Source organism: Cetorhinus maximus, chromosome 36 (genome assembly GCF_964194155.1).
Source record: "Cetorhinus maximus chromosome 36, sCetMax3.hap1.1, whole genome shotgun sequence".
NCBI classification, from domain to species: Eukaryota; Metazoa; Chordata; class Chondrichthyes; order Lamniformes; family Cetorhinidae; genus Cetorhinus; species Cetorhinus maximus.
In genome coordinates, this window is record NC_135914.1 from 1,479,596 (window position 1) to 1,623,774 (window position 144,179).

Consider the following 144,179-nt stretch of genomic DNA (forward strand, 5'->3'; position numbering starts at 1 on the left):
CCCCCAACACCCTCCCTATCTCTCTAACCTCCTCCAGCCCCTACACCCCTCCCTATCTCTGTAAACCCCTCCAGCCTCTACACCCCTCCCTATCTCTCTAACCTCCTCCAGCCCCTACACCCCTCCCTATGTCTGTAACCTCTTCCAGCCCCTACACCCCTCCCTCTCTGTGTAACCTCCTCCAACCCCTACAACCCTCCGTATCTCTTTAACCTCCTGTAGCCCCTAAGCCTCTCCCTAACTCTGTAACCTCTTCCAGCCCCTACACGCCTCCCTACCTCTGTAAACTCCTCCAGCCCATACAACCCTCCCTATCTCAGTAAGCCCCTCCAGCCCCTACAACTCTCCCTATCTCTCGAACCTCCTCCAGTCCCTACACACCTCCCTAACTCTGTAACCTCTTCCAGCCCCTACATCCCTCCTATCTCTGTAACCTCCTCCAGCCCCTACACCCCTCCCTATCTCTGTAACCTCCTCCAGCCCCTACAACCCTCCCTATATCTGTAACCTCCTCCAGCCCCCTACACCCCTCCCTATCTCTGTAACCTCCTACAGCCCCTACACCCCTCCCTATCTCTGTAACCTCCTCCAGCCCCTACACCCCTCCCTATCTCTGTAACCTCCTCTAGCCCCTACACCCCTCCCTATCTCTGTAACCTCCTCCAGCCCCTACACCCCTCCCTATCTCTGTAACCTCCTCCAGCACCTACACCCCTCCCTATCTCTCTAACCTCCTCCAGCCCCTACACCCCTCCCTATCTCTGTAACCTCCTCCAGCCCCTACACCCCTCCCTATCTCTGTAACCTCCTCCAGCCCCTACACCCCTCCCTATCTCTGTAACCTCCTCCAGCCCCGAGACCCTTCCCTTCTCTGTAACCTCCTCCAGCCCCTACACCCCTCCCTATCTCTGTAACCTCCTCCAGTCCCTACACCCCTCCCTATCTCTGTAACCTCCTCCAGCCCCTACACCCCTCCCTATCTCTGTAATCTCCTCCAGCCCCTACACCCCTCCATATCTCTGTAACCTCCTCCAGCACCTACACCCCTCCCTATCTCTCTAACCTCCTCCAGCCCCTACACCCCTCCCTATCTCTGTAACCTCCTCCAGCCCCTACACCCTTCCCTATTTCTAAAACCCCGTCCACTTCCTACACCTCTCCCTATCTCTGGAACATCCTCCAGCAACTACAACCATCCCTATCTCAGTAACTCCCTCCAGCCCCTAAAACACTCCCTATTTCTCTAACCTCTTCCAGCCCCTACACCCCTTCCTATCTCAAAAACATCCTCCAACCCCTACACCCCTACCTATCTCTGTAAACCCCTCCAGCTCCTACACCCCTCCCGATCTCTATAACCACCTCCAGTCAATACACCTCTCCCTATCTCTGGAACCTCGTCCAGCCCATACAACCCTCCCTATTTCAGTAACCTCCTCCAGCCCCTACACCCCTCCCTATCTCACTAACCTCCTCCAGCCACTACACCCCTCCCTATCTCTGCAATCCCCTCCAGCCCCTACAACCCTCCCTATCTCACTAACCTCCTACAGCCCCTACACCCCTCCCTATCTCTGTAACCTCCTCCAGCCCCTACACCCCTCCCTATCTCTGTAACCTCCTCCAACCCCGACACCCCTCCCTATCTCTGTAACCTCCTCCAACCCCTACACCCCTCCCTATCTCTGTAAACTCCTCCAGCCGCTACACCCCTCCCTATCTCTATAACCCCCTCCAGCCCCTACACCCCTCCCTATCTCTGTAAACCCCTCCAGCCCCTACACCCCTCCCTATTTCTGTAACCTCCTCTAGCCCCTACACCTCCCCCTATCTCTGTAACCTCCTCCAGCCCCTACACCCCACCCCATCTCTGTAAGCTCCTCCAGCCCCTACAACCCTCCCTATCTCTGTAAACCCCTTCACCCCCAACACCCTCCCTATCTCTCTAACCTCCTCCAGCCCCTACACCCCTCCCTATCTCTGTAAACCCCTCCAGCCTCTACACCCCTCCCTATCTCTCTAACCTCCTCCAGCCCCTACACCCCTCCCTATGTCTGTAACCTCTTCCAGCCCCTACACCCCTCCCTCTCTGTGTAACCTCCTCCAACCCCTACAACCCTCCGTATCTCTTTAACCTCCTGTAGCCCCTAAGCCTCTCCCTAACTCTGTAACCTCTTCCAGCCCCTACACGCCTCCCTACCTCTGTAAACTCCTCCAGCCCATACAACCCTCCCTATCTCAGTAAGCCCCTCCAGCCCCTACAACTCTCCCTATCTCTCGAACCTCCTCCAGTCCCTACACACCTCCCTAACTCTGTAACCTCTTCCAGCCCCTACATCCCTCCTATCTCTGTAAGCACCTCCAGCCCCTACAACCCTCCGTATCTCTCTAACCTCCTCTAGCCCCTAAGCCTCTCCCTATCTCTGTAACCTCCTCCAGCCACTACACCCCTCCCTATCTCTGTAACCTCCTCCAGCCCCTACACCACTCCCTATCTCTGTCACCTCCTCCATCACCAACACCCCTCCCTATCTCTGTAACCTCTTCCAGCCCCTACATCCCTCCTATCTCTGTAACCTCCTCCAGCCCCTACACCCCTCCCTATCTCTGTAACCTCCTCCAGCCCCTACAACCCTCCCTATATCTGTAACCTCCTCCAGCCCCCTACACCCCTCCCTATCTCTGTAACCTCCTACAGCCCCTACACCCCTCCCTATCTCTGTAACCTCCTCCAGCCCCTACAACCCTGCCTATATCTGTATCCTCCTACAGCCCCTACACCCCTCCCTATCTCTGTAAGCACCTCCAGCCCCTACACCCCTCCCTATCTCTGTAACCTCCTCCAACCCCGACACCCCTCCCTATCTCTGTAACCTCCTCCAACCCCTACACCCCTCCCTATCTCTGTAAACTCCTCCAGCCACTACACCCCTCCCTATCTCTATAACCACCTCCAGCCCCTACACCCCTCCCTATCTCTGTAAACTCCTCCAGCCGCTACACCCCTCCCTATCTCTATAACCCCCTCCAGCCCCTACACCCCTCCCTATCTCTGTAAACTCCTCCAGCCCCTACACTCCTCCCTATCTCTATAACCCCCTCCAATCCCTACACCTCTACCTATCTCTGTAACCTCCTCCAGCCCCTACACCCCTCCCTATCTCTGTAACCGCTTCCAGTCCCTACACCCCTCCCTATCTCTGTAACGTCCTCCAGTCCCTACACCCCTCTCTTTCTCTGTAACCCCCTCCAGCCCCTACAACCCTCTGTATCTCTCTAACCTCGTCTAGCCCCTAAGCCCCTCCCTATCTCTGTAACCTCCTCCAGCTCCTACACCCCTCCCTATCTCTGTAACCTCCTCCAGCCCCTTCAACCCTCCCTACCTCTGTAACCTCCTCCAGCCCCCACATCCCTATCTCTGTAACCTCCTCCAGCCCCTACACCCCTCCCTATCTCTGTAACCTCCTCCTGCCGCTACACCCCACCCTATCTCTGTAACCTCCTCCAGCCCCTACAACCCTCCCTATCTCTGTAAACCCCTCCAGCCCCTACACCCCTCCCTATTTCTGTAACCTCCTCTAGCCCCTACACCTCCCCCTATCTCTGTAACCTCCTCCAGCCCCTACACCCCACCCCATCTCTGTAAGCTCCTCCAGCCCCTACAACCCTCCCTATCTCTGTAAACCCCTTCACCCCCAACACCCTCCCTATCTCTCTAACCTCCTCCAGCCCCTACACCCCTCCCTATCTCTGTAAACCCCTCCAGCCTCTACACCCCTCCCTATCTCTCTAACCTCCTCCAGCCCCTACACCCCTCCCTATGTCTGTAACCTCTTCCAGCCCCTACACCCCTCCCTCTCTGTGTAACCTCCTCCAACCCCTACAACCCTCCGTATCTCTTTAACCTCCTGTAGCCCCTAAGCCTCTCCCTAACTCTGTAACCTCTTCCAGCCCCTACACGCCTCCCTACCTCTGTAAACTCCTCCAGCCCATACAACCCTCCCTATCTCAGTAAGCCCCTCCAGCCCCTACAACTCTCCCTATCTCTCGAACCTCCTCCAGTCCCTACACACCTCCCTAACTCTGTAACCTCTTCCAGCCCCTACATCCCTCCTATCTCTGTAAGCACCTCCAGCCCCTACAACCCTCCGTATCTCTCTAACCTCCTCTAGCCCCTAAGCCTCTCCCTATCTCTGTAACCTCCTCCAGCCCCTACACCCCTCCCTATCTCTGTAACCTCCTCCAGCCCCTACAACCCTCCCTATATCTGTAACCTCCTCCAGCCCCCTACACCCCTCCCTATCTCTGTAACCTCCTACAGCCCCTACACCCCTCCCTATCTCTGTAACCTCCTCCAGCCCCTACAACCCTGCCTATATCTGTATCCTCCTACAGCCCCTACACCCCTCCCTATCTCTGTAAGCACCTCCAGCCCCTACAACCCTCCGTATCTCTCTAACCTCCTCTAGCCCCTAAGCCTCTCCCTATCTCTGTAACCTCCTCCAGCCACTACACCCCTCCCTATCTCTGTAACCTCCTCCAGCCCCTACACCACTCCCTATCTCTGTCACCTCCTCCATCACCAACACCCCTCCCTATCTCTGTAACCTCCTCCAGCCCCTACAGCCCTCCCTATCTCTCTAACCTCCTCCAGCTCCTCTACCGCTCCCTATCTGTGTAACCTCCTCCAGCCCCTTCACCCCTCCCTATCTCCGTAACCTTCTCCAGCCCCTACAACCCTCCCAATCTCTGTAAGCTCCTCCAGCCCCTACAACCCTCCCTATCTCTGTAAACCCCTCCAGCCCCTACACCCCTCCCTATCTCTGTAACCTCCTCCAGCCCCTACACCCCTCCCTATCTCTGTAACCTCCTCCTGCCCCTACACCCCACCCTATCTCTGTAACCTCCTCCAGCCCCTACAACCCTCCCTATCTCTGTAAACCCCTCCAGCCCTTACACCCCTCCCTATTTCTGTAACCTCCTCTAGCCCCTACACCCTTCCCTATCTCTGTAACCTCCTCCAGCCCCTACACCCCACCCTACCTCTGAAACCTTCTCCAGCCCCTACAACCCTCCCTATCTCTGTAAGCTCCTCCAGCCCCTACAACCCTCCCTATCTCTCTAACCTCCTCCAGCCCCTACACCCCTCCCTATCTCTGTAACCCCCTCCAGCCTCTACACCCCTCCCTATCTCTCTAACCTCCTCCAGCACCTACACCCCTCCCTATCTCTGTAACCCCCTCCAGCCCCTACAACCCTCCCTATCTCTCTAACCTCCTCCAGCCCCTACACCCCTCCCTATCTCTGTAACCCCCTCCAGCCTCTACACCCCTCCCTATCTCTCTAACCTCCTCCAGCCCCTACACCCCTCCCTATCTCTGTAACCCCCTCCAGCCTCTACACCCCTCCCTATCTCTCTAACTTCCTCCAGCCCCTACACCCCTCCCTATCTCTGTAACCTCTTCCAGCCTCTACACCCCTCCCTACCTCTGTAAACTCCTCCATCCCCTACACCCCTCCCTATCTCTATATCCCCCCCTCTAATTCCTACACCTCTCACCATCTCTGGAACCTCCTCCAGCCCATACAACCCTCCCTATCTCAGTAAGCCCCTCCAGCCCATACAACCCTCCCTATCTCTCGAACCTCCTTCCAGTCCCTACACCCCTCCCTATCTCTGTAACCTCTTCCAGCCCCTACACCCCTCCCTATCTCTGTAACCTCCTCCAGCCCCTACACCCCTCCCTATCTCTGTAACCTCCTCCAGCCCGTACAACCCTCCCTATATCTGTATCCTCCTACAGCCCCTACACCCCTCCCTATCTCTGTAACCTCCTCCAGCCCCTACACCCCTCCCTATCTCTGTAACCTCCTCCATCACCCTACACCCCCTCCCTATCTCTGTAACCTCCTCCAGCACCTACACCCCTCCCTATCTCTCTAACCCCCTCCAGCCCCACACCCCTCCCTATCTCTGTAACCTCCTCCAGTCCCTACACACCTCCCTAACTCTGTAACCTCTTCCAGCCCCTACACCCCTCCCTATCTCTGTAACCTCCTCCGGCCCCTACACCCCTCCCTAGCTCTGTAACCTTCTCCAGCCCCTACACCCCTCGCTATCTCTGTAACCTCCTCCAGCCCCTACACCCCTCCCTATCTCTGTCACCTCCTCCAGCCCCTACACCCCTCCCTATCTCTGCGTTCCTCCAATTCCGGCCTCTTCCCCATCCCCCCCGATTCCCATCGTCCACCATTGGTGGCCGTGCCTTCAGCTGCCTGGGGGCCCTGAGCTCTGGAATTCCCTCCCTAAAGCTCTGTCCTTCTGCTTTGAGATGCTCTTTAAAACCTCCTCTTTGATTGACCTTTTTTATGTGTGTCGCTCGAGGTCAAATGTTTATTTTGATAATGCTCCTGTGAAGTGACTTGGGGATGTTTTACAGTGTCATATAAATCAACGAGTTGTTGTGATCTGGAAGGCGCTGCCTGAAAGGGCGGTGGGAGCAGATTCAATAGGAACTTTCAAAAGTGGGGGGGAATCGGATAAATACTTGAAGGGGAAAAATCTGCAGGGATATGGGGGGGAAAGAGCAGGGGAGGTGGGGGGTGGGGGGGTGTAGGATTAATTGGGTAGATCTTTCAAAGAGCCAGCATTGGCACAGATGGGCTGAATAGCCTCCTGAGGGCCTGATTCTAATGACGGGGAGTCTGGTGAGGTGGGGAGTGGCCGAATGGGGTGAATCCCAGGCAGGGGTCCCAGGGGTGACCAGCTCTGGGACAGACAGTGGCTGATGGAGTTACTCTTGTCTCTCCCTCTTCCAGACCATGACTGCTGATAATGTGGTCTGCACGCGTCTATACGTCCGGAACTGAGACGGTGGGATCAACCAACAGAGCGGGGAGTCCAACCAGAGGAAACAAGCATCAGCAGCACAGTACCTGAAACGTTCACCCTCACCTCCGACCCCTGACCTCTCACCTGAACCCATTCACAAAGGGAAAGGGGCAACAGGGTATCTGAGCCCCTCCCGGGATGGACTCTGCCATCATCTCCCCCACTACCGCAACAGATCCTCCCACCCCCCGCTCACCCCATCCAACTCCTCATCCTCCTGGGATCCTCCTCCCACTCCCCCATTCCTCGGCCCCTCCCCAGGTTGGACTCTCCCATTCTGAGTTGGACCCTCCGTTTCCCCATCTCCCAGAATGGCTCCTCCCATTCTCGCGTCTCCCACAATGGGCCCTCCTGTCAACCCACCCCTGTCCTCCGATGGACCCTCCCATCCCCCCCACCTTTCTGAAATGAACCCTCTCATTTTTTTCCTCTCATCCAGAATGGATCCTCCCATTCCCCCCTCCTCTCCCAAATGGACCCCTCCATTCCTCCCTTTCCCGGGATGACCTCTCCCATTTCCCCACGTCCCCCAAGATGGGCCCTCCCATTCTGCACCCCACAACCCCCGGAACCCCGGGATGGACCCTTCCATTCCCCCCTTCCTGGGATGGCTCCTCCCATTCCCCCCCACTTCTTCGATGGACCCTCCCATTCTCGCCTTTCCAGGGATGGACTGTCCCATTCCCCACTCTTGGCACATACCCTCCAATTACTGTCTCTCCAGGGATAGACACTACAATATCCGTCTCTCTCCCGGGATGGATCTTCCAATCCCTGTCTCTCCTGCGATGGGCCCTCCCATTTCATCTCTCCCAGGATAGGCCCTCCAATTCCCGTCCCTTCCAGAATAGACCCTTCCATTTCTTCACCCCTCTGTCCTGGGATAGACCCTCCCATTTCCCCCTCTCCCCGGGATAGACCCTCCCATTACCCCCCCCACCAACCCCTCTCCTGGGATGGACCCTCCCATTTCCCCCTCTCTCCCGGGCTAGATCCTTCCATTCCCCACCTCTGTCCCAAGTCAGACCCTCCCATTCCCCCCTGTCTTCTGGGATGGACCCTCCCATTCCCTCCCTCTGCCAGGGTAGACCCTCCCATTCCACCCCCCTCTCTCCCGGGATAGACCCTCCCATTCCACCCCCCTCTCTCCCGGGATAGACCCTCCCATTCCACCCCCCTCTCTCCCGGGATGGACGCTTCCGTTCCCCCCACCTTCTCCCGGGATAGACCCTCCCATTCCCCCCACTCTCTCCCAGGATAGAACCGCCCATTTGTTTCCCCACCCCGCCTCCACTTCCCCCCCGCCTACTCTCTCCTGGGACAGACCTTCCCATTTTCCCTCCCTCTCCCGGGATTCCCAATTCCCCCCTCCGCACTTGCAGCTCCGGCCTGGGGATACTCATGGCGACGTCCTGGCCCGGAATTCCCCCCCTCCAACCCCCAGCGCCCCCTCTCCACCCCCCCCTGTCTCCCCAGCTTGAGTTACGACCGCTCCGTCCACACTCTGTATTTCTGTCTTCCCCTCATGTTCTGACCCCCTGTGGTTTATCTGAATAAATACTGGAGGAGGCTTTGTCTGCTTCCTCATTTTATCACTCGCCTCTCGCTTATTTTTCCCTGGATTCCGAGCGCGGAGAGCTCGTGCTGGGGTAAGTCGCACAGATATTGCACCCTCAGCTAATCGAGATGTAGCCAATTTTCCAGTTAAAAACTGAGAGTCACCTGGCCCCAACCATCACTGGAACTCTCTCCCCCAGAGAGCTGGCCAGGCAATGGGGGATAGAGCGGGAGGAATGGAAAGGATTGGGTTCACTCCAGGTCCAATGGAATGGCAGAACGGGCTCGAAGGGCTGAAGGGCCTCTTCGCCTTCCAGTGGTCCTGCAGTGATGTTACGCGGCTGGGAAACTGGCTGACCCGTCGAAACTGTCGGCCGGTGAGGTAAGGGGAGGGGAGCAGAGAAGGGGTCCCCCTCGCTATCTCCGAGGGTGAGGGTGAAGGCTGGAGGGAGGGTGGTCGGAATCTGTGCCATGGCGCCCTGGAGCAGGAGGCAGCCGGGAGGGGGCTCGGGGTGGGCAAGAGAAGGGAAAGAGCAAACTAGGGGATCCGACAGTAAGGGGGAATAAGTAACATTCTCTGCAGTCGCCACTGACCATTCAAGGGGATGCCTGGTCTAACAGCTGCAGGAACTCACCGCGACTCCTTCGACAGCACCTTCCAAACCCACGACCACTACCATCTAGAAGGACAAGGGCAGCAGACACATGGGGAACACCCACCACCTGGAAGTTCCCCTCCGAGCCACTCACCATCCTGACTTGGAAATATATCGGCCACTGTCGCTGGGTCCAAATCCTGGAGCTCCCTCCCTAACAGCGCTGTGGGTGTACCTACACCACAGGGGACTGCAGCGGCTCAAGAAGGCAGCTCACCCACCACCTTCTCAAGGGGGCAATTAGGGATGGGCAATAAATGCTGGGCCCAGCCAGCGACACCCGCATCCCCATGAGCGAATAAAAAATAGGTGAAAGGTATCTCTGAGGAACTGGACAGTAACTTGAAAAGGGAGGAGGGGGAAGATCCGGTTGTTGAGGTCCTGGTCAGGGCAAAAGACGGGGGGTGGTGAGTGTTGTGGGGGGGGAGGGCAAAATGGAACAAGGTTGTGTTGAGGGAGCATCAGGAGGGCTGGAAGTAACTTAAGAAGTCAGATCCCATGGTGCAATCTCAGCGTCATGAACCAATCGGTGTGGAGGGAAGCCAGGTGAGATTGTGGCTGAGACGCCAGTGTGGGAAGGTAGGCGTCCATTTCAGAGGACTCGGAGGAGCTGGTCGGCTGCAAAAGGCTGCACCCAAAGTGGGCTGTGACCAAGGTCCCCGTGGAGAGGGACCAATGAAGAAGGGAAAGTTCAGCCCCTGGCAATGGTCGCACTGAGAACAACTTAATGGTGAGAGAGAGAGAGAGAGAGAGAGGGGCTGGGCGGGATCAAAGGTCGGAGGTGCAAAGGGTGGGGTTTGTATAACCCATGCTCAGAAAACATAAATATTAATAATATGGCAGGTTTAAATTAAACTGACCAATGTGGAAAAGTGCGAGAGGTTTAAGAGCCTCACGGCAATTGGGGCTGTGAGCCAAATGTGATTCTTTGACAGTGCACTGAGCGTGAGGGGTGAAGGAAACAAGTCGGGAGCTGGCATTCAGCTCAGAGTGTCACACTGAGCACTGCTCATGTCTGGCTGGAAGCAAAATACTTCAAGCTCATAGAATCCAAGTTGGACAAGCAGTGAGAGAAGCTGCGGTACTGATAGAGGAGGACACTGCAATGCTAGAAAGGACTATCAGTCAAGGTGAGCGGTCAGTACAAACACTCTGGGTTCTATTAAAGACAGCCACGTTATGTGGATTGTTCATGGACCTGACAAGTGGCAAGTAACACTTGCGCCACACAAGTTTCAGGCAATGACCATCTCCAGCAAGAGAGAATCTAACCATCACCCCCTTGACGTTCAATGGCATTACCATCACTGAATCCCCCACTATCAACATCCTGGGGGTTACCATTGCCCAGAAACTGAACTGGACCAGCCATATAAATACTGTGGCTACAAGAGCAGGTCAGAGGCTGGGAATCCTGCAGAGAGTAACTCACCTCCTGACTCCCCCGAAGCCTGTCCACCATCTACAAGGCACAAGTCAGGAGTGTGATGGAATACTCCCCACTTGCCTGGGTGAGTGCAGCTCCCACAACACTCAAGAAGCTCGACACCGTCCAGGACAAAGCAGCCCATTTATTTGGCACCCCATCCACAAACATTCACTCCCTCCACCACCGACGCACAGTAGCAGCAGTGTGTGTACCATCTACAAGATGCACTGCAGCAACTCACCAAGGCTCCTTAGACAGCACCTTCCAAACCCACGACCACTACCATCTAGAAGGACAAGGGCAGCAGACACACGGGGAACACCACCACCTGGAAGTTCCCCTCCAAGCCACCCACCATCCTGACTTGGAAATATATCGGCCGTTCCTTCACTGTCGCTGGGTCAAAATCCTGGAACACCCTCCCTAACAGCACAGTGGGTGTACCTACACCACAGGGACTGCAGCGGCTCAAGAAGGCAGCTCACACACCACCTTCTCAAGGGGGCAATTAGGGATGGGCAATAAATGTTGGCCTGGCAAGCGACACCCACATCCCATGAATAAAACAAAGCCTCCTGACAGCAGTGATGTGGTGGCAGTTGGATGAATAATCATTCAGAGACACTTGTCCCAAAAGCAAAGATTTTAATTTTTCACGTAGACTGGGATATGCAACATGGCTCACGTGTAAAGCAATTACTTTCTACAGCATAACTCGGGACAGTTTTCTGAAACAATGTTTTTGCGCCAATAAGAAAACAAGCTTTACTGGGTTTAATAATGAGCAATGAGTTAAGTAATTATTAAGAACAGGGAGGGAGCATTCAGCCAACAGTGACCATAACAATGAGATTGACATCAAGTTTGAGAAGATTGTTCCCTAACATTTTAAACTCAAACAATGCTGATTTCAGAGGGATGAGGTCAAACTGAAGATGTTTGCCGGTTAACAGTCCTGCCCACTTTAACAAACAGAAAACAATAGGAAGCCTTTGAAAGGAAACCAAGTCAATGATGGGGGAGCCCAGCACATCTCCAGCCAGAAGCGCCGAAGAGATCTTCCCCTACTCCTGAGGACCCCAGTATCCCCCGCCAGTCTTCAGCCAATTCGATTCACTCCACTTGATGTCAAGGAACAGCTGAAGGCACTGGATACTGCAAAGGCTATGGGCCCTGACAACATTCCGGCAATCGTACTGAAGACTTGTGCTCCAGAGCTAACCCGCGCCCCTAGCCAAGCTGTTCCAGTACAGGTACCACACTGGCATCTACCCAACAAAGTGGAAAATTGCCCAGGTTTGTGCTGTACACAAAAAGCAGGACAATTCCAACCCGGCCAATTACAGCCCCATCAGTCTACTCTCCATCATCAGTAAAGTGATGGAAGGGGTCATCGACACCTTCCTATATATAAACCACCCGAATGCCTCGATTAGACTCCGGTCTGTAACTCACTCCCGGGTATCTGTATTTCTATTTATAAACCACCTGAACCCCTCGATTAGATTCAAGTCTGTAACTCACTCCCGGGTATCTGTTTTTCTATATATAAACCACCCCGTACCCCTCGATTAGATTCCAGTCTGTAACTCACTCCCGGGTATCTGTTATTCTATATATAAATCCCCCGAAACCCTCAATTAGATTCCAGTCTGTAACTCACTCCCGGGTATCTGTTATTCTATATATAAACCTCCCGAACCCCTTGATTAGATTCCGGTCTGTAACTCACTCCGAGGTATCTGTTATTCTATATATAAACCCCCCAAACCCCTCGATTAGATTCCAGTCTGTAACTCACTCCCGGGTATCTGTTATTCTATATATAAACCCCCCGAACCCCTCGATTAGATTCCAGTCTGAAACTCACTCCTGGGTATCTGTTATTCTATATATAAACCCCCCGAACCCCTCGATTAGATTTCAGTCTGTAACTCACTCCTGGGTATCTGTTATTCTATATATAAACCCCCCGAACCCCTCGATTAGATTTCAGTCTGTAACTCACTCCTGGGTATCTGTTATTCTATATATAAACCCCCCGAACCCCTCGATTAGATTCCAGTCTGTAACTCACTCCCGGGTATCTGTTATTCTATATATAAACCACCCGAACCCCTCGATTAGATTTCAGTCTGTAACTCACTCCCGGGTATCTGTTATTCTATATATAAACCACCCGAACCCCTCGATTAGATTCCAGTCTGTAACTCACTCCCGGGTATCTGTTATTCTATATATAAACCCCCCAAACCACTCGATTAGATTCCAATCTGTAACTCACTCCCGGGTATCTGTTATTCTATATATAAACCCCCCAAACCCCTCGATTAGATTCCAATCTGTAACTCACTCCCGGGTATCTGTTATTCTATATATAAACCACCCGAACCCCTCGATTAGATTTCAGTCTGTAACTCACTCCCGGGTATCTGTTATTCTATATATAAACCACACCCGAACCCCTCGATTAGATTTCAGTCTGTAACTCACTCCCGGGTATCTGTTATTCTATATATAAACCACACCGAACCCCTCGATTAGATTCCAGTCTGTAAATCACTCCCGGGTATCTGTTATTCTATATATAAACCACACCGAACCCCTCGATTAGATTCCAGTCTGTAACTCACTCCCGGGTATCTGTTATTCTATATATAAACCATCCCGAACCCCTCGATTAGATTCTGGTCTGTAACTCACTCCCGGGTATCTGTTATTCTATATATAAACCCCCCCGTGCCCCTCGATTAGATTCCAGTCTGTAACTCACTCCCAGGTATCTGTTATTCTATATATAAACCACCTGAACCCCTCGATTAGATTCCAGTCTGTAACTCACTCCCAGGTATCTGTTATTCTATATATAAACCACCCCGAACTCCTCGATTAGATTCCAGTCTGTAACTCACTCCCGGGTATCTGTTATTCCAAATATAAATCCCCCAAACCCCTCGATTAGATTCCAGTCTGTAACTCACTCCTGGGTATCTGTTATTCTATATATAAACCACCTGAACCCCTCGATTAGATTCCAGTCTGTAACTCACTCCCAGGTATCTGTTATTCTATATATAAACCACCTGAACCCCTCGATTAGATTCCAGTCTGTAACTCACTCCCAGGTATCTGTTATTCTATATATAAACCACCCCGAACTCCTCGATTAGATTCCAGTCTGTAACTCACTCCCGGGTATCTGTTATTCTATATATAAACCCCCCGAACACCTCGATTAGATTTCAGTCTGAAACTCACTGCCGGGTATCTGTTATTCCAAATATAAATCCCCCAAACCCCTCGATTAGATTCCAGTCTGTAACTCACTCCCGGGTATCTGTTATTCTATGTATAAACCCCCCAAACCCCTCGGTTAGATTCCAGTCTGTAATTCACTCCCGGGTATCTGTTATTCTGTATTTAAACCACCCCGAACCTCTCAATTAGATTCCAGTCTGTAACTCACTCCCGGGTATCTGTTATTCTGTATTTAAACCACCCCGAACCTCTCAATTAGATTCCAGTCTGTAACTCACTCCCGGGTATCTGTTATTCTGTATTTAAACCACCCCGAACCTCTCGATTAGATTCCAGTCTGTAACTCACTCCCGGGTATCTGTTATTCTATATATGAACCCCCCGAACCCCTCGATTAGATTCCAGTCTGTAACTCACTCTCGGGTATCTGTTATTCTATATATAAACCCCCGAACCCCTCGATTAGATTCCAGTCTGTAACTCACTCCCGGGTATCTGTTATTCTATATATAAACCACCCCGAACCCCTCGATTAGATTCCAGTCTGTAACTCACTCCCGGGTATCTGTTATTCTATATATAAACCCCCCGAACCCCTCGATTAGATTCCAGTCTGTTACTCACTCCTGGGTATCTGTTATTCTATATATAAACCCCCCCGAAAGCCTCGATTAGATTCCAGTCTGTAACTCACTCCCGGGTATCTGTTATTCTATATATAAACCACCCCGAACACCTCGATTAGATTCCAGTCTGTAACTCACTCCCGGGTATCTGTTATTCTATATATAAACCACACGAACCCCTCGATTAGATTCCAGTCTGTAACTCACTCCCGGGAATCTATTATTCTATATATAAACCACCCCGAACCCCTCGATTAGATTCCAGTCTGTAACTCACTCCCGGGTATCTGTTATTCTATATATAAACCCCCCCGAACCCCTCGATTAGATTCCGGTCTGTAACTCACTCCCGGGTATCTGTTATTCTATATATAAACCACCCCGAACCCCTCGATTAGATTCCAGTCTGTAACTCACTCCCGGGTATCTGTTATTCTATGTATAAACCCCCCAAACCCCTCGATTAGATTCCAGTCTGAAACTCACTCCCGGGTATCTGTTATTCTATGTATAAACCCCCCAAACCCCTCGATTAGATTCCAGTCTGTAACTCACTCTCGGGTATCTGTTATTCTATATATAAACCCCCGAAACCACTCGATTAGATTCCAGTCTGTAACTCACTCCCGGGTATCTGATATTCTATGTATAAACCCCCCAAACCCCTCGATTAGATTCCAGTCTGTAACTCACTCCCGGGTATCTGTTATTCTATATATAAACCCCCGAAACCACTCGATTAGATTCTGGTCTGTAACTCACTCCCGGGTATCTGTTATTCTATATATAAACCACCTGAACCCCTCGATTGGATTCCAGTCTGTAACTCACTCCCGGGTGTCTGTTATTCTATATATAAACCCCCCGAACCCCTCGATTAGATTCCAGTCTGTAACTCACTCCCGGGTGTCTGTTATTCTATATATAAACCCCCCGAACCCCTCGATTAGATTCCAGTCTGTAACTCACTCCCTGGTATCTGTTATTCTATATATAAACCACCTGAACCCCTCGATTAGATTCCAGTCTGTAACTCACTCCCAGGTATCTGTTATTCTATATATAAACCACCCCGAACCCCTCGATTAGATTCCAGTCTGTAACTCACTCCTGGGTATCTGTTATTCTATATATAAACCCCCCGAACACCTCGATTAGATTTCAGTCTGAAACTCACTCCTGGGTATCTGTTATTCCAAATATAAATCCCCCAAACCCCTCGATTAGATTCCAGTCTGTAACTCACTCCCGGGTGTCTGTTATTCTATGTATAAACCCCCCAAACCCCTCGATTAGATTCCAGTCTGAAACTCACTCCCGGGTATCTGTTATTCTATGTATAAACCCCCCAAACCCCTCGATTAGATTCCAGTCTGAAACTCACTCCTGGGTATCTGTTATTCTATGTATAAACCCCCCAAACCCCTCGATTAGATTCCAGTCTGTAACTCACTCCCGGGTATCTGTTATTCTGTATTTAAACCACCCCGAACCTCTCAATTAGATTCCAGTCTGTAACTCACTCCCGGGTATCTGTTACTCTATATATAAACCCCCCCGAACCCCTGGATTAGATTCCAGTCTGTAACTCACTCCCGGGTATCTGTTATTCTATATATAAACCACCCCGAACCCCTCGATTAGATTCCAGCCTGTAACTCACTCCCGGGTATCTGTTATTCTATATATAAACCCCCCCGAAACCCTCGATTAGATTCCAGTCTGTAACTCACTCCCGGGTATCCGTTATTCTATATATAAACCACCCGAACCCCTCGATTAGATTCCGGTCTGTAACTCACTCCCAGGTATCTGTTATTCTATATATAAACCACCCCGAACCCCTCGATTAGATTCCAGTCTGTAACTCACTCCCAGGTATCTGTTATTCTATATATAAACCACCCCGAACCCCTCGATTAGATTCCAGTCTGTAACTCACTCCCAGGTATCTGTTATTCTATATATAAACCACCCCGAACCCCTCGATTGGATTCCAGTCTGTAACTCACTCCCGGGTATCTGTTATTCTATATATAAACCCCACCGAACCCCTCGATTGGATTCCAGTCTGTAACTCACTCCCGGGGATCTGACACGTAGGGATATTACTCATTCCTGATGGGTTATGTGACAGCCCTGCTCCTCCCATGAACTTACAGAGATGTTTAGTCAGGATGACTGCTCCTCACAAGGTGCTGGGCAGTGATGAGTGGGTTAGTTTATTCTCACCCTGACCACAGCTCGAGCTGTCAGTCATCGATTGGAGCTCAGACCGACAGCTGGGCTGGTTAGTGAGAGCTCTCTCGGGCAAAGGGAGCAAACTATAATCACCCTCACTTCACACGGAAAATACTGCATTCCCAGTCTGATCCAGGATATTCCCAGCCTCTCACACGTTCCTGGCCTGTCCCAGGATATTCCCAGCCCCTCAGACATTCCCAGTCTGTCCCAGGATATTCCCAATGCCAAACCCATTCCCAGTCTGAACCAGGATATTCCCGGCCTAACCCAGGCTATTCCCCACTCCAAACACATTCCCAACTCGGTCCCCTGGGGAGCACGTTACTGAAGTGAGGGGAGAGGGCTGACTGTACCTGCCTCCCCTTAACCGACATCTTTACTCACCCCCTTGGCTCCCCACTTAGAGGAGGCTCCCACACCTAAAGGACCTCTACCTATCCGGTCCTCCTTAAAGGGATACTCTGCATTCATCAACCTGAAAGGGACATCCACGGGGCAAGGCTCCCTCGCTTGGGGTGTGAAGGGGTGTTAAGTGCACAGTCCTTTTAAATTTCTTGCACAGGCAGTAGTTTAAAGACTCTGTGCGCATCCATCGCCCGGGGCTTTCGAGTGGCTGGCGTTGGCTGACAGGGGAGCATCACCCGCGAGGGGAGCGAATCCTGCTCTTTGGCCCACTCTGCCGTGCTCTTTGTGTACAGGAGCTTGACGCTGAGGCGCAGAGGGAGCCTCAGGTGCGTGTGCTCCGTGGCTCAGGGCCTGGCCTGCTCTGGTTAAAGGCTGGGTGTTGAGGAAGCAGGCCTGGTTCAGGCCTGTCCTAACAAGATGGCTGCGGTATTTGTGTTGGGAGGGGGTGGGGTCATGACCTCTCCCTGAGGCTCAGAAACATTTTGTCTCTATTAGCCAAATACCTCAGGACAAAATCTTGTGCCTGAGATCATTATCTCCCGCACTTTAATAAAAGGCAGAATTACTTCCTGAACCTTTGACTCTCGAGGACGCCTGGCGTTTGGCTGATTGTCTGGGACTCAGTTGCGTCTCCGCATCGGGTTTCAGTCAAAGGGGGCCGATCCTGAAGGATTATGCGTTAAAGTAGGTGAACCGCAGGGGACACCTATTCAAAGGATGACCTAAGCCTGTAAGTGCAGAACGTCTCCTTGTGGGATAAGGTGCAGCTGCCCCTCACATCTCACTGCAAGCTCTCCCCCCCCGACCCCCACCGAGATCTCGAGTGGTCCGTCAATCAGCCAGGAATGAAAAGAATGTAACCATCGCAGGCTAAAAGCCCAGGGAAACAAAGGAAGGACAAAAGAACTAAAAAGAGCAGGTCTGGGGGGGGCCCATTCGAGGATTAGAGTCGGTTAACTCCATGGCTTTTAGGCTCCAGTTCCCAGGCCCTGGTTTACCTCAATTGCCACGTCCTGTGACGATTGGCAGTGCACAGAGGAAGAACGAGCAGGGGGAGAAAGCCCCACGAGCACTCTCACCCCCCACCACCTCCCCCCTCAACCCCAAGGAACCCAGAACGCCTAGCGGAAGCATTTTCGGCCAAGAGTGCCGAGTGGGTTGGCGGGAGAAGAGAGGGGGAGGAGGGGGTGCTGATCCATCTCGGCCTCCTCCTGGGGTGCCCAGCGTCACAAGAGGCAAGACGCCCGTCACCAAGAGCAGCCCGGCAGCACCGCTGGGTCCTACAGCTGCTAGGCTGGGTCTGCGGCAGGCGGCGAGGGAGCCAGCAGGAGGGAGAAACAGACTTGACCTCATCCTCGCCAACCTGCCCAACGCAGACACCATCATCCATCGGGAGGAGTGACCACCACACAAGTCCTTGCGGAGACAAAGTCCCGTCTCCACACTGAGGATACCCTCCACCGTGTTGGGTGGCACCACCACCGAGCTAAATGGGATAGATTTCAGCCAATTCGATTCACAAGATCGAGGCTGTAGGTGCTGCAAAATCTGGGGCTGGCGTCAAATCGAGGACGGCGCCATTAATGCCGTGGAGGGATTGTGACAGAATAAATGATGCTGTCAAGGTCCAAAATGCCGAATGATATGTTAATCTAGATAAGTGTGAGTTGGTCCGCCAAAGGGGAAATCGGTGGCATAGCCGCTGGACGAGTAATCCAGGGTAATGCTCTGAGGGTAAAAGCAACAAAAACTGCGGATGCTGGAAATCCAAAACAAAAATAAAAACACCTGGAAAAACTCAGCAGGTCCGGCAGCATCTGCGGAGAGGAATACAGAGTCCGAATGACTCTTCAACAGAACGAAGGAAAAATAGAAGAGAGGTGAAATATAAGCTGGTTTAAGAGGGGGGGTGGGACAGGTAGAGCTGGATAGAGGGCCAGTGATAGGTGGAGATAACCAAAAGATGTCACAGACAAAAGGACAAAGAGGTGTTGATGGTGTTGAGGGTAGAAAGCAGGACAAGCAAGGTACAGATAGCCCTAGTGGGGGTGGGGTGAAGGAATCGAAAAAGGCTAAAAGGTGGAGATAAAACAATGGATGGAAATACATTTAAAAATAATGGAAATAGGTGGGAAAAGAAAAATCTATATAAATTATTGGGGAAAAAAAGGGGGATCGGAAAGGGTGTGGGGATGGAGGAGAGAGTTCATGATCTAAAATTGTTGAACTCAGTCCGGAAGGCTGTAAAGTGCCGAGTCGGAAGATGAGGTGCTGTTCCTCCAGTTTGCGTTGGGCTTCACTGGAACAATGCAGCAAGCCAAGGACAGACATGTGGGCAAGAGAGCAGGGTGGTGTGTTGAAATGACAAGCGACAGGGAGGTCTGGCTAATGCTTGCGGACAGACCCGAAGGTGTTCTGCAAAGCGGTCACCCAGTCTGCGTTTGGTCTCTCCAATGTAGAGGAAACCGCATTGGGAGCAGCGAATGCAGTAGACTAAATTGAGGGAAGTGCAAGTGAAATGCTGCTTCACTTGAAAGGAGTGTTTGGGCCCTTGGACGGTGAGGAGAGAGGAAGTAAAGGAAGTAAATGATCTGGGGACCCGGGTTCGAATCCTACCATGGTAGATGGTGGAATTTGAATTCAATAACAATCTGGAATTAAAAGTCTAATGATGACCATGAAAGCATTGTCGATTGTTGTAAGAACTTCTCTGGTTCACTAACGTCCTTCCTTTAAGGTAAGATCTCCAGACCCACAGTAATGTGGTTGACTGCGCGCTGAAAGGGTTAAGCAAACCGAGCTGTATCAATCCACAAAAAGTACAGAACAACAAATTCAGCCCTGTTGACCCTTACTAATATCTGGGGGCTTGTGCCAAAATTGGGAGAGCTGCCTCACAGACCAGTCAAGCCTGACATAGTCATCCCCACAGAATCATACCTTACAGGCAATGTCCCAGATACCCCCATCGCCAGCCCTGGGTATGTCCTGTCCCACCAGCAGGACAGGCCCAGCAGAGGTGGCGGCGCAGTGGTATACAGTCGGGAGGGAGTTGCCCTGGGAGTCCTCAACATCGACTCTGGACCCCATGAAGTCTCATGGCATCAGGTCAATCATGGGCAAGGAAACCTTCTGCTGATGACCACGTCCCGCCCTCCCTCAGCTGAGGAATCAGTGCTCCTCCATGTTGAACAGCACTTGGAGGAAGCACTGAGGGTGGCAAAGGGAACAGAATGTACTCTGGGTGGGGGGACTTCAATGTCCATCACCAAGAGTGGCCTGAGTCCTAAAGGACATAGTTGCTAGATTGGGTCTGCGGCAGGTGGTGAGGGAACCAACAAGAGGGAAAAACATACTTGATCTGATCCTCACCAACTTGCCTGCCGCAGATGCATCTGTCCATGACAGGATCGGTAGGAGTGACCACCGCACATTCATTGTAGAGACAAAGTCCCACCTTCACATTGAGGATACCCTCCATCGTGTTGTGTGGCACTATCACTGTGCTAAATGGGATAGGTTTCAAACAGATCTAGCAACTCAAGACTGGGCATCCATGAGGCGCTGTGGGCCATCAGCAGCAGCAGAATTGTACTCAAACACAATCTGTAACCTCATGGCCCAGCATATCCCCCACTCTACCATTACCATCAAGCCAGGGGATCAACCCTGGTTCATGCCAGGAGGGTATGCCAGGAGCAGCACCAGACATACCTAAAAATGAGGTGTCAACCTGGTGAAGCTATAACACAGGACTACATACATACATGCCAAACAGCATGAGCAGCAAGTGATAGACAGAGCTAAGCAATTCCACAATCAATGGATCAGAATCTGGCCCTGCCACATCCAGTCATGAATGGTGGTGGACAACTAAACAACTCACTGGAGGAGGAGGCTCCATAAACACCCCCATCCTCAGTGATCAGCACATCAGTGCAAAAGGTAAGGCTGAAGAATTTGCAACAATGGATGATCCATCTCAGCCTCCTCCGGAGGTCCCCAGCATCACAGATGCCAGTCTTCAGCCAATTCGATTCACTCTACATGATATCAAGAAACAGCTGAAGGCACTGGGTACTGCAAAGGCTCTGGGCCCTGACAATATTCCGGCAATAGTACTGAAGACTTGTGCTCCAGAACTTGCCGTGCCTCTAGCCAAGCTGTTCCAGTGCAGTTACAACACTGACATCTAACCGCCTATGTGGAATACTGCCCAGGTATGTCCTATACACAAAAAGCAGGACAAATCCAACCCGGCCAATTACCGCCCCATCGGTCTAGTCTCTATCATCAGTAAAGTGCTGGAAGGGGTCATCTTCAGTGTTATCAAGCGGCACTTGCTTAGCAATAACCTGCTCACTGACGCCCAGTTTGGGTTCTGCCAGGGCCACTCAGCTCCTGACCTCATTACAGCCTTGGTTCAAACATGGACAAAAGAGCTGAACTCCCGAGGTGAGGTGAGAGTGACTGCCCTTGACATCGAGGCAGCATTTGACCGAGTGTGGCAACAAGGAGCCCGAGCAAAACTGGAGTCAATGGGAATCAGGGGGGAAACTCTCCGCTGGTTGGAGTCATACCCAGCACAAAGGAAGATGGTTGTGGTTGTTGGAGGTCAGTCATCTCAACTCCAGGACATCACTGCAGGAGTTCCTCAGGGTAGTGTCCTCGGCCCAACCATCTTCATCTGCTTCACCAATGACCTTCCTTCCATCATAAGGTCAGAAGTGGGGATGTTCGCTGATGGTTGCACAATGTTCAGCACCATTCACGACTCCTCAGATACTGAAGCAGTCCATGTCCAAATGCAGCAAGACCTGGGCAATATCCAGGCTTGGGCTGACAAGTGGCAAGTAACATTCACGCCACACAAGTGTCAGGCAATATCTATCCATTTGCCCCTTGATGTTCAATGGCATCACCATCACTGAATTCCCAACTAGTAACATCCTGGGGGGTTACCATTGACCAGAAACTGAACTGGACCAGCCATATAAATACTGTGACTACAAGAGCAGGTCAGAGGCTGGGAATCCTGCGGAGAGTAACTCACCTCCTGACTCCCCAAAGCCTGTCCACCATCTACAAGGCACAAGCCAGGAGTGTCTTAGAATATTCTCCACTTGCCTGGATGAGTGCAGCTCCCACAACACTCAAGAAGCTCGACACCATCCAGGACAAAGCAGCCCCGCTTGATCGGCACCCCATCCACAAACATTCACTCCCTCCACCACCGACGCACAGTAGCAGCAGTGTGTGTACCATCTACAAGATGCACTGCAGCAACTCACCAAGGCTCCTTCGACAGCACCTTCCAAACCCACAGCCACTAGAAGGACAAGGGCAGCAGACACATGGGGAACACTACCACCTGGAAGTTCCCCTCCGAGCCACTCGCCATCCTGACTTGGAAATATATCGGCCGTTCCTTCACTGTCGCTGAGTCAAAATCCTGGAACTCCCTCCCTAACAGCACAGTGGGTGTACCTACACCACAGGGACTGCAGCAGCTCAAGAAGGCGGCTCACCCCCACCTTCTCAAGGGGCAATTAGGGATGGGCAATAAATGCTGGGCCTAGCCAGAGACATACATCCCAAGAATTAATTTTAAAAAACTGATAGTGTTCAGATAATTTAGTTTTGATGATGTTGGTTGAAGAATAAATATTAGCTCCACAACCACAGGGAAACCTTCCTGTTTCTCATCGAATAGAGGCCAGGGGATCTCTTACGTCCAGCTGAGAGGGTGGACGGGGTCCTTGTTTTAATGCCTCATCCAAGAGATGACACGTCTGACAGTGCCGCACTCCCTCGGTACTGGCCTCAATTAAAGGTTCAAGTCTCTGCAGTGGGGCTCGAAGCACCAGGCACACAAGAGCAGGCCTAAGGCCTGGGTCCTCGTCCAGCTTCATTCATTCTGCCCATTTCACAATCACATCCTTGGGCTACAGTGAAGAAGCCGGTGGTAGGCTGCAGGGCCCACTGATAGGCCGCAATAAGGGAGAGGCCATTATACTCCTGGCTCCCCCAGTGAGGGACAGGCCCTCATTCTCCCTCCCTCAGTGAGGAACAGGCCCTCACTCCCTCTATCCCTCAGTGAGACAGGCCCTCATTCTCCCTCAGTGAGAGACCCTCACCCTTCCTCAGTGAGACAGGCCCTCATTCTCCCTCAGTGAGAGACCCTCACTCTCCCTCCCTCAGTGAGACAGGCCCTCACTCTCCCTCTGTCCCTCAGTGAGACAGGCCCTCATTCTCCCTCAGTGAGAGACCCTCACTCTCCCTCAGTGAGACAGGCCCTCACTCTCCCTCCCCCCCTCAGTGAGACAGGCCCTCACTCTCCCTCTATCCCTCAGTGAGACAGGCCCTCACTCTCCCTCAGTAAGAGACCCTCACTCTCCCTCCCTCCCTCAGTGAGTTGGGCCATCACTTTCCCTCCCTCAGTGAGGAACAGACCCTCACTCTCCCTCCCTCAGTGAGAGTCAGGCCCTCACAGTCTCTCCCTCCTCCAATGGGAAACAGGACGTCATTCTCACTCCCTCTCTCCCCCAGTGAGGACAGGCCTTCAGTCTCCCTCCCTCCCCAGTGAGGGACTAGCTTTCACCCTCCCAACCTCCCTCCAACCCCCAAGTGAGGGACAGGTCCTCACTGTCCCTCTCTCCCTCAGTGAGAGAAATCTGTGCCTGCGATTCAGGCTGTGGTTGCCCATGGGGCCTGTTGCTCAGGCTGTGGTCACCTCTGGGGCCTGTGGTTTAGGCTGTGGTCAACTGTGGGGGCCTGTGATTCAGGCTGTGGTCACCTGCGGGGCCTGTGGTTTAGGCAGTGGTCAACTGTGGGGCCTGTGATTCAGGCTGTGGTCACCTGTGGGGCCTGTGATTCAGGCTGTGGTCACCCGCGGGACCTGTGGTTCAGGCTGTGGTCACCCGCAGGGCCTGTGATTCAGGCTGTGGTCACCGGCGGGGCCTGTGGTTCAGGCTGTGGTCACCCACAGGGCCTGCGGTTCAGGCTGTGGTCACCTGCAGGGCCTGCGGTTCAGGCTGTGGTCACCCGCGGGGCCTGCGGTTCAGGCTGTGGTCACCCGCGGGGCCTGCGGTTCAGGCTGTGGTCACCTGCGGGGCCTGCGGTTCAGGCTGCGGTCACCCACAAGGCCGCTCGCTTTCCCTTCTCTGTCCCACTTTCTAGCTCTCTCTTTCTCTCCCTCAATCAGTGCCACCCAGTTTGGCGGTACACTCCAAGAATTGCTGCAGCAAGGCCTTCAGAATGATGCTGCGGCTCTTACCACCAAATCATACCTTGGCCTGTCCCCTCTCAATTACCATTTAAAGACCTGCTCCTCTATCGCCCACCCAGGTATTGCATCGAGATACCCTCACTATTTACCTCCCTCAGCCTTGGCAATGAACAGCTTCTTTTCCTCAACCTCCACCTCAATTCACCACGTTCCCTCGCTTGAGTTTACTGCCCTCTTATCCTCCCTCCACATAAACGCTCTCCCCCGCCACCCCCACAACAACCCACCTTCGCGGATACACCACCTCACGCCGTCTCGGGAGTCCCATTGCATCAGTCAGATGAGGCCATCTCTGAGCACTTCCCTCGTATTGCTCTCCGCCCACATCCATCTTCCATGCTCCTTCTGTATCCCCTCCCTGGGGGTGGGGAGGGGGGGGGAAGAAAACCATCCCTCAAATTCAGCCAACCGCACTGTCAAAGTCCCAACTGCCAACCTTTGACCCCCTCCGTTCACCACAACGTTTCTGATCCGCTCGATCCCGCCCTTGCCTCCACCTTTGATGCCCTCATCCCCAACAGAACCGTTGCCCTTTCTCTTCCCCCAAGTCGTCTGCACCCCCTTACGTCCATGGGAGACAGGCCTGAACAAATATGGCGGACGGCTGGTTTGGCCATCGACCCCCCCCCACCGACCCAGGGTCAGGCTGGACATGGATGGGGTGCAACCCACACCTGCTAAGCCTGCTCACCTGCCCTGGGGGTCACCCTGGGATTCATAGGTAACCTGGGCTTCTTTCCTCTAGCACCTTCTCATGCCCTTTTCCCCTCGTCCACCCCCTCCCCTCCACACCTTACAGAGATGAGGAGAAACTTCTTTAGCCAGAGAGGGTGGTGAACCTATGGAATTCATTGCCACAGAAGGCTGTGGAGGCCAGGTCATTGAGTGTATTTAAGACCGAGTGAGATAGGTTCTGGATTGGTAAGGGGGGTCAAAGGTTACGGGGAGAAGGCGGGAGATTGGGGTTGAGAAACTTATCAGCCATGATTGAATGGCGGGGCAGACTCGATGGGCCGAATGGCCTAATTTCTGCTCCTATGTCTTATGGTCTAATCCCCCACCCACCACCCTCATCGCCAACGAACAGTGTGAGGAGCTCATGGAGGGAGAGGAAGATAGATTCTTGATAAGCAAGGGTGGGGGGGGCGTGAAAGGTTATTGGGGGGGTTGGGAGGAGTAGGCGGGAATGTGGGGTTGAGGTTACAGTCAGGTCAGCCCCGGATGCTATCGAATGGCGGGGCAGGCTCGAGGGGCCGAGTGGCCTATTCCTGCTCCTAATTCGTATGAACCGGGTGTTTGCGTGGACTTCCTGGTCACTAAGATTGAGGCAATCGAATCAGCTGCCTCTCCGATGTCCCCTCCCCACCTTGTCCTAGCCCACAGGGCAAAACTTCCTTTAATGCTCCATTCAAAAAATGCAAATGCACACTATCTCTCTCACATATCAAAACTAGTACCTATCAAAGCACCCAGACAAGCTGGCTTTAATCCAATTAAGACACACCCACAGACTAAACCTCTATTTTAAAAGAAAAATATTTTCCAAAATACATTAATAGCTTCAGGACAGTCCTAAGTGGCTTCCCCCTTATTTTGAAATTGCATCCTCTGGTTCTAGACTCCCCAACCAGGGGAGACATCTTACCTGCATCTGCTCTGTCTATCCCTTTAGGTATTTTGTAGGTTTCAATGAGATCACCTCTCATTCTTCAATTGTCTAGAGAATACAGGCTCTGTTTGCCCGATCTCTCTTCATAAGACAGTCCCGCCATCCCCGGAACAAGTCTGGTGACCCTTTGTTGCTCTCCCTCTCTGGCAATAATATCCTTTCTGAGGTAAGGGGACCAAAACTGCACACGGTGCTCCAGGTGTGGTCTAACCAAGCTTCTATACAATTGAAGCAAGACTTCACTACTCCTGTGCTCAAACCCACTTCAGATAAAGGCTAACATCCCCTTAGCCTTCCTAATAGCTTGCTGCATCTGCATGTCAGCCTTCAGTGACTTATGGACAAGGACACCCAGGTCCCTTTGGACATCCCCACTTTCCAATCTCTCACCATTTAGGAAATGCTCTGCACATCTCTTCCTCCTTCCAAGGTGAATGACCTCACGTTTTTCCACATTATATTCCATCTGCCGCGTTCTTGCCCGCTCACTAAGTCAGGCCAAATTCTCCTGAGGCCGCTTTGCATCTTCCTCACAACACATATTCCCACCGAGCTTTGGGTCAAACTATCACATTTGCTGCCCATTGATATATATTGTGTAGAGCTGGGGCCCAAGTACTGATCCTTGCGGTACCCCACTAGTCACAGCCCTGCCAATCCAAGAAGGATCCATTTATTCCTCCTCTCTGCCTTCTGCCTGTTAACCAACCCTTAACCCATGCCAGTATATTACCTCCTATCCCACGTGCTTTTATTTTGCTAACCAACCTCCTGTGGGGGAACTTTATCAAAAGCCTTCTGGAAATCCAAGGATACTGCGTCCACCTCTTTATCAATTCTGCCGGTAACATGTCGGCGCCTCGAAAATCTGTGCCCGTCTTTCCTGGAACTCAATGTTTGAATCCCTCCAGTGAGGCTCCCGGCTTCCAAAAGGCTGTCGTCAAACAACGGCTTGCATTTGCGTAGTGCCTTTAACAGGGTAAAACCGTCATAAAGAGCTTCACGGAGTGTTAGCTCATAAAATATGACACTGAGCCACGTAAGGAGCTTTTAGGAAAGGTGAAGCTTTAAAGGAGCATTAAAGGAAGAGAAAGAGAGATAGAGAGAGAGAGAGGGGGGTGTGGTGGAGAGGTTTAGGGAGGGGAGTCCAAGAGCTTAGGGCCCCAGGCAGCTGAAGGCACAGCCGCCAATTGGAATGATTAAAATTGGGGATGCTCAGGCAAGAGCCTGAATTGCAGGCCACGCGGGTGAGAGGCCGAATTGCAGGCCTTGGGGATGACAGCCTGAATCGCAGGCCCCACAAGCGAGAGCCTGAATCACAGGCCCTGTGTCCAAGAGCCTGAATCGCAGGCCCTGCGGGCGAGAGCATGAATCGCAGGCCCTGTGTCTGAGCACCTGAATCACAGGCCCCGTGGGCTTGAGGCTGAATCTCAGGCCCCGTGGGCAACTACGGTCCGAACCACAGGCCCCAATGGATGACCATAGGCGGTATTACAGGCCTCTCCCCACTGAAAGTCCTGAGGGTGCACATAACCTGATCTTGCCGAATGGTGACATTGCTGAATTGCTGGCTGAGTGCCCAGTGACACTACCACCATAGATTCTAGAAGCTTCTATCATTGTCTGATTCCCTCAGGCCCAGCGAGCCTTCGTATCGTGGAGAAGAGACCTTGACTCATATCAGGCAACTGGTAGAAACAAGGCTGGGAGAGCTGGGGGCTGCGGGTCTCAGTCTGATAGTGACTGACTGATTCTCAACAACTAGAAGTCTTTTTTCCCAGGAGAAATTGTATGTGTAATGCCTGGACTGAGTCACAGGCAGGTACCCAGAAACTAACCAGGGTCTGGGATACTGACCGGTGTCACTGACACTGACCGGGTCCGAGATCGGGGTGAGGTTGTGGATGGTTGTTGATGGTTGGGGAGGGGTGGGTGGGGGGGGTGAGGTAGGGTTGAGCAATGTGTTTGGAATGGGGAAGGGGCTGAAATGGGGGAGGGAAATGGAGTGGGGAGCAGGGGGGTGGTGTTAGGGTGGGGGAGGGGTGTGGTTGGAGCTGGGGGTGGAGGGGGGGGTGGGATTGGATTGGGGAAGGTGTAGGAGAGTGGGATGGGGGTTCGGGTGATGGAGGGGGTTTGAGTGGGGTGAGGCTGAGGGGGTTGGGGTCAGGAGGGGGTTGGCGTAGAGAGAGGGGTGAGGTTGGAGGGAGGGGTTGGGGTGGACAAGGAGGGAGGTTGAGGGAGGGGGTTGGGGTGAGTTTGAGGGTTGGGAGGGGTCGGTGATGGGTTGTGATTGGGGAAGGGTTTGGGGAGAGAGGGGATGGTCAGTTTGGGGGTGGGGGGGTTGAGGGTGGGGTGAGGTTGAGGTGAGGGGGTTAGGGGAGGGCAGAGGGGTTTGGGGTGAGGTTAGGGAGGCCGAGTAGGTTGGTGTGAAGTTGGGGATGGGGAGGGGTTTGAGGTTGAGGTTGGGGGGGGAACGAGTTGGGTTGAGTTTGGGGATGGAGGAATTGGGGTGAGGGGGGTTATGGGTGAGGTAGGGGTGGGGGTGAGGGAGGGGGTTGGGTGGGGGAGGGGGTTGGGGTGAGGTTGGGGTTGGTGGAGGGGAAATGCGGTGATGTTGGGGGTAAGGGGAGAGGGTTAGGGTGAAGCTGGGGTTGAGGTGAGATTGGGCGATGGGGAGGGTGTTGGGGTGAGGTTGGGTGGGGAGGGTTTTGAGTGTGATTGGGGGCTGGGGAGGATGTTGGCTGTGGGGAAGGCGATGGAGTGAAGGGGGATTGGGGGTGTGGGAGGGGGTTGGGGTAAGGAGTTTAAAAATTCATTTATGGGATGTGGGTGTCACTGGCTAGTCTGGCATTTATTGCCCATCCCTAATTGCCCCTTGAGAAGGTGGTGGTGAGCTGCCTTCTTGAACCGCTGCAGTCCCTGTTGTTTAGGTACACCCACCGTGCTGTTAGGGAGGGAGTTCCAGGATTTGGACCCAGCGACAGTGAAGGAACGGCCGATATATTTCCAAGTCGGGATGGTGAGGGGCTCGGAGGGGAACTTCCAGGTGGTGGTGTTCCCCATGTGTCTGCTGCCCTCGTCCTTCTAGATGGTAGAGGTCGTGGGTTTGGAAGGTGCTGCCTAAGGAGCCTTGGTGAGTTGCTGCAGTGCATCTTGTAGATGGTACACACACTGCTGCTACTGTGCGTCGGTAGTGGAGGGAATGAATGTTTGTGGATGGGGTGCCAATCAATGCTTAACTAATCTACTGGAGTTTTTTTGAGGGTGTAACTAGTAGAATAGATAAAGGAGAACCAGTGGATGTGGTGTATTTGGATTTCAAGAAGGTCCCACATAAGAGGCTAGTGGGCAAAATTAGAGCACATGGGGTCAGGGGTGATATACTGGCATGGATTGAGAATTGGTTGACAGACTGGAAACAGAGAGTGGGAATAAATGGGTCTTTTTCTGGATGGCAGGTGGTGACTAGTGGGGTAGCGCAGGGATCAGTGCTTGGACCCCAGCTATTCACCATATATATAAAAGACTTGGATGAGGGAACCAAATGCAATATTTCCAAGTTTGCTGATGACACAAAACTGGGTGGGGTTGTGAGAGGGATGCAAGGAGGCTTCAGGGCGATTTGGACAAGTTGTGTGTGTGGGCAAACATACGGCAGATGCAGTATAATGTGGATAAATGTGAAGTTATACGCTCCGGTGTGAAAAACAGAAAGGCAGAGTGTTATTTAAATGGTGATATATTGGGAAATGTGGATGTACAAAGGGATCTGGGTGTCCTTGAATACCAATCAATGAAAGTAGACAGGCAGATGCAGCAAGCAGTGAGGAAGGCAAATGGTGCGTTGGCCTTCATTGCCAGAGGGTTTGAGTTCAGAAGTAGGGATGTCCTACTGCAGTTATATAGGGCCTTGGTGAGACCACACTTAGAGTATTGCGTGCAGTTTTGGTCTCTCTGCCTAAGAATGGATATACACTTGCCATAGAGGGAGTGCAGCAAAGGTTCCCTAGGCTGGTACTGGGGTTGGCAGGATTGTCGTTTGAGGAGAGATTGGTTCGACTGGGTCTGTATTCACTAGAGTTTAGAAGAATGAGAGGGGATCTGATTGAAATGTATAAAATTCTAACAGGCTTAGACAGACTGGATGCAGGGAGGATGGTTGCGGGGGGGGGTCTAAAACCAGGGGCCACAGTCTCAGGATATGGGGCAGGTCCATTTATGGCTGAGAAGAGGAAACATTTCTTCATTCAGAGGGCGGTCAACCTGTGGAATTCTCTACCACAGGGGGCTGTGGAGGCCGGGTCACTGAGTATAGTCAAGAAAGAAACTGATAATGTTTTGGGCATTAGGGGCAGCAAGGGGTACGGAGAGAAAGCGGGAAAGTGGCGTTGAGATAGAGGATCAGCCACGATCATATTGAATGGCGGAGCAGGCTCGAAGGGCCGAATGGCCTACCCCTCCTAGTTTCTGTGTTTCTAAACGGGCTGCTTTGTCCTGGATGGTGCCGAGCTTCTTGAGTGTTGTGGGAGCTGCACTCATCCAGGGCAAGTGGGGAGTATTCCAGCCCACTCCTGACTTGTGCCTTGTAGATGGTGGACAGGCTTTGGGGGAGTAGTCAGGAGGTGAGTTACTCTCCGCAGGATTCCCAGCCTCTGACCGGCTCTTGTAGCCCCAGTGTTTATATGGCTGGGTCCAGTTGAGTTTCTGGTCAATGGTAACCCCCAGGATGTCGAGGTTGTGGGAGGGGCTCCCAGTCCTTTGTTCCTGTCAGTGACCTCAGCTCAGGGCGCATCTGTGACCTCGTTTCCTGAGGCCCTGAGGTCAGAGGTTACCCGGGCCATTGTGAGGCGCGGGGCGGTTGCCCCCGGCAATGGGCCCAGGGGTTAAGGTGGGGGGTTCTGGTGTCGGGTGGGGGTCCAGTCACGAAAGCGGTGACGCTCGAGAGGGAGGAGACCCGCTGTTTGGCTGCGAGAAGGAGGAAGTGACCGCTCACGAGGACGCTCGACAAGCCGCCTGCCCCCTGCCAGAATGAGTAAAGCCTCCCCGGTCGCCCCGCTGGGGCCCCCCGTGTGCCAGGAGGCCTTCACCGAGACGGCTGCCGTCGTGATGGACAACGGCACCGGCTACACCAAGGCTGGCTTTGCCGGCGATGACAAGCCCCGGGTGGTGGTGCGCTCCCTGGTGGGCATCCCGACCCACGCCAGCGACGAGTTTCACAAGGGGCCGGACTACTACATTGGCAGCGCCATCCCCAACGACCCCTGGATCACCAAGACGGCCGTGGTGACCAACGGCATCGTGACGGACTGGGACGCCCTGGAGATGCTCTGGCACCACGTCTTCTACCAGGAGCTGCGTGTGGCCCCTGAGGAGCATGCGGTGCTCCTGTCCGATGCTCCCTTGTCCCCCACCACCAACCGGGAGAAGACCGCTGAGCTCCTGTTTGAGGGCTTCTGCGTGCCCGCCATGTATGTGGCCCACCAGTCCTTGCTCTCCCTCTACTCCACGGGGAGGACCACCGGGCTGATCATAGAGTCGGGCCTGGGGGTCTCCTACACGGCCCCCATCCACAACGGCTACACCATGCCCCACGCCACCTTCCGGCTGGACCTGGCTGGCGGGGGCCTGACCGACTACATGGCCAAGCTGCTGGAGGAGTGCGGCAACCCCTTCAGCCCCGAGGAGATGCACATCGTGAGGAACATCAAGGAGACGTGCTGCTACGTGGCCCAGGACTTCAACGAGGAGATGGTGGCCAACGAGAACGACTACCTCACGGACTACGAGCTGCCCGACGGCCACATCATCACCATTGGCAACGAGCGCTTCCGTTGCCCGGAGTCGCTCTTCAAGCCTGAGGTGGTAGGCCTCACGGACCCGGGCCTCCACGTCCTGGCCATGAAGAGCCTGGAGAAGTGCAAGCCAGAGCACCAGCCCGAGCTCCTCAACAACATCGTGCTGTCGGGCGGCTCCTCCATGTTTCCCGGCTTTGCGGAGCGCATCCAGAGGGAGATGGGCGAGCTGGCGCCCAACCGGGCAAAGCTCAACGTCTACGCCTCCCCCCAGCGCAAGTTCTCCGTCTGGATCGGAGGCTCCATCACCGCCTGCCTCAACACCTTCCAGTCCATGTGGGTCAGCAGGAGGGACTACGACGAGAAGGGTCCGGTGATCGTCCATCGCAAGTGCTTCTGAAGAGGGATTGTTCAGTGGGAAGGGGAGCGCGTGAGGACATTCTAATAAATAAACAAAATAAATAACCTCAACCCGTGTCTCCTTCACCTCTCCTTTGCCCTGAATGTAGTACGAGCTTCTCCAAAGCCAGTGAGGTGCATGCTAAAGACCCCATTTCCATGTAGGGTGTCCGTCTGGTGTCATAGCCCAACCCCATCGCACCCACCCCCAAACCATGACCACCACCCCACCCAAACAGCTTCTCTAGGTTGGCTAGGGGAGGGCCAATAGAGATGTAATGGCACAATTCAATGTACAGGGACAGAGGGACCTGGGGGGTTTATACACATCGATGTCTGAAGGTGACAGGACACACGGAGAGGGTGGTTCGCAAAGCATTTGGGGATCTTGGGGCCTCAAAAGCAGGGAGGCTATGCCGAGCTTTTATAAATCTCTGGGTAGGCCCCGATGTAGAGTATTGCGTCCAGTTCTGGCCGCCACGCTTTAGGAAGGACGCGAGGGTCCGTGAGAGGGTGCGGAGGGGGGGTTTAGCAGAACGGGTCCAGGGATGAGGGGGTTTTTAGCGACAGGGTTCGATCGGAGAAGCTGGGGTTGTTCCACTTTGGAGTGAAGGAGATGGAGGGGAGATTTGATCGAGGTGGACAAGATGGCGACAGGTTTGGGTAAGGGGGACAGAAGCTCATTGGCTGGTTGTAAAAAATGTTCTTCCCCACGTCACCCCATCTCTTGCTCAAAATCTTAAACATTTCTCCCCTCGTCCTTGGACTCAGAGAGAGTGGTGATGACCTGGACCTCTCTGCCCGAGGGTGCTGGAAGCGGAGAGGGTGAATTATTTCGAAAGGAAATTAGTTGGCCACATGCGGGGAATGAACTCTCAGGGATACAGGGGGGGGGCAGAGTGGACAGTGGTGGGGGGCAAGGGTTGATCAAAGTGGGGGAACCAGCATGGGAGCAGCTCCCGAGGCTGGCTGGCTGTGGGATCGTGCTGTGCGCGACGTGCCCTGCATCGTGGCAGGCGCTTTGTGTTTGGGGCGGTGCGGAGGGTTGGGTGGGGGGGGGGTGCAGTCCATCTACTGCACCTTCTCTCCACCCACCCCCCCCTCCTCCTCAGCTCTTTGCAACCTCTGCCCATTCTCGGTGCCCACGTCTCCCACCCTGTCAGGAAGGGCTGATGGAGAAGCCGTCCGGGAGAGAGAGAGGGAGAGGGAGAGGGAGAGAGAGAGGAAGAGAGAGAGGGAGAGGGAGAGAGAGAGAGGGAGAGAGACGGAGAGAGAGAGAGAGAGGGAGAGAGAGGGAGAGAGAGGGAGAGAGAGGGAGAGAGGGAGAGACGGAGAGAGACAGAGAGAGAGGGAGAGAGAGAGGGAAAGAGACAGAGAGAGAGAGGGAGAGAGAGAGGGAGAGAGACAGAGAGAGAGGGAGAGAGAGAGAGAGAGAGGGAAAGAGAGGGAGAGAGAGAGGGAGAGTGAGGGAGAGAGAGAGGGAAAGAGACAGAGAGAGAGAGAGAGGGAGAGAGACAGAGAGACAGAGAGAGAGAGGGAGAGAGAGGGAGAGAGAGGGAAAGAGAGGGAGAGAGAGGGAGAGAGAGAGAGAGGGAGAGAGAGAGAGAGGGAGAGAGGGAAAGAGAGAGACAGAGAGAGAGGGAGAGAGAGAGGGAAAGAGAGGGAGAGAGACAGAGAGAGAGAGAGGGAGAGAGAGAGAGAGGAAGTGCATCTGTTTTAAGCCAGTGACCCCTGGGTGTCAGCCAGGGGCTGGACTGCAAAGTGCTGCACACTAAGGACGTCAAGACTCAGCATCTGGGCCAGAGTCAAATGCACCCAGGCCAAGCTAGCCCCGGGGGCTGACCAGACTGAATTAATAATGGTGCAGGGGTGAAGTCACAAGGAGGCCGGGGAGGGGGGCAGAAGCTTCCTGCCCCTGACCGACACCAGGAGAGGTCTTACGGGAATCCAGCAGCCACGTGGACACTTTTGAGTCACTGGTTATAAATAACCAGCTTCACGAAATCACTCCCTGACCCGCTGGCACTTCAGCTCCCGGCACTGCAGTCACCCAGCCCACTTAACAGGGTCACTCTGCGTTTGGGGTTGGGGCGTTTTTGGGTTCAGGTGGGGCGGGGGTGGGTGGGCGGATTTGGAAAGGCTCCCGAGGGCGGAGCGTGGTTTTTGCTCTGTGCTGGGGGGGACTGCTGCCACCTCCTGGCTCTCCACTCTCATCCATACACACACACCCCCCACCCCATTTCTCATCTCCAATCTCCATGCTGCCCCTTGGGACGGTCATCTGAGAGCGCTGAGTGCCCGCTTGCGTCTGTACACTGACACCCAGCCTGACCTCGCCACCCACTCCTCTCACGTTATCGGAAGGTTTCACCAGCACTGGGTGAGCAGCAGCTTCCTCCAATTCGATTCTGGGGAACACAAACTCAATGCTTTTGGCACAGCCCCCTGCCCTGCCCAACCAAAACTTCCATTCCCTAGCCACCGGCTCCATCTCTTCCCCCTCCCGTCGCCTTCAGCTGCCTGGGGGGCGGGTCCCTGAGCTCCGCAATTCCCTCCCCGTAAACCTCTCTCCCACGACCCACCGCCCCCGCTTGGAACATATCCCTGGTGGAGCTTTGATCTCTTATCCTGATGTGGGTTTGATAATGCTCACGTGAAGCACCTTGGGATAGCTTGCAACGCTAATGGTGCTATATAAATGCAAGTTGTTGCCAGGCTCATCGACCACGGAGCGGGGAGCCTCAGCGCATATCCTGCCTGCCTTGGCAACGACGCACAAACACTGCCTGGTCCTGAGCTCAATGAACAAGCTCCATAGCTTGGGGGGGTCACACATACAATGCAGGTCTTTGCTCTTTTTATTATAGGATGTGGGCGTCGCTGGCTGGGCCAGCGTTTACTGCCCATCCCTAATTGCCCCCTTGAGAAGGTGGTGGGTGAGCTGCCTTCTTGAGCCGCTGCAGTCCCCTGTGGTGTAGGTACACCCACTGTGCTGTTAGGCAGGGAGCTCCAGGATTTGGACCCAGCGACAGTGAAGGAACGGCCGATATATTTCCAAGTCAGGATGGTGAGTGGCTTGGAGGGGAACTTCCAGGTGGTGGTGTTCCCCATGTGTCTGCTGCCCTTGTCCTTCTAGATGGTAGTGGTCGTGGGTTTGGAAGGTGCTGTCGAAGGAGCCTTGGTGAGTTGCTGCAGTGCATCTTGTAGATGGTACACACACTGCGGCTACTGTGCGTCGGTGGTGGAGGGAGTGAATGTTTGTGGATGTGGTGCCGATCAAGCGGGGCTGCTTTGTCCTGGATGGTGTCGAGCGTCTTGAGTGTTGTGGGAGCTGCACTCATCCAGGCAAGTGGGGAGTATTCCATCACACTCCTGACTTGCGCCTTGTAGATGGTGGACAGGCTTTGGGGAGTCAGGAGGTGAGTTACTCACCGCAGGATTCCCAGCCTCTGACCTGCTCTTGTAGCCACAGTGTTTATATGGCTGGTCCAGTTCAGCTTCTGGTCAATGGTAACCCCCAGGATGTTGATTAGTGGGAGATTCCCTTGCACTTGTGCAGATACCCAAGGAGCAGGGCCTTTCCCGATGCCTTACACAGGCTCTGGGTTCAGGCAAATGAGTTGGGTTGTGGGTAAAGGTGGGATGAGGTTGGGCTGCCATTTGGAAATCACAAATTTAAGGCACAGAAGGAGGCCATTCTGTCCATAGTATCTGTGCTGGCCAACAAGTAGCCATCCTCCTGAATCTCACCTTCGAGCTCTTAGTCCAGAGCCTTCTAGGTTACGGCACTTCAAGGGCATGTCCAAGTACTTGATAAATGTTATGAGGCTTTTTGCCTCTATCACTCTTTCAAGCAGAATGTTCCAGACCACCTCCCCCCCACCACACTCTGGCTGAAAAAGTGTTCCCTCAAATCTCCTCTACCTCCTACCCTAAATCTTTGCCTCCTGGTTATGAAAGACTCAATCCGGGGGAGTAGGTCTTTCCTGGCCAATCTACCTCGACCCCCCAGCCGTGTACACTTCAATTCAGTCTCCCCTCAGCCTCCTCTGTTCTACAGGCAACCCCAGCCTGTGCAATCTTTGCTCCTTGCTAAAATTCTCCATTCCAGCCCACATCTTTGTGAATCTCAAACCGTGCAATTACATCTTTGCTCTCGAGGAACTGTACACAGTCAGTCCAGCTGTGGCCTCTTGCTGTGTACATTTCTGGCATAGCCTCCCAGCTCATATTCTATTCCTCAAATAATAAAGCATCCCGAATGCCTTCCTCACCTCCTTATGTTGTGGAGTTCAGAAGAATGAGGGGGGATCTCATAGAAACCTATAAAATTCTAACAGGACTAGACAGGGTAGATGCAGGGTGTTCCTGATGGTGGGGGAGTCCAGAACCAGGGGGTCACAGTCTGAGGATACGGGGTAGACCATTTAGGACTGAGATGAGGAGAAATTTCTTCACCCAGAGAGTGGTGAGCCTGTGGAATTCGTTACCACAGAAAGTAGTTGAGACCAAAACATTGTATGTTTTCCAGAAGGAGTTAGATATAGCTCTTGGGGCGAAAGGGATCAAAGGGTATGGGGAGAAAGCGGGGGAGCAGGCTATTGAGTTGGATGATCAGCCATGATCATAATGAATGGCGGAGCAGGCTCGAAGGGCCGAATGGCCTACTCCTGCTCCTAGTTTCTGTTATCAAGCTGCCCAGCTGTCTTCAGGTGGACGTACAGTCCGAGGTCCCTCTGTTCCTTCTACACCTCTCAGTATCATCTCAACTTACTGTCTATTCCCTTACCTTGTTAGCCCTCCCCAAACACAGTACCTCACACTTCTCCGCATTGAAAGTTATTTGCCACTGATGTCTTGCTGCAGTCTCCTGCTTTCATCATCATCAATCAGATGGCCAATTCTTGTATTGTCTGCAAACTTCTTAACCATCCTCCCTAAAGTTCAAGTCCAAATCATTGATATATGCCACAAAAACCAAGGGACTCTGTTCTGTGCCCTGCAGAACCCCATCGGAAACCGCTTTCCCATCACAAAAACACCCGACAACCATTACACCCCTTGCGTCCCACCTCCGAGGCAATTTTGGATCACACTGAGCTTTGACTCTCCTGACCGGTCTGCCACATGTGACCTTATCGAGAGTCTCGCTAAAATCCATACCGATGACATCGAACACGCTACCCTCATTCACCCTCGCGATTACCTCTGCCAAAAATTCAATGTTCTTCAGACACAACCATCCCTTGACAAATCCGTGCTGGCTACCTTTTGATCTTTGTAGAATGGTGGAACTGGGGTGGGCTCTGGGGATTCAGATGGTTGAGGTTAACGCTAACACAATTTTACTCTGCTCCCACGAAGATAAGAGTTGAAAAGTCACAGCACAGTGTCTGCTCCGTTCTTACAGGCCATCGGGAAGAGGCCATTCAGCCCATCGAATCTGTTCACCATTCAATCAGATCTGCCTCTCAACTCCAATACCGGAGTCCTTTAACCCTTAATACCTTACCCAGCAAAAGCCTATCAATCTTAGTTGTTACGTATGCCTAATGATATAGTTCCTGTACTTTAGGACATAACTTTTAGGTTTAGGGGTTAAAATCTTAACTGTAAAAAATAGGAGTATCTGGTTGAGGTAAAAGCAACCCTGAAGTAAATGCAATTCAAACAAGCTTGGAGTTTATTAGCCTTAACAAAGGTTGGGGCCACATTGACTTAAGAGGTTAACAGCTAGAAAGGTCATTAGGGGCAAGTGGGCTTACCCTAGCTAAAGAACTGGAGACACGACGTCTGCAGTTATTCCAGGAGGAGGGAGGATAAGTTATTAATGCGATTTCCCAGAGTTAAGGAAAGCTTTGGAATTAAAAGGTACTTCATTTGCATTTCTACCTGGGGACAGGCTGTGCGTGTCATGTCATCGTGGAGCTGAGTGCAATTCTTTGTTTTGAGTTATCTCTGAATTCAGTGTGGGCCATTGCTGGTAGGCAAGGCTGATTGATTTTGAAAAGAAGCTAAGAGGCTGTGTCAGCTTTGGGTCCGATACAGCTGTAACCTCTTTGGAAGTGGAGAGATGAAGCCAGACCTACACTTGGAGTAGAGTAAATGCTTGAATTATCGCCCATGGTGCAGCCTGCCAGTGGGAGCAGGGATTCAGGATAAGACAAAGTTGGAAAGGGGTTTAAAAAAAAACTGGAAGATTTGTCTGGCAGCATCTGTAGAGTGAAACAGAGTTAACGTTTCAAGTCTTTATGACCCTTCTTCAGAGCTAAAGGGAATTGGAAATGTGACGAAATTTATACTGTTGAAGGGGGGCGGAGTAGGTGAAGCTGGGTAGAAAGCCAGCGATAGGTGGGGGCTACGGAGAGATTACCTGAGATGCTAAGGAGAGATTACCTGAGATGCTAAAGAGAGATTACCTGAGATGCTAAGGAGAGATTACCTGAGATGCTAAAGAGAGATTACCTGAGATGCTAAGGAGAGATTACCTGAGATGCTAAAGAGAGATTACCTGAGATGCTAAGGAGAGATTACCTGAGATGCTAAAGAGAGATTACCTGAGATGCTAAAGAGAGATTACCTGAGATGCTAAAGAGAGATTACCTGAGATGCTAAAGAGAGATTACCTGAGATGCTAAGGAGAGATTACCTGAGATGCTAAGGAGAGATTACCTGAGATGCTAAGGAGAGATTACCTGAGATGCTAAAGAGAGATTACCTGAGATGTCATGGACAAAAAGGCAAGAAAGCAGAATGTGTTTATAGCAGAAAATGGGTCAGCGCTCAGTGAAAGGACAACATGGAACAAGTAACAGATGGCTCTCTTGGGGTTGGGGAAAAAGGGGATTTAAAAAGGGGGAATAAGACAATGAATGAGTCACTAAAAATAAAAAGAAATAGAAATAAGAGTAGATAAAAAATAAAATTTTTAAAAAGGGGATTAACAAAGGGGTGAAGATATAGGAGAGAGCGTCCATGGTCTGAAGTTGTTGAGCTCAATGTTAAGTCCGGAAGGCTGTAAAGTGCCTAGTCGGAAGATGAGGTGCTGTTCCTCCAGTTTGCGTTGGGTTTCACTGGAACAACCCAACAGGCCAAGGACAGACATGTGGACAAGAGAGCAGGGTGGAGTGTTAAAATGGCAAGCGACAGGGAGGTGTGGGTCATGCTTGTGGACAGACCGGAGGTGTTCTGCAAAGCGGTCACCCAGTCTGCGTTTGGTCTCTCCAATGTAGAGGAAACCGCATTGGGAGCAGCGAATGCAGTAGACTAAATTGAAGGGTGTGCAAGTGGAGCACTGCTTCACCTCAAAGGAGCGTTCGGGTCCTTGGACAGTGACGAGGGAGGAGGCAAAGGGGCAGGTGCTGCACCTTGCGCGATTGCATGGGAAGGTGCCATGGGAAGGGGATGAGGTGTTGGGGGTGATGGAGGAGTGGACCAGGGTGTCCAGGAGGGAATAGTCCCGATGGAGTGCTGACAGGGGTTTGAGGGGATGATATGTTTGGTGGCATCATGCTGGAGTTGGGGGAAATGGCGGAGGATGATCCTTTCAATGCGGAGGCTGGTGGGGTGAAAAGTGAGGACAAGGGGGACCCTATTATGGTTCTGGGAGGGAGAGGAAGGTGTGAGGGCAGAGGTGCGGGAGATGGTCAGACACAGTTGAAGGACCTGTCAACCACAGTGGTTGGGAAACCTCGGTTAAGGAAGAAGGGAGGCATGTTAGAAGCGCTGTTCCGCAAAGTGGCATCATCGGAACAGATGCGACGGAGGCGACGGAACTGAGAGAATGGGATGGAGTCCTTACAGGAAGCGGGGTGTGAGGAGCTGTAGTCGAGGTAGCTGTGGGAGTCGGTGGGCTTGTAATGAATATTGTTGGACAGTCTATCACCAGAAATGGAGACAGAGAGGTCAAGGAAGGGAAGGGAAGTGTCAGAGATGGACCATGTGAAGGTGAGAGAGGGGTGGAAATTGGAAGCAAAATTGATAGTTACACCACAACAGTCATCGATGTACCGAAAAAAGAGTTGTGGGAGGGGGCCGGAGTAGGACTGGAACAAGGGATGTTCCACAGACCCCATAAAGAGACAGGCATAGCTGGGACCCATGCGGGTACCCATAGCCACACCTTTTATTTGGAGGGAGTGAGGCGAATTTAAGGAGAAATTGTTCAGCGAGGGAACAAGTTCAGCCAGACGGGGGAGAGTAGTGGTGGATGGGGATTGTTCCGGCCTCTGTTCGAGGAAGAAGCGGAGAGCCCTCAGGCCATTCCGGTGGTGGGGGGGGGAATGGAGGTGCAGAGGGATTGGGCGTCCATGGTGAAGAGGAGGCGGTTAGGGCCAGGGAGCTGGAGATTGTTGATGCTGCCAGGCCTGCCGAGTTTTTCCATCGTTTTCTGTTTTTATTTCAGATTTCCAGCATCGGCAGTATTTTGCTTTTAACGGAAGGTTTGTTTAGCTGGGAGCTGGAGGAAGAAATCTACAGTAATCCTCAATAAACGGCAGTTAACCTCCCTGCCGTTGGAACTGCGGAAGAAATCAGCTTGGGTGCATGATGTGACATTTGATCCAACAGCTCCATGTCCACTCTCTTCGTCTCACCCCAGCAACATATCCTTCTATTCCTTTCTCCCTCGCGTTTATCCCGCTCCCCCTCATAAATGGATCTCTGCTATTCGCCTCGACCACTCCCTGGGGTAGCTCGTACAGTTTAGGCTCTCAGGCATTTACAGCACAGGAGGCCATTCAGCCCATCATGTCTGCGCCAGTCAACAAAGGTCTGACTACACTGATCCCATTTTCCAGCGCTTGGCCCATAGCCCTGGAGGCTATAGCAACACAAGTGAATCTCTGAATGCTTCTTAAATGTTACGAGAGTTTCTGACTCAACTACCCTTTCAGGTAGTGAGTTCCAGCTCTCACCACCCTCTGGGTCAAAGAATTTCTCCTCAACTCCCCTCTCAGACTCTTACCTTAAATCTATGCCCCCCGATTATTGACCCCTCTAGTAATGGAAAAAGTGTGTTCCTATCCAAGGCCCTCATGATCTTATACACCTCTATCAGGTCCCCTCTCAACCTTCGCTGCTCCAAGGAAACCAACCCCAGCCTATCCGATCTTACCTCATAGCTCAGAGCCTCCAGCCCAGGCAGCATCCGGGTGAATGTCCTCTGTGCCCTCTTTTAGAGAGTTCCACATTCTCCCCACTCTCTGGGTAAAGAGGTTTCTCCTGAATTCCTGACTCGATTTATGAGACTATCTTACAGCCTTACAAACAGGTTCTCGATTCCACAAAATGGCCAGCTCAAAAACTTCAACTCGATTCGTCAGACAAGTCCTACCTGTCACGATGGTGCTGTTTGTACTCGCGAAAGCGCTCGGGTATTATGGCCCCAATTTGGCGCAAATGATGTTAAATGGCAGGTTCTACAGCCACTGGCTTCCTCTCTCCCGCCCTTCTTAAACAACGGAGAGAAGGTTACAATTCCCCCATCCCCAACGAAAGGAGTTTCGAAGATTACCTGCAATTTCTCCACAAGACGCTTGCTGCCCTCGTCACATTAATCCAGGGTCCTCATTCAGCTGTCGCCTGATAATCTTCTACGTACCCAAGCCCAGGCTTCATGTTATCAAGACAAGTGAACCCACACTGACGCCGGGGGGGGGGAAAAGTTCTCCGAAGGGGTTTCGAGGGAGGGCCAAACACTGGCAGGCCAGAGGAGTCGAATGGGCTAGTTTCTGTGTGCTGTACGTTATGTGTAAGCCAAGACTTTGCATTGAACACGGCTCTCCCTTAACTTAAGTAGTGGCTCAGCAGAAATCTGCTCCAATTAAATATTGCAAAGACCAAAGCCACTGTCTCTGATTCCCTCCGTGCCCTAGCTAACAATTCCATCTCTCGCCCTGACTATCTGCAGTCTCGGTGTTCCACGTGACAAGCTCAGCTTCCCTGCACTATGCCCCCCTCCCAAAGACTGCCTGGATATCGAGCTCATTGACAACCCTGCTGTCTGTCCCCTAACTCACGTCGGGTTCCAGTCACCGATCCCCCTCCCGAGTTCACTCACCTGCAGCGAAGCCTCCACTTTAAACTCCTCATCCTTATTTTCAGATCCCGCAGCCCTCGCTCCCTCCCTGTTAACCTCCCTCCAGCCCCGCAATCCCCCGGAACGTCGACGCGCCCCCACTGAGCCTCTGGTGGGGCCCCCTCCCCTGTAGACAGCGAGCCAAGTTGAGGCTTGAGGGAGGGTTGGGTTTAACTGACGAGTTTTATTGCTGACACGCACCAGAGTTCGGATCGCAAGCCCCACTGCAGGGTGGGCCGGTATAAAAGGCAACACAGCCCAGAGACAAAACGACACACGGAAACATCTGCCAACGACCCCCGTCCCCACCCCAAACCCCGCTACAATCGCCCCTCTCCATTGGTCCACTCCAATCAATGTCGCTTCCGGTCCGGACTCCGGCTTCTCCTGCGGCCACTCCTGCACAGGGAGAGCAGAGAGAAGAGGTAAATAAACACGCCTCACCCCCATCTTCCTAACCAACCGGCCCCCAATCTTCCCCACACCCCCCCCCAACAAACACCATCCTCAGGGCCCAATCTGTCTCCATCCCCACACCCACCTTCCCCCGCTCCACCCCGGGGATCCGGTCGGTCTCTGTCCCCTCACCCACCACACCAGCACCCCCACCTAATCTGCCTCCATCCCTGTAGCGAACCCACACCCGGGGGAAGGGGCTAATCTGCCTCACTCCCCTCACCCACGGGGCCCGATCCACCACCCTCTCCCCTCCGAGGGCTGATCACCCTCCTTCTCCTGGGCCTCATTCTGGGTCCTTTCCAAGGCTCGATCCACCTCCCACCCTTTGGAAGGCCCCAATCCTCTTCCCTGCAGGGCCTGACCCACCTCCGCACCCCACCACCCCCCCCAACCCGCCTCCTCGATTCCACCTTCAAACCCAATTCAGCTCTTGGTTCTGGCTCACTCACCGCCTCTTGCTTTTGGGGGGTCCTCTGACAAAGCCCCAGTCCACACTGATGGGCTGTCCGGCCAGCTCAGAGCCATTCAGCCCCTCCATCGCCGCCTGGGCCTCCTTGTAGGTCTCATATTCCACCAGGGCATAACCCTGCAACACAAACACCGGCTTCAGGCTCACTGCCCCAAGCCTCAAGAGCTCCTCACCCACCCACTCCCCCATGCCTCACCGCCCGCTCCTCGCCCACCCCCGCCCCCTCCTCGCCCACCCCCGCCCCCTCCTCGCCCACCCCCGCCCCCTCCTCACCCCCCACCGCCCCCTCCTCACCCCCCACCGCCCCCTCCTCACCCCCCACCGCCCCCTCCTCACCCACCCCCGCCCGCTCATCACCCACCCCACACCGCCCCCTCCTCACCCACCCCCGCCCCCACGCCTCACCCACCCCCACCCGCTCCTCACCGACAGCAACACCCCCCTCGGCCCACGGTGACCCTCCTCTCACCTTCAGGTAGCCCGTACGCCGGTCCAGGTTGAGGTGCAGGTTCTTTATTTCGCCATATTCGGCAAATTTGTCGTGGATGTCTTCCTCGGTAGCTTCCTCGTGGACTCCAGTCACAAACAAAATCCAACCCTCGACGGCTGCAGGGACAGCGAGCAGAGGGTCAGCTCGGGTCAGAGAGGGCACGCTCCCTGCCAGGCTCACCAACACCCCCGGACCGCCCGCCCGCTTTGCCCACACGGCCCCAATCCTGGCCAAGAACGGGCAACCCCAACTCTTGCACACTCCAGCCGGTACCCCTCTTCACATTCCCTTGTCCCAGGCTCTCCCGGGGGCAAATGGAGCCTCACCCCCACATCACAGCCTGCGCCTCACAGACATCGCACTGTCCCCCTCTATCCCAGCCCAGAGAGAGAGGCTGTACCTCACAGACATCGCACTGTCCCCCTCTATCCCAGCCCAGAGAGAGAGGCTGTACCTCACAGACATCGCACTGTCCCCCTCTATCCCAGCCCAGAGAGAGAGGCTGTACCTCACAGACATCGCACTGTCCCCCTCTATCCCAGCCCAGAGAGAGAGGCTGTACCTCACAGACATCGCACTGTCCCCCTCTATCCCAGCCCAGAGAGAGAGGCTGTACCTCACAGACATCGCACTGTCCCCCTCTATCCCAGCCCAGAGAGAGAGGCTGTACCTCACAGACATTGCACTGTCCCCCTCTATCCCAGCCCAGAGAGAGAGGCTGTACCTCACAGACATCGCACTGTCCCCCTCTATCCCAGCCCTGGGTTTGAGAGAGACTGTCCCTCTCAGCCGACTCAACCACCACCTCCGCAACCTCTACCCCATTCCAGCCTGAGTCTGAGACAACCTGTACCTCACAGCCACCTGAACTCCCCCATACCCCCCACCACCAGCCCAGACTATTGGACAGCAAAGGGAAAGCAAACTTGAAATAACCCAAAGGTCCCTCTCCCAAGCTGGGAACAGCCTGACTCAGGCTAGTCCCTGCCCAGGGGGTGGCGAGTCCCATGGTATCCACAACCCTCAGGCCGTGTACTTACAGCGCTGTGGTCCTGGTTCATCACCATCCTGCTCCACAGAGTCATAGTCTTCACGTAGTCTGGATCGAGCACCTTCTTCTGCACAAAAGGAGAGCCAGTCAGCAAATGGCAGTGCAAGAAGGTCCCAGTCCGTGTAAGCAGGCACACACGCGACAGACAACATCAGCACCTCACATTTATACAGCTCCTTGAGCTAGCATCACTGCAGAAATCAAGACAAAACCTGATATCGAGCCACAAAGAGAGATATTAGGACAGGGAAGGTTTTAAATGTCTTCAAGGAAGCAAGAGAGAGAGAGAAGGCACGGCCGCCAATGGTGGAGCGATGGGAATCAGGGGATGCTCAAGAGGCCAGGATTGGAGGAACGCAGAGATCTCGGAGGGTTGTAGGGGCTGGAGGAGGTTACAGAGATAGGGAGGGGTGTAGCGGCTGGAGGAGGTTACAAAGATAGGGAGGGGTGCAGAGGGTGGAGGAGGTTACAGAGATAGGGAGGGGTGTAGGGGCTGGAGGAGGTTACAGAGATAGGGAGGGGTGTAGAGGCTGGCGGAGGTTACAGAGATAAGGAGGGGTGTAGGGGCTGGAGGAGGTTACAAAGTTAGGGAGGGGTGTAGGGGCTGGAGGAGGTTACAGAGATAGGAAGGGGCGTAGGGACTGGAGGAGGTTACAGAGATAGGGAGGGCTGTGGAGGTTGGAGGAGGTTAGAGTGATAGGAAGGGATGTAGGGGCTGGAGGAGGTTACAGAGATATGGAAGGGTGTAGGGGTTAGAAGAGGTTACAGAGATAGGGAGTGGTGTAGGGGCTGGAGGAGGTTACAGAGATAGGGACGGGTGTAGGGGCTGGAGGAAGTTACAGAGATAGGGAGAATTGTGGGGGTTGGAGGCGGTTAGAGTGATAGGGAGGGATGTGGGGGCTGAAGGAGGTTACAGAGATAGGGAGGGTTGTAGGGGTTAGAAGAGGTTACAGAGATAGGGAGGGTGTAGGGGCTGGAGGAGGTTACAGAGATAGGGAGGGGGTGTAGGGGCTGGAGGAAGTTACAGAGATAGGGAGGGGTGTAGGGGATGGAGGAGGTTACAGAGATAGGGAGGGTGTAGGGACTGGAGGAGGTTACAGACATAGGGAGGGTGTAGGGGCTGGAGGAGGTTACAGAGATAGGGAGGGGTGGAGGGGCTGGAGGAGGTTACAGAGATAGGGAGGGGTGTAGGGGCTGGAGGAGGTTACAGAGATAGGGAGGGTGTAGGGGCTGGAGGAGGTTACAGAGATAGGGAGGGTGTAGGGGCTGGAGGAGGTTTCAGAGATAGGGAGGGGTGTAGGGGCTGGAGAAGGTTACAGAGATAGGGAGGGGTGTAGGGGCTGGAGGAGGTTACAGAGATAGGGAGGGTGTAGGGGCTGGAGGAGGTTACAGAGAAAGGGAGGGGTGTAGGGGATGGAGAAGGTTACTGAGATAGGGAGGGATGTAGGGGCTGGAGGAGGTTACAGAGATAGGGAGGGGTGTAGCGGTTAGAAGAGGTTACAGAGATAGGGAGGGGTGTAGGGGCTGGAGGAGGTTACAAAGATAGGAAGGGATTGTAGGGGCTGGAGGAGGTTACAGAGATAGGGAGGGGTGGAGGGGCTGGAGGAGATAACAGAGATAGGGAGGGGTGTAGGGGCTGGAGGAGGTTACAGAGATAGGGAGGGTGTAGGGGCTGGAGGAGGTTACAGAGATAGGGAGGGTGTAGGGGCTGGAGGAGGTTACAGAGATAGGGAGGGGTGTAGGGGCTGGAGGATGTTACAGAGATAGGGAGGGGTGTAGGGGCTGGAGGAGGTTACAGAGATAGGGAGGGGTGTAGAAGCTGGAGGAGGTTACAGAGATGGGGAGTTGTAGGGGTTGGAGGAGGTTACAGAGATAGGGAGGGGTGTAGGGGCTGGAGGAGGTTACAGAGATAGGGAGAGGCTGTAGGGGCTGGAGGAGGTTACAGAGATAAGGAGAGGGTGTAGGGGCTGGAGGAGGTTACAGAGATAGGGAAGGGTGTAGGGGCTGGTGGAGGTTACAGAGATAGGGAGGGGTGTAGGGGCTGGAGGAGGTTACAGAGATAGGGAGGGGTGTAGGGGCTGGAGGAGGATAGAGAGATAGGGAGGGGTGTAGGGGCTGGAGGAGGTTACAGAGATAGGGAGGGGTGTAGGGGCTGGAGGAGGTTACAGAGATAGGGATGGGTGTAGGGGCAGGAGGAGGTTACAGAGATAGGGAGGGGTGTGGGGGTTGGAGGAGGTTAGTGTGATAGGGAGGGATGTAGGGGCTGGAGGAGGTTACAGAGATAGGGAGGGGTGTAGGGGTTAGAAGAGGTTACAGAGATAGGAGGGGTGTAGGGGCTGGAGGAAGTTACAGAGATAGGGAGGGGGTGTTGGGGCTGGAGGAGGTTACAGAGATAGGGAGGGGTGTAGGGGCTGGAGGAGGTTACAGAGATAGGGAGGGGTGTAGGGGTTAGAAGAGGTTACAGAGATAGGAGGGGTGTAGGGGCTGGAGGAGGTTACAGAGATAGGGAGGGGGGATAGGGGCTGGAGGAGGTTACAGAGATAGGGAGGGGTGTAGGGGCTGGAGGAGGTTACAGAGATAGGGAGGGGTGTAGGGGCTGGAGGAGGTTACAGAGATAGGGAGGGGTGTAGGGGCTGGAGGACGTTACAGAGATAGGGAGGGCTGTAGGGGCTGGAGGAGGTTACAGAGATAGGGAGGGGTGAAGGGGCTGGAGGATGTTACAGAGATAGGGAGGGGTGTAGGGGCTGGAGGAGGTTACAGAGATAGGGAGGGGTGTAGAAGTTGGAGGAGGTTACAGAGATGGGGAGTTGTAGGGGTTGGAGGAGGTTACAGAGATAGGAAGGGTGTAGGGGCTGGAGGAGGTTACAGAGATAGGGAGGGTGTAGGGGCTGGAGGAGGTTACAGAGATAGGGAGGGGTATGGGTCTGGAGGATGTTACAGAGATAGGGAGGAGTGTAGGGGCTGGAGGAGGTTACAGATCTCGGGAGGGGTGTAGAAGCTGGAGGAGGTTACAGAGATGGGGAGTTGTAGGGGTTGGAGGAGGTTACAGAGATAGGGAGGGGTGTAGGGGCTGGAGGAGGTTACAGAGATAGGGAGAGGCTGTAGGGGCTGGAGGAGGTTACAGAGATAAGGAGAGGGTGAAGGGGCTGGAGGAGGTTACAGAGATAGGGAGGGGTGTAGGGGCTGGAGGAGGTTACAGAGATAGGGAGGGTGTAGGGGCTGGAGGATGTTACAGAGATAGGGAGGGTGTAGGGGCTGGAGGAGGTTTCAGAGATAGGGAGGGGTGTAGGGGCTGGAGAAGGTTACAGAGATAGGGAGGGGTGTAGGGGCTGGAGGAGGTTACAGAGATAGGGAGGGTGTAGGGGCTGGAGGAGGTTACAGAGAAAGGGAGGGGTGTAGGGGATGGAGAAGGTTACAGAGATAGGGAGGGATGTAGGGGCTGGAGGAGGTTACAGAGATAGGGAGGGGTGTAGCGGTTAGAAGAGGTTACAGAGATAGGGAGGGGTGTAGGGGCTGGAGGAGGTTACAAAGATAGGAAGGGATTGAAGGGGCTGGAGGAGGTTACAGAGATAGGGAGGGGTGGAGGGGCTGGAGGAGATAACAGAGATAGGGAGGGGTGTAGGGGCTGGAGGAGGTTACAGAGATAGGGAGGGTGTAGGGGCTGGAGGAGGTTACAGAGATAGGGAGGGTGTAGGGGCTGGAGGAGGTTACAGAGATAGGGAGGGGTGTAGGGGCTGGAGGAGGTTACAGAGATAGGGATGGGTGTAGGGGCAGGAGGAGGTTACAGAGATAGGGAGGGGTGTGGGGGTTGGAGGAGGTTAGTGTGATAGGGAGGGATGTAGGGGCTGGAGGAGGTTACAGAGATAGGGAGGGGTGTAGGGGTTAGAAGAGGTTACAGAGATAGGAGGGGTGTAGGGGCTGGAGGAAGTTACAGAGATAGGGAGGGGGTGTTGGGGCTGGAGGAGGTTACAGAGATAGGGAGGGGTGTAGGGGCTGGAGGAGGTTACAGAGATAGGGAGGGGTGTAGGGGTTAGAAGAGGTTACAGAGATAGGAGGGGAGTAGGGGCTGGAGGAGGTTACAGAGATAGGGAGGGGGGATAGGGGCTGGAGGAGGTTACAGAGATAGGGAGGGGTGTAGGGGCTGGAGGAGGTTACAGAGATAGGGAGGGGTGTAGGGGCTGGAGGAGGTTACAGAGATAGGGAGGGGTGTAGGGGCTGGAGGACGTTACAGAGATAGGGAGGGCTGTAGGGGCTGGAGGAGGTTACAGAGATAGGGAGGGGTGAAGGGGCTGGAGGATGTTACAGAGATAGGGAGGGGTGTAGGGGCTGGAGGAGGTTACAGAGATAGGGAGGGGTGTAGAAGCTGGAGGAGGTTACAGAGATGGGGAGTTGTAGGGGTTGGAGGAGGTTACAGAGATAGGAAGGGTGTAGGGGCTGGAGGAGGTTACAGAGATAGGGAGGGTGTAGGGGCTGGAGGAGGTTACAGAGATAGGGAGGGGTGTAGGGTCTGGAGGATGTTACAGAGATAGGGAGGGGTGTAGGGGCTGGAGGAGGTTACAGATCTCGGGAGGGGTGTAGAAGCTGGAGGAGGTTACAGAGATGGGGAGTTGTAGGGGTTGGAGGAGGTTACAGATATAGGGAGGGGTGTAGGGGCTGGAGGAGGTAACAGTGATAGGGAGTGGTGTAGGGACTGGAGGAGGTTACAGAGATAGGGAGGGGTGTAGGGGCTGGAGAAGGTTACAGAGATAGGGAGGGATGTAGGGGCTGGAGGAGGTTACAGAGATAGGGAGGGGTGTAGCGAGAGGTTACAGAGATAGGGAGTGGTGTAGGGGCATGAGGAGGTTACAGACATAGGGAGGGGGTGTAGGGGCTGGAGGAGGTTACAGAGGTAGGGAGGGGTGGAGGGGCTGGAGGAGGTTACAGAGATAGGGAGGGGTGTAGGAGCTGGAGGAGGTTACAGAGATAGTGAGGGTGTAGGGGATGGAGGAGGTTACAGAGATAGGGAGGGTGTAAGGGCTGCAGGAGGTTTCAGAGATAGGGAGGGGTGTAGGGGCTGGAGGAGGTTACAGAGATAGGGAGTGGTGTAGGGGCTGGAGGAGGTTACAGATATAGGGAGGGGTGTAGGGGCTGGAGGAGGTTAGAGAGATAGGGAGGGGTGTAGGGGCTGGAGGAGGTTACAGAGATAGGGAGGGGTGTAGGGGCTGGAGGAGGTTACAGAGATAGGGAGGGGTGTAGGGGCAGGAGGAGGTTACAGAGATAGGGAGGGGTGTGGGGGTTGGAGGAGGTTAGTGTGATAGGGAGGGATGTAGGGGCTGGAGGAGGTTACAGAGATAGGGAGGGGTGTAGGGGTTAGAAGAGGTTACAGAGATAGGAGGGGTGTAGGGGCTGGAGGAAGTTACAGAGATAGGGAGGGGGTGTAGGGGCTGGAGGAGGTTACAGAGATAGGGAGGGGTGTAGGGGTTAGAAGAGGTTACAGAGATAGGAGGGGAGTAGGGGCTGGAGGAGGTTACAGAGATAGGGAGGGGGGATAGGGGCTGGAGGAGGTTACAGAGATAGGGAGGGGTGTAGGGGCTGGAGGAGGTTACAGAGATAGGGAGGGGTGTAGGGGCTGGAGGAGGTTACAGAGATAGGGAGGGGTGTAGGGGCTGGAGGACGTTACAGAGATAGGGAGGGCTGTAGGGGCTGGAGGAGGTTACAGAGATAGGGAGGGGTGAAGGGGCTGGAGGATGTTACAGAGATAGGGAGGGGTGTAGGGGCTGGAGGAGGTTACAGAGATAGGGAGGGGTGTAGAAGCTGGAGGAGGTTACAGAGATGGGGAGTTGTAGGGGTTGGAGGAGGTTACAGAGATAGGAAGGGTGTAGGGGCTGGAGGAGGTTACAGAGATAGGGAGGGTGTAGGGGCTGGAGGAGGTTACAGAGATAGGGAGGGGTGTAGGGTCTGGAGGATGTTACAGAGATAGGGAGGGGTGTAGGGGCTGGAGGAGGTTACAGATCTCGGGAGGGGTGTAGAAGCTGGAGGAGGTTACAGAGATGGGGAGTTGTAGGGGTTGGAGGAGGTTACAGAGATAGGGAGGGGTGTAGGGGCTGGAGGAGGTTACAGAGATAGGGAGAGGCTGTAGGGGCTGGAGGAGGTTACAGAGATAAGGAGAGGGTGAAGGGGCTGGAGGAGGTTACAGAGATAGGGAGGGGCGTAGGGGCTGGTGGAGGTTACAGAGATAGGGAGGGGTGTAGGGGCTGGAGGAGGTTAGAGAGATAGGGAGGGGTGTAGGGGCTGGAGGAGGTTACAGAGATAGGGAGGGGTGTAGGGGCTGGAGGAGGTTAGAGAGATAGGGAGGGGTGTAGGGGCTGGAGGAGGTTACAGAGATAGGGAGGGGTGTAGGGGTTGGAGGAGGTTACAGAGATAGGGACGGGTGTAGGGGCTGGAGGAGGTTACAGAGATAGGGAGGGGTGTGGGGGTTGGAGGAGGTTAGAGTGATAGGGAGGGATGTAGGGGCTGGAGGAGGTTACAGAGATAGGGAGGGGGTATAGGAGCTGGAGGAGGTTACAGAGATAGGGAGGGGTGTAGGGGCTGGAGGAGGTTACAGAGATAGGGAGGGGTGTAGGGGCTGGAGGAGGTTACAGAGATAGGGAGGGGTGTAGGGTCTGGAGGACGTTACAGAGATAGGGAGGGCTGTAGGGGCTGGAGGAGGTTACAGAGATAGGGAGGCGTGTAGGGGCTGGAGGAGGATACAGAGATAGGGAGGGGTGTAGGGGCTGGAGGAGGTTACAGAGATAGGGAGGGGTGTGGGGGTTGGAGGAGGTTACAGAGATAGGGAGGGTGTAGGGGCTGGAGGAGGTTACAGATATAGGGAGGGGTGTAGGGGCTGGAGGAGGTAACAGTGATAGGGAGTGGTGTAGGGACTGGAGGAGGTTACAGAGATAGGGAGGGGTGTAGGGGCTGGAGAAGGTTACAGAGATAGGGAGGGATGTAGGGGCTGGAGGAGGTTACAGAGATAGGGAGGGGTGTAGCGAGAGGTTACAGAGATAGGGAGTGGTGTAGGGGCTTGAGGAGGTTACAGACATAGGGAGGGGGTGTAGGGGCTGGAGGAGGTTACAGAGGTGGGGAGGGGTGGAGGGGCTGGAGGAGGTTACAGAGATAGGGAGGGGTGTAGGAGCTGGAGGAGGTTACAGAGATAGTGAGGGTGTAGGGGATGGAGGAGGTTACAGAGATAGGGAGGGGTGTGGGGGTTGGAGGAGGTTAGTGTGATAGGGAGGGATGTAGGGGCTGGAGGAGGTTACAGAGATAGGGAGGGGTGTAGGGGTTAGAAGAGGTTACAGAGATAGGAGGGGTGTAGGGGCTGGAGGAAGTTACAGAGATAGGGAGGGGGTGTTGGGGCTGGAGGAGGTTACAGAGATAGGGAGGGGTGTAGGGGCTGGAGGAGGTTACAGAGATAGGGAGGGGTGTAGGGGTTAGAAGAGGTTACAGAGATAGGAGGGGTGTAGGGGCTGGAGGAGGTTACAGAGATAGAGAGGGGGGATAGGGGCTGGAGGAGGTTACAGAGATAGGGAGGGGTGTAGGGGCTGGAGGAGGTTACAGAGATAGGGAGGGGTGTAGGGGCTGGAGGAGGTTACAGAGATAGGGAGGGGTGTAGGGGCTGGAGGACGTTACAGAGATAGGGAGGGCTGTAGGGGCTGGAGGAGGTTACAGAGATAGGGAGGGGTGAAGGGGCTGGAGGATGTTACAGAGATAGGGAGGGGTGTAGGGGCTGGAGGAGGTTACAGAGATAGGGAGGGGTGTAGAAGCTGGAGGAGGTTACAGAGATGGGGAGTTGTAGGGGTTGGAGGAGGTTACAGAGATAGGAAGGGTGTAGGGGCTGGAGGAGGTTACAGAGATAGGGAGGGTGTAGGGGCTGGAGGAGGTTACAGAGATAGGGAGGGGTGTAGGGTCTGGAGGATGTTACAGAGATAGGGAGGGGTGTAGGGGCTGGAGGAGGTTACAGATCTCGGGAGGGGTGTAGAAGCTGGAGGAGGTTACAGAGATGGGGAGTTGTAGGGGTTGGAGGAGGTTACAGAGATAGGGAGGGGTGTAGGGGCTGGAGGAGGTTACAGAGATAGGGAGAGGCTGTAGGGGCTGGAGGAGGTTACAGAGATAAGGAGAGGGTGAAGGGGCTGGAGGAGGTTACAGAGATAGGGAGGGGCGTAGGGGCTGGTGGAGGTTACAGAGATAGGGAGGGGTGTAGGGGCTGGAGGAGGTTAGAGAGATAGGGAGGGGTGTAGGGGCTGGAGGAGGTTACAGAGATAGGGAGGGGTGTAGGGGCTGGAGGAGGTTAGAGAGATAGGGAGGGGTGTAGGGGCTGGAGGAGGTTACAGAGATAGGGAGGGGTGTAGGGGTTAGAGGAGGTTACAGAGATAGGGACGGGTGTAGGGGCTGGAGGAGGTTACAGAGATAGGGAGGGGTGTGGGGGTTGGAGGAGGTTAGAGTGATAGGGAGGGATGTAGGGGCTGGAGGAGGTTACAGAGATAGGGAGGGGGTTTCGGAGCTGGAGGAGGTTACAGAGATAGGGAGGGGTGTAGGGGCTGGAGGAGGTTACAGAGATAGGGAGGGGTGTAGGGGCTGGAGGAGGTTACAGAGATAGGGAGGGGTGTAGGGTCTGGAGGACGTTACAGAGATAGGGAGGGCTGTAGGGGCTGGAGGAGGTTACAGAGATAGGGAGGCGTGTAGGGGCTGGAGGAGGATACAGAGATAGGGAGGGGTGTAGGGGCTGGAGGAGGTTACAGAGATAGGGAGGGGTGTGGGGGTTGGAGGAGGTTACAGAGATAGGGAGGGTGTAGGGGCTGGAGGAGGTTACAGATATAGGGAGGGGTGTAGGGGCTGGAGGAGGTAACAGTGATAGGGAGTGGTGTAGGGACTGGAGGAGGTTACAGAGATAGGGAGGGGTGTAGGGGCTGGAGAAGGTTACAGAGATAGGGAGGGATGTAGGGGCTGGAGGAGGTTACAGAGATAGGGAGGGGTGTAGCGAGAGGTTACAGAGATAGGGAGTGGTGTAGGGGCTTGAGGAGGTTACAGACATAGGGAGGGGGTGTAGGGGCTGGAGGAGGTTACAGAGGTAGGGAGGGGTGGAGGGGCTGGAGGAGGTTACAGAGATAGGGAGGGGTGTAGGAGCTGGAGGAGGTTACAGAGATAGTGAGGGTGTAGGGGATGGAGGAGGTTACAGAGATAGGGAGGGTGTAAGGGCTGCAGGAGGTTTCAGAGATAGGGAGGGGTGTAGGGGCTGGAGGAGGTTACAGAGATAGGGAGTGGTGTAGGGGCTGGAGGAGGTTACAGAGATAGGGAGGGGTGTAGGGGCTGGAGGAGGTTACAGAGATAGGGAGGGTGTAGGGGCTGGAGAAGGTTACAGAGATAGGGAGGAGTGTAGGGCTGGAGGGGGTTACAGAGATAGGGAGGGGTGTAGGGGCTGGAGGAGGTTACAGAGATAGGGAGGGCTGTAGGGGCTGGAGGAGGTTACAGAGATAGGGAGGGGTATAGGGGCTGGAGGAGGTTACAGAGATAGGGAGGGGTGTAGGGGCTGGAGGAGCTTACAGAGATAGGGAGGGGTGTGGGGGTTGGAGGAGGTTACAGAGATAGGGAGGGTGTAGGGGCTGGAGGAGGTTACAGAGATAGGGAGGGGTGTAGGGGCTGGAGAAGGTTACAGAGATAGGGAGGGATGTAGGGGCTGGAGGAGGTTACAGAGATAGGGAGGGGTGTAGCGGTTAGAAGAGGTTACAGAGATAGGGAGTGGTGTAGGTGTTTGAGGAGGTTACAGAGATAGGAAGGGGGTGTAGGGGCTGGAGGAGGTTACAGAGGTAGGGAGGGGTGGAGGGGCTGGAGGAGATTACAGAGATAGGGAGGGGTGTAGGGGCTGGAGGAGGTTACAGAGATAGGGAGGGTGTAGGGGCTGGTGGAGGTTACAGAGATAGGGAGGGTGTAGGGGCTGGAGGAGGTTACAGAGATAGGGAGGGGTGTAGGGGCTGGAGGATGTTACAGAGTTAGGGAGGGGTGTAGGGGCTGGAGGAGGTTACAGAGATAGGGAGGGGTGTAGAAGCTGGAGGAGGTTACAGAGATGGGGAGTTGTAGGGGTTGGAGGAGGTAACAGAGATAGGGAGGGGTGTAGGGGCTGGAGGATGTTACAGAGATAGGGAGAGGGTGTAGGGGCTGGAGGAGGTTACAGAGATAGGGAGAGGGTGTAGGGGCTGGAGGAGGTTACAGAGATAGGGAGGGGTGTAGGGGCTGGAGGAGGTTACAGAGATAGGGAGGGGTGTAGGGGCTGGAGGAGGTTACAGAGATAGGGAGGGGTGTAGGGGCTGGAGGAGGTTACAGAGATAGGGAGGGGTGTAGGGTCTGGAGGAGGTTACAGAGATAGGGAGGGGTGTAGGGGCTGGAGGAGGTTACAGAGATAGGGACGGGTGTAGGGGCTGGAGGAGGTTACAGAGATAGGTAGGGGTGTGGGGGTTGGAGGAGGTTAGAGTGATAGGGAGGGATGTAGGGGCTGGAGGAGGTTACAGAGATAGGGAGGGGTGTAGGGGTTAGAAGAGGTTACAGAGATAGGAGGGGTGTAGGGGCTGGAGGAGGTTACAGAGATAGGGAGGGGATGTAGGGGCTGGAGGAGGTTACAGAGATAGGGAGGGGTGTAGGGGCTGGAGGAGGTTACAGAGATAGGGAGGGTGTATGGGCTGGAGGAGTTTACAGAGATAGGGAGGGGTGGAGGGGCTGGAGGAGGTTACAGACATAGGGAGGGGTTTGGGGCTGGAGGAGGTTACAGAGATTGGGAGGGTGTAGGGGCTGGAGAAGGTTACAGAGATAGGGAGGAGTGTAGGGCTGGAGGGGGTTACAGAGATAGGGAGGGGTGTTGCGGCTGGAGGAGGTTACAGAGCTAGGGAGGGGTGTAGGGGCTGGAGGACGTTACAGAGATAGGGAGGGGTGTAGGGGCTGGAGGAGGTTACAGAGATAGGGAGGGGTGTGGGGGTTGGAGGAGGTTACAGAGATAGGGAGGGTGTAGGGGCTGGAGGAGGTTACAGAGATAGGGAGGGGCGTAGGGGCTGGAGGAGGTGACAGTGATAGGGAGGGGTGTAGGGGCTGGAGGAGGTTACAGAGATAGGGAGGGGTGTAGGGGCTGGAGAAGGTTACAGAGATAGGGAGGGATGTAGGGGCTGGAGGAGGTTACAGAGATAGGGAGGGGTGTAGCGGTTAGAAGAGGTTACAGAGATAGGGAGTGGTGGAGGGGCTGGAGGATGTTACAGAGATAGGGAGGGGTGTAGGGGCTGGAGGAGGTTACAGAGATAGGGAGGGGTGTAGAAGCTGGAGGAGGTTACAGAGATGGGGAGTTGTAGGGGTTGGAAGAGGTTACAGAGATAGGAAGGGGTGTAGGGCCTGGAGGAGGTTACAGAGATAGGGAGAGGGTGTAGGGGCTGGAGGAGGTTACAGAGATAGGGAGGGGTGTAGGGGCTGGAGGAGGTTACAGAGATAGGGAGGGGTGTAGGCGCTGGAGGACGTTACAGAGATAGGGAGGGGTGTAGGGGCTGGAGGAGGTTACAGAGATAGGGAGGGGTGTAGGGGCTGGACGAGGTTACAGAGATAGGGAGGGGTGTAGGGGCTGGAGCAGGTTAGAGAGATAGGGAGGGGTGTAGGGGGTGGAGGAGATTACAGAGATAGGGAGGGGTGTAGGGGCTGGAGGAGGTTACAGAGATAGGGAGAGGGTGCGAGGGCCAAGGAGAGATTTGAATACAAGGATGTGCATTTTAAAATTGACGTGTTGCCGGACTGGGATCTGGTGTGGATCAGCGAGCACAGGGGGTGACGGGAATTGCAGTGAGTTCGGACATGGGGCAGCAGACTTTTGGATCATCTACAGTTCATCGAGAGTGGGAGACGGGAGAGCAGCCAGGAGTGCGCGGGAATGGTCGAGTCTCGAGGTAACAAAGGCGGGGGATGAGGGTTTCCACAGTGGATGAGCATCAGAGGTGACGGTGTGGGATCAGGAGGAGAAATCACTGCAAGGAGTCGGAGGAGGATGGGGTGGTCAATCGGGTCAAAGGCTGCATGCAGGCGGGCCAGAGGAGGGTGGGGAGCAGGGGGTGGGGGAAAACAACTTACCACCGTCAAAACCACGGACTTTGATGAGGTTGGTTCAGAAACCCTGTGGATACGCAGAGAGGTGGCAGAGCCTGGCAATTCTGGAAAGCTCCTCCAGACCACCGGGGGGGGTCTCACAGCCACTGAGCTACTTCGGCCGCGCGGTCACTGCTGTAATGCAGGGAGTGCAGCAGCCAATCCGCGCAGCGCAAGCTCCCACAAACAGCGGGGCTGACAAAAATAGGAGGGGGAGACCATCTAGCCCATCGAGCCTGTCCCACGGTTCAATAAGGTCATGGCTGATCGTCTGCGTTAACTTCACCACTTTTCCCTCCCCCGCATTCCCTCGGTGTCGCTGCCTGACCCCACACACTCAAGATGTTGCTACATTTCCAGCCCCTTTATGTCCTCCTCACAGCCTACGTTCCCAGCTAGCTCTGTGCCACCATCAAACTCGGACACTTTACTCTCGATCTCCCCTACGAAGTCATGAACATAGAATTTAAATGCCTGAAACCTCAGCTCTGATCCTTCCCCAGGAGAAACACACAAATGGCAGAGAGACACACACGCACGCGGTAACTCCCGTGGCAAGCACCGAGGGAGTGCCGCACGGTCGGAGGGTCAGTACTGAGGGAGCGCCGCGCTGTCGGAGGGTCAGTGCTGAGGGAGCGCCGCACGGTCGGAGGGTCAGTACTGAGGGAGCGCCGCGCTGTCGGAGGGTCAGTGCTGAGGGAGTGCCGCGCTGTCGGAGGGTCAGTACTGAGGGAGTTCCGCACTGTCGGAGGGTCAGTACTGAGGGAGTGCCGCACTGTCAGAGGGTCAGTACTGAGGGAGCGCCGCACTGTCGGAGGGTCAGTACTGAAGGAGCGCCGCACTGTCGGAGGGTTAGTACTGAGGGAGCGCCGTACTGTCGGAGGGTCAGTACTGAGGGAGCGCCGCGCTGTCGGAGGGTCAGTACTGAGGGAGAGCTGCACTGTCGGGAGGGTCAGTGCTGAGGGAGTGCCGTACTGTCGGAGGGTCAGCACCGAGGGAGTGCCGCACGGTCGGAGGGTCAGTACTGACAGAGCGTCGCACTGTCGGAGGGTCAGTGCTGAGTGAGTGCTGCACTGTCGGAGGGTCAGTACTGAGGGAGTGTCGCACTGTCGGAGGGTCAGTACTGAGGGAGTGCCGCACTGTCGGAGGGTCAGTACTGAGGGAGTGCCGCACTGTCGGAGGGTCAGGGCGCTGAGTGAGTGCCGCACTGTCGGAGGGTCAGTACTGAGGGAGTGCCGCACTGTCGTAGGGTCAGTACTGAGGGAGTGCCGCACTGTCGGAGGGTTAGTACTAAGGGAGTGCCGCACTGTCGGAGGGTCAGTACTGAGGGAGTGCAGCACTGTCAGAGGGTCAGTACTGAGGGAGCGCCGCACTGTCAGAGGGTCAGTACTGAGGGAGCGCCGCACTGTCGGAGGATCAGTACTGAGGGAGCGCCGCACTGTCGGAGGGTCAGTGCTGACTGAGTGCCGCACTGTCGGAGGGTCAGTACTGAGGGAGTGCCGCACTGTCGGAGGGTCAGTACTGAGGGAGCGCCGCACTGTCGGTGTCAGTGCTGAGGGAGTGCCGCACGGTCGGAGGGTCAGTACTGAGGGAGTGCCACACTGTCGGAGGGTCAGGGCGCTGAGTGAGTGCCGCACTGTCGGACGGTCAGTACTGAGGGAGCGCCGCACTGTCGGAGGGTCAGTACTAAAGGAGTGCCGCACTGTCGGGGGGTCAGTGCTGAGTGAGTGCCGCATTGTCGGAGGGTCAGTACTGAGGGAGTGCCGCACTGTCGGAGGGTCAGTACTGAGGGAGTGCCGCACTGTTGGAGGGTCAGTACTAAGGGAGTGCCGCGCTGTCGGAGGGTCAGTACTGAGGGAGTGCCGCACTGTCAGATGGTCAGCACCGAGGGAGTGCCGCACGGTCGGAGGGTCAGTACTGAGGGAGCGCCGCACTGTCGGGGGGTCAGTGCTGAGTGAGTGCCGCACTGTCGGAGGGTCAGTACTGAGGGAGTGCCGCACTGTTGGAGGGTCAGTACTAAGGGAGTGCCGCGCTGTCGGAGGGTCAGTACTGAGGGAGTGCCGCACTGTCAGATGGTCAGCACCGAGGGAGTGCCGCACGGTCGGAGGGTCAGTACTGAGGGAGCGCCGCACTGTCGGAGGGTCAGTACTGAGGGAGTGCCGCACTGTCGGGGGGTCAGTGCTGAGTGAGTGCCGCACTGTCGGAGGGTCAGTGCTGAGGGAGTGCCGCACTGTCGGAGGGTCAGTACTGAGGGAATGCCGCACTGTCGGAGGGTCAGTACTGAGGGAGCGCCGCGCTGTCGGAGGGTCAGTACTGAGGGAGTGCCGCACTGTCGGAGGGTCAGTACTGAGGGAGTGCTGCACTGTCGGAGGGTCAGTACTGAGGGAGTGCCGCACTGTCGGAGGGTCAGTACTGAGGGAGTGCCGCAATGTCGGAGGGTCAGTGCTGAGGGAGCGCCGCGCTGTCGGAGGGTCAGTACTGAGGGAGCGCCGCGCTGTCGGAGGGTCAGTACTGAGGGAGCGCCGCGCTGTCGGAGGGTCAGTACTGAGGGAGTGAAGCACTGTCAGAGGGTCAGTACTGAGGGAGCGCCGCACTGTCGGAGGGTCAGTACTGAGGGAGTGCTGCACTGTCGAAGGGTCAGTACTGAGGGAGTGCTGCACTGTCGGAGGGTCAGTACTGAGGGAGTGCCGCAATGTCGGAGGGTCAGTGCTGACGGAGCGCCGCACTGTCGGAGGGTCAGTACTGAGGGAGCGCCGCACTGTCACAAGAGCCATGTTCTGGATGAGATGTAAAACCAAGGCCCTTGCTGTGACCTAACCATCAAGCCGGGCAACCAACAATAGTTCAAGGAGAAACGCACAAGAGCATCCAGGAGCATGTCAGCCTGGTGAAGCTATAACACAGGTTTGCATGTCAAGCAGCAGAAGCAGCAAGTGATAGGCAGGGCTAAGGGTTCCCATAACCAACAGATCGGATCTAAGCTCTGCAGTCCTGCCACATCCAGTTGTGAATGGTGGTGGACAATTAAACAACTCACTGGAGGAGGAGGCTCCACAAATGCCCCCACCCTCAATGATGGAGGACCCCAGCACATCAGTGTAAAAGATAAGGCTGAAGCATTTACCCAACCACCTTCAGCCAGAAATGACGAGGGGATGATCCATCTCGGCCTCCTCCAGATGGCCCCAGCATCACAGGTGCCAGTCTTCAGCCAATTCGATGTCAAGAAACGGCTGAAAGCACTGGATACTGCAAAGGCTCTGGGCCCTGACAATATTCCGGCAATAGTACTGAAGACTTGTGCTCCAGAACTTGCCGCACCCCTAGCCAAGCTGTTCCAGTACAGCTACAACACTGGCATCTACCCGGCTATGTGGAAAATTGCCCAGGTATGTCCTGTCCACAAAAAGCAGGACAAATCCAACCCAGCCAGTTACCCGCCTTCCCCCAATAGGACTAATAAGTGGCAAGCATTGCTTATATTACACAAGGACCAGGCAATGACTACCCCTAACAAGGCAGAATTTAACCATCTCCATGACTCCCCTTGACATTCCACAGCATTATCATCGCTGAATTCCCAACCAACAACATCCTGGGACTTTTCATTGGTCAAAAAGTGAACTGGACCAGCCATATAAATACTGTGGCTACAAGAGCAGGTCAGAGGCTGGGAATCCTGCGGTGAGTAACTCAGCTCCTGACTCCCCAAAGCCCGTCCACCATCTACAAGGCACAAGTCAGGAGTGTGATGGAATACTCCCCACTTGCCTGGATTAGTGCAGCTCCCACAACACTCAAGAAGCTCGACACCGTCCAGGACAAAGCAGCACCGCTTGATTGGCACCCCATTCACAAACATTCACTCCCTCCACCACCGACGCACAGTAGCAGCAGTGCGTGTACCATCTACAAGATGCACTGCAGCATCTCACCAAGGCTCCTTAGGCAGCACCTTCCAAACCCACGACCTCTACCATCTAGAAGGACAAGGGCAGCAGACACATGGGAACATCACCACCTGGAAGTTCCCCTCCAAGCCACCCGCCATCCTGACTTGGAAATATATCGGCCGTTCCTTCACCGTCGCTGGGTCCAAATCCCGGAACTCCCTCCCTAACAGCGCTGTGGGTGTACCTACACCACCCGGGGACTGCAGCGGCTCAAGAAGGCAGCTCACCCACCACCTTCTCAAGGGGGCAATTAGGGATGGGCAACAAATGCTGGCCCGGCCAGCAACATTCATGCTTTAGGACTGAATTAGGGAAAAAGGTCACATCTGCCCTCTCAAGTAAAAGACCCTGTGGTCACTATTAGAAGAGGAGGAGGAGGGGGACATGCGGCCCAGAGTCCTGGGTCAACATTCATCCCTCAAACAATGTCAAACAGTGAAAGCAGATTAGCTGGTCAGTTTTACATTGCTGCTTTTGGCTGTTTGCTGTGTGCATATTAGACCCACGTCCTCTCTCCAAAGAAAGCGCTGCAGTTTCTTCACCTGCTGGGCACAGCTGCAAGATCCCCTGGCCTCAAACACTGGCCCCTCTCAGCCCCCAGCCCGACCCCCTCATCACCTCCTGTCCTGTCAGTCTGCAGCGCTGGTGACCAGAGCCTCGAGCTACTGCACAGGAAGATCCAACACTACTCACCAGAGCCGAAGCCTCGTCCCTTCCGTTTCTTGGCCTTCTCCTTCAGTTTGTGGATACTCTCTGTAGAAAGGATAAACAGAGTGAGAACGGGGGTGGGAGAGGGGGCAGGAGGGGAGGATCAAGAGACACAGTTGGCACGGGATACACAGGCTGGCCGGGTGTGGTGGTGGTGGTTGTAAACAGGCTAGGGGGGGTGTTCAGGTACACAGTGACTGGGTTCGGGGCGGGGGGTATACAGACAGACTGGGAGGTGGGAGGAGAACACAGGTTGACGGGGTATCGGGTACGGGAAGTATGCAGACTGGCTGGGTTCAGCGAAGAGGTGGGGGGAATGTACACACTGACCATGGGGGGCGGCATACAGGCTGATTGTGGCCGGGGGGGGGGGGGGGGGGGGGGGGGGGGGTGTACAGGCTGATTGGGGGGGGGTCTACAGACTGATCGTGGGGGGGGGGAGCTACAGGCTGATTATTGGGGGGGGGATGTACAGGCTGATTATTGGGGGGGGGATGTACAGGCTGATCGTTGGGTGGGGGGGGGGATGTACAGACTGATCGTAGGGGGAGGGATGTACAGACTGATCGTGGTGGGGGGGATGTACAGGCTGATTGTGGCGGGGGGGATGTACAGGCTGATTGTGGCGGGGGGGATGTACAGGCTGATCGTGGGGGTTGGGGGACGATGTACAGACTGATCGTGGGGGGGGGATGTACAGGCTGATCGTGGGGGTTGGGGGACGATGTACAGGCTGATCGTGGGGGTTGGGGGACGATGTACAGGCTGATCGTGGGGGTTGGGGGACGATGTACAGACTGATCGTGGGGGGTGGGGGACGATGTACAGACTGATCGTAGGGGGAGGGATGTACAGACTGATCGTGGTGGGGGGGATGTACAGGCTGATCATGGGGGTTGGGGGACGATGTACAGACTGATCGTGGGGGGTGGGGGACGATGTACAGACTGATCGTGGGGGGGGGATGTACAGGCTGATCGTGGGGGTTGGGGGACGATGTACAGACTGATCGTGGGGGGTGGGGGACGATGTACAGACTGATCGTGGGGGGTGGGGGACGATGTACAGGCTGATTGTAGCGGGTGGGGGGGATTCTACGGGCTATTCGTGAGGTGGGAGGGATGTACAGGCTGATTGTTGGGGGGGAGGGGATGTACATACTGATAGTGGAGGGGGTGGGGGACGTACAGGCTGATGGTAGGGGGTGGGGGGGATTATACGGGCTGATCGTTGTGGGGGATGTACAGGCTGATCTTGAGGGGGGATGTACAGACTGATAGTGGGAGGGGCGAAGTACAGTCTGATCGTGGGGAGCGGGGGCCGATGTACAGGCTGATTGTGGGGGGGTGGGGGACGTACAGGCTGATTGTGGGGGGTGGGGGGGATTGTACGGGCTTATCGTTGGGGGGGATGTACAGACTGATCGTGGGGGGTGGGGGGCGATGTACAGACTGATCGTGGGGGTTGGGGGACGATGTACAGACTGATCGTGGGGGGTGGGGGGCGATGTACAGACTGATCGTGGGGGTTGGGGGACGATGTACAGACTGATCGTGGGGGGTGGGGGACGATGTACAGACTGATCGTGGGGGTTGGGGGACGATGTACAGACTGATCGTGGGGGGTGGGGGACGATGTACAGACTGATCGTGGGGAGCGGGGGCCGATGTACAGGCTGATTGTGGGGGGGTGGGGGACGTACAGGCTGATTGTGGGGGGTGGGGGGGATTGTACGGGCTTATCGTTGGGGGGGAGGTACAGACTGATCGTGGTGGGGGTGGGTGTGCAGGCTGATCGTGGGGGTTGGGGGACGATGTACAGACTGATCGTGGGGGTTGGGGGGCGATGTACAGACTGATCGTGGGGGTTGGGGGGCGATGTACAGACTGATCGTGGGGGGGATGTACAGACTGATCATGGGGGACGATGTACAGACTGATCGTGGGGGTTGGGGGGCGATGTACAGACTGATCGTGGGGGTTGGGGGGCGATGTACAGACTGATCGTGGGGGTTGGGGGGCGATGTACAGACTGATCGTGGGGGGGATGTACAGACTGATCATGGGGGACGATGTACAGACTGATCGTGGGGGTTGGGGGACGATGTACAGACTGATCGTGGGGAATGGGGGACGATGTACAGACTGATCGTGGGGGGTGGGGGACGATGTACAGACTGATCGTGGGGAATGGGGGACGATGTACAGACTGATCGTGGGGGGTGGGGGACGATGTACAGACTGATCGTGGGGGGGATGTACAGACTGATCATGGGGGTTGGGGGGCGATGTACAGACTGATCGTGGGGGTTGGGGGACGATGTACAGACTGATCATGGGGGACGATGTACAGACTGATCGTGGGGGTTGGGGGACGATGTACAGACTGATCGTGGGGGTTGGGGGACGATGTACAGACTGATCGTGGGGGGGATGTACAGACTGATCGTGGGGGACGATGTACAGACTGATCGTGGGGGTTGGGGGGCGATGTACAGACTGATCGTGGGGGTTGGGGGGCGATGTACAGACTGATCGTGGGGGTTGGGGGACGATGTACAGACTGATCGTGGGGGTTGGGGGACGATGTACAGACTGAGCGTGGGGGACGATGTACAGACTGATCGTGGGGGTTGGGGGACGATGTACAGACTGATCGTGGGGGACGATGTACAGACTGATCGTGGGGGACGATGTACAGACTGATCGTGGGGGACGATGTACAGACTGATCGTGGGGGACGATGTACAGACTGATCGTGGGGGACGATGTACAGACTGATCGTGGGGGACGATGTACAGACTGATCGTGGGGGACGATGTACAGACTGATCGTGGGGGACGATGTACAGACTGATCGTGGGGGACGATGTACAGACTGATCGTGGGGGACGATGTACAGACTGATCGTGGGGGACGATGTACAGACTGATCGTGGGGGACGATGTACAGACTGATCGTGGGGGACGATGTACAGACTGATCGTGGGGGACGATGTACAGACTGATCGTGGGGGACGATGTACAGACTGATCGTGGGGGACGATGTACAGACTGATCGTGGGGGACGATGTACAGACTGATCGTGGGGGACGATGTACAGACTGATCGTGGGGGGGGATGTACAGACTGATCGTGGGGGACGATGTACAGACTGATCGTGGGGGACGATGTACAGACTGATCGTGGGGGGGGATGTACAGACCGATCGTGGGGGTCGATGTACAGACTGATCGTGGGGGACAATGTACAGACTGATCGTGGAGGACGATGTACAGACTGATCGTGGAGGGGGGATGTACAGACTGATCGTGGAGGGGGACGATGTACAGACTGATCGTGGGGGACGATGTACAGACTGATCGTGAGGGACGATGTACAGACTGATCATGGGGGACGATGTACAGGCTGATCGTGGGGGGAATGTACAGGCTGATTGTGGGGGGTGGGGGGGACGTACAGACTGATCGTGGTGGTGGGGGGGGTGAATGTACACGCTGACCATGGGGGCGCTTTGTACAGACTGTTCTTGGGGCTGGGGACGTACAGGCTGATCGTAGGGGGGGTGGAATTTCAGGCTGACCGTGGGGGTGCTGGACGTACAGACTGAACGTGGGGGGGAGGGGGCAAAGTACAGGCTGATCGTGGGGGGGATGTACAGTCTGATCGTGGGGGGGGATGTAGAGACTGATTGTGGGAGGGGCGAAGTACAGTCTGATCATGGGGAGCGGGGGCCGATGTACAGGCTGATCGTGGCGGGGTGGGGGACGTACAGGCTGATTGTGGGGGGTGGATTGTACGGGCTGATCGTGGTGGATGGGGGTGTACAGGCTGATAGTTGGGGGGGGGGGAGGTGTACAGGCTGATCGTGGGGGGGGATGTACGGGCTGATTGTTGGGGGGGGGATGTACAGGCTGATAGTTGGGGGGAGGTGGAATGTACAGGCTGATAGTGGGAGGGGCGAAGTACAGTCTGATCATGGGGAACGGGGGCCGATGTACAGGCTGATAGTGGGGGGGGGGGTGTACAGACTGATCGTGGTGGGGGGGGTGTACAGGCTGATAGTGGGGGGTGGGGGGGGTGTACAGGCTGATAGTGGGGGGAGGGGTGTACAGGCTGATAGTGGGGGGGGGGTGTACAGGCTGATAGTGGGGGGTGGGGGGGGTGTACAGGCTGATAGTGGGGGGAGGGGTGTACAGGCTGACAGTGGGGGGTGGGGGGGATTGTACGGGCTTATCGTTGGGGGCAATGTACAGACTGATCGTGGGGGGGGGGGATATACAGGGTGATCGTGGGGGGGATTGTACGGGCTGCTTGTGGGGGGGGGGGGGATGTTCAGTGGCCGGGGTCAGGGGGCACAGCGGCCGGGGTCAGGGGGCAGACTGGGGACAGGCGCCACTTTACCGTCGCCCTCATCGTCCATGGCGAAATCCTCGCCTCCCGCCTCATGAAGATCCAGCACGTCCGCCATCTTGCTACCGCGAAGGACTCTGGTTAAGACAGGAAGTGACGGACAACTGAACACGTCACTGCCTCACCAATTTGACGCATGCGCAGAGGCGACGTCCGGCGGCCGGCACAGGGAGTCTGCGCAGTGGGAACATCATCAAAAACTCAAACTGATAGTGAGTAAAACTCAAACTGACAGAGAATAAAACTCAAACTGACGGAGAATAAAACTCAAACTGACAGAGAATAAAACTCAAACTGACGGAGAATAAAACTCAAACTGACAGAATAAAACTCAAACTGACTGAGAATAAAACTCAAACTGACAGAGAATAAAACTCAAACTGACAGAGAATAAAACTCAAACTGACAGAGAATAAAACTCAAACTGACAGAGAATAAAACTCAAACTGACAGAGAATAAAACTCAAACTGACTGAGAATAAAACTCAAACTGACAGAGAATAAAACTCAAACTGACAGAGAATAAAACTCAAACTGACAGAGAATAAAACTCAAACTGATAGAGAATAAAACTCAAACTGACAGAGAATAAAACTCAAACTGATAGAGAATAAAACTCAAGCCGACACAGAGATACAATTCGAACTAACATTGCGAAACTGAGTGTGAAATCAGGATCCAATCACGGAGATAAAACTCAAACCAACATTCACCTTGGAATTAAACTCTATTGTCCATGTTTGGACAAAGGCTGTAATGAAGTAATGAGTTGGCTGGCCCTGTTGGAACACAACTTGACTGTCAGTCAGCAGGTTGTTGCTGCGCAAGTGCCGCTTAATAACACTGTCGACATTACTTTGCTGCTTCTTAAGATTCGAGTGATGGGGCAGTAGTTGGGGCCGCTTCATGTGAACATGACTTACCTGGGCAACTGAAGAGGAGTCAAACGGGCTCGAAAGGTTAACTCTGTCTTTCTCTCCACAGACGCTATCAGACCTGCTGAGTTTTTCCAGCAATTTTTGTTTTTGTTTCAGATTTCCAGCATCCGCAGTATTTTGCTTTTATACCCGGGCAACTGTCCACTGTGACTACGGGCGTCTTCTTGGGATCGGTAATGGGGTCTCAGCTGCTCGCTATATTTTAAAAATGACTTGTATAAAGGAATTTGTAACCATAAATCTAAATTGGTTAATGACACAAAATGAGGTGGCACAGCAATAGTGCAGATGGGTGCAGAAAGTTGCAAAGGGATATTGATGTATTAAATGATTGAGGACAAACTGCAACAGATGGTGTTTACGCAGAACCTTTACAGTGCAGAAGGAGGCCATTTGGCCCATCGACTCTGCACTGGCTCTCTGAAGGAACCTTCTACCCAGTCCCACAGCCCCGCCTTATTCCTGTAACCTTGCACATCCTCTCTTTACAGGTAGCAACGCAATTCCTTTTTCAATACCCAGGTCAAACCTGCCTCCACCACCCTCTCAGGAAGTTCGTTCCAGACTCCAACCACCCTCTGGGTGTAAAAAATCTTTCCTCACATCAATTTTCCTCCGTTTGTCAATTATTTTGAATCTGTGCCCTCTCGTTCTTGATGCTCTCTTGAGTGGGAACAGTTTTTCACCATTTACCCTGTCCATACCCCCTCAGGATCTTGAACGCCTCTATCACGTCTCCTCTCAGCCTTCTTTTCTCCAAGGATAGACAGCCCCAACCTCTCCAATCTATCCTCATAGCTACAGCTCTGTTACAACTGATATTCTTCTTTAAATTCACTGTCCGAAAGGGGAAGTGTGAGACCACCCACCTCATCAAGATCGCTCCGAATACTTTCTAAATGGTGAAGTGCCGGGAACATGGGGAGGAGCAGAGAGATTTCGGGGGTTCAAGCAGAGAGAAGACTCGTGGACAATCATCCTCATTTATGGCACAGGAGGCCACACTTCAAGTCTTCGCCCGCTCTCCATAAGGTAAACCAGTCCCATCCCGCCCGCTCTACCCACGCCCCCAACCCTGCAACTTTCTTTCCTTCAAGTGCCCATCGAATTCTCTTTTGAAGTTATTCATAATCTTTGCTTCCAACGTCCTCAAGGGCAATAAGTTCCAGGTCGTTACCACTGGCTGCATAGATCAGTTCTTCCTCACTCACCATCCACCCTCCCAACTCTTGCTCAAAACCTTAAATCTGTGCCACCACACCACAATCCCACCCCCTCCCCCACACACCCCCCACCCTTAGTGTTATGGCCACAGCCAGTGTTAATTTCTGCACAACACAAATCCCGGTGGGAAATTTGGCTTATGGGCCACAACCTTTTTATTCCTGTATTCTGATAAAGAGAAGACGACATACCAATCTCAGCAGTGAGAGGTCCAGCTCATGTGTTTGGGTTTTTAAAAATTAAGGAAGTAAACGTTTTGTTAGCAAGGAAGGAAAGGAAACTTAAGGCACACAAGATTACAGTTGCACAGTTTAGCCGCACAAAACATTGCCCCAAAACTCTCTACTTGGTCAAAACCACAAGTAAACGCTTTCCTGGTGACACTCCCTTATAGATATTTAAATATGAAATCCAGTAATGTTACACAAGGCAAACTGTACCTTCGTTGGAGGTGTACCACATGACCCTTACCCTCCTCCACTCCGCTGTGGGATCCACTTCAGAATAAAACTGCTTTGCTGCAGCCCAGGACTTTGCAACAGCTCAGACATCTCCAGCTTAACAGCTATTCAGCCGTCTCTCCAGCTCAATAGCTATAAACCAGCTACCCGCAGTAACTCTTAACCCACCTTTTCTTCCCTCTTTCATCTTATTCCCATTGTTGTCACGCCCGTTTTGAAACACAAATCCTTCCAAGTGCAAGATCTTCCACCTTGACTTTACTTTTGGGTCAGTAAAAATATAATGCCCCCCCACTACTATTTACCTGTGGACTCCCGTGAGATGCAAACATTTTCCTTGACACCTCTGACTCCCCTTTGAAATTCAAACAACCTCTCAACTTATCTAAAAATGCAAATGTTAGATCTAAACTATTTACTTGTGCCTCAACTTAACACCTCTACCCTTTTCATGTTTCCAAGGCAACCTGACTGCTATCAAACTCTTGTCCAGCTTAGCTAAATCTCACACACACATACATCCAGCCTTCTTTATAGATTTAGACAATATACGCCCACATATTTTAAAAAAAATAACATCCATTCTCACATTAGTCCTTGCACTGTCAGGAAATGGGAACAATTTTTCTTTGTCTACCTTATTTTTCTTCACCGCCAATGCTGCCAGACCTGCTGAGTTTTTCCAGGTAATTCTGTTTTTGTTATCTAAACCTGTCGTCATCTTCTACACCTCGATCAAATCTCCCCTCAATCTCCTTTGCCCCAGGAAGAACAACTCCAGCTTCTCCAACCTCACCTTATAGATTAAAAACCCTCATCCCTGCAGCCATTCTGGTAAATCTCCTCCACCCCCTCTCAAGGACCCTCACATCCTTCCTAAAGGTGTGGATACAATACTCCAGTTGTGACAGGTATAAATAATTATTGAAAAGGCTAATGGAATGTCGGCCTTTATCTCGAGGGGACTGGAATGCAAGGTGGGGGGTGGGGGGAAGACCTGGAAGTGCTGTTACCGCTGTGCAAGAGCTAGAGTTAGATTTAATCGCGAGTAACTGGGTTCAGTTCTGGGCCCCCACACCTCAGGGAGGATATATTGTATCTTGGAGGGGGGAGTGGGGGCAGCGCAGATTCACCAGAACGACCCCGGGGCTGAAAGGGTTAAACTCCGAGGGCAGGTCACACACAGACTCGGCTTCTATTCCCTCGAGTGTGGAAGATTAAAGGGGGGATCGAATCGAGGGGTTTAAGATGATTGAAGGATTCAGTAGGGTCGATGGAGAGAAACTATTTTCCCTGGTGGGGGTGGGGAGTCCAGAACAAGGGGGCAGAACCTTCAAATGGGAGCCAGGCCCGTTCAGGGGTGATGTCAGGAAGCACTTCACACACACACACAGGGGAGCGGGAATCTGGAACTTTCTCCCCTGCAAAAAGCTGAAGAAGCTGTGCTGGGTGGAGGGGAGGGTCAATTGGAAATGTCAAAGTTGAGAGAGGGGTCAAAGGTTATGCAACCCAGGCAGGTGGATGGAATAAAAGATACTGGCTGATCACCATCCACTCGAATGGTGGAAGTGGTTCGAGGGGCTGAATGGTCTCTTCCTGTTCCGTGTGCGTTTAGCGTTCTGCCGGGAAGCCCATGAGGAACCCTGCGCTGACACGGTCAAGGGGACGTGCGTTCCCACTGGGCGCTGTTGAGGCAGAGTCCAGGGGAACAACTACGCTGCTGTACGAGATGTGTGGTGGGGGGTAACAGCAGGAGCTGCAGCCAGGAGTAGGGGTCCGGAATATCACGCCCTGACCTGGAACCCGGGAAAGGGTGGGATCGAACGGCAGGATCCTGGGGGGGGGTGGTGGTGCGCAAGTACAGAAGGGTTAAGCATTCAACACAAAGCACACGACACATGGCAAAGCAATAGAGCTTTATTGGATCAAACGGATACAAAGCAGTGAGCGGTCAGTCACCACGTATCAAATATATAATACGGCTGAAAAGAGTCGTTTTGTCGAAGTTTTTCGTTTTGGACTCATCAGATCAAGCGCCAGAATACCAACGTCAGGGGAAGCAACAACTTTATACCGTGTGAGAAGAGAGCGCCGATTGGCCAACCAATCAGCACACTCTTCTTATACCGTTAAAAGCTGTCGCTTCCCCTGACGTTGCGATTGATCTGATGAGTGCGAGGTGAAAAGCTTCGACAAAACGGGTTTTTTTTTTTCCAGCCACACTCAAGTATGGTGCTACCAAACGACTGAATATATAATACTGCTTTTTATGGAAAATACTGGCATCGGTACACTGCTGAATATAAAATACAATCACGGAGGAAGTGGACAGTGCCGACTGGATCAGAGCGTGCGGTTACAGAGTCTGTGCCGGCTGAGAAATATCAAACTTCAGTAAACAGGGAGGGCGGGTGAGGACATCCTGGGAAGCCACCGCGGAGCGATAGGGTCAGCAGAACAGATCTACAGCCACTGTTTATTACAGTGTGTGGGCTTAGTGTACAAAATCTGTCAAGGGTGAATCACTGCAGACAGTGCGGAGCCAGCTTGACACTTAAAAGCTCAGTTCCCGCACTCTCGCCAGCTGGTCTCGCTCAATCCAAGCCCGTCCGCTGAGTTAGTGCAAACAAACATTGACGTTTAACGTCCTAGGAAATTTGAAAAGGCACAACGGGAACTGTAAATGGGGAACACGGGACGAGAGGCTGATCAGAAACCTTCATTGTTAACAAGTGCTAACCTGACTTTCCCTCTGTCTGTGTCCCGTCACCCACCGTCGTCCCCGTTACTGCCCTGGCCAGGCAGTGTCGGTCACCCCTGGGTGGTCGGTTATTATTGCCGTCGTGGTGCCCTTAGTGACAGGAGCTATACAGCTTCAAAGCGATCGTCCCTTACTCTCTGCACAGTCTGGTCTGGCTGGGACAGAAATCGAGAAGAGGAGAAGGGTTAGCAGGCAGGACAGCGAGTGAGGAATTGCCGCAAGTGCCATTAGATACAAACCGGTGTAAACACTCAGCGAGGGTTCGGGGTGAAGCTGCCCAGGGCCCTGCCTCTGTCCAGCATCTCAGTCAGATGGTCGAGGAGGTGGCGGGGGGAGAGCCTCAGCAGTTGGTGGTGTGCTTAGGGCCCAGCTGGCCTAGGGCCAGGACCAGGATGTCCTTCTTCTCCTTGTGGAAGCGCAGCTCCTTCCCGGCCAGCCGTGCCTCCTCCAGCTCCTGCTCGGCCGTGGCCAGCTCCCGGCTGATTATCCCCGGCAACTCGTGCTCCCGGTTGGCCCAGTCCATGGCCATGTGAGTGCGCATGTCATCGTCCAGGGCCCGGTGCGAATAGTGAGCCAGCACTTCCTGGAGAAGGGAGAGAAGGTGAAGCCCAGCTCAGTAACAAAACACCGGAACACCGTGACCCCGGGGGCGGACACGCCCTGACCCCGGGGCGGACACACTGTGACTCCGTGGGGGACACCCTGGTACACTGGCCCCCTCCCCCCTCACCACACAGCCTGACACACTGCGTCGGTGAGCCCTCCATTCATTTTGAACACTCTCTGAGGGAGGGGTGTATTTAGGGGGCCGTGGCTCCCGTTAACCATGGTGATGTGGGGGCTTACCTGCCGTGAACACTGTCGCTCCCTCATCGCCTTCAGGCTCCCATTCCAATGGAGCAGCTGAAATACAGTCATCAGCTCCTGGAACAAAGGGACAAGACAACAACTAGTGACGTGGACAGACCAATCCATCTAGCACCGTGGGACAGGAGGGAACCCCTCACAGCCCCTCCCTGTGTACACCAACCCTCCCTCACAGTCCCTCCCTGTGTACACCAACTCCCGTCACAGTCCCTCCCTGTGTACACCAACTCCCGTCACAGCCCCTCCCTGTGTACACCAACCCTCCCTCACAGCCCCTCCCTGTGTACACCAACTCTCCCTCACAGCCCCTCCCTGTGTACACCAACCCTCCCTCACAGCCCCTCCCTGTGTACACCAACTCTCCCTCACAGCCCCTCCCTGTGTACACCAACCCTCCCTCAGCGCCCCTCCCTGTGTACACCGACTCCCGTCACAGCCCCTCCCTGTGTACACCAACTCCCGTCACAGCCCCTCCCTGTGTACACCAACTCCCGTCACAGTCCCTCCCTGTGTACACCAACTCCCGTCACAGTCCCTCCCTGTGTACACCAACCCTCCCTCACAGCCCCTCCCTGTGTACACCAACTCCCGTCACAGTCCCTCCCTGTGTACACCAACCCTCCCTCACAGCCCCTCCCTGTGTACACCAACTCTCCCTCACAGCCCCTCCCTGTGTACACCAACCCTCCCTCACAGCCCCTCCCTGTGTACACCAACTCTCCCTCACAGCCCCTCCCTGTGTACACCAACCCTCCCTCACAGCCCCTCCCTGTGTACACCAACTCCCATCACAGTCCCTCCCTGTGTACACCAACTCCCGTCACAGCCCCTCCCTGTGTACACCAACTCCCGTCACAGTCCCTCCCTGTGTACACCAACTCCCGTCACAGTCCCGCCCTGTGTACACCAACCCTCCCTCACAGCCCCTCCCTGTGTACACCAACTCCCGTCACAGCCCCTCCCTGTGTACACCAACTCCCGTCACAGCCCCTCCCTGTGTACACCAACTCCCGTCACAGTCCCTCCCTGTGTACACCAACTCCCGTCACAGCCCCTCCCTGTGTACACCAACCCTCCCTCACAGCACCTCCCTGTGTACACCAACTCCCGTCACAGTCCCTCCCTGTGTACACCAACCCTCCCTCACAGCCCCTCCCTGTGTACACCAACCCTCCCTCACAGCCCCTCCCTGTGTACACCAACTCCCGTCACAGTCCCTCCATGTGTACACCAACTCCCGTCACAATCCCTCCCTGTGTACACCAACTCCCGTCACAGTCCCTCCCTGTGTACTCCAACTCCCGTCACAGTCCCTCCCTGTGTACTCCAACTCCCCGTCGCAGTCCCTCCCTGTGTACACCAACTCCCCGTCACAGTCCCTCCCTGTGTACACCAACTCCCTATCACCACCCCTTCCTGTGTACACCAACTCCCGTCACAGCCCCTCCCTGTGTACACCAGCTCCCTATCACCGCCCCTTCCTGTGTACACCAACTCCCGTCACAGCCCCTCCCTGTGTACACCAACTCCCTATCACCACCCCTTCCTGTGTACACCAACTCCCGTCACAGCCCCTCCCTGTGTACACCAGCTCCCTATCACCGCCCCTTCCTGTGTACACCAACTCCCTATCACCACCCCTTCCTGTGTACACCAACTCCCGTCACAGCCCCTCCCTGTGTACACCAACTCCCTATCACCACCCCTTCCTGTGTACACCAACTCCCGTCACAGCCCCTCCCTGTGTACACCAGCTCCCTATCACCGCCCCTTCCTGTGTACACCAACTCCCTATCACCACCCCTTCCTGTGTACACCAACTCCCGTCACAGTCCCTCCCTGTGTACACCAACTCCCTATCACCACCCCTTCCTGTGTACACCAACTCCCGTCACAGCCCCTCCCTGTGTACACCAGCTCCCTATCACCACCCCTTCCTGTGTACACCAACTCTCTCTCACAGTCCCTCCCTGTGTACACAAACTCCCTATCACTAACCCTTCCTGTGTACACCAACTCTCTCTCACACTCCCTCCCTGTGTACACCAACTCCCTATCACCGCCCCTTCCTGTGTACACCAACTCTCCCTCACAGCCCCTCCCTGTGTACACCAACTCCCTATCACAGCCCCTCCCTGTGTACACCAACTCTCTCAGCCCCTCCCTATGTACACCAACTCTCCCTCACAGCCCCTCCCTGTGTATACCAACACCTGTCACAGCCCCTCCCTGTGTACACCAACTCTCTCTCACAGTCCCTCCCTGTGTACACCAACTCCTGTCACAGTGCCTCCCTGTGTACATCAACTCTCTCTCACAGCCCCTCCCTGTGTACAACAACTCACTCTTACAGTCCCTCCCTGTATACACCAACTCTCTCTCACAGCCCCTCCCTGTGTACACCAACTTCCGTCACAGTCCAGATGACCCCAGTCGCCCTCCCTCTGCCCCCAGTCCCAATGACTCCGGGCTCCCTCCCAGTCTCCCTCACACCCTCCCAATCCCAGTGATCCCAGTCCCCTTCCCTCCTCCCCACGTCCCAGTGACTCTGGGCTCCCTCCCAGTCCCCCTCCCTCCTCCCCCCCAGTCCAGTGACTCCAGTCCCCCTCGCTCCCTCCCAGTGCCAGTGGCTCCAGACTCCCTCCCTCGCTCCCTCCCAGTCCCAGTGACTCCAGTCCCCCTCCCTCTCTCCCTCCCAGTCCCAGTGACTCCAATGTCCTTCCCTCGCCCCCTCCCAGTCCCAGTGACTCCAGTCCCCCTCCCTCTCTCCCTCCCAGTCCCAGTCCCCCTCCCTCGCTCCCTCCCAGTCCCATTGGGTCATCACTGTTGCATGGTTCTACCTGAAATTCCAGCATGGACTTCCCTTTATTGGACTCCAGCATAAATCGAAAGGCTCCGATGCCTGTGTTGGGAATGTCGGCTTCCTCCCTGTTACCCTGTAGAAGAATTCGAAGCAGACAGGAGATGTGGAGAATTGTCTTTACTCAGTGAGCTCCGACGAGGAACGAGCTGTCTGAAGGGGCGGCTGAAGCAGATACATCCAAATGGCTGGGGGGAGGTCGGAGGTGACATGGCCTATGGGAGGACAGCATGGAGCGGGCCTGAGAGCTGGCACAGGCACGATGGGCCCAATGGCCTCCATGATGTTTGAATCCACAGTCTGGCGGAGGTTTCAGGCACTGATCCCTCCCCTCACGGAGTGTGGGGGCAGCTACAGCAGCTTAATAAGGTCAGGAGAGAGGCAGGCCCAACCCTAACCCCCATCACAAGGCTCCAGGGTAGCATGCAGGGGAGGTGGGCTGAGTTTTCACTGTCCCCCCCACTCCCCAGCACCCCCGCCACCTTCACTACCACTGATGCCCCTCGCTCCGATACTCACGTTGAAGGAAGCCAGGGCCTCAGACACGCTCTTCTCAATGAAGTTGTCGTTTATCCTGCGAGACGGGTGCTCGTTGAAGACCGAATTCATCAGGGCGATCTTGGCTGCACTGCGCCTCCCCTCCGCCTTGGTTGGGCACAGCTGTGGGAGCCCCAAAACACACCTTAGCAACTGAGCGGGCAGCTCGCGGGGACATGACAAGGTGCCCACCGTGACTGGGCAAGCGGCAGCAGTGTCGGGTCTCACACCCTGACCCACACACCCTGACTCTCGCACCCTGTCCCGCATTCACCCTGTCCCGCACACACCCTGTCCCTCACACACCCTGTCCCGCACACACCCTGTCCCGCACACACCCTGTCCCGCACACACCCTGTCCCGCACACACCCTGTCCCGCACACACCCTGTCCCTCACACACCCTGTCCCGCACACACCCTGTCCCGCACACACCCTGACCCGCACACACCCTGTCCCTCACACACCCTGTCCCGTACACACCCTGTCCCGCACACACCCTGTCCCGCACACACCCTGTCCCGCACACACCCTGACCCGCACACACCCTGTCAATCACACACCCTGTCCTTCACACACCCTGTCCCACCCACACTGACCCTCACACACACTGACCCTCACACACACTGACCCTCACACACCCTCACCCACATGCCCGGTCCTCACACACCCTGACCCTCACACACCCTGACCCTCACACACCCTGACTCACACACACCCTGACCCACACACCCGCCCTCACACACCCTGACCCACGCACACAGCACTCACACACCCTGACCCTCACACACCCTGACCCTCACACACCCTGACCCTCACACACCCTGACCCACATGCCCAGTCCTCACACACCCTGACCCTCACACACCCTGACCCACATGGCCAGTCCTCACACACCCTGACCCTCACACACCCTGACCCTCACACATGCCCGGTCCTCACACACCCTGACCCACGCACATTCTGACCCTCACACACCCTGACCCTCACACACACTGACCCTCACACACCCCGACCCTCACACACCCTGACCCACACACACCCTGACCCACACACACCCTGACCCTCACACACCCTGAACCATACACACCCTGACCCTCACACACACTGACCCTCACACACCCTGACCCTCACACACAGTGACCCTCACACACACTGACCCTCACACACCCTGACCCACGCACACCCTGACCCACACACACCCTGACCCTCACACACCCTGACCCTCACACACCCTGACCCACATGCCCGGTCCTCACACACCCTGACCCACGCACACCCTGACCCACGCACACCCTGACCCTCACACACCCTGTCCCACACACACCCTGACCCTCACACACCCTGACCCTCACACACCCTGACCCTCACACACCCTGACCCTCACACACCCTGACCCACATGCCCGGTCCTCACACACCCTGACCCACGCAGACCCTGACCCTCACACACCCTGACCCACACACACCCTGTCCCACACACACCCTGGCCCTCACACACCCTGACCCTCACACACCCTGACCCTCACACACCCTGACCCACGCACACCCTGACCCACGCACACCCTGACCCACACACACCCTGACCCTCACACACCCTGACCCACATGCCCGGTGCTCACACACCCTGACCCACGCACACCCTGACCCACGCACACCCTGAACCTCACACACCCTGTCCCTCACACACCCTGTCCCTCACACACCCTGTCCCACACACACCCTGACCCTCACACACCCTGTCCCTCACACACCCTGACCCTCACACACCCTGTCCCTCACACACCCCGTGCCACACACACCCTGACCCTCACACACCCTGTCCCTCACACACCCTGACCCGCACACACCCTGACCCGCACACACCCTGACCCTCACACACCCTGACCCTCACACACCCTGACCCTCACACACCCTGACCCACACACACCCTGACCCACACACACCCTGGCCCACACACACCCTGACCCTCACACACCCTGACCCTCACACACCCTGACCCACACACACCCTGACCCTCACACCCTGACCCACGCACACCCTGACCCTCACACACCCTGACCCTCACACACCCTGACCCACACACACCCTGACACTCACACACCCTGACCCTCACACACCCTGTCCCTCACACACCCTGACCCTCACACACCCTGTCCCACGCACACCCTGACCCTCACACACCCTGACTCACACACCCTGACCCACACACCCTGACCCACACACACCCTGACCCACACACACCCTGACCCACACACACGCTCACCCACACACCCTGACCCTCACACACCCTGACCCACACACCCTGACCCACACACACCCTGACCCACACACCCTGACCCTCACACACCCTGACCCACACACCCTGACCCACACACACCCTGACCCACACACACCCTGACCCACACACCCTGACCCACACACACCCTGTCCCTCACACACCCTGACCCTCACACACACTGACCCTCACACACCCTGACCCACACACACCCTGTCCCTCACACACCCTGACCCACACACACCCTGTCCCACACACACCCTGTCCCACAAACACCCTGTCCCTCACACACCCTGACCCACACACACCCTGTCCCACACACCCCCACCCACACACACCCTGACCCTCACACACCCTGACCCTCACACACCCTGACCCACACACACCCTGTCCCACACACACCCTGTCCCTCACACACACTGACCCACACACACCCTGACCCACACACACCCTGACCCTCACACACCCTGACCCTCACACTGACCCTCACACACCCTGACCCTCACACACACTGACCCACACACACCCTGACCCACACACACCCTGACCCACACACACCCTGTCCCACACACACCCTGTCCCTCACACACCCTGACCCACACACACCCTGACCCACACACACCCTGTCCCACACACACCCTGTCCCACACACACCCTGTCCCACACACACCCTGTCCCTCACACACACTGACCCTCACACACCCTGACCCTCACACACCCTGACCCTCACACACACTGACCCACACACACCCTGTCCAACACACACCCTGACCCACACACACCCTGACCCTCACACACCCTGTCCCTCACACACCCTGACCCACACACCCTGTCCCACACACCCTGTCCCACACACACTGACCCTCACACACCCTGACCCTCACACACCCTGACCCTCACACACCCTGACCCACACACCCTGTCCCTCACACACCCTGTCCCACACACACCCTGTCCCTCACACACCCTGACCCACACACACCCTGTCCCACACACACCCTGTCCCACACACACCCTATCCCTCACACACACTGACCCACACACACCCTGACCCACACACACCCTGACCCTCACACACCCTGTCCCACACACACACTGACCCACACACACCCTGTCCCACACACACCCTGACCCACACACACCCTGTCCCTCACACACCCTGTCCCTCACACACCCTGACCCACACACCCTGTCCCACACACACTGACCCTCACACACCCTGACCCTCACACACCCTGACCCTCACACACCCTGACCCTCACACACCCTGACCCACACACCCTGTCCCACACACCCTGTCCCTCACACACCCTGACCCACACACACCCTGTCCCACACACCCCGACCCACACACACCCTGACCCTCACACACCCTGTCCCACACACACCCTGTCCCACACACACCCTGTCCCACACACACCCTGTCCCTCACACACCCTGACCCACACACACCCTGTCCCACACACACCCTGTCCCACACACACCCTGTCCCTCACACACACTGACCCACACACACCCTGACCCTCACACACCCTGACCCTCACACACCCTGACCCTCACACTGACCCTCACACACCCTGACCCTCACACTGTGCCACACACACCCTGACCCACACACACCCTGTCCCTCACACACCCTGTCCCTCACACACCCTGACCCACACACCCTGTCCCACACACCCTGACCCACACACACCCTGTCCCTCACACACCCTGTCCCTCACACACCCTGACCCACACACCCTGTCCCACACACCCTGACCCACACACCCTGTCCCACACACCCTGTCCCACACACCCTGACCCTGACACACCCTGTCCCACACACCCTGACCCACACACCCTGTCCCACACACCCTGACCCTCACACACCCTGTCCCACACACACCCTGACCCACACACACCCTGTCCCACACACCCTGACCCTCACACACCCTGTCCCACACACACCCTGACCCACACACACCCTGACCCTCACACCCTGACCCACACACACCCTGACCCATACACACCCTGTCCCACACACACACTGACCCACACACACACTGACCCTCACACACCCTGACCCTCACACACCCTGTCCCACACACACCCTGTCCCTCACACACCCTGACTCACACACCCTGACCCTCACACACCCTGACCCTCACACCCTGACCCACACACACCCTGACCCTCACACACCCTGACCCACACACACCCTGACCCTCACACACCCTGACTCACACACCCTGTCCCACACACACTGACCCTCACACACCCTGACCCTCACACACCCTGACCCTCACACACCCTGACCCACACACCCTGTCCCACACACCCTGTCCCTCACACACCCTGACCCACACACACCCTGTCCCACACACCCCGACCCACACACACCCTGACCCTCACACACCCTGTCCCACACACACCCTGTCCCACACACACCCTGTCCCTCACACACCCTGACCCACACACACCCTGTCCCAAACACACCCTGTCCCACACACACCCTGTCCCTCACACACACTGACCCACACACACCCTGACCCACACACACCCTGACCCTCACATACCCTGACCCTCACACACCCTGACCCTCACACTGACCCTCACACACCCTGACCCTCACACTGTGCCACACACACCCTGACCCACACACACCCTGTCCCTCACACACCCTGTCCCTCACACACCCTGACCCTCACACACCCTGACCCTCACACACCCTGACCCACACACCCTGTCCCACACACCCTGTCCCACACACACTGACCCTCACACACCCTGACCCTCACACACCCTGTCCCACACACCCTGTCCCACACACACTGACCCTCACACACCCTGACCCTCACACACCCTGTCCCACACACCCTGACCCACACACCCTGTCCCACACACCCTGACCCTCACACACCCTGTCCCACACACACCCTGACCCTCACACACCCTGACCCTCACACACCCTGTCCCACACACCCTGTCCCACACACCCTGACCCTCACACACCCTGACCCACACACCCTGTCCCACACACCCTGACCCACACACCCTGTCCCACACACCCTGACCCTCACACACCCTGTCCCACACACACCCTGACCCACACACACCCTGTCCCACACACCCTGACCCTCACACACCCTGTCCCACACACACCCTGACCCACACACACCCTGACCCACACACACCCTGACACTCACACCCTGACCCACACACACCCTGTCCCACACACACACTGACCCACACACACCCTGTCCCTCACACACACCCTGACCCTCACACACCCTGACCCTCACACACCCTGACCCTCACACACACTGACCCTCACACACCCTGACCCACACACACCCTGACCCACACACACCCTGTCCCTCACACACCCTGACCCTCACACACCCTGACCCTCACACACCCTGTCCCACACACACCCTGTCCCTCACACACCCTGACCCTCACACACCCTGCCCCACACACACCCTGACCCTCACACCCTGACCCACACACACCCTGACCCATACAAATCCTGTCCCACACACACACTGACCCACACACACCCTGACCCTCACACACCCTGACCCTCACACACCCTGACCCTCACACACACTGACCCTCACACACCCTGACCCTCACACACACTGACCCTCACACACCCTGACCCACACACACCCTGACCCACACACACCCTGTCCCTCACACACCCTGACCCTCACACACCCTGACCCTCACACACCCTGACCCTCACACACACTGACCCACGCACACCCTGACCCTCACACACACTGACCCTCACACACCCTGACCCACACACCCTGACCCACACACACCCTGTCCCACACACACCCTGACCCACACACACACTGACCCTCACACTGACCCTCACACACCCTGTCCCACACACACCCTGTCCCTCACACACCCTGACCCACGCACACCCTGACCCACACACACCCTGTCCCTCACACACCCTGACCCAAACACCCTGACCCAAACACCCTGTCCCACACACCCTGACCCTCACACACACTGACCCACACACACCCTGACCCTCACACATACTGACCCACACACCTGCCCTCACACACCCTGACCCACACACATACTGACCCACACACCTGCCCTCACACACCCTGACCCTCACACACACTGACCCACACACAGCCTGACCCTCACACACCCTGACCCTCACACTGACCCATACACCCTGACCCACACACACCCTGACCCTCACACTGACCCACACACACCCTGACCCTCACACACCCTGACCCTCACACACCCTGACCCACACACACCCTGACCCTCACACTGACCCACACACACCCTGACCCTCACACACCCTGACCCTCACACACCCTGACCCTCACACTGACCCATACACCCTGACCCACACACACCCTGACCCTCATACTGACCCATACACCCTGACCCACACACACCCTGACCCACACACCCTGTCCCACACACAGACCCACACACACACTGACCCACACACACACTGACCCACGCACACAGCCCTCACGCCCGGGCATGACGTCACTAGTGGGGAAAATTCTAGAATCCATTATAAAAGAATTAATAGCTGAGCACGTGGAAAACAGTGGCAGAATCGGACAGAGTCAGCATGGATTTATGAAAGGATGTAACTAGTAGAGTTGATGAGGGGGAGCCAGTGGATGTGGTTTATTTGGACGTTCAGAAGGCTTTCGACAAAGTCCCACATAAGAGATTAGCGTGTAAAATTAAAGCGCATGGGATTGGGGGTAGTGTATTGAGATGGATAGAAAACTGGTTGGCAGACAGGAAACAAAGAGTAGGAATAAATGGGTCTTTTTCTGAATGGCAGGCAGTGACTAGTGGGGTACCGCAGGGATCGGTGCTGGGACCCCAGCTATTCCCAATATATATGAATGATTTAGATGAGGGAACTAAATGTAATATCTCGAAATTTGCAGATGACACAAAGCTGGGTGAGAGGGTGAGCGGTGAGGAGGACGCAGAGATGCTTCAGTGTGATTTGGACAAGCTGAGTGAGTGGGCAAATGCATGGCAGATGCAGTATAATGTGGATAAATATGAGGTTATCCACTTCGGTAGCAAAAACAGGAAGGCAGATTATTATCTGAATGGCTATAAATTGAGAGAGGGGAATGTGCAACGAGACCTGGGTGTCCTTGTACACCAGTCGCTGAAGGTAAGCATACAGGTGCAGCAGGCGGTAAAGAAGGCAAATGGTATGTTGGCCTTCATAGTGAGAGGATTGGAGTACAGGAACAGGGATGTCTTGCTGCAATTATACAGGGCCTTGGTGAGACCACACCTGGAATATTGTGTGCAGTTTTGGTCTCCTTATCTGAGAAAGGATGTACTTGCTATAGAGGGAGTGCAGCGAAGGTTTACCAGACTGATTCCTGGGATGGCGGGACTGACATATGAGGAGAGATTGAGTCGGTTCGGATTATATTCGCTGGAGTTCAGAAGAATGAGGGGGGATCTCATAGAAATCTATAAAATTCTAACAGGACTAGACAGGGTAGATGTAGGAAGGATGTTCCCGATGGTGGGGGAGTCCAGAACCAGGGGTCACAGTCTGAGGATATGGGATAGACCATTTAGGACTGAGATGAGGAGAAATTTCTTCACCCAGAGAGTGGTGAGACTGTGGAATTCACTACCACAGAAAGTAGTTGAGGGCAAAACATTGTATGCTTTCAAGAAGGAGTTAGATATAGCTCTTGGGGTGAAAGGGATCAAAGGGTATGGGGAGAAAGCGGGAGCAGGCTATTGAGTTGGATGATCAGCCAATGATCATGATAGCGGAGCAGGCTCGAAGGTCCGAATGGCCTACTCCTGCTCCTATTTTCTATGTTCTCACACTCCCCTGGCCCTCACACGCCCGCCCTTCACAAGATAACCATGCAGTCACTGTACCTGGAAACTGCCAAAGCAGCTGCCCCCTGGCAGGGTGACGTAGCAGACATATGGGGGGCTACTCGCGGGCACCATCTCGTACACCACCAGCGCTCCGTTCCTCAGCTCTGCCCCCCTGCTCTGCTTCATCTGCCAGAACTCCTGCAGAGCCTCCACCACGTTCACTGGAAGGAGGGGGAGAAGAAAACACAGGTCAGGTGCAGCTCCGCAACTGGAGGTAGAATATCGGAAATCGGAGCGGATGATATGGCTTCTCCAGTCTGCTCCAACAATCAGTGCGATCAAGGCCAACCTTCTGCCTCAACATGTCTGATGAGCTGTTTGTACCAGCACTTAATAAGAAACAGAAATCCGATACAATAGCAGAACAAGCGGACGTGGTTCGGGCAAAGGATGGGGAGAAAATTGAAAGGCGGGACGTACTGGTCAGGCTGTCTGTGCTCAGGGTGGGTAGGTCACCTGGTCCCGATGGTTTACATCCCAGCTTGCTAAAGGCCGGGCGGGGGTTGGAGATAGGGTTCGGGCTTGTCTTATTAATCTTCCAAACTTCCCGGGACACAGGGGAGGTTTGGAGAGTGGGAAATGTCACACCCTTCCTCAAGAAAGGGTGTAAGGACAGTCCGAGTAACTAGAGACCGGTCAGTTTAACATCGGTGGTGGGTAAGGTTTTCGAAAAAACAATAACCAGGGGGGAAAATATCACCAGTGGTATGGAGAGGTTTGAGTTAATTAAGGATTTGTAAATGGCAGATTATGTTTGACTAATTTAATTGCATTTTTTGGATGAAGTAACAAAGAAGGTTGATGAAGGGAACGCGGTGGATGTTGTCTACGTGGATTTTAAGAAAGCGTTTGACAAGGTGCCACATAAAAGGCTGGCTAGAAAAACTGATGTTTATGGAATAGGAGGGTCAGTGTCCAATTGGATAAAAATTGGCTTCGGGAGAGAGAGTCGTAGTAAACGGTTGTTTTGGAGACTGGATGATCATTGACAGTGGTGTTCCCCAAGGGTCAGTGCTGGGATCACTGCTTTTTCAGCTTAATGACTTGGCTCTTAGAATACAGAGCAACATTTCTAAATGTGCCGATGATATCAAACTTGGAGGGGTGGCAAACAGTGAGGATGATCCCAATCGACAGCTAGAGGACATACGGACATACAGATACAAACACACGGATTAGGAGCAGGAGATAGGCTAGCAGAACGGGCAGACAATTGGCAGTTTTAATTTAATACAGAGACAGTGTGAGGCGATGTATTTTGGTAGAAGGGATAGGGAGAGGCAATATGGACTTAATGGTACAGTTCGACAGAGTGAGTAACCTGGGGGTTCATGTGCTTAGGTCTTTGAAGGTGGCAGGACATATTGAGAGAGCGGTTGACAAAGCAGATGGGATCTTGGGCTTCATAAACAGAGGCATTGAGTACAGGGAAGTTATGCTGAGTCTTTATAAAACTCTGGTTAGGCCACAACTAAAGTATTGTGTCCAGTTCTTTAAGGAGGATACAAGGGCCCTTGACAGGACGCGGAGATTTACCAGGATGGTTCCAGGGATGAGGGATTTTAGCTACAAGGTTCAGCTGGAGGAGCTGGGGTTGCTCTTGAAGCAAAGGAGATCGAGGGGAGATTTGATAGAGGTGTACAAGATGATGACAGGTTTAGATAAGGTAGGCAAAGAAGTGGGGGAGCATGTAAATAGAGAGTCCAGTCATGGGGGAGGTAAGGAGTTGACTCGGACAGATAGCTGGGGGCGGGGGGTATATGTGGGGAGGGCAGTGGGGTGGAAGGGGAGTCCAGTCGGGAGGGGTAGCCGGGTGGGGGGTTGTGTGGGGAGTCAGGTTGGGAAGGGTAGCTGGGTAGGGGTTGTGTGGTGAGTCAGGTTGGGAGGGGTAGCTGGGTGGGGGGTTGTGTGGAGAGTCAGGTTGGGAGGGGTAGCTGGGTGGGGGGTTGTGTGGAGAGTCAGGTTGGGAGGGGTAGCTGGGTGGGGGGTTGTGTGGAGAGTCAGGTGGGGAGGGGTAGCTGGGTGGGGGGTTGTGTGGGGAGTCAGGTTGGGAGGGGTAGCTGGGTGGGGGGTTGTGTGGGGAGTCAGGTTGGGAGGGGTAGCTGGGTGGGGGGTTGTGTAGGGAGGGCAGTGGGGTGGGGTCCGCTGTTTATCACTGACCTAAACCAAAAATAAACAGCAGGACAATACAAGGCAATGTATCTTGGTAAGTATTACACACAAGCCAAGTGCCCAACACTGAAATCAATGTCAGAGACATCCTCATAGAAACATAGGAAATAGAGGCAGGAGTAGGCCATTCGGCCCTTCGAGCCTGCTCTGCCATTCAATATGATCATGGTTGATCCTCTATCTCAATGCCGTACTCCCGCTCTCTCTCCGTACCCCTTGACACCGTTAAGAGTCCAGAGATCTATCTATTTCCTTCTTAAATATATTCAGTAACTTGGCCTCCACAGCCTCTGTGGTAGAGAATTCCACAGGTTCACCACCCTCTGAGTGAAGAAGTTTCTCCTCATCTCAGTCCTAAATGTTCTACCCCGTATCCTGAGACTGTGACCCCTTGTCCTAGACCCCCCACAGAGGAAACATCATCCCGAATCCAGTCTGTCCATCCCTGTCAGAATTTTATATGTTTCAATGAAATCCCCTCTCATTCTTCTAAACTCCAGTGAATACAGGGCCTAGTCAGCCCAATCTCTCCTCATACAGCAATCCTGCCATTCCAGGAATCAGTCTGGTGAACCTTCACTGCACTCCCTCTATGGCAAGTATATCCTTTCTTAGGTAAGGAGACCAAAACTGCACACAATACTCCAGGTGTGGTCTCACCAAGGCCCTGTACAGCTGCAGTAAGACATCCTTGCTCCTGTACTCAAGTCCTCTCGCAATGAAGGCCAACATACCATTTGCCTTCTTAACTGCTTGCTACACCTGTATGCTTGCTTTCAGTGATTGGTGTACAAGGACACCCAGGTCCCTTTGTACATCAACATTTCCCAATCTATCGCCATTTAAATAATACTCTGCCATCCTGTTTTTCCTACCAAAGTGGATAACTTCACATTTATCCAAGTTATACTGTGTCTGCCCACTCACTCAACTTGTCTAAATCAACTTGAAACCTCTTAACATCCTCCTCTCCGCTCACATTCCCACCTCGATTTGTGTCGTCAGCAAACTTGGAAATATTTACATTTGGTTCCCTCATCCAAATCACTGTTGTATATTGTGACCAGCTGGGGCCCAAGCACTGATCCCTGCGGTACTCCACTAGTCACCGCCTGCCACTCCGAAAAAGACCCATTTATTCCTACTCTCTGTTCCCTGCCTGCTAACCAATTCTCAATCCATGCCAATATATTACCCCCAATTCCATGTGCTTTAATTTTTCACTCTAACCTCTTATGTGGGACTTTATCAAAAGCTTTCTGAAAATCCAAATACACCACATCTACTGGTCCTCCCTTATCTATCCTCCCAGTTACATCCTCAATAAGCTCCAGTGGGTTTATCAAACATGATTTCCCTTTCCTAAATCCATGTAGCCTTTGTCTAATCCCGTTGATATTTTCTAAGTGTTCCTGTTGTCACATCCTTTATAACAGACTCTAGCATTTTCCCTACCACTGAGGTTAGGCTAACCGGTCTGTACTTTGCTGTTTTCTCCCTCCCTCCTTTTTTAAATAGTGGGGTTACATTTGCCACCCTCCAATCTGCCGGGAATGTTCCAGAATCTACAGAATTTTGGAAGATGACAACCAACGCATGCACCATTTCCGTGGCCCCCTCCTTTAGCACCCTGGGATGTAGATTATCGGGCCCTGGGGATTCATCGGCTTTCAGTCCCATTAATTTCTCCAGCACTGTTTATTTAGTAATACTAATTTCCTTCAATTCCTCCTTCTCAATAGACCCTCGGTTCCCCAGTACTTCTGGGAAGTTATTTGTGCCTTTCTCAGAGAGGCTCAGTCAACGCAAGTCAGCCCATTGGAAGGTTAAAATTCCCGGGCAACTATAGCGTTAGTGCACGGGTCAAGATGTCCAAAGCATCTCCATTAACAATCATGGCTAACGTCTCAACCTTCACCACTGACGGTATCAGGAAGTCCACCATTAAGGGTTGGGGGGGGCGGGAGTTGGAGAGAAAGAGAGAGGGTGTGGCGGGGAGAGTGTGGGAGAGCGGTGGGGGATAGGGAAAAGTGGAGTGGGGAATTGGGAGGGCGGGGTATCGGGAAAGTGGGGGAAAAGGCAGTTTCCTGGCCCCAGTTCCCAGTTCCAGTCACCGGTTCGCAATCCAGGACACTGGTTCCAATCCCTGGTTCCCAAGGTCCGGTCCCATTCTTCAGTCCCAGTCTCTGGTTTCCCAGTCCCCGGATCCCATTCCCCAGATTCCAGTCCCATTCCCCAGTTCCCAATCCCCGGTTCCTAGTCCCCAGTTCCCAATCTGCGGTTCTCAGTCCCAGTCCTCAGATCCCATTCCCCGGTTTCCCAGTCCCCAGATCCCAGTTCGCAGAATCTAGACCCCGGTTCCGGATCCCAGTACCCGGCTCCTGCTCCCCGACTCCCAGTCTCCAGTCCCGGTTTCCAGTCCCCAGATCCCACTCCCGGTTTCCAGATCCCAGAACCCAGTCGCTGGTCCCCGGTCTCCAGTCCCAGTCCTCAGATCCCATTCCCCGGATCCCAGTTCCCGGAATCTAGACCCCGGTTCCGGATCCCAGTACCCAGCTCCTGGTCCCCGACTCCCAGTCTCCAGTCTGCAGTCCCAGTTTCCAGTCTGCAGTCCCAGTTTCCAGTCCCCAGATCCCACTCCCGGTTTCTGGATCCCAGAACCCAGTCGCTGGTCCCCGGTCTCCAGTCTCAGTCCTCAGATCCCATTTCCCGGTTTCCATGTCCCCGGATCCCAGTCCCTGGTTCCCAATCACCAGATCCCAGTCCCCCGGTTTCCCATTCCCCAGATCCCAGTACCCGGCTCCTGTTCCCCAGTTCCCAGTCTCCGGTCCCTGGCTCCCAGTCCCAGCTTCCAGATCCCAGTCCTCAGATCCCATTACCCGGTTCCCAGTCTCCAGTCCTTGGCTCCCAGTCCCGGCTTCCAGATCCCAGTCCCCAGCTCCTGTTCCCCGGCTCCAAATCTCCAGTCCCAGTTTCCAGACCCCGGTCCCTGGTTCCCAGTTGCTGGTCCCCAGTCCCCACATCCCATTGCCGGGTCCCACTCCCTGGTCCCCAACCCTCAGATCCCATTCCCAGTTCCCATTCCCCGGATCCCATTCCTAGGCCCCAGATCCCAGTTCCTGGATTCCCGTCCCCAGTTCCGATTCCCATTCCCGTTCACATTCCCAGTCCCCTGAACCCTGATCCCATTCGCGGTTTCCATTCCCAGTCCCCTGATCACAGTCGCTGGATCCCAGTTCCTATTCCCAGTCCTCGGATCCCAGTCTCCTGATCCCAGATCACATTCCCGGTCCCCGGATCCCAGTCTCCTGATCCCAGATCCCGTTCCCGGTCCCCGGATCCCAGTCTCCTGATCCCAGATCCCGTTCCCGGTCCCCGGATCCCAGTCTCCTGATCCCAGATCCCGTTCCCGGTCCCCGGATCCCAGCCTCCTGATCCCAGATCCCGTTCCCGGATCCCCGATCCCCAGATCCCATTCCCGATCCCCAGATCCTGGATCCCATTCCCGATCCCCAGATCGCGGATCCCCAGATCCCATTCCCGGATCCCCAGATCACATTCCCGGATCCCCGAATCCCAGATTCCCGGATCCCAGCCTCCTGATCCCAGATCCCATTCCCGGATCCCCGATCCCGGATCCCATTCCCAATCCCCAGATCCCGGATCCCATTCCCGATCCCCAGATCCTGGATCCCATTCCCGATCCCCAGATCGCGGATCCCCAGATCCCATTCCCGGATCCCCAGATCACATTCCCGGATCCCCGAATCCCAGATTCCCGGATCCCAGCCTCCTGATCCCAGATCCCATTCCCGGATCCCCGATCCCGGATCCCATTCCCAATCCCCAGATCCCGGATCCCATTCCCAATCCCCAGATCCCGGATCCCATTCCCGATCCCCAGATCCCGGATCCCATTCCCGATCCCCAGATCCCATTCCCGATCCCCAGATCCCGGATCCCATTCCCGGATCCCAGATCCCGGATCCCATTCCCGATCCCCGGATCCCGGATCCCAGATCCCGGATCCCCGCCGCTCTCCCGCTGACCTCGGCCGTATCCCTGGGTGTGTTTGGCGAAACTCTTCACCACGGCCTCCACCGCCTCCCTCAGCACCGCCCGGCTCCGCTCATCAGCCGCTCCGGCACCGGGGACCGGGCCTGACACAGGCCCGAGCGCGGAGCCCGAGGCCCCGGGCAGGAGGCCACGGAAAGTGCCGCCGGGTGAGGACGGCTGAGGCCGGAGAGACTCCATCGGAGAGAGCGGGGCCGGGAATGGGGGAGATCGGGACGGCAGGCCCGGCCCCGCCCACCGCCTGTCAATCACCCCAGGCCCCTCCTACCGCCCACCGCCTGGCAATCACCCCGGGCCCCTCCTACCGCCCACCGCCTGGCAATCACCCCGGGCCCCTCCTACCGCCCACCGCCTGGCAATCACACACCGGCCCCGCCCACCGCCCATCAATCACCCGGGTCCCGCCTACCGCCCGTCAATCAGCATAGGCCCCGCCCACCCACCAGGACCCGCCCACTGCACGTCAATCATCCTGGGTCCCTCCTACCGCCCGTCAATCAGCATGGGCCCCGCCCACCAATCACCCGGGCCCCGCCCAACAATCACCTGGGCCCCACCCACTCACGTCAAACCCGCCAGGACCCGCCCACTTCACGTCAATCACCCGGGCCCCGCCCACAGCTCGTCAATCACCCTGGGCCCCACCTACCAAACACCTCGGACCCCGCCCACCGGCCGTCAATCACCCTGGGCCCCACCCCCGCGTGTCCTCCCCTGTATCCTCCGCCTCTGAGGCCGGAACCTTTCTCCGGGAGGCGGCGGGACGGGTTTGTGAAAGGGCGGGAATCCGGGCCGGGGTCTCTCCCTCTCTCTCTGAGGGGCTCGGGGTCTGGGGGCCGGGGGCCCGGCTCTCTCTGTGCGACAGGCGCTGTGGGTTACAACTGTCCCCGATGATGATGAGCGGCCGGGCCCGGCCTCAGGCTCCGATCAGTTTGAATGTGGAGGCGATAGGAATTGGCAAAGGGGAGACGCTGCCTCCGCCGACACTGCAACCGGCCCCGCTCTACCCGGTAAGAGAGAGACCCCGCCCCCTGACCCCGACCCTGACCCCAACCCCTGGCTCCTTCCCGCCCCCTGACCCCCCGACCCCGCCCCCTGACCCCCTGACCCCTGGCTCCTTCCCGCCCCCTGACCCCCCGACCCCGCCCCCTGACCCCAACCCCTGGCTACTCCCCGCCCCCTGACCTCCCGACCCCGCCCTCTGACCCCAACCCCAGGCTCCTTCCCGATCCTGACCCCGACCCATGGCTCCTTCCCGCCCCCTGACCCCTGACCCCCAACCCCTGGCTTCCCCCCCCCTTACCTTACCTTCCCCCCCCCTTACCTTTCCACCTCTCTGACCTGCTTCTGACCCCCAGTGACCCCTGACCTCCCAATGCCCCTGGCCTGGCTCGAACTTTAAGGTTCTGCCCCCTTGTTCTGGACTCTCTCCCCCCAACACCAGAGGAAATAGTTTCTCTCCATCGACCCTATTGACTCCTTTAATCTTCTCGAGCCCCTCATGACTGAGTCGATGTTAATTCTCATCGGGGGCAGAACCAGCTCGAATTGGCCGGGTCGTCACCGGGATCATCTTAAACATCACGTTGGTGTTTCCCCACGATCGCTCGCCCTCGTCTCCACATCCGATCCTCCTGAGCCCGACCCAGCCCGCCAAGCTGGCCGGGCCCCCCGGGACAAAACCCCACGGTCCCTGCGATAAGGGGTCGGCCGTTTAGGACCGAGACGAGGAGGAATTTCTTCGCTCAGACGGCTGTGAATCTTTGGAATTCTCTACCCCAGAGAGCCGTGGATGCTCAGTCATTGAACAGATTCAACACCGATACCGAGAGATTTTTCGGCATTGTGGGAAAGCAGAGCTGAGGTGATCAGCTGTGATCTTCCATGGCAGAGCAGGCTCTAAGACCATAAGACATAGGAGCAGAGATTAGGCCATTCGGCCCATCGAGTCTGCTCCGCCATTCAGTCATGGCTGATAAGTTTCTCAACTCCATTCTCCCGCCTTCTCCCCGAAGGGTTGAATGGCCCACACTTGCTCCTATTTTGCCTGTTCTTTCTTCTTATTACACTGATTAGGGAAGTCATTTCCAATTGTGCTCATTGTCAGAGGCTTGTGCCACGTTTTAAAAGTTCCCTTCATATCAAAAAATGTTTGGTTTGCTAAGTTACTGACCAATTGTTCACCAATGAAACTCTTAAATATTCAGTATACTGTAATTCCTTTTATTTTCAGTTGTTTTAAAATCATATTCATTGGTGCCGAACTGGAAAACCCAAATTAAAAATGCTGCTTTGTTTGTCGATTAAAAATAATTAACCCATTAACAAACCTACTCTGCTACCACATCCAAATACATCGACGAATACTCTTTAAAAACTCCCTCTGAAATGGCACCACCACCTTCTCAAGGGGCAATTAGAGACTCCTGACTCCCCTTCCCCCACCCTGCCTCCTTCCCCCCCACCCCCCTGACCCTGAATCCCCCCCTCCCCTAACCCCTCCATCTCTCTGACCTGACCTCCCAATGCCCCTGAACAGCCTGGCTCGAATTTTAAGTTTTTGCCTCCTTGATCTGAACTTCCCCACCACCCACCTATCACCCACCTCCCACCTAGCCAGTGATGCCCACATTCCATGAATTAATATTAAAAAAACGTGGGCGTATCTGGCTAGGCCAGCATTTATTGCCCCTCGAGAAGCTGGTGCTTCTTGAACCGCTGCAGTCCGTGTGGTGTAGGCACACCCACAGTGCTGTTTGACTTCTCTGCAGCAGGTTTTCAATGGGCAGGCAAGAGTCGCACATATTGCTGTGGATCGGGAGACACATGTAGGCCAGAGGGGCTCCCAGTCTTCACAGCTATCCAATTGTTTCAGGATCATTATCAACGAGAATAGCATTTTCTGCCATATCTGTTAATTAATTGAATTTAAATTTCCCCTCCTGCTCTGTTGGGGATTTGAACTTGTGTCTCTGGTGCATTAGCTGTATCTCTGGATTACTGTTCTTGTAACCTTCCCACTCTGCTATCGTCTCTGTTGTGTTAATTCATGGAAGATTTCACGTTGTGACAGTGAAAATGAATTTTCACCGACACTTGTAGCCCAGCCTAACCTAACCAGCACCATCTTGAGCATCAGGATGAAAGCAAAATACTGCGGATGCTGGAAATCTGAAACAAACACAGAACATGCTGGAAAAAAAACTCAGCAGGTCTGGCAGCATCTGTGGAGAGAGAAACAGAGCTAACGTTTCTCGTCCGTGTGACCATTCTGAGCACGTTTTGGGCCCAGTTTTACAATTCCAAGTTTGTGGCCCTCACGGGTGGCTCAGCTGGACAGGAGGGAAGGGCGGGCGGTAGTGATAGGGGATTTGTTTAGTTAGGGGAACAAATAGGTGATTCTGTGGCCATAGACGTGACTCCAGGATGGTATGGTGCCTCCCTGATGCCAGGGTCAAGGATGTCACGGAGCGGCTGCAAGACAATCTTCTTGGCGAGGCTGAACAGCCAGAGGTGGTGGTCCGCATTGGTACCAATGACTTAGGCAGGAAAGGGGATGAGGCCCTGAAAGCAGACTTTAGGGAGCTAGGAAGGAGACTGAAAAGCAGGACCTCCAAAGCAGTAATCTCAGGATTACTTCCAGCGCTGGTGAGCATAGAAATAAGAGAAATGAGCGAATAAACATGTGGCTGGAAACCTGGTGTAGGAGGGAGGGCATCAGATTCCTGAGGCACTGGGACCGGTTCTGGGGAAGGTGGGATCAGTACAAGCTGGGTGGTCTACACCTGAATAGGACCCCATGGGACAAATATCCAGGGTGGGGAGGTGTGCTAGTGCTGTTGGGGAGGGTTTAAACTAGTTTGACAGGGGTATGAGATCCTGAGGGAAAATTCAGAGCAGGGAATGGGAGACAGACGATTAGTGAGTGACTCTGTAAGACAGAAGAAGCACAGGTTGTAAAGTGTACAGCGCAGGAATTTGGTAGTGTTAAAAGGTGTGTATGTAAATGCAAGGAGCATAGTCAATGAGCTGAGGACACAGATAGACACGTGGCTGCACAATATCATCGCTATAGTGGAAACTTGGCTCAAGGAGAGGCAGAAATGGCAGCTCAACATCCCTGGATATAGAGTTTTCAGGCAGGATAGGGAGGGGGATTAAAAAGAGGTGGGGGTGTGGCATCATTGGTTAAAGAATGAATTACAGCTGTGAGGAGGGATGATATACTAAGTGAAGCATCAAATGAGGCCATGTGGGTTGAGCTCAGAAATAAAAAGGGGGCAGCCACACAGCTAAGAGTGTACTATAGACCCCCAAATAGTGAGAGGGAGATAGAAGAGCAAATATGTAGACTGATTTCTGACTGCAAAAATAATAGGGCAATAATAATTGGGGGCTTCAACTACCCGAATATCAACTGGGATATGAACAGTGTGAAGGGCAGAGAGGGCACAAGATTCTTGAATTGTAGTCAAAGAGAATGTTTTTTTTAGCCAGCATGTAACAAGCCCAACGAGAGGGGGCGCAATCCTAGATTTAGTCTTAGGAAATGAAGCTGGGCAAAGTGGATGAAGCAGCAGTGGGCGGCCATTTTGGAGATAGTGACCATAAAGGACTTAGCATCATGTTGCAGGATATGTGAATGATTTGGACCTAAATGTGGGAGGCATGGTTGGGAAATTTGCAGTTGACACAAAGATTGGCCGTGTAGTTGATAGTGAAGAGGAGCTGTGGACTCCAGAATGAAACCTATGGTTTGGTTGAGCGGGTGGAAAAGTGGCAAATGGAATTCAATCTGGGAAAGTGTGAGGTAATGCATTTGGGGAGGGCAAACAAAGCAAGGGAACACTCAATAAACGGGAGGATATTGAGAGTCGCAGAGGAAGGGAGAGACCTTGGAGTGCATGTCCACAGGTACCTGTAGGTGGCAGGACACGTGGATAAGGAGGTAAAGAAAGCAGGTGGAATGCTTTCCTTTATTGGATGAGGTATTGAATTCAAAAGCAGGGATGTAAATGCTGGAACTGTATAAAACGCTGGTTAGGCCACAGCTGGAATTTTGTGTCCAGTTCTGGTCACCACATTACAGGAAGGACATAATTGCTCTGGAGAGAGTGCAGAGATTTACAAGAATGTTACCAGGGCTAGAAAATCGCAGTGACGAGGAGAGATTGGATAGGCTGGGGTTGTTTTTCCTTAGAACAGAGGAGGCTGAGGGGATGACCTGATTGAGGTGGACAAGATTATGAAAGGCCTAGATAGACAGGGCTGCCCTGTTTCCCCTAGTGGAGAGGTCAATTATCAGGGGGCACAGATTTAAAGTGATTGGTGGAAGGGTTAGGGGGACATGAGGAAAAACATCTTCACCCAGAGGGTGGTGGGTGTCTGGAATTCGCTACCTGGTTTGGTGGCAGAGGCAGAAACCCTCAACTCATTTAAAAGGCACCTGGATCTGCATCTGAAGTGCTGTAACCTGCAGGGCTACGGGACCGGGTGCTGTAACCTGCAGGGCTACGGGACCGGGTGCTGTAACCTACAGGGCTACGGGACCGGGTGCTGTAACCTGCAGGGCTATGGGACCGGGTGCTGTAACCTGCAGGGCTATGGGACCGGGTGCTGTAACCTGCAGGGCTATGGGACCGGGTGCTGTAACCTGCAGGGCTACGGGACCGGGTGCTGTAACCTGCAGGGCTACGGGACCGGGTGCTGTAACCTGCAGGGCTACGGGACCGGGTGCTGTAACCTACAGGGCTACGGGACCGGGTGCTGTAACCTGCAGGGCTATGGGACCGGGTGCTGTAACCTGCAGGGCTATGGGACTGGGTGCTGTAACCTGCAGGGCTACGGGGCCGGGTGCTGTAACCTGCAGGGCTACGGGACCGGGTGCTGTAACCTGCAGGACTATGGGACCGGGTGCTGTAACCTGCAGGGCTATGGGACTGGGTGCTGTAACCTGCAGGGCTATGGGACTGGGTGCTGTAACCTGCAGGGCTATGGGACTGGGTGCTGTAACCTGCAGGGCTATGGGACTGGGTGCTGTAACCTGCAGGGCTATGGGACTGGGTGCTGTAACCTGCAGGGCTATGGGACTGGGTGCTGTAACCTGCAGGGCTATGGGACTGGGTGCTGTAACCTGCAGGGCTACGGGGCCGGGTGCTGTAACCTGCAGGGCTACGGGACCAGGTGCTGGAAGGTGAGATTAGAATGGGCGGCTAGTTATTTTTCGGCTGGGCTGAATGGCCTCTTTCCGTGCTGTAACTTTTCTGTGGTTCTAATTGCACCCAAAATGGGAACTCTACCCCCTTGATTAGATCATTCTTTAATTGTCTATCCTGAAGAGAATACAAGCCTGGTCTGTGCAACCTGTCCTCATTAACCCTTCTCGTCCTGGTGAACCTGCACTGCTTCCCCGCTCCTCCCCCAGCTCCAAGGGGCAATATATCCTTCCTGAGGTGTGGGGGCCCAGAACTGAACCCGGTTACTCCCGATGGGATCGAGCTCTGTGCAGCAGTAACATCACTTCCACCCCCCCCCTTTGTATCCCAGTCCCCCTCGGGACAAAGGCCGATGTCCCATCAGTCGCTATGGTTATTCCAGTGATTCCTCTACTCGAATCCCGAAATCTCTCTGCTCCTGCCCAGCTCCCAGCTTCCCCCCGTTTAGAAAATATCCGGATGGGTCTTTCCCAAAGCCCAGAGCGGGCGGGTCCCACACTCTGGAACACAACATCACTCGGTTTGGAAAAGGTGACAGGCAAGGATGAGGCTAAATCAAGTGTGAAAAAAGAGTTCCATTGATGGAGGGGTTACTTCCAGTGAGTTGAAAGGGGTGGATTGGAATCACTTGTTGGCAGGAAGATATCCAGGCAGCGATAGGAGAGTTCCAAGGAGGAGCTGGTTTGGGTACAAGCTCCACACATTGTACAAGGGCACAAAGAAAGGACAGCCAAAGTTGGGGCTTCCTGGTTGAAGAAAGTGTTGAGGTTAAAAGGAAACAGGAAAAGGAGCCTCGGGGATAAATGTCAGGTTCGTAATGCAGCCGTGAACATGAATGCAGATGTTGCAGAGGAGACCAGAGCCAGGAAATAAGAGGAGCAAAGAGAGGGTGTGAGAACAGATTCGCAGCTAACATCGAGACCAGGGACGTGGGGGTGATGTTTGGTGGCATAGAGTTGGGATGCTGAGTGTGAGGGAGATCTGTACGGAGGGTCAGAGGGAGTTTGGGATGTTGAGTGTGAGGGAGATCTGTACGGAGGGTCAGAGGGAGTTTGGGATGTTGAGTGTGAGGGAGATCTGTACGGAGGGTCAGAGGGATTTGGGATGCTGGGTGTGAGGGAGATCTGTACGGAGGGTCAGAGGGAGTTTGGGATGAGTGTGAGGGAGATCTGTACGGAGGGTCAGAGGGAGTTTGGGATGAGTGTGAGGGAGATCTGTACGGAGGGTCAGAGGGAGTTTGGGATGAGTGTGAGGGAGATCTGTACGGAGGGTCAGAGGGAGTTTGGGATGCTGAGTGAGGGAGATCTGTACGGAGGGTCAGAGGGAGTTTGGGATGCTGAGTGAGGGAGATCTGTACGGAGGGTCAGAGGGAGTTTGGGATGCTGAGTGTGAGGGAGATCTATACGGAGGGTCAGAGGGAGTTTGGGATGCTGGGTGTGAGGGAGATCTGAACGGAGGGTCTGAGGGATTTGGGATGCTGGGTGTGAGGGAGATCTGAACGGAGGGTCAGAGGGAGTTTGGGATGCTGAGTGAGGGAGATCTGTACGGAGGGTCAGAGGGAGTTTGGGATGCTGAGTGAGGGAGATCTGTACGGAGGGTCAGAGGGAGTTTGGGATGCTGAGTGAGGGAGATCTGTACGGAGGGTCAGAGGGAGTTTGGGATGCTGAGTGAGGGAGATCTGTACGGAGGGTCAGAGGGAGTTTGGGATGCTGAGTGAGGGAGATCTGTACGGAGGGTCAGAGGGATTTGGGATGCTGAGTGTGAGGGAGATCTGAACGGAGGGTCAGAGGGACTAAGGACTATCTGTGATATTCTGCACCCGGTGTCTTGTAAGGCTCCCTTCCCGAGGGAGCTCCTGAACCGGGCTGCGCACTCACTGTTCTCTCTGTCCGTGTGTGTGTGTGTGTGTGTGTGTGTGTGTGTGTGTGTGTCTCTCAGTCCTTAGAATTCAAGGCCGTCCCCTTGCATGTGGGTGAGGAGGCTGAATACATGCTGGCGTTAAAGCAGGAGCTGCGAGGAGCCATGAGGAGCCTGCCATATTACGTCAAACCAGCTGCACCGAAGAAAGGTACCCCGGCAATTTGATACCTGTTCCAGGTGGCCTTGTTCCCCCCCTCCTGCCCTCGCCCGGCCCCCGGTTCCCCTCATCGCCCGGATGGGTATTTTAGCCCACATCGGGGGTGACGGGGGTGAATTTGTTATGTACATTGGGCCTTGGTCTCTGCTTGTGTCACCTCACAGCCTCCGACAGGCAGGGCACGGCTTCAGACCTCTTCTGGCCTGGCCACGTTTCTCCCCGCTTCGTGACCTGTCTCACTCGCTGGGCAGCCTCCCGTGTGCTGACTGTACGTGGCTGTTTGACAAGTGGCCTGTTTCACCGCGGTAAATGGAGCATCCCCGGGGCAGTCGGAGGGGTCAGCTCAGCTTGACACGAAGTGGTTAGAGAGACTGACTGTCTGACCTGCTGCAAGCGCGCGGGTGCAGGGGGGTGGGCTCACACGGGTCATGCAGTGCTGACGTGCTCTTGTTTCCACAGATATTGAGCGTTATTCCGACAAGTACCAGTCCTCGGGGCCAACCGACAACACCATCGAATGGAACCCCGGTGGGTGAGCGTACAGTTTGTCACCTGTTTGTTTCATGTGCAGCCCCATTCTTCCCTCCCCCCTCGCAGATAACACCTACAGGAGGGCCACCGAGGCTTTTTGCATGATCAGAGCTATTTTCTGCGCTGGGTCACTATCTTTAGTCTCTGCCGCTAACTCCATCCCTCTGCCACACCACCTACCCCTGCCCACGTATCACCTGGGGACTGATCCAAAGCTGTCCCAGCCTGCTGCTAATTTCTAGCCTCTGTATAACTCCAGCTCAGCCAAAACTCTGCTGTTTGTACCCTGAATTGCACTAAGTCCCTTTTCGGTTGTTCACGGGATGTGGGCGTCGCTGGCTGGGCCCAGCATTTGTTGCCCATCCCTAATTGCCCCCTTGAGAAGGTGGTGGGTGAGCCGCCTTCTTGAGCCGCTGCAGTCCCTGTGGTGTAGGTACACCCACCGTGCTGTTAGGGAGGGAGTTCCAGGATTTGGACCCAGCGACAGTGAAGGAACGGCCGATATATTTCCAAGTCAGGGTGGTGAGTGGCTTGGAGGGGAACTTCCAGGTGGTGGGTGTTCCCCATGTGTCTTCTGCCCTTGTCCTTCTAGATGGTAGAGGTCGTGGGTTTGGAAGGTGCTGTCGAAGGAGCCTTGGTGAGTTGCTGCAGTGCATCTTGTAGATGGTACACACACTGCTGCTACTGTGCGTCGGTGGTGGAGGGAGTGAATGTTTGTGGATGTGGTGCCAATCAAGCGGGGCTGTTTTGTCCTGGATGGTGTCGAGCTTCTTGAGTGTTGTGGGAGCTGCACTCATCCAGACAAGTGGGGAGTATTCCATCACACTCCTGACTTGTGCCTTGTAGATGGTGGACAGGCTTTGGGGAGTCAGGAGGTGAGTTACTCACCACAGGATTCCCAGCCTCTGACCTGCTCTTGTAGCCACAGTATTTATATGGCTGGTCCAGTTCATTTTCTGGTCAATGGTAACCCCCAGGATGTTGATAGTGGGGGATTCAGTGATGGTAATGCCATTGAATGTCAAGGGGGTGATGGTTAGATTCTCTCTTGTTGGAGATGGTCACTGCCTGGCACTTGTGTGGTGTGAATGTTATTTGCCACTTGTCAGGCCAAGCCTGGATATTGTCCAGGTCTTGCTGCATTTGGACATGGGCTGCTTCAGTATCTGAGGAGTCGCGAATGGTGCTGAACATTGTGCAATCATCAGCGAAAATCCCCACTTCTGACCTTATGATGGAAGGAAGGTCATTGATGAAGCAGCTGAAGATGGTTTGGCCTGGACACTGCTCCTCAGCATATCGTGGTGCAGTACCTGTATATGACAGGAGGGGGAGCCTCTGGGCAATACATTGGTGAAGATTTCAGAATTGTTCGGCCTGGACTTCAGCTCCCAGAGTAATAATCACTTGACCAAACAAAATGTCTCGATTGCCACTTTCCTTTAAAAATCAGAGCATAGACGAGAAGACGAGCTGCTGTGTGGCCTACATGTTGGGAAGCAAACCATTGTCGATTTACATAAAAGCCCATCAGGTTCACTAATGTCCCCTTTAGGGAGGGAAATCTGCCCTCCTTACCCGGTCTGGCCTACACATGACTCCAGACCCCACAGCCACGGGGTTGACTCTTAACTGGCCGGAATCCTGCACCCCATGGACTGCAGCAGCTCAAGAAGGCAGCTCACCACCACCTTCTCGAGGGCAATAAATGCTGGCCTGGCCAGACTGCCCACATCCAAAACTGCACATTCAACCACTTTCCCTGTCCAGAGGACTCTCCAGAAGCCCCTTACCCCTGTCACAGTTCCAGCACAGGTTAATTCCACCACAGGCGGTAAAGGGCTGATCAGAAAATGGGTCAAAGGTTTAAAGGAGTTGCAGAGTGTGGGGTCTATGAGGGCCGACGGCATAGCCGGCGATGTGGTGTCGAAGAGGATGCACCAGGCCAGAGCTGGAGCAACAGAGAGTTCAGGGAATGCGAGGGGGTGGGGGTGAATGAGGGGGGAGGGGGGAGGGGGGGTGAATGCTGGGAGAGGGGGGTGAATGCGGGGGAGGGGTGAATGCGGGGAGGGGGGTGAATGCGGGGAGAGGGGGGGTGAATGCGGGGGAGGGGTGAATGCGGGGAGGGGGGTGAATGCGGGGGTGGGGGTGAATGCGGGGGGAGGGGGGTGAATGCGGGGGGGGGGTGAATGCGGGGGGAGGGGGGTGAATGCGGGGAGGGGGTGAATGCGGGGAGGGGGTTGCTGTTCTGCTGTAGGGAGGAGCAAAGCCACAGGTGTATTTTAGCACAAGGATGAGAATATGACAGTGTCTCCCCCGATCCAGCAACACCTCAACATAGTTCAGCAAGCACGTCGACATCCTGGGGGTTACCATTGACCAGAAACTGAACTGGACCAGCCATATAAATACTGTGGCTACAAGAGCAGGTCAGAGGCTGGGAATCCTGCGGTGAGTAACTCACCTCCTGACTCCCCAAAGCCTGTCCACCATCTACAAGGCACAAGTCAGGAGTGTGATGGAATACTCCCCACTTGCCTGGATGAGTGCAGCTCCCACAACACTCAAGAAGCTCGACACCGTCCAGGACAAAGCAGCCCCGCTTGATCGGCACCACATCCACAAACATTCACTCCCTCCACCACCGACGAACAGTAGCAGCCGTGTGTGTACCATCTACAAGATGCACTGCAGCAACTCACCAAGGCTCCTTCGACAGCACCGCCCAAACCCACGACCTCTACCATCTAGAAGGACAAGGGCAGCAGACACATGGGGAACACCACCACCTGGAAGCTCCCCTCGAAGTCACTCACCATCCTGACTGGGAAATATGTCGGCCATTCCTTCACTGTCGCTGGGTCCAAATCCTGGAACTAACAGCACGGTGGGTGTACCTACACCACAGGGATCGCAGCGGTTCAAGAAGGCAGCTCACCACCACCTTCTCAAGGGGGCAGTTAGGGATGGGCAATAAATGCTGGGCCCAGCCAGTGATGCCCACATCCCATAAAAATGAATTTTTACAAAACTGCCCAAAACAATGTTGCCCTCGAATGGCTGGAATCTATCTAATTGAGTCTCATTGAAAAACACGTTGGTTGTTTGCGATTTGGCCATTTGCGAGGTTTTGCGGGAGCATAACCCCTACGAACGGCAGGATTTTACTGTAAATCTCTCCTTAAGTAAGGAGGCCAAAACTGTACGCAGTACTCCAGGTGTGGTCACACCAATGCGCTGTACAGTTGTAGAAAGACTTCCCTACTTTTATACTCCAGCCCCCTCACAATAATGGCCAACATTCCATTTGCCTTCCTAACTACTTGCTGTAAATACATGCTAACCTTTTGTGTTTCATGTACAAGGACACCCAAATCCCTCTGTACTGCAGCATTTTGCAGTCTCTCGCCATTTAAATCATATTCTACCAGTCAAAGTGGGCAACTTCGCTTTCTCCCACATTATACTCCATCTCACAGTTTTTTTCCCCACTCACTTAACCAATTGATACCCAATTGCAGACACTTTGTATCCTCCTCACAACTTGCTTGGCTACCTATCTTTGTATTGACAGCAAATTTGGCTGCAATGTTCTCTGTTCCATCATCCAAGTCATTAATATAGATCATAAAGAGTTGAGGCCCCAGCACTGATTCCTGTGGCACTCCAGTAGGTACAGTTTGCCAGCCAGAAAATGAGTCATTTATCCCGACTCTCTGTTTCCTGTCAGCGAGCCAACCTTCTATCCCTGCTACAATATCACCCCAAACACCATGAGCTCTTGTCTTGTGCAGTAACCTTTTATGTCATGCCTTATTATGGAGTGCTTTTGGAAATCTAAATACACTACATCTACTGGTTCCCCTTTATCTATCCTGCTTGTTACATCCTCAAAGAACTCTTAATAAATTAGTCAAATACGATTCCCCTTTCACAAAACCATGGTGACTCTGCCTGATTGTGTTATGATTTTCTAAGTATCCTGCTGTGACCTCCTTAATCATGAATTCTAGCATTTTCCCAATGACAGATGTTAGACGGACTGGCCGTTAGTTTCCTGCTTTCTGTCTCCCTCCTCTCTTGTGCTTTTCTAGTCCGCTGAGACTTTTGCAGAAACTAGGGAATTTTGGAAGAATACACCCAGTGAACTGGACGACAGAAGAAAATGGTGACTCTCCTGTGGCCCGGCCTGCCCCACCACGATGACCGGCAGCTCCAGAGGCTTGGCAACGGGTGCCAGTGCCAAAAACATCAACCACAGCAACACTCGCGGCCTCACGTGGGGTATTTGTGGCAGAACCTACCTCTCGAGGTTTGCCCCTTGCAGCCATTAGCAAATGTGCCCCATATGAAGACGCCCCACCTGAAAATATATTTGTTTGCTGTCCGTCCATCATCTTCCGTACATGGAAGATGCCGGAAAAGAAAACACCCAATGCTCGATGCAGTCACTTCTTTGCAATCCCGAGGATGCAGGCCATCTGGTCCAGCCTTTAGTCCCATTAGTTTTCCCAGTACTTTTTCTCTGGTCCTAAATTCTTCCCTCCCTTTCGCCCCCTGCTGTTCTACTATTCTTGGGATGCTTTTTGTGTCTTTGTGTACAGGTATTTGTATATTTATAAATGTATATACATACATAGATGTAGAGACTTTCACAATCTCGGGCTGTCCCTCTACAGCTCCTAGCCAATCCATCTGTGTCGTTTCAGACTGGCGACGGTTACCACGGGAACTGAAGATCCGAATTCGAAAGCCAGCCAAAGACAGTGAGTATGGAGATCCCAGCAGGTCCAGGGCACAGCGGGGATGCTTATACCCTCCATCCGGCCAGGCTTCGATAAGGCCTCCTGCCTAATCCCCAATGTGCATGCTACCTCACCCAGCACCAGGGGCAGTGTCTCAGATACCCCCTTGCCCAGTACCGGTGTGGGGGGGGGAAAATCTCACAGATACCCCCTCGCCCAGCACTTGGGGGGAATCTCACAGATACCCCCTCGCCCAGCACTTGGGGGGAATCTCACAGATACCCCCTCGCCCAGCACTGGGGGGGAATCTCACAGATACCCCCTCGCCCAGCACTGGAGGGGAGTCTCACAGATTCCCCCTTCGCACAGCACTGTGGGGGGAGAGTCTCAGATACCCCCTCTATCTGGATGGTATCTAGATGGAGATTTGTTTTGGGTGTAAAGGTGTTGGGGATGTGTGCAGGTGGAGTTATGGGTTTTGAATGGTGTTGGGGTAAAGGCGATATGTGTAGGAGGCCAGTGAACCTGGAAAAAGAGAGCAGTGTAAGTTTATTTGAAGGTTGGAATCACTGAGGATGAGAAGCCACTCACTGCAGGTGGCGGGGGTTGTGTGGGGCTGGCAGAGTGGTTGGTATGGGGAAAGCGGTGAAGACATCTCAGTGTGATATGTGGCATAGTATTGGTTGGGTGTTAGAGATCAGCCACTTTGAAACAGAGGGAAGGGTGGAACAAGGTGAGATTCTCAATGGAGGAGAAAGTGCCAGAGGAGTGTGGGGTCTGTGCCAGAGGAGTGTGGGGTCGGTGCCAGAGGAGAATGGGGTCGGTGCCAGAGGAGTGCGGGGTCGGTGCCAGAGGAGTGCGGGGTCGGTGCCAGAGGAGTGCGGGGTCGGTGCCAGAGGAGTGCGGGGTCGGTGCCAGAGGAGTGCGGGGTCGGTGCCAGAGGAGTGCGGGGTCGGTGCCAGAGGAGTGCGGGGTCGGTGCCAGAGGAGTGCGGGGTCGGTGCCAGAGGAGTGCGGGGTCGGTGCCAGAGGAGTGCGGGGTCGGTGCCAGAGGAGTGCGGGGTCGGTGCCAGAGGAGTGCGGGGTCGGTGCCAGAGGAGTGCGGGGTCGGTGCCAGAGGAGTGCGGGGTCGGTGCCAGAGGAGTGCGGGGTCGGTGCCAGAGGAGTAGGGGTCACTGTGGGTTCATGCCAGAGGAACAGGGGCTCGGCACCAGAGAAGTAGGGGTCAGGCTGAGGTGTGATTTGATGATAAGTGCCACAACGACACTGCAATGGCCTTGACAGGACAAGTGGTGGAAGACATATCCAGGTGAGGAGGCTTCATCTAAGGTGTATCATCGTCTCTTTGCAAGGTTTCTCTTAAGGCCAAGATATCAATGCAGCCAACCCAATAAATCCAATGGGGAATTCAGGAGAAACATCTTTACCCAGAGAGCGGGGAGAATGTGGGACTCGCTTCCACGGGGAGTGGGGAGAATGTGGGACTCGCTCCCACGGGGAGTGGGGAGAATGTGGGACTCGCTCCCACGGGGAGTGGGGAGAATGTGGGACTCGCTCCCACGGGGAGTGGGGAGAATGTGGGACTCGCTCCCACGGGGAGCGGGGAGAATGTGGGACTCGCTCCCGCGGGGAGTGGGGAGAATGTGGGACTCGCTCCCACGGGGAGTGGGGGAGAATGTGGGACTCGCTCCCACGGGGAGTGGGGAGAATGTGGGACTCGCTCCCGCGGGGAGCGGGGAGAATGTGGGACTCGCTCCCACGGGGAGCGGGGAGAATGTGGGACTCGCTTCCACGGGGAGTGGGGAGAATGTGGGACTCGCTCCCACGGGGAGCGGGGAGAATGTGGGACTCGCTCCCACGGGGAGCGGGGAGAATGTGGGACTCGCTCCCACGGGGAGCGGGGAGAATGTGGGACTCGCTCCCACGGGGAGTGGGGAGAATGTGGGACTTGCTCCCACAGGGTGTGGTCGAGGTGAAACACAGAGATGGATTGAAGTGGGGGGAAAGCTGGATAAACACATGAGGGAGAGAGGAATAGAAGGATATGTTAATGGGGGTGAGATGAAGAGGGGGCAGGAGGAGGCTCGTGTGGGGCAGAAACACCAGCAGAGGGGCCGAATGGCTGTATATTCGATACAGTTCGATAAAAGCCCATGATGACACGGGCCTGGTTTGGGAGTGAACAGCATTCTGGAGGGAGATGCAGAGAGGGACAGCGAGAGCTAACTCGCTGGCACAGTCGACCCTGGGAGGGGTGAGTTAGGTGGGAAGGAGGTTGATCAGATTCGCCCCAGCATGAGCTCTGGGTGTGAAGGTCGGGGAGAGAGGAGATTGGGACAACGTGTGCCTCAGTGAGCCTTTTGGAGGGTGCCAAGAGAGACAGAGGGAAGCCGTGAGAAAGATGAGCCTTGGACAGTGGTAGGAGAGATTGAGGAATAGTGGTGGCCTGCAGTGTGGATTGAAGAGTCTAAATATGTGAGAGGGGAGACGTGAAAGGATGTCTGATTATATAACAAGGACAGGAGCTGACGGCTTAAGGGGCCAAGAGGGGAATAAGGGATTGAAAGAATAAACTCAAGCCTGAGCAGCAGCCAGAATGAGCATGAACGTAGAGAGAGGAGCTTGGGGTTAGGAAGCACATCTGGCATTGATAGAGACAGGTGCTGGCAACACCACTGCACATATCCCTCCGCATCGACTCATCGACATTGACTATACCCACTGCTTTCTGACCCTGAGACAATCGTAGATCCACCCTACCATTCCCCTGGAAACCTGCGGCCTTCAATCCAGCTAACAGGTCTGTTGTGTGGCACTTTATCAAAGGCCTTGTGAAAGTCGATATAAACAGCATCCACTGCATTACCCAAGGCGAGCTTCACTGTTACCTCGTTGAGAAAACGGAATCCGGTTCGTCAGGTGCAACTTTCCCTTAATAAGCTGGTCGTTTCGATGCTTCTATGTTTCTTATCCCGTGTACTGTGGTTGCAGAGATTCCAGTCGCAGGCCGGAAGATAAAACCCAGGACGAGCGTGGAGAAGGAAGAAATCATCAAAAAACTGGAGGTAAAGTAGGCTTCGAGTTAGGGTGTATTGACACTGTCAGAGGGAGTGGAGGGCGGGTTCATGTGTGTCCGCATGGTGCTGCCCATGATGCTGGGGGGAGTGGGGCATGAATTGCAACCATTTTTATTAAATGCAGCAAACTTTTCCTAGACTTTGGAGAAGAAGGAGGAAGCACACAGCTCCGACGAGGAGGACGAACAGGAGAAAGAGGAAGAAGAAAAGGAAAACGAAGAGGAATATGACGAGGAGGAGTTTGAAGAGGTCAGTCACGTAGCTTCACCGACTGCCGGCTCCTTCGTCTGATTTTTCCAGACTGCGCGGCACTGTGAAACAGCGGTACCTCAGAGCACCCCCCGCACAAAGAGGCATTCCCAGACCTGTCGACCCCATCCTCACCCTGCCCCTAACCCTGGGTTCACAGGAGAATCACAGAGTGATACAGAACAGGAGGAGGTCATTCGGCCCACTGCGCTGGTGTCCACCCTTTAAACGATCTATCCTATTAGTCCTTCACCCAACTTCCCCCCCCATATCCCTGCAACTGTTTCCCCTTCAAGTATTTGTCCCATTCCCCCGCCTTTTGAAAGTTCCTATTGAATCTGCTTCCACCGCCCTTTCAGGCAGCGCCTTCCAGATCCCAACAACTCGCTGTGTAAATAAAAAACAAATTCTCCTCATCTCCCCCTCTGGTTCTTTCCCCGATTCTCTTCAATCTGTGTCCCCCTCTGGTTACCGACCCTCCTGCCCAGTGGAAACAGTTTCTCCTTATTTACTCTGTCCAAATCCCCCTTCCTGATTCCGAACGCCTCAATTCAATCTCCCCTTTAACCTTCTCCGCTCCGAGGAGAACAATCCCAGCTTCTCCCGGTCTCTCCACACGGACTGAAGCCCCTCATCCCTGGTCCCATTCGGGGTAAATCTCCCTCCGCACCCTCTCCGAGGCCTTGACTTCCATCCTAAAGTGCGGGGGCCTGGAATCGGACACTCTACTCCAGCTGTGGCCTATCTGGGGATTTATAAAGGTTTATAACGTAAACTTCTTGATTCTGTACTCCCTCTGCCAAGTTTCCTGTGAGTATCTTTTAACAGACTTCTCAACTTGTCCTGCCGCTTCCAAAGCTCCAGATATGTGGTCTCCTCTCCGCTCCTGCATCTGCTTTAAAATGATATTCTTTAGTTTATGTTTTGTCCTATCAGATTGTATCGTCTCACATTTCTCTGGGTTCAGTGACCTCTGTCTTGCATCTGCCTTTTTCACCAGTCTGTGCTTTGTCCTGCTGAAGTCTGTTGTTATCCTCACCAATCTCTGCGACGTTTCCTGGTTTGATGTCATCTCCAGCCCGCTGTATAGGTCATTGTATATATCAAAGGGGGCAGTCGTCCCACAGACCCATGGGGAGCACCACGACCAGCTTCCCCCCCCACCCCCACACTGTGAGAAGCAGCCATTCACCACCGCTTTCTGTCCCAGAGCCACTGTCCCTTCAATACCGTGGGCTCTCATTCTGGTGACTGGATTATTCTGAGACCCTTTAATCGACACCCGATCAAACTCCGTCACAATAGGATCAGACATCCAGCCCTCACCGACCCTCACCGACCCTCACCGACCCCTCACCGACCCCTCACCGGCCCCTCACCGACCCCTCACCGGCCCCTCACCGACCCTCACCGACCCCTCACCAACCGCTCACCAACCCTCACCAACCCCTCGCCAACCCCTCACCAACCCCTCACCGACCCTCACCAACCCCTCGCCAACACTCACCGACCCCTCACCAACCGCTCACCAACCCTCACCAACCCCTCGCCAACCCCTCACCAACCCCTCACCGACCCTCACCGACCCCTCACCAGCCCCTCACCAGCCCTCACCAGCCCTCACCAACCCCTCACCAACCCCTCACCAACCCCTCACCAACCCCTCACCAACCCCTCACCAACCCCTCACCAACCCCTCACCAACCCCTCACCAACCCCTCACCAGCCCCTCACCAGCCCTCACCAACCCCTCACCAACCCCTCACCAACCCCTCACCAGCCCCTCACCAACCCCTCACCAGCCCCTCACCAGCCCTCACCAACCCCTCACCAACCCCTCACCAACCCCTCACCAACCCCTCACCAGCCCCTCACCAGCCCTCACCAGCCCTCACCAACCCCTCACCAACCGCTCACCAACCGCTCACCAACCGCTCACCAACCGCTCACCAACCGCTCACCAACCCCTCACCAACCGCTCACCAACCGCTCACCAGCCCCTCACCAACCCCTCACCAGCCCCTCACCAGCCCCTCACCAACCCCTCACCAACCGCTCACCAACCGCTCACCAACCGCTCACCAACCGCTCACCAACCCCTCACCAACCGCTCACCAACCGCTCACCAACCGCTCACCAACCCCTCACCAACCGCTCACCAACCGCTCACCAGCCCCTCACCAACCCCTCACCAGCCCCTCACCAACCCCTCACCAACCCCTCACCAACCCTCCCCTATTTCCAACTCAATTATCTATGTCCCACCTACTTGTTAATGTCCCCAGGCCTGGAGGTGGACAGTGCGGAACCCCACCCACCCACTCCCTCTGACCGGCCTCCCCACCCACCCACCCACCCACTCCCTCTGACCGGCCTCCCCACCCACCCACCCACCCACTCCCTCTGAACGGCCTCCCCACCCACCCACCCACCCACTCCCTCTGACCGGCCTCCCCACCCACCCACTCCCTCTGACCGGCCTCCCCACCCACCCACCCACCCACTCCCTCTGACCGGCCTCCCCACCCACCCACCCACCCACTCCCTCTGACCGGCCTCCCCACCCACCCACCCCACTCCCTCTGACCGGCCTCCCCACCCACCCACCCCACTCCCTCTGACCGGCCTCCCCACCCACCCACTCTGACCGCCCTCCCCACCCACCCACTCCCTCTGACCGCCCTCCCCTCCCACCCACCCCACTCCCTCTGACCGCCCTCCCCTCCCACCCACCCCACTCCCTCTGACCGCCCTCCCCTCCCACCCTGCTCCCTCTGACCACCCTCCCCTCCCACCCCACACCCTCTGACCGCCACCCCCCTCCCACCCACCCCACTCCACTCCCTCTGACCGCCCTCCCCTCCCACCCACCCCACTCCACTCCCTCTGACCGCTCTCCCCTCCCACCTTACTCCCTCTGACCACCCTCCCCTCCCACCCCACTCCCTCTGACCGCCCTCCCCTCCCCACCCACCCCACACCCTCTGACCACCCTCCCCTCCCACCCTCTTTGGCTGCTTCACCCTTAACCTGCAGCTTTTGTGTTTTAAACAGGAAACGGACTATGTCATGTCGTACTTTGACAATGGTGAAGAGTTTGGGGGCGACAGTGACGAGAACATGGACGAAGCGATCTACTGAGAGCGGGGAACAGAGCAGCCGCGCCAAGTGACCCTCTGACATCGTGCCACCCCCCGCATGACAGAAGCAGACGCAAGACGTTCCAGATGCACCCCCCCCCGGCGCCCCTGCAGCTGGGTCCACACCCCCGACTGGATCCCCCTGTGTCACAGGCGAGACTGGCGGTTGCTCAGTCGCTCCGTGTGGGCCGGTGAACTTTGGCCTGGAGCAGCTGCCAAGGACTCGGACCAGCCGAATGCCACCGGCAATTCTTCCGTCAATTCTTTCTTCTTCTTATCAAGCATTCGGTTGACCGACGGCCTCTCGTCACCGGAGTTTCTCGGCACACGCTGGTGCGTTTCGGTCTTCGTGAGCCTTCTGTTCAAACGCCAGGGTCCAGTTTTGTGGCGAGGGTGAGTGGACAGGGAATGGGTGAGGCGTCTGTGATCTTTAGCACCTCGTCTGGTACACATGGTCGGTCTTGTCAGTCACATCGCGAAATGTCCAGACTGCCTCCCTGTGCCGTCTGGTCAGTGGCCCCTGAGCCCTGGTTGTCGGGAATACAGTCACACTGCCCACAGTCTGGTGAGATGGCATGTTCACATGAGAGGAGGGACTGGTAATAATAGAAGCCTTGAATCGAGAAGCGGGTGCTGTGACTTTCACATCCCCTCAGCTGGCTTCCTGTCGCTGGTGGGCCGATAGGCTTCAGCACGCATCGGGAAGAGGCAGGATGTGAGTCAGCGGTGACTCCAGCTTCAGCTGAGTGAGCCCTCCTCACCTGAGGCCTTTCCTCCGCCCTCGCTTTCGACTGCAGGAAGTGGCCCTTCAACGCCCCCACCCCAGACCCGCTCCCAGTCAGTGGGCCTTTCCACCCAGCCGGCAGGAGAAGGCGATGGCAGAGGGGCAGGGCTGCGGGGTGGGGGAAGGAGAGGGAGTTTGGATGGAGGTGTTGGGGAGAAGGTAGCGTGGGGTTGGGGGGGGCGCTGGAATGAGAGTTCAGGCTGCGTTGACGTTTAAGCTCTGCCTGAGGGAGGGGTATTGTTCTTGCCCAGTGTGTGTGTGTCAACTGTGCAGCCTTATTCCCCGGGCCTCAGTGTCACCCTTCCCCACCCCCACCCCTCTCCCCAAGGCCCCCCCGGTGTTGGCATTTTGCCCCCTGCACCCCGGTGTTGCCGCCACGCCCTTGCTGGACCCTGGTCAGCATTGTTCAGTGTTGTGCAAAGACATTTCCGTTTTTGTAATAATTTTCACTCTTGGTAATAAAGTGATCTTTTTTATACTGTGATTGTTTTAAACAAGATTGTGGTGAGTGACGCTTCTTCAGATCGCGGAGCTCGGGGGTCCCGTCGCGGAGCTCGGGGACATGCAGGGACGCCATACAGAACTCTGGTCACCCAGGGGCTCAGCACCGAGCTTTTCTCTGGGCTATGCGGAGAGTGGGACAGTGGGATTAGTTTGGGATTCATACAGGGCTATGGGGAGAGAGCGGGGCAGTGGGATTAGTCTGGGATTGATACAGGGCTATGGGGAGAGAGTGGGGCAGTGGGATTAGTTTGGGAATTGATACAGGGCTATGGGGAGAGAGCGGGGCAGTGGGATTAGTTTGGGGATTGATACAGGGGTATGGGGAGAAAGTGGGGCAGTGGGATTAGTTTGGGGGTTGATACAAGGCTATGGGGAGAGAGTGGGGCAGTGGGATTAGTCTGGGATTGATACAGGGATATGGGGAGAGAGCGGGGCAGTGGGATTAGTTTGGGGATTGATACAGGGCTATGGGAAGAGAACGGGGCAGTGGGATTACTTTGGGGATTGATACAGGGCTATGGGGAGAGAGCGGGGCAGTGGGATTAGTTTGGGATTGATACAGGGCTATGGGGAGAGAGCAGGGCAGTGGGATTAGTTTGGGATTGATACAGGGCTATGGGGAGAGAGCAAGGCAGTGGGATTAGTTTGGGATTGATACAGGGCTATGGGGAGAGAGTGGGGCAGTGGGATTTGTCTGGGATTGATACAGGGCTATGGGCAGAGAGCGGGGCAGTGGGATTAGTTTGCGATTGACACTGGGCTATGGGGAGAGAGCGGGGCAGTGGGATGAATTTGGGAATAACTGCTGTCTACAATTGTTTTCAATTTTCTGTTATAAATTGTGATGGTCTCTGTCTCATTTTCTCTCTTGTGATGCACTCCATGATCAAATAGCTCCCTGTGGGGTAAAGAGATTTTTCCAGTGCTGCTCCCACTCCGCCTGGAACCATCCCTCTCGGATAAAGAACGCATTGCACTAGCAGCCAGTTCTGAACTCCGGACAAGGCCACAGGCTGAATGGTCCCTGCTCTGATACAGGGACGTGAGTAACATGGAGAGGCAAATGGTTCCCTCCAACACTGGAAATAAAGAACAGCTCCAAAAAACAGCAGAGATCTTGACCCAGACCAGACAATAACTCACTCTGCTACCCAGACCAGACAATAACTCACACTGCTACCCAGACCAGACAGTAACACACATTGCTACCCAGACCAGACAATAACTCACACTGCTACCCAGACCAGACAGTAACACACACTGCTACCCAGACCAGACAATGTCTCACACTGCTACCCAGACCAGACAATAGCTGACACTGCTACCCAGACCAGACAGTAACTCACACTGCTACCCAGACCAGACAATAACACACACTGCTACCCAGACCAGACAATAGCTCACACTGCTATCCAGACCAGACAGTAACTCACACTGCTACCCAGACCAGACAATAACACACACTGCTACCCAGACCAGACAATGTCTCACACTGCTACCCAGACCAGACAATAGCTCACACTGCTACCCAGACCAGACAGTAACTCACACTGCTACCCAGACCAGACAATAACACACACTGCTACCCAGACCAGACAATAACTCACTGCTACCCAGGCCAGACAGTAACTCACACTGCTACCCAGACCAGACAATAACTCACACTGCTACCCAGACCAGACAATAACTCACTGCTACCCAGACCAGACAGTAACTCACACTGCTACCCAGACCAGACAATAACTCACACTGCTACCCAGACCAGACAATAACACACACTGCTACACAGACCAGACAATAACTCACTGCTACCCAGACAGACAGTAACTCACACTGCTACCCAGACCAGAAAATAACACACACTGCTACCCAGACCAGACAATAACACACACTGCTACCCAGACCAGACAATAACACACACTGCTACCCAGACCAGACAATAACTCACACTGCTACCCAGACCAGACAATAACTCACACTGCTACCCAGACCAGACAGTAACTCACACTGCTACCCAGACCAGACAGTAACTCACACTGCTACCCAGACCAGACAATAACACACACAGCTACCCAGACCAGACAATAACTCACACTGCTACCCAGACCAGACAATAACTCACACTGCTACCCAGACCAGACAATAACTCACACTGCTACCCAGACCAGACAGTAACTCACACTGCTACCCAGACCAGACAGTAACTCACACTGCTACCCAGACCAGACAATAACACACACAGCTACCCAGACCAGACAATAACTCACACTGCTTCCCAGACCAGACAGTAACTCACACTGCTACCAAGACCAGACAATAACACACACTGCTACCCAGACCAGACAATAACACACACTGCTACCCAGACCAGACAATGTCTCACACTGCTACCCAGACCAGACAATAGCTCACACTGCTACCCAGACCAGACAGTAACTCACACTGCTACCCAGACCAGACAGTAACTCACACTGCTACCCAGACCAGACAATAACACACACTGCTACCCAGACCAGACAATAACTCACTGCTGCCCAGGCCAGACAGTAACTCACACTGCTACCCAGACCAGACAATAACACACAAAGCTACCCAGACCAGACAATAACACACAAAGCTACCCAGGCCAGACAGTAACTCACACTGCTACCCAGACCAGACAATAACACACAAAGCTACCCAGACCAGACAATAACTCACACTGCTACCCAGACCAGACAATAACTCACTGCTACCCAGACCAGACAGTAACTCACACTGCTACCCAGACCAGACAGTAACTCACACTGCAACCCAGACCAGACAATAACACACACAGCTACCCAGACCAGACAATAACTCACACTGCTACCCAGACCAGACAATAACTCACACTGCTACCCAGACCAGACAGTAACACACACTGCTACCCAGACCAGACAATAACTCACACTGCTACCCAGACCAGACAATAACTCACACTGCTACCCAGACCAGACAGTAACTCACACTGCTACCCAGACCAGACAGTAACTCACACTGCTACCCAGTCCAGACAATAAATCACACTGCTACCGAGACCAGACAGTAACTCTCACTGCTACCCAGACCAGACAATAACTCACACTGCTACCCAGACCAGACAGTAACACACACTGCTACCCACACCAGACAGTAACTCTCACTGCTACCCAGACCAGACAGTAACTCACACTGCTACCCAGACCAGGCAATAACTCACACTGCTACCCAGACCAGACAGTAACACACACTGCTACCCACAACAGACAGTAACTCACACTGCTACCCAGACCAGACAGTAACACACACTGCTACCCAGACCAGACAATAACTCACACTGCTACCCAGACCAGACAGTAACTCACACTGCTACCCCGACCAGACAGTAACACACACTGCTACCCAGACCAGACAATAACACACACTGCTACCCAGACCAGACAATAACTCACACTGCCACCCAGACCAGACAGTAACTCACACTGCTACCCAGACCAGACAGTAAATCACACTGCTACCCAGACCAGACAATAACACACACAGCTTCCCAGACCAGACAGTCACTCACACTGCTACCCAGACCAGACAATAACTCACACTGCTACCCAGACCAGACAATAACTCACACTGCTACCCAGACCAGACAATAACTCACACTGCTTCCCAGACCAGACAATAACACACACTGCTACCCAGACCAGACAGTAACTCACACAGCTACCCAGACCAGACAATAACTCACACTGCTACCCAGACCAGACAGTAACTCACACTGCTACCAAGACCAGACAATAACACACACTGCTACCCAGACCAGACAATAACACACACTGCTACCCAGACCAGACAATGTCTCACACTGCTACCCAGACCAGACAATAGCTCACACTGCTACCCAGACCAGACAGTAACTCACACTGCTACCCAGACCAGACAGTAACTCACACTGCTACCCAGACCAGACAATAACACACACTGCTACCCAGACCAGACAATAACTCACTGCTGCCCAGGCCAGACAGTAACTCACACTGCTACCCAGACCAGACAATAACACACAAAGCTACCCAGACCAGACAATAACACACAAAGCTACCCAGGCCAGACAGTAACTCACACTGCTACCCAGACCAGACAATAACACACAAAGCTACCCAGACCAGACAATAACTCACACTGCTACCCAGACCAGACAGTAACTCACACTGCTACCCAGACCAGACAGTAACTCACACTGCAACCCAGACCAGACAATAACACACACAGCTACCCAGACCAGACAATAACTCACACTGCTACCCAGACCAGACAATAACTCACACTGCTACCCAGACCAGACAGTAACACACACTGCTACCCAGACCAGACAATAACTCACACTGCTACCCAGACCAGACAATAACTCACACTGCTACCCAGACCAGACAGTAACTCACACTGCTACCCAGACCAGACAGTAACTCACACTGCTACCCAGTCCAGACAATAAATCACACTGCTACCGAGACCAGACAGTAACTCTCACTGCTACCCAGACCAGACAATAACTCACACTGCTACCCAGACCAGACAGTAACACACACTGCTACCCACACCAGACAGTAACTCTCACTGCTACCCAGACCAGACAGTAACTCACACTGCTACCCAGACCAGGCAATAACTCACACTGCTACCCAGACCAGACAGTAACACACACTGCTACCCACAACAGACAGTAACTCACACTGCTACCCAGACCAGACAGTAACACACACTGCTACCCAGACCAGACAATAACTCACACTGCTACCCAGACCAGACAGTAACTCACACTGCTACCCCGACCAGACAGTAACACACACTGCTACCCAGACCAGACAATAACACACACTGCTACCCAGACCAGACAATAACTCACACTGCCACCCAGACCAGACAGTAACTCACACTGCTACCCAGACCAGACAGTAAATCACACTGCTACCCAGACCAGACAATAACACACACAGCTTCCCAGACCAGACAGTCACTCACACTGCTACCCAGACCAGACAATAACTCACACTGCTACCCAGACCAGACAATAACTCACACTGCTACCCAGACCAGACAATAACTCACACTGCTTCCCAGACCAGACAATAACACACACTGCTACCCAGACCAGACAGTAACTCACACTGCTACACAGACCAGACAGTAACTCACACTGCTACCCAGACCAGACAATAACTCACACTGCTACCCAGACCAGACAATAACTCACACTGCTTCCCAGACCAGACAATAACACACACTGCTTCCCAGACCAGACAATAACTCACTGCTACCCAGACCAGACACTAACTCACGCTGCTACCCAGGCCAGACAGTAACTCACACTGCTACCCAGACCAGACAGTAACTCACACTGCTACCCAGACCAGACAATAACTCACGCTGCTACCCAGACCAGAAAATAACTCACACTGCTACCCAGACCAGACAGTAACTCACACTGCTACCCAGACCAGACAGTAACTCACACTGCTACCCAGGCCAGACAATAACTCACACTGCTACCCAGGCCAGACAGTAACTCACACTGCTACCCACACCAGACAGTAACTCACACTGCTACCCAGACCAGACAGTAACTCACACTGCTACCCAGACCAGACAATAACACACACTGCTACCCAGACCAGACAGTAACTCACACTGCTACCCAGACCAGACAATAACTCACACTGCTACCCAGACCAGACAATAACTCACACTGCTACACAGACTAGACAATAACTCACACTGCTACCCAGACCAGACAATAACTCACACTGCTACCCAGACCAGACAATAACTCACACTGCTACCCAGACCAGACAATAACTGAGACTACTACCCAGACCAGACAATAACACACACTGCTACCCAGACCAGACAATAACACACACTGCTACCCAGACCAGACGATAACTCACACTGCTACCCAGACCAGACAATAACTCACACTGCTACCCAGACCAGACAATAACACACAGTCTTACCCAGACCAGACAATAACACACACTGCTACCCAGACCAGACAATAACTCATCGCTACCCAGACCAGACAATAACTCACACTGCTACCCAGACCAGACAGTAACTCACACTGCTACCCAGACCAGACAATAACTCACACTGCTACCCAGACCAGACAATAACTCACACTGCTACCCAGACCAGACAATAACACACACTGCTACCCAGACCAGACAATAACTCACACTGCTACCCAGACCAGACAGTAACTCACACTGCTACCCAGACCAGACAATAACACACACTGCTACCCAGACCAGACAGTAACTCACACTGCTACCCAGACCAGACAATAACTCACAATGCTACCCAGACCAGACAATAACTCACAATGCTACCCAGAGCAGACAGTAACTCACACTGCTACCCAGACCAGACAATAACTCACACTGCTACCCAGACCAGACAGTAACTCACACTGCTACCCAGACCAGACAATAACTCACACTACTACCCAGACCAGACAGTAACTCACACTGCTACCCAGACCAGACAATAACACACACTGCTACCCAGACCAGACAATAACTCACACTGCTACCCAGACCAGACAGTAACTCACACTGCTACCCAGACCAGACAATAACTCACACTGCTACCCAGACCAGACAATAACTCACACTGCTACCCAGACCAGACAATAACACACACTGCTACCCAGACCAGACAATGTCTCACACTGCTACCCAGACCAGACAATAGCTCACACTGCTACCCAGACCAGACAGTAACTCACACTGCTACCCAGACCAGACAATAACTCACACTGCTACCCAGACCAGACAATAACACACACTGCTACCCAGACCAGACAATAACTCACTGCTACCCAGGCCAGACAGTAACTCACACTGCTACCCAGACCAGACAATAACACACACTGCTACCCAGACCAGACAATAACACACACAGCTACCCAAACCAGACAATAACTCACACTGCTACCCAGACCAGACAATAACTCACGCTGCTACCCAGACCAGACAATAACACACACTGCTACCCAGACCAGACAGTAACTCGCACTGCTACCCAGACCAGACAGTAACTCACACTGCTACCCAGACCAGACAATAACTCACACTGCTACCCAGACCAGACAATAACTCACACTGCTACCCAGACCAGACAATAACTCACACTGCTTCCCAGACCAGACAGTAACTCACACTGCTACCCAGACCAGACAATAACACACACTTCTACCCAGACCAGACAATAACTCACACTGCTACCCAGACCAGACAGTAAATCACACTGCTACCCAGACCAGACAATAACTCACACTGCTACCCAGACCAGACAATAACTCACACTGCTACCCAGACCAGACAATAACACACACTGCTACCCAGACCAGACAATGTCTCACACTGCTACCCAGACCAGACAATAGCTCACACTGCTACCCAGACCAGACAGTAACTCACACTGCTACCCAGACCAGACAATAACTCACACTGCTACCCAGACCAGACAATAACACACACTGCTACCCAGACCAGACAATAACTCACTGCTACCCAGGCCAGACAGTAACTCACACTGCTACCCAGACCAGACAATAACACACACTGCTACCCAGACCAGACAATAACACACAAAGCTACCCAAACCAGACAATAACTCACACTGCTACCCAGACCAGACAATAACTCACGCTGCTACCCAGACCAGACAATAACACACACTGCTACCCAGACCAGACAGTAACTCGCACTGCTACCCAGACCAGACAGTAACTCACACTGCTACCCAGACCAGACAATAACTCACTGCTACCCAGACCAGACAGTAACTCACACTGCTACCCAGACCAGACAGTAACTCACACTGCTACCCAGACCAGACAGTAACTCGCACTGCTACCCAGACCAGACAGTAACTCACACTGCTACCCAGACCAGACAATAACTCACTGCTACCCAGACCAGACAGTAACTCACACTGCTACCCAGACCAGACAGTAACTCACACTGCTACCCAGACCAGACAATAACACAAACAGCTACCCAGACCAGACAATAACTCACACTGCTACCCAGACCAGACAGTAACTCACACTGCTACCAAGACCAGACAATAACTCACACTGCTACCCAGACCAGATAATAACTCACACCGCACACTCTCTCCATCCCGCTCCTCACCCTCACACACTCTCTCCATCCCGCTCCTCTCTCACACCCTCTCCATCCCGCCCCTCTCCCTCACACACTCTCTCCATCCCACTCCTCTCCCTCACACACTATCTCCATCCCGCTCCTCACCCTCACACACTCTGTTCATCCCGCTCCTCGTTCACACACTCTCTCCATCCCGCTCCTCTCACACACTCTCTCCATCCCGCTCCTCTCCCTCACACACTCTCTCCATCCCGCTCCTCACCCTCACACTCTCTGTCCATCCCGCTCCTCTCTCTCACACACTCTCTCCATCCCGCTCCTCTCACACACTCTCTCCATCCCGCTCCTCTCCCTCACACACTATCTCCATCCCGCTCCTCACCCTCACACACTCTGTTCATCCCGCTCCTCGTTCACACACTCTCTCCATCCCGCTCCTCTCACACACTCTCTCCATCCCGCTCCTCTCCCTCACACACTCTCTCCATCCCGCTCCTCACCCTCACACTCTCTGTCCATCCCGCTCCTCTCTCTCACACACTCTCTCCATCCCGCTCCTCTCACACACTCTCTCCATCCCGCTCCTCTCCCTCACACACTCTCTCCATCCCGCTCCTCACCCTCACACACTCTCTCCATCCCGCTCCTCACCCTCACACACTCTCTCCATCCCACTCCTCTATAACACTCTCTCCATCCCGCTCCTCCCTCACACACTCTCTCCATCCCGCTCCTCACCCTCACACACTCTCTCCATCCCGCTCCTCACCCTCACACACTCTCTCCATCCCGCTCCTCACCCTCACACACTCTCTCCATCCCACTCCTCGATAACACTCTCTCCATCCCGCTCCTCCCTCACACACTCTCTCCATCCCGCTCCTCACCCTCACACACTCTCTCCATCCCGCTCCTCTCACACACTCTCTCCATCCCGCTCCTCCCTCACACACTCTCTCCATCCCACTCCTCTATAACACTCTCTCCATCCCGTTCCTCCCTCACACACTCTCTCCATCCCGCTCCTCACCCTCACACACTCTCTCCATCCCGCTCCTCTCACACACTCTCTCCATCCCGCTCCTCCCTCACACACTCTCTCCATCCCGCTCCTCTATAACACTCTCTCCATCCTGTTCCTCCCTCACACACTCTCTCCAACGCACTCCTCTCCCTCACACACTCTGTCCATCCTGCCGAACAGATCCTGTCTTGCTTTGGGATTTCTAGGCCTGGCTTCTCTCTGCTCTTTGTGGAACTGACCAGATTTGTTCACAGAGTCTTTTCCTTCTGTGAATCACAGGAAGTGGAGTCACCAGAAACGTGACCTTCTGAATAAGAGACGCTGAGGCACGAGAAGAGGCCACTCGGCCCATTGAGCCCATGCCTGCTCGCTGTAGAAACAACCATCCTGCCCCTTCCCTCCATCCTATCCCTGTGGCCCAACCCGTTTATTTCCCTGAAGTGCTATTGTTACCTCATTTACACAGACCCCCTCCCCGAAAGACCTCCTCCCCGACAGAGTCCCGCTCCCCACAGCCCCCTCACCCTGACAGCCCCCCTCCCCTACAACCCCTCTCCTCCCCGACAGCCCCCCCCCTCCCCGACAGCCCCCCCTCCCCGACAGCCCCCCACCCCCTCCCCGACAGCTGCCGCTCTCTCTAACTTTCGGATCTCAGTGACCAGCGGCTGAATTTCTGGTCATTCTGACTCGGGAATCAGTTGTCAGGGGTGGAGGAAACCTCCCCTCTCACTACCGGAGAGTCAGAACCTCCTGCCAGACCCCCAACTGCCTAATCATTCACCCTCCATTTCCCCTGTTCATGCCAACGATCCTCCTGTTTCACTGAATCCTTGAATTTCCCTCGGTCTCTGGTAGATTAAGGATCGGTGGACAGAAGGCACTTGGTTCCAGAGCTCAGTGAATTGCTGGACTCTCCCTAGCCACACCAACAGGGGTTGCTGTTTGCAACCATTGAAATGTTGGCCATTGACTGCACACCATCCCTGAATTAAACCCTGTCGTCTCCACTCTCACCTCCAACAGTAAGTGTGACCCCCTCACGGACTTCCTCAGATTGTCTCCACCTCCGTGACCATCTCCCTCACCCACCGGGTCAAACTTCCTTTAATCCAAACATCTCCCCCCACCGCTTTCCCCTAGCCCTGAACTCCCATCTTCCCCCAGCCTCCCTCCTATCTCCCCTCACCCCACCCCACCCCCAACTCCTCTGAGTTCACCTCACCCACGGGACCCACCTCCTGCTCCCTCGATCCTGTTCCCACTAAGCTGCAAACCACCCAATACCCCCCCCACCGCCCCATGTTAGCTGCTATTGCAAACGGTTCTCTCTCTCTCTCTCTCTTCAGGTGTGGTCCCTCCCTCTCTCTCTCTCTAAGTCGGCCGTCATCACCCCCTCCTCAAAACAAACAGCCAAACCTCAACACCTCCGTCCATTCAAGTTCCGAGCTCCCCTTCCACTCCAATGTCCTTGAAGTTGTGTGGCTGCTTCCCAAACCCTTGCCGGGCTTTCCCGGGACTCCCGTGTTTGAATCCCTCCGATCGGGTTCTGAAGCAGCTCTTGTCAATGTCACCATTGACATCTGAAGCAACTGGGACAAAGGTAGTCTCTCCCTCCTTGTCCTTCTCGACCTGTCTCCCTCTGACCCCCTCCTATTTCTCCATCGACACGTTGCCCCTTGGCAACATCGTCCGAAGGCATGGCATTGGCTTTCACAGGTACACTGCCAACACCCGGCTCTGCCACACCAGCACGTCCCCCGCCCAACACTGACCCCCTTGTTGCCTCTAAAGTTGAGTAATTTAATGCATTCCTCACTGGTTGCCCTCATTCTACCCTCTGTAAACTTGAAGTCATTCAAATTTCTGCTGCCTGTGTTTCTACCCACCCCCCACTGCTGAGAAATCCGTGCTCCTCCATGTTGAACACACTTGGAGGGAGCACTGAGGGTGGCAAAGGGCACAGAATGTACTCTGGGTGGGGGGACTTCAATGTCCATCACCAAGAGTGGCTCGGTAGCACCACTACTGACCGAGCTGGCCGAGTCCTAAAGGACATAGCTGCTAGACTGGGTCTGCGGCAGGTGGTGAGGGAACCAACAAGAGGGAAAAACATGCTTGACCCCATCCTCACCAACCTGCCTGCCACAGATGCATCTGTCCTTCACAGTATTGGTAGGAGTGACCACCAAGAGACGAAGTCCGGTCTTCACATTGAGGATACCCTCCACCGCGTTGTGTGGCACTATCACCGTGCTAAATGGGATAGATTTCGAACAGATCTAGCAACTCAAGGCTGGGTATCCATGAGGCGCTGTGGGCCATCAGCAGCAGCAGAATTGTACTCGAACACAATCTGTAACCTCATGGCCCAGCATATCCCCCACTCTACCATTACTATCAAGCCAGGGGATCAACCCTGGTTCAATGAAGAGTGCAGGAGGGCATGCCAGGAGCAGCACCAGGCACACCCAAAAATGAGGTGTCAACCTGGTGAAGCTATAACACAGGACTACTCGTGTGCCAAACAGCATAAGCAGCAAGTGATAGACAGAGTTAAGCTGTTCCACAACCAATGGATCAGATTTTTTAAAAATTTATTCGTGGGATGTGGGCTTCGTTGTCTAGGCCAGCATTTATTGCCCATCCCTAATTGCCCCTTGAGAAGGTGGTGGGTGAGCCGCCTTCTTGGACCGCTGCGGTCCCTGTGGTGTAGGTACACCCACTGTGCTGTTAGGAAGGGACTTCCAGGATTTTGACCCAGTGACAGTGAGGGAACGGCCGATGTATTTCCAAGTCAGGATGGTGAGGGGCTTGGAGGGGAACTTCCAGGTGGTGATGTTCCCATGTGTCTGCTGCCCTTGTCCTACTCGATGGTAGAAGTCATGGGTTTAGAAGGTGCTGTCTAAGGAGCCTTGGTGAGCTCCTGCAGTGCATCTTGTAGATGGTACACACACTGCTGCTACTGTGCATTACTGGTGGAGGGAGTGAATGTTTGTGGATGGGGTGCCAATCAAGCGGGGCTGCTTTGTCCTGGACAGTGTCAAGTTTCTTGAGTGTTGTGGGAGCCGCACTCATCTAGGCAAGGGGAGAGTATTCCATCACACTCTGACTTGTGCCTTGTCGATGGTGTACAGGCTTTGGGGAGTCAGGAGGTGGGTTACTCTCCGCAGGATTCCCAGCCTCTGACCTGCTCTTGTAGCCACAGTATTTATATGGCTGGTCCAGTTCGGTTTCTGGTCAATGGTAACCCCCAGGATGTTGATAGTGGGGGATTCAGTGATGGTAATGCCATTGAGTGTCAAGGAACGATGGTTGGATTCTCTCTTGTTGGAGATGGTCATTGCCTGGCACTTGTGTGGCACGAATGTTACTTGCCACTTGTCAGCCCAAGCCTGGATATTGTCCAGGTCTTGCTGCATTTGGACATGGACTGCTTCAGTATCTGAGGAGTCGCGAATGGTGCTGAACATTGTGCAATCATCAGCGAACATCCCCACTTCTGACCTTATGATGGAAGGAAGGTCATTGATGAAGCAGCTGAAGGTGGTTGGGCCGAGGACACTACCCTGAGGAACTCCTGCAGTGATGTCCTGGAGCTGAGATGACTGACCTCCAACAACCACAACCATCTTCCTTTGTGCTGGGTATGACTCCAACCAGCGGAGAGTTTTCTCCCTGATTCCCATTGACTCCAGTTTTGCTGGGGCTCCTTGTTGCCACACTCGGTCAAATGCTGCCTTGATGTCAAGGGCAGTCACTCTCACCTCACCTCGGGAGTTCAGCTCTTTTGTCCATGTTTGAACCAAGGCTGTAATGAGGTCAGGAGCTGAGTGGCCCTGGCGGAACCCAAACTGGGCTAAGTTCTGCTGTCCTACCACATCCAGTTGTGAATGGTGGTGGACAATTAAACAGCTCACTGGAGGAGGAGGCTCCACAAATATCCCCATCCTCAATGATGGTGGAGCCCAGCACATCAGTGCAAAAGATAAGGCTGAAGCATTTACAACAATCTTCAGCCAGAAATGCCAAGTGGATGATCCATCTCAGCCTCCTCCGGAGGTCCCCAACATCACAGATGCCAGTCTTCAGCCAATTCGATTCACCCCACATGATATCAAGAAACAGCTGAAGGCACTGGATACTGCAAAGGCTATGGGCCCTGACAATATTCCGGCAATAGCACTGAAGACTTGTGTTCCAGGACTTGCCGTGCCCCTAGCCAAGCTGTTCCAGTACAGCTACAACACTGGCATCTACCCGGCTATGTGGAAAATTGCCCAGGACAAATCCAACTGGGATTGAATGCTGCCTTGACTTGATGCCAAGGGCAGTCACACTTGCTTCACCTCTTTCAGCTCTTAGGTCCATGTTTGGATGAAAGTTGGCATGAGAAGATGAGAAGGGAGGGGAGGGGAGTAGAGGGGAAGATGTGAGGGGGTAGTGCGGAGTGGGAGGAGGGGAGAAGGATGGACTAATGGCTGCATTGAGCCATGAGTTTGCGCTGAAGCTCCGAAGCCTTGGGCGGTATTTTCCTGCCGCTGGGATGGTCTGGTCCCGCTGGAAGTGAATGGTCCTTTGGCTGGTTTGCCAAATTTCCCATGGAGCGTCCCGCTCCGGCCTGGTGTGTGTATGAGTGAACTGGATGGCCATCTGGGCGCTGGCCTTTATCTCTCTCAGTTACCCTGGAGCTATCAATAAATAAATAACCTGTAGCACAGTCAGTTAAATATTCATTGCACACCTCTGTTGTTTTATCTCCAACAGCTGTTTGTTTGTATCTCTGGTGTTCCCCCAAAGATCTATCCTTGATACCCACCCACCCGCCCCCTTGCCCTCTTCCACATCTACACGCTGCCCCTCAGTGACACCATAACCTCCTCCCCAACCCTCGGAGCTGTCGAACTGCCCAACGCCCCACTCTACTTCGCCGCGACCTCTCTCGCCTCCCACTCTAAGCTGCCCGATCGTCCTGGATGAGCAGAAATTGCCTCCAAGGAAATATCGGGGAGACTGAAGCCATTGTTTTCGGTTTGCCCACCCTCACCAGCCCCCCCCAACCCCGCAGACCCCTTTCCCGAGCGGTTGACTGTCCCCTCTCTCTCTGGCAGCTGTCGGAGGCCAAGCCAGGCTGTTCACAGCCTTCGTGTGCTACTTGACCTCGAGATGAGCTTCTGGCCACGTATGGGCACCATCATTGATTTTCACCTCTGTAATACTGCCTGACCTCCGACCCCGCCTGAACTCAGTCACTGCTGAAACCCTCACCCACGCCCTCGCGACCTCCGGAATGCACTCCGAACTACGACCTCTGCACCGCCGCCCCACCCTCCCTACACACGTTCCACCCTCTGTGACTAAACTCTGCTGTTGCCCCCCACCCCACCCGCGTCCTAACTCACAGCGACCCCCGTTCACCCATCACACACCCCACTGCCCCCCAACTCACCTCCCGTGACCCACGCTGGTCTGGCAACACCTCCCTTCTCAAATTCTGTCACCCTGGTGTTTGTCTATGCTTCCAAACCCTGCTGTGGTATCCCTCTCACTATCTATGTAATGTTTAGTATGTGTCGTGCCCTGTGTTCTGGGAACTCTGCAGTTCCTACAGAGGGGTTGTGAAACTGAAAGAATTGACAATGCTCTGGCAAGTCCCGGACCACAGTCACTTATTTATGGAGAGCTGATCTCAGCTCCTTTCCCACCCCTTCCCCCCGCCAAACCCGGAGCATACATTCCTAACTGCCAGCAGTTGCTGGCTGTTTACTGCTCTCTGTCACTTAGCTGTACTTTGGCTTGTGATACGTGCAAAAGCTCCAGTAGTTGCTGTGCCATATATCAGCTGAGTGTCATCAAAGCCGCACCCACTAGGAACAGGACAGAATGTTGCTGATAAACAGTTGACTTCAGCTTCTAACTGCAAACCAAATTTATCACGAGTGTCGTGGAAGGGAACAACATATCTGCCTCAACATCAAACACTCCCACAACAGGTACAGCACGGGGTTAGATACAGAGTAAAGCTCCCTCTACACTGTCCCCATCAAACACTCCCAGGACAGGTACAGCACGGGGTTAGATACAGAGTAAATCTCCCTCTACACCGTCCCCATCAAACACTCCCAGGACAGGTACAGCACGGGGTTAGATACAGAGTAAAGCTCCCTCTACACTGTCCCCATCAAACACTCCCAGAACACGTACAGCACGGGGTTAGATACAGAGTAAAGCTCCCTCTACACTGTCTCCATCAAACACTCCCAGGACAGGTACAACACGGGGTTAGATACAGAGTAAATCTCCTTCCACATTGTCCCCATCAAACACTCCCAGGACAGGTACAACACGGGGTTAGATACAGAGTAAAGCTCCCTCTACACCGTCCCCATCAAACACTCCCAGGACAGGTACAACACGGGGTTAGATACAGAGTAAATCTCCCTCCACATTGTCCCCATCAAACACTCCCAGGACAGATATTTTGTACCCATTAGGTATTGCATCTGCTCTGAGTGTGTTTTTTGGGGACAGTGTTGAGGGAGTTTTACTCTGTATCTAACCCCGTGCTGTACCTGTCCTGGGAGTGTTTGATGGGGACGGTGTAGAGGGAGCTTTACTCTGTATCTAACCCCGTGCTGTACCTGTCCTGGGAGTGTTTGATGGGGACGGTGTAGAGGGAGCTTTACTCTGTATCTAACCCTGTGCTGTACCTGTCCTGGGAGTGTTTGATGGGGACAGTGTAGAGGGAGCTTTACTCTGTATCTAACCCCGTACTGTACCTGTCCTGGGAGTGTTTGATGGGGACAGTGTAGAGGGAGAGCACACATTGACAATATGAGTACTTCAAGCAAGCAGTACCCGTGCCTCAGTTCCTCAGCTGCTGATACTGTTTTCTGTGCACTGCTCCCTCTGCCTGTGACCGTTCTGATATTCTGTTTGCCACCTTATCATTTTTCACCTCCAGAGAAACTTGAGCCAATCCAAAACTCTGCTTTATATTCAAAACGCCCCGGAATGGAGAGATCCGATCTGCTCCGCCCCCCGAGACGGAGACGTCTCCCCTTCCCCGCCCCCCGAGACGGAGACGTCTCCCCTTCCCCGCCCCCCGAGACGGAGACGTCTCCCCTGCCCCGCCTCCCGAGACGGAGACGTCTCCCCTTCCCCGCCCCCCTGAGACGGAGACGTCTCCCCTTCCCCGCCCCCTGAGACGGAGACGTCTCCCCTTCCCCGCCCCCTGAGACGGAGACGTCTCCCCTGCCCCGCCTCCCGAGACGGAGACGTCTCCCCTTCCCCGCCTCCCGAGACGGAGACGTCTCCCCTTCCCCGCCCTCCCCGAGACGGAGACGTCTCCCCTTTGCCCACCTCCCGAGACGGAGACGTCTCCCCTTCGCCACCTCCCGAGACGGAGATGTCTCCCCTTCCCCGCCCCCCCGAGACGGAGACATCTCCCCTGCCCCGCCCCCCCAAGACGGAGACGTCTCCCCTTCCCCGCCCCCCCCGAGACGGAGACGTCTCCCGTGCCCCGCCCTCCGAGACGGAGACGTCTCTCGTGCCCCGCCCCCCGAGACGGAGACGTCTCCCCTTCCCCGCCCCCCGAGACGGAGACGTCTCCCCTTCCCGCCCCCCCGAGACGGAGTCATCTCCCTTGCAATTGCCCCCCCAACCCAAGACAGAGATCCACTCTCCCTCAGGGTGAAGACTTCCAGTCACACACCCGACAGAGGGATCCAGTGAACCCCCAAGAAAGTGGGATCTAGACTCCAACTGAGACAGGGGGATCCAGTCTCCCGGAGAGACGGGGGGATCCAGTCTCCAGGAGAGACGGGGGGATCCAGTCTCCCGGAGAGATGGGGGGATCCAGTCTCCCGGAGAGACGGGGGGATCCAGTCTCCCGGAGAGACGGGGGGATCCAGTCTCCTGGAGAGACGGGGGATCCAGTCTCCCGGAGAGACGGGGGGAATCCAGTCTCCCGGAGAGACGGGGTGATCCAGTCTCCCGGAGAGACGGGGGGATCCAGTCTCCCGGAGAGACGGGGGGATCCAGTCTCCCGGAGAGACGAGGGTATCCAGTCTCCCGGAGAGACGGGGGGATCCAGTCTCCCAGCGAGATGGGGGATCCAGTCTCCCGGAGAGATGGGGGATCCAGTCTCCCGGAGAGATGGGGGGATCCAGCCTCTCGGCGAGATGGTGGGATCCAGTCTCCCAGTGAGACAGGGGATCCATACGCAGGTATATAGAGATCCGGTCTCCCCCGAGAATGAGAAATCCAGTTTCTCCCATAAAGTGATCCTGCCCTCACGAGACAGGGACAGATCCAGTTTCCCTGAGAGATCCGGTATGCATCCTGAAATGGTGTGATCTGGTCCCCAACCCGAGATGGAGAGACCAGTCTCCCCCCAGACAGAAGGATCCAGTCTCTCCGCCCCTACCCCCCCCCGACCCCCAACCCTCGATACAGACAGCACAAGTTGTTGCGAGAAACAGCAATTGAGTTAGTGGTGAGCTGTGAGCCACTCACCTCCCTGCGAGGTGAACAGAAATAACAAGCTCCACTCTTTCAATGACTCACTTTCCTATCTGTCCATTCACTGGCAGACTGCACCCACGGGTATTGACAAAACCACACACACAGACAGTGATACTGACACGGACACACCACACGGACACACAGACACAGACACACCACATGGACTCATCACACGTACACACCACACGGACACACCACACGGACACACCACACGGACACACCACACGGACACACCACACGGACACACCACACGGACACACCACACGGACACACCACACGGACTCATCACACGTACACACCACACGGACACACCACACGGACACACCACACGGACACACCACACGGACACACCACACGGACACACCACACGGACACACCACACGGACACACCACATAGACACACGGACACACAGACACAGACACACCACACGGACACATCACACGTACACACCACACGGACACACCACACGGACACATCACACATACACACCACACGGACACACCACACAGACACACGGACACACCACATGGACACACCACATAGACACACGGACACACCACACGGACACACCACATAGACACACGGACACACCACACGGACACACCACATAGACACACGGACACACCACACGGACACACCACATAGACACACAGACACACCACACGGACACACCACATAGACACACGGACACACCACATGGACACACCACACAGACACGCATGGGGATACCACACAGACACATAGACAGACAGACTGGCGCACGCGCGCAGACATATGGACACGGATTACACACGACACACCTCACATACGCAATCACACAATAACCTCCAGCTAATTCAGCTCACAGCCAATTAATTGCCCCATATTCTCCCCTCCTGAACACTTTGACTGTTCCCAAGTTTCAGTCCCACACACACTGACTCTCACTGGGGTACGGGTCTCACACACACTGACTCTCACTGGGGTACGGGTCCTACACACACTGACTCTCACTGGGGTACGGGTCCCACACACACTGACTCTCACTGGGGTACGGGTCCCACACACACACTGACTCTCACTGTGGTACGGGTTCCACACACACACTGACTCTCACTGGGCTACGGGTCCCACACACACTGACTCTCACTGGGGTACGGGTCACACACACACCGACTCTCACTGGGGTACGGGTCCCACACACACCGACTCTCGCTGGGGTATGGGTCCCACACACACTGACTCTCACTGGGGTACGGGTCACACACACACTGACTCTCACTGGGGTACGGGTCCCACACACACCCCGACTCTCACTGGGGTACGGGTCACACACACACGGACTCTCGCTGGGGTACGGGACCCACACACACTGACTCTCACTGGGGTACGGGTCCCACACACACTGACTCTCACTGGGGTATGGGGCCCACACACACCCCGACTCTCACTGGGGTACGGGTCCCACACACACTGACTCTCACTGGGGTACGGGTCCCACACACACTGACTCTCACTGGGGTACGGGTCCCACACACACTGACTCTCACTGGGGTACGGGTCCCACACACACTGACTCTCACTGGGGTACAGATCCCACACACACTGACTCTCACTGGGGTACGGGTCACACACACACGGACTCTCACTGGGGTACGGGTCCCACACACACCCCGACTCTCACTGGGGTACAGGTCCCACACACACTGACTCTCACTGGGGTACGGGTTACACACACACGTACTCTCGCTGGGGTACGGGTCCCACACACACTGAATCTCACTGGGGTACGGGTCCCACACACACTGACTCTCACTGGGGTACAGATGTATGGGAGGATAATTTTGAGCCTGAGTGTGATTTTATTATTTATTCATTCATGGAATGTGGGTGTCTCTGGCTAACCCGGCATTTATTGCCCATCCCTAATTGCCCCTTGACAAGGTGGTGTTGAGCTGTCTTCTTGACCCACTGCAGCCCCTGTGGTGTAGGTACACCCACCGTGCTGTTAGGGAGGGTGTTCCAGGATTTGGACCCAGCGACAGTGAAGGAACAGCCGATATATTTCCAAGTCAGGATGGTGAGTGGCTCGGAGGAGAACTTCCAGGTGGTGGTGTTCCCCATGTGTCTGTTGCCCTTGTCCTTCTAGATGGTAGTGGTCTTGGGTTTGGAAGGTGCTGTCTAAGGAGCCTTAGTGGGGTCCTGAATGGAGTGTGAGAGTCTGTACAGGGAGGGAGGGTTAAGCAGGGTCTGTACAGAGTGTGAGGGTCTGTATAGGGATTGAGGGTTGGGAAGGGTCTGTACAGCGAGTGAGGGTCTGTACAGGGATGAGGGTTGGGCAGGGTCTGTAGAGGGTGGGAGGGCCTGTACAAAGTGGTAGGGTCTGTATAGGGAGTGAGGGCTGGAAAGGGATTGTACAGGGAGTGAGGGTCTGTGCAAAGAGTGAGGGTTGGGAAGGGTCTACACAGGGAGGGAGGGTCTGTACAGGTTGGGAGGGTTGAGAGGGGTCTGTACAGAGTGTGAGGGTCTGTATAGGGAGGGAGGTTTGGGGAGGGTATATACAGCGTGTGAGGGTCTGTGCACAGTTGAGGGTCTCTATAGGGATTGAGGGCTGGAAAGGGATTGTACAGGGAGTGAGGTTCTGTGCAAAGAGTGAGGGTTGGGAAGGGTCTACACAGGGAGGGAGGGTCTGTACAGGTTGGGAGGGTTGAGGGGTGTCAGTACAGAGTGTGAGGGTCTGTGTAGGGAGGGAGGTTTGGGGAGGGTCTGTACAGAGTGAGGGTCTGTACAGAGAGTGAGGGTCTGTATAGGGAGGGAGGTTTGGAGAGGGTCTGTACAGAGTGAGGGTCTGTGCAGAGAGTGAGGGTCTGTATAGGGGGGGAGGTTTGGGGAGGGTCTGTACAGAGTGAGGGTCTGTATAGGGAGGGAGGTTTGGAGAGGGTCTGTACAGAGTGAGGGTCTGTACAGAGAGTGAGGGTCTGTACAGAGAGTGAGGGTCTGTATAGGGAGGGAGGTTTGGAGAGGGTCTGTACAGAGTGAGGGTCTGTACAGAGAGTGAGGGTCTGTATAGGGAGGGAGGTTTGGGGAGGGTCTGTACAGAGAGTGAGGGTCTGTATAGGGGGGGAGGTTTGGGGAGGGTCTGTACAGAGAGTGAGGGTCTGTATAGGGAGGGAGGATTGGGGAGGGTCTGTACAGAGAGTGAGGGTCTGTACAGAGAGTGAGGGTCTGTATAGGGAGGGAGGTTTGGGAGGGTCTGTACAGAGAGTGAGGGTCTGTATAGGGAGGGAGGTTTGGGGAGGGTCTGTACAGAGTGAGGGTCTGTACAGAGAGTGAGGGTCTGTATAGGGAGGGAGGTTTGGGGAGGGTCTGTAGAGAGTGTGAGGGTCTGTATAGGGAGGGGGAATTTGTAGAGGGAGGGTGATGTGTTCAAACAGGTGTTGAAAGCAAAACTATTCGCAGAATGGGAACAAATTTTGATTCCTGGGGAATTCTGTGTCTGGCCTCACTCCTGGAAAGGCCCTTTATTTGTTCAGGTGATTCAGTTTTCCCCAGAGTCTGTCATTATTCCCGGAAACTATGCAACCTCTACAGTTTCTCGCACCAGACTGGATGTCTGATGCTGCTTTCATTCGCGGGGGTGGCTTCGAGGTTATGGTGAAAGCACCACGAGTAAACAGGTAAGGGCAAGACTGGCAGTAAAAGCTGCATAATCAGAGAATGGGGGCTATCACTCACATTGGCTCATCTGTAGGTATCAACACAACCAGAAAAGGAGAGGCCGTGTTTCCCCGGTGGAGAGGGAGAGGTTTGTGACAGACTGGTTACAGTCAGCCTCGGGGATGCAGACTGGTCATGGATGGTCTTGGCGGGGGTGGGTGGGGGTGATGAGGACCAGTTACAATCGGTCTCGGTCGGGTGGGGGGCGCCCAGACAAGGACTGGTTATGGTTGATCTTGGGCTGGGGCCTCGGCCTGGCTGTGGTCAGTCTTCAGGGGGCATAGAATTGTTCGGGACTCTTTCTGTGATTTGGACCATGGATCAGGTTCCATCCCAGTGCTGAGAGTAGCCCAGTTAGATCGAGAAACTGCAAAGAGAAGTCATTTTTCAGTTTCCTATGTGACTAGAGGTCCTGTGTTAAAACTGAGCCTTAACCTTTCAGTATCTCAATCTCAAAACGTCTGCAGACTGTAAACAGGAAGAACATTGTGTTCCATCTTCACCATCCCCCACTATAGGCTCTGTGGTTTCACAGATCCACTTTGTAGAGGACTGTGTGTACTTTGTACAATGCGGCAGTCTACTGTACAACAAATGCAGCCTCAAAACATGCACGTCAACAACTTACCTTTCTGTAACACCTTTAATGCATTGTCCCTGGACACGTCACAACATTATGAAGCAAAATATAACAGCAAGCCACATACGGAGATATTAAGGACAGGTCAAAGAGGAAACTTTTAAGGAGCTTCTTAAAGGTGGGAGAGAGAGAGAGGGAGGCGGAGAGGTTTAGGGAGGGAATTCCAGAGCTCAGGGCCCCCCAGGCAGCTGAAGGCACGACAGCCAATGGTGGAGCGATGGAAATCGGGGGATGCTCAAGAGGCTGGAATTGGAGGAGCGCAGAGATCTCGGAGGATTGTAGGGGCTGGAGGATGTTACAGAGATAGGGAGGGGTGTAGGGGCTGCAGGATGTTACAGAGATAGGGAGGGGTATAGGGGCTGGAGGAGGTTACAGAGATAGGGAGGGGTGTAGGGGCTGGAGGAGGTTACAGATAGGGAGAGTTGGAGGAGGTGAGGAGGTTACAGAGATAGAGAAGGGGAATAGCAACTGGAGGTGGTTACAGAGATAGGGAGGGATGTAGGGACTGGAGGAGGTTACAGGGATAGAGAGGGGTGTAGGAGTTGGAGGAGGTTACAGAGATAGGGAGGGGTGTAGGGGCTAGAGGAGGTTACAGAGATAGGGAGGGATGTAGGGGCTGGAGGAGGCTACAGGGATAGAGAGGGGTGTCGGGAGTGGAGGAGGTGATAGAGATAGGGAGGGATGTAGGGGCTGGAGGAGGGTACAGAGATAGGGAGGGATGTAGGGGCTAGAGGAAGTTACAGGGATAGAGAGGGGTGTCGGGAGTAGAGGAGGTTACAGAGATAGGGAGGGGTATCGGGAGTGGAGGAGGTTACAGAGATAGGGAGGGGTGTCAGGGCTGGAGGAGGTTACAGAGATAGAGAGGGGTGTAGGGGCTAGAGGAGGGTACAGAGATAGGGAGGGGTGTGGGGGCTGGAGGAGGTTACAGAGATAGGGAGGGTTGTAGGGGCTGGAGGATGTTACAGAGATAGGGAGGGGTGTAGGGGCTGGAGGAGGTTACAGAGATAGGGAGGGGTGTAGGGGCTGCAGGATGTTACAGAGATAGGGAGGGGTATAGGGGCTGGAGGAGGTTACAGAGATAGGGAGGGGTGTAGGGGCTGGAGGAGGTTACAGATAGGGAGAGTTGGAGGAGGTGAGGAGGTTACAGAGATAGAGAAGGGGAATAGCAACTGGAGGTGGTTACAGAGATAGGGAGGGATGTAGGGACTGGAGGAGGTTACAGGGATAGAGAGGGGTGTAGGAGTTGGAGGAGGTTACAGAGATAGGGAGGGGTGTAGGGGCTAGAGGAGGTTACAGAGATAGGGAGGGATGTAGGGGCTGGAGGAGGCTACAGGGATAGAGAGGGGTGTCGGGAGTGGAGGAGGTGATAGAGATAGGGAGGGATGTAGGGGCTGGAGGAGGGTACAGAGATAGGGAGGGATGTAGGGGCTAGAGGAGGTTACAGGGATAGAGAGGGGTGTCGGGAGTAGAGGAGGTTACAGAGATAGGGAGGGGTATCGGGAGTGGAGGAGGTTACAGAGATAGGGAGGGGTGTCAGGGCTGGAGGAGGTTACAGAGATAGAGAGGGGTGTAGGGGCTAGAGGAGGGTACAGAGATAGGGAGGGGTGTGGGGGCTGGAGGAGGTTACAGAGATAGGGAGGGTTGTAGGGGCTGGAGGAGGTTACAGAGATAGGGAGGGGTGTAGGGGCTGGAGGAGGTTACAGAGATAGGGAGGGGTGTAGGGGCTGGAGGAGGTTACAGAGATAGGGAGGGGTGTAGGGGCTGGAGGGGGTTACAGAGATAGGGAGGGGTGTAGGGGCTGGAGGAGGTTACAGAGATAGGGATGGGTGTAGGGGCTGGAGGAGGTTACAGAGATAGGGAGGGGTGTAGGGGCTGGAGGAGGTTACAGAGATAGGGAGGGGTGTAGGGGCTGGAGGAGGTTACGGAGATAGGGAGGGGTATAGGGGCTGGAGGAGGTTACAGAGATAGGGAGGGGTGTAGGGGCTGGAGGAGGTTACGGAGATATGGAGGGGTGTAGGGGCTGGAGGAGGTTACAGAGATAGGGAGGGTGTAGGCGCTGGAGGAGGTTACGGAGATATGGAGGGGTGTAGGGGCTGGAGGAGGTTACAGAGATAGGGAGGGGTGTAGGGGCTGGAGGAGGTTACGGAAATAGGGAGGGGTATAGGGGCTGGAGGAGGTTACAGAGATAGGGAGGGGTGTAGGGGCTGGAGGAGGTTACGGAGATATGGAGGGGTGTAGGGGCTGGAGGAGGTTACAGAGATAGGGAGGTGTGTAGGGGTTGGAGGAGGTTACAGAGATAGGGAGGGGTGTAGGGGCTGGAGGAGGTTACAGAGATAGGGAGGGGGTGTAGGGGCTGGAGAAGGGTACAGAGATAGGGAGGGGTGTAGGGGCTGGAGGAGGTTACAGAGATAGGGAGGGGTGTAGGGGCTGGAGGAGGTTACAGAGATAGGGAGGGGTGTAGGGGCTGGAGGAGGTTACAGAGATAGGGAGGGATGTAGGGGCTAGAGGAGGTTACAGGGATAGAGAGGGGTGTCGGGAGTAGAGGAGGTTACAGAGATAGGGAGGGGTGTAGGGGCTGGAGGAGGTTACAGAGATAGGGAGGGGTGTAGGGGCTGGAGGAGGTTACAGAGATAGGGAGGGGTGTAGGGGCTGGAGGAGGTTACAGAGATAGGGAGGGGTGTAGGGGCTGGAGGAGGTTACAGAGATAAGGAGGGATGTAGGGGCTAGAGGAGGTTACAGGGATAGAGAGGGGTGTCGGGAGTAGAGGAGGTTACAGAGATAGGGAGGGGTGTAGGGGCTGGAGGAGGTTACAGAGATAGGGAGGGGTGTAGGGGCTGGAGGAGGTTACAGAGATAGGGAGGGGTGTAGGGGCTGGAGGAAGTTACAGAGATAGGGAGGGGGTGTAGGGGCTGGAGAAGGGTACAGAGATAGGGAGGGGTGTAGGGGCTGGAGGAGGTTACAGAGATAGGGAGGGGTGTAGGGGCTGGAGGAGGTTACAGAGATAGGAAGGGGTGTAGGGGCTGGAGGAGGTTACAGGGATATAGAAGAGGTGAAGAACATGGAGAGAGATTTGAAATGAAGAATGAGAATTTAAAATTTGACTGGTTGCTGGACCGGGAGCCCGTATCGGTCAGTGAGCTTGGCAGGGTGAAGGTTGAATTGGTGCGAGTTCAGTTATGGGGCAGCAGGTTTTTCAGTGTGTCTCAGATTAGGGATGTTTGAATGTGTGAGGAGGAGCATCACCAAGGCTCCTTCGACAGCACCGTCCAAACCTACGACCTCTACCATCTAGAAGGACAAGGGCAGCAGACACATGGGGAACACCACCACCTGGAAGTTCCCCTCCAGGCCATTCACCATCCTGACTTGGAAATATATCGGCCACTGTCGTTGGGTCCAAATCCTGGAACTCCCTCCCTAAGAGCACGGTGGGTGTACCTACACCACAGGGACTGCAGCAGCTCAAGAAGGCGGCTCACCCACCACCTTCTCAAGGGGGGCAATTAGGGGATGGGCAACAAATGCTGGGCCCGGCCCATAAATAAAAACAAGTCAACCCTCCGTCCAGGCTAATATATTATCCCCACACCATGAGCTCTTATCATTTAAGGCTGGGACAGGCAGATATTTGGTCTCTGGGGGAATTAAGGGACATGGAGGGAGCGGGCAGGGAAGTGGAGTCCAAGCCCAAGATTAGCCATGATGGTCTTGAGTGAAGGGACAGGCTGGATGGGCTGAATGGTCCACTCCTGCTCCTTACCTGATTGTGCAAAGGGCAATTCGGGATGGGCCAGCAATGCCCCCATCCCATGAATGAATATATCTGTAATAATAGTAATAAAAAGCACTTCTGAGGGTGTGTTGTACACTCAGTGCGAGTTGGTGACTCAAGGGGCAACATTCACAGATACCCCGCAAGTGGAGCAAGGACAAAGGAAGAGCCCCACCCTGGGGGGACACACAGCGGGAGATTCCCCACCCCCGGGGGTGGGGGGACACACACACAGGGGCTTGGACTCCGGCTCCATGTCCCAGTCCGGGGGCTCCGGCCGGCGGCGAACCCTCAACTTCCGGGGATTCCCCCAACAGAACGTTGTGTAACAAAAAAGGCATGGAACTGACACCCGGGCGGCGCGTGCAGCCCACGTGAACGGCGCGGCCCCTCCAATCAGCAGGCGCCTGCCCGCGGCTCCGCAGCCAATCCCAGCCAAGGACACGAAGCGACGGCATGACCGTGGTTCTCGGTGAAACCAAAACAACCTTCAACCAAGAACATTAACTCATTCATCACCAGGCAGCCCACACCAACCAGAGTCAACATGGACTCAGCGATCACCAGAGGGTCAACCTCAACCCATCATTAACCAGAGTCAACATCGACTCAGCGATCACCAGAGGGTCAACCTCAACCCATCATTAACCAGAGTCAACATCGACTCAGCCATCACCAGAGGGTCAACCTCAACCCATCATTAACCAGAGTCAACATCGACTCAGCGATCACCAGAGGGTCAACCTCAACCCATCATTAACCAGGGGCAACATCGACTCAGCGATCACCAGAGGGTCAACATCAACCCATCATTAACCAGGGGCAATATGGACTCATCGATCACCAGAGGGTCAACCTCAACCCATCATTAACCAGAGTCAACATCGACTCAGCCATCACCAGAGGGTCAACCTCAACCCATCATTAACCAGAGTCAACATCGACTCAGCGATCACCAGAAGGTCAACTTCAACCCATCATTAACCAGGGGCAATATGGACTCACCATCATCCACCAGAGGGTCAACCTCAACCCATCATTAACCAGAGTCAATATGGACTCATCATCATCCACCAGACAGTCAACATCAACCCATCATTAACCAGAGTCAACATTGACTCAGCGATCACCAGAGGGTCAACCTCAACCCATCATTAACCAGAGTCAACATCGACTCAGCGATCACCAGAGGGTCAACATCAACTCATCATTAACCAGGGGCAATATGAACTCATCGATCACCAGAGGGTCAACATCAACTGATCATTAACCAGAGGCAATATGAACTCATCGATCACCAGAGGGTCAACATCAACTCATCATTCACCAGAAGCAATATGAACTCATCATTCACCAGAGAGTCAACATCAACCCATCATTAACCAGAGGCAATATGAACTCATCATCCACCAGAGGGTCAACATCAACTGATCATTAACCAGACCCAATATGAACTCATCATCCACCAGCCAACATTAACTCATCATTCACCAGAAAGTCCATAAGACGTAGGAGCAGAAGTAGGCCATTTGGCCCATCGTGTCTGCTTCTCCATTCAATGAGACCATGGCTGATCTGATAATCCTCAACTCCGCTTTCCTGCCTTTCCCCCATAACACTTGATTCCCTCACTGATTAAAAACCTGTCTATCTCAGCCTTGAATATACTTAACGACCCAGCCTCTACAGCCCTCTGCTGTAAAGAATTCCACAGATTCACTACCCTCTGAGAGAAGAAATTCCTCCTCGCCTCTGTCTTAAATGGGTGACCCCTTACTCTGAGATTATGCCCTCTGGTCCTAGACTCTCCCACAAGGAGAAACAACCTCTCAGCATTTACCCTGTCAAGCCCCCTAAGAATCTTATATGTTTCAATAAGGTCGCCTCTCATTCTTCTAAACTCCAATGAGTACAGGCACAACCTACTCAACCTCTCCTCATAAGAAAATCCCATCTCCAGGATCAACCTAGTGAACCTTCTCTGGACTGCCTCCAATGCCATATGTTTCCTTAGATAAGGGGACCAAGACTGTTCACAGTATTCTAGGCGTGGTCTAACTAGTGCCTTGTATAGTTTTAGCAAAACTTCCCTGTTTTTATACCCCATTCCCTTTGAAATAAAGGCTAACAACATCAACCCAATCAACACTGCTGCCAGCATGGGTCTGTTGGTGGCGAATTGTGTTTAACTAAGTTGTATATTTTGATGAGATAGCGGGAGGGGTTGTTGGGGGTAATGTGACTGACACATGGTGTACATGGACGTCCAACGAGTCTTTGATAAAGTGCCATATATCAGGCTTGTCAGCGAAGTTAAAGCTCATGGAATATAAAGGGACAGTGGCAGTATGGATCTGACTGTTTCCTGAGTGATAGTAAACAGGGAATTGTGGTGAATGGCTGTTTTCAGACTGGATGAAGGTATGTGGTGGGGCTCCCCAGGGGTCGGTATTAGGATCCCTGCTTTTCCTGATTTGTAGTAATAACTTAGACTGAGTCCAGGGCGTAAAATTTCAAAGTTTTCAGATGGCACAACACTTGGAAGTATTGGGAACTGTGAGGAGGATAGTGGTTGACATCAAGATGACATGGACTGGTGGAATGGGCAGATACATGGCTGATGAAATTTAATGCAGAGAAGTGTGAAGTGGGAGGAGGAGTGAAGGAGGGCAATAGAAAATATAAGTGTACAATTCTAAAGAGCAGAGGCAGGAGTAGAGGGGCCTAGGGATATATGTAGACCAACCATTGAAGCTAGCAAGGCAGGTTGAGAAAGCGATTAATAAGGCTTAGGGGAACTCCTGGATGTTATAAATAGTTGTGTCGACTACAGAAGCGTGAACGTTTATGGTAAAACTTTATGAAACGCCTGTTTGGCCTCAACTGGAGTGTCGTGTCCAATTCACAAAGAGACATTTGCGAGAACATATCCAGTGATGAGGAACTTCAGTTGAGTGGATGGATTGGAGAAGTTGGGCGTCGCTTTCCTTAGAGAAGGAAAGGTTGAGAGCTGGTTTGATGAAGGTGTTCAAAATCGTGAGGGGGTCTGGACAGAGTAGATAGGGAGAAACTGTTCCCGTTGCTAGAAGGGCTGGGAACAAGAGGACACAAAAGAATCTTTCTAAACAGCGAGTCATTAAGATCTGGAATGTGCTGCATGAGAGCGAGTGGAGGCAGATTCAAGCATGTCATTCCAAAGGGAGTTGGATAAGCACCTGAGGGAAAATACTTGTAAGACTCCGGAGATAGCCAGAACTTGCTGAGTTTTCCTGGCAGACAGCCTACACAGACTCAACAGGCCAAATGGCCTCCTTCTGTGCTGAACCTAGTCTATGACTGAAATCTATCCAACACCGTGAAAGAGTCTTACATTTCTTAGACTGAACCCTTTGGAAGGTTATGCTGACGGGCGGGTTCTAGAGTGGGAAGCAACTCATGCGGAGGATAAATACTGGCGCTGATCAGTTGGGCTCAATATCCTGTTTCTGTGCTCTGGGCTGGATTTAATATCTTTTGTCATTCCCTGCTAACACTCTAAGAACATAAGAATTAGGAGTAGGGCCACTCAGCCCCTCAAACCTGCTCCACCATTCAATAAGATCATGGCTGATCTGATCATGACCAGTTTCCTGCCAGAACCCCTCATCAATCAGAAGCCTGTCTAACTCAGCCTTGAATATATTCAATGATCCAGCCTCCGATGCTCTCTGGGGAAGGGAATTCCCAACACTAACTGACGCACTGAGAGAAGAAATTCCTCCTCATCTCCGTCTTAGATGGGAGAACCCTTATTCTAAAAATATGTCCTCACAAGGGCAAACATCCTCTCAACATCTACCCTGTCAAGCCCTCCACCCTCATGATCTTATATGTTTCAATAAGAGCTCCTCTCATTCTTCTAAACGCCAATGAGTGTACGCCCAACCTGCTCAACCTTTCCTTATAGATACTAGGAGCAGGAGTAGGCCATTCGGCCCTTCGAGCCTGCTCCACCATTCATTGTGACCATGGCTGATCAGCCAACTCAATTAGCCTGCTCCCACTTTCTCCCCATACCCTTTGAACCCTTTCGCCCCAAGAGCTACAGATAAGAGAAACCCTCCCCCCCCCACCCTTCATCCCAGGAATCAGCCGGTTTCCAATGTTTCCAATGCAAATATCCTCCTCTAAATAAGGAGACCAAAACTGGTCACAGTACAATAGGTTTGGGCTCACCAATGCTCATGTACACTCGTAACAAGACCTCCCGACTTTTATACTCCATTTCTCTTGCAATAAAGGCCATGATTCCATTTGCCTTCCTCATCATTCACTGAGGACACCCAGCTCCCTCTGTACCTCCGGATTTTGCAGTCTCTCTCCATTTAAAGAATATTCTGTTTTTCTATTCTTCGAGTGGACAACCTCACATTTTCCCACATTATGCTCCATCTGCCAATTGTTTTCCCCACTCGCTACATCCCTCTGAAGCCCTCACAACTTGATTTCCCACCTATTTTGTATTGTCAGCAAATTTGGCTATAATACTTTCAGCCCCTACATCCAAGTCATTAATATAGATCACAAATAGCTAAAACCCCAGCACTGATTCCTGAAAATGATCCTTTTATCATGACTCTCTATTTACTGTTGACACCGTCCAGGACAAAGCAGCCCGTTTGATTGGTACCCTGTCCGCAGACATTCACTCCCTCCACCACCGACGCACAGTGGTACCATCTACAAGATACACTGCAGCAACTCACTAAGGCTCCTTAGACAGCACCTTCCAAACCCACTGCCATCTAGAAGGAGGGGAATTTCCCCTCCAAGCCACTCACCATCCTGACTTGGAAATATATCGGCCGTTCCTTCACTGTCGCTGGGTCAAAATCCTGGAACTCCCTCCCTAACAGCACTGTGGGTGTACCTACACCACAGGGACTGCAGCGGCTCAAGAAGGCGGCTCACCACCGCCTTCTCAAGGGGCAATTAGGGATGGGCAATAAATGCTGGGCCCAGCCCATAAATAAAAACAAGTCAACCCTCTATCCATGCTAATATATTATCCCAACCCCAAGAGCTCTTGTCTTGTGTAGTAATCTTTTACATGGTACATTAATGAATGCCTATTAGAAATCCAAATACACCACATCTACTGGTTCCCCTTTATCCATCCTGCTTATTGCATGCTCAAAGCACTCAAATAAATTTTTCAAACACGATTTCACTTTCATAGATCCAGGTTGACTCTGCCTGATTGTCAATTGATTTTCCAAATGCCCCACTACAATTTCGTTAACCGATTCCAGCATTTTCACAATGACAGGCGTTAAATGAATGGGGCCCATAGTTTCCTGCTTTCTGTCTCCCTCCTTTCTTGAGTAGAGGTGTTACGTTTGTGGTTTCCCAATCTGCTGGGAACCTTTCCAAAAATTTGGGAATTTTGGAAGATTACAGCCAATGCATCCACCATCTCTGCCACCATCTTTTAAGACTCTTGGGTACCCATGAGGCCCAAGGGACTTGTCAGCCTTTAGTCCCATTTGTTTTCCCAGTGCTCGTTCTCTAGTGACAGTGATTGCTTTAAGTGCCTCCCCCACTTTTGCCCCCTGATTTGCGACTAATATGAAGTATGAGGAATGCACCTTTGGACAACCTCTTGTAGACTGTGGCTGAGCCTGCACTGTTGGGGGCATTGTGAAAGGATCAGACTGGGTAGGAAACAGGCAATGTGTGTGCCGGGTCTGATATGTTACGCTGGGCTACATACAGCAGCTCTGCATCACCTTACTTGGTGCTTGGCCCTCAGTAGCTGTGTCGGGCGGGAGATCCAATTTAAGGAACTACTCCAGTATAGAAGGTGAAGAATGTATGGAGTTAGTCAGATAACATTCCTGGTGACAGCTGCAGTGCCCAGTGCAGGGCCAGGATGGTAGCTCTCAATGTGCTGTACACAGCCGTGTCAAATTCCAGCACGCTTTACACAAATATTGCTGTCAGCACCAGGGAATTAACTGCGCTCGGTATTCAGAGACAGGACAGTCCAGACACGCACACACACACCCACCTTCCTCCCCTGACCGGTCAGTGCAAAACAAAGAGAGGACCTGGGGGAAACCCTGTTCCAGAGTCGCAGAGCAGGCAGTCAGGCTAGGCATCAGATCCAGGCAGGTGACTGGATTCCTTTTCAGCACAGACATTGAGTTCTCGTCTCCTCTCCCTCATTCAGTAAGCAGGCTCCAGTATGGTCAGTGCATCACTGTTGATTCCAAAGCATGGTCCAGGCTCCCTCTCCTGAACCCTCCATCGGTGCTCTCTCTCTCTCTCTCAGTCTCTCCACCCCATCAGTCTGTGCTCTCTCCATCTCTCTCTCTCTCTCAGTCTCTCCACCCCATTAGTCTGTGCTCTCTCCATCTCTCTCTCTCTCTCTCTCAGTCTCTCCACTCCATCAGTCTGTTCTCTCTCCATCTCTCCCTCTCTCTCAGTCTCTCCACCCCATTAGTCTGTGCCCTCTCCATCTCTCTCTCTCTCTCTCATTCTCTCAATCCCCCTCAGTCTATGGCTGCCTCTCTCTTTGAACCCTCAGTCTCTCTATTTCTCTGCGCACTCATCGCCTCTACCAATCCTTGGGTGACGCTGGCTGGAGTTTGGATAATAAAGGTGCCCTGTGGATAGTAGAGACCATGAGGGCCTCTTATGGATGTAATCCAGGAGGCTGAAACTGAGTGAGTTTGGACCACTTCACTTTCATCTCCTCACTACACTTTCTGTATTCTCTGTGATTCTCTATTACCCTGGATTTATCAGATCTTTACCCTTTAAGTTTAAGTCGATTTATCCGTGAAACTTCACGCTATGACGCACCCCCACTATCAACATCCTGGTGGGTTACAATTGACCAGAAACTGAACTGGACCAACCATATAAATGCTGTGGCTACAAGAGCAGGTCAGAGGCTGGGAATCCTGCAGTGAGTGACTCACCTCCAGACTCCCCAAAACAAA

The 144,179-nt window shown here is 54.4% G+C and overlaps 5 protein-coding genes across 8 annotated transcripts in view; 3 read left to right on the forward strand and 2 right to left on the reverse strand.

Annotated features, from left to right (window-relative positions):
* LOC144672290 (cellular retinoic acid-binding protein 2-like) overlaps nt 1-7,071 on the forward strand; it is a 16,051-nt gene extending 8,980 nt beyond the window's left edge. Inside the window, exon 4 of the mRNA XM_078534147.1 lies at nt 6,820-7,071. Within this exon, the coding sequence (XP_078390273.1) occupies nt 6,820-6,870 (51 nt within the window). The 3' untranslated portion in view covers nt 6,871-7,071. The remainder of the gene's footprint in view (nt 1-6,819) is intronic.
* A 23,981-nt stretch (nt 7,072-31,052) lies between these two features.
* Nucleotides 31,053-32,216, forward strand: LOC144672284 (actin-1-like). The gene has a single exon (XM_078534130.1). It carries the CDS (start codon nt 31,053-31,055, stop codon nt 32,214-32,216), a length of 1,164 nt encoding a protein of 387 aa, XP_078390256.1.
* A 10,243-nt stretch (nt 32,217-42,459) lies between these two features.
* Nucleotides 42,460-66,311, reverse strand: rbm8a (RNA binding motif protein 8A). Of its 2 annotated transcripts, none has more exons than XM_078534148.1 (6): nt 65,948-66,311; nt 61,532-61,591; nt 44,752-44,829; nt 43,691-43,827; nt 43,202-43,338; nt 42,460-42,692 (listed from the first exon to the last, which is right to left on the reverse strand). In XM_078534148.1, the coding sequence occupies exons 1-6, from the start codon at nt 66,012-66,014 to the stop codon at nt 42,647-42,649; spliced, it is 525 nt and encodes a 174-aa protein (XP_078390274.1). In that variant the 5' UTR covers nt 66,015-66,311; the 3' UTR covers nt 42,460-42,646. The 2 variants fall into 2 exon arrangements, with proteins under 2 accessions (XP_078390274.1, XP_078390275.1); XM_078534149.1 differs by having other exon boundaries at nt 44,752-44,826; nt 65,948-66,049.
* Nucleotides 66,312-70,481: 4,170 nt separating this feature from the next.
* lix1l (limb and CNS expressed 1 like) lies at nt 70,482-90,292 on the reverse strand. Its single transcript, XM_078534152.1, has 6 exons — nt 90,021-90,292; nt 83,797-83,960; nt 75,587-75,727; nt 75,048-75,143; nt 72,187-72,264; nt 70,482-71,923 (listed from the first exon to the last, which is right to left on the reverse strand). The coding sequence occupies exons 1-6, from the start codon at nt 90,223-90,225 to the stop codon at nt 71,681-71,683; spliced, it is 927 nt and encodes a 308-aa protein (XP_078390278.1). The 5' UTR covers nt 90,226-90,292; the 3' UTR covers nt 70,482-71,680.
* Nucleotides 90,293-90,781: 489 nt separating this feature from the next.
* Nucleotides 90,782-111,338, forward strand: polr3glb (RNA polymerase III subunit GL b). 3 transcript variants are annotated; one of them, XM_078534171.1, is made up of 7 exons: nt 90,782-91,055; nt 98,199-98,328; nt 98,797-98,865; nt 103,578-103,634; nt 106,604-106,677; nt 106,828-106,938; nt 109,993-111,338. In XM_078534171.1, the coding sequence occupies exons 1-7, from the start codon at nt 90,936-90,938 to the stop codon at nt 110,077-110,079; spliced, it is 648 nt and encodes a 215-aa protein (XP_078390297.1). In that variant the 5' UTR covers nt 90,782-90,935; the 3' UTR covers nt 110,080-111,338. The 3 variants fall into 3 exon arrangements, with proteins under 3 accessions (XP_078390297.1, XP_078390295.1, XP_078390296.1); XM_078534169.1 differs by having other exon boundaries at nt 90,817-91,055; nt 98,797-98,869; XM_078534170.1 differs by lacking the exon at nt 98,199-98,328 and having other exon boundaries at nt 90,883-91,055; nt 98,797-98,869.
* Nucleotides 111,339-144,179: the final 32,841 nt, after the last annotated feature.

Coding starts and splice junctions, on each gene's coding strand:
- LOC144672284 (XM_078534130.1), top strand. CDS start 31,053: ATGAGTAAAGCCTCCCCGGTCGCCCCGCTGGGGCCCCCCGTGTGCCAG.
- rbm8a (XM_078534148.1), bottom strand. CDS start 66,014: ATGGCGGACGTGCTGGATCTTCATGAGGCGGGAGGCGAGGATTTCGCC. Junction 43,828..44,751: donor TGAACCAGGACCACAGCGCT/GTAAGTACACGG, acceptor CTGTCCCTGCAG/CCGTCGAGGGTTGGATTTTG. Junction 43,339..43,690: donor GGCGTACGGGCTACCTGAAG/GTGAGAGGAGGG, acceptor TTTGTGTTGCAG/GGTTATGCCCTGGTGGAATA.
- lix1l (XM_078534152.1), bottom strand. CDS start 90,225: ATGGAGTCTCTCCGGCCTCAGCCGTCCTCACCCGGCGGCACTTTCCGT. Junction 75,728..83,796: donor GCTGCTTTGGCAGTTTCCAG/GTACAGTGACTG, acceptor GGGCTCCCACAG/CTGTGCCCAACCAAGGCGGA. Junction 72,265..75,047: donor AGTCCATGCTGGAATTTCAG/GTAGAACCATGC, acceptor CCTTTGTTCCAG/GAGCTGATGACTGTATTTCA.
- polr3glb (XM_078534171.1), top strand. CDS start 90,936: ATGATGATGAGCGGCCGGGCCCGGCCTCAGGCTCCGATCAGTTTGAAT. Junction 98,866..103,577: donor CACCATCGAATGGAACCCCG/GTGGGTGAGCGT, acceptor GTGTCGTTTCAG/ACTGGCGACGGTTACCACGG. Junction 103,635..106,603: donor TCGAAAGCCAGCCAAAGACA/GTGAGTATGGAG, acceptor CTGTGGTTGCAG/AGATTCCAGTCGCAGGCCGG.